This window comes from Rutilus rutilus (genome assembly GCF_951802725.1).
Source record: "Rutilus rutilus genome assembly, chromosome: 1".
Lineage (NCBI taxonomy): Eukaryota > Metazoa > Chordata > Actinopteri > Cypriniformes > Leuciscidae > Rutilus > Rutilus rutilus.
Window position 1 is genome coordinate 21,789,781 of NC_140209.1, and position 121,896 is coordinate 21,911,676.

Genomic DNA, 121,896 nt, shown 5'->3' on the forward strand with positions numbered 1-121,896 from the left:
GTTTGACGGGAGGATTTTGTGATGTGGTGGTCATCATCATCATGGTGTGTTTCCATTTGGAAGCCTGGAGTTTGCATTCATTTGGGCTCGAGGCATTCGACGCAGGTTGCTTGATGTACCCACTCTATGGAATATTCTGGTTACTTAATTTTTACTCTGTTTGGATTTTTGATCAGATATTTGTCGATTTTTCACTACTATGCATTTCATTCTGATTCCATAATCTTCTGTGGTGTTTGATGTGTATACTGTATTGTTTCTTATATTTGTCCTAGAGCTTTGAACTTTGGAAATTTTTTTATATAAATTAAACATATTATTATTATTATTATTACTATTATATTTCTTAATATGCCATGTATGGTAAGGGTTGATCTTTGAGTACTATGATTGATTATTAGGGATGCATGATATTGGATTTTGGCCAATATTCGATATGCCGATATTTTCAAACTAATTTTGTCAGATGCCGATACCGATATATATATACATTTTTCGCTTGATATATTTACACTTTAATTTTACTGAAGTGAAATCAAAGTCTCTCTCCTGTACTGATTCTACCAAAAATGTATCATTTTACAAATGTAGACAGACTTTCATCCCTGAAAAACAGGTAAATTATTTCACTTGGAGAATAAATGATATGCCAGTGCCACATTTTATTTTTAAGTTTAGACTTCGAAACTTCAGTCCTTAAGAGTAAAATAAATACAAATAAATGTTCAAATATTTTTTTTTTTTACATCTTTTCCTACTGGAACAGTTCTAACAAATGCTCCCCCAACATAGTGGTTAACATGACATTGTACTTAAACTTACAGAAAACACTTCAAGTGCACAAAACAAGCAGCTGTAGTCCAGACCTCCACTTCAGTCCTGGGGCCCGTTCTTCGTACATCGCTAACTCACTTAGCTGGATTTGATTGTTGGCGATTTGGCATGATCTTGGATTGTTTGGTTCTTCGACGCTCATCCTGGACTTGCTGTCATAGCAACAGGTGCGCAATCTTAAACCTGCTCGGGAGCAGGCTTATTTCATGTTAACAGGATTAGATCCCAGCTTCATAAGCGGAGCTGATACGGGAAGTCCAGCGCAGCGCGATAGTGCACTTTCTGAGATATATATTTTTTCTCGTGATTCGTGAGATTGCCATGCACGGTAGTCTTGCCACACCAAACTCCATCATAGCTTTAGCCATGTTACAGACATTGTCACACAGCATTACATGCACTCGTTCTCTTTCTATTTTCCATTTCCCAAACATACTTTAAATTTCGGACGCAATTGCAGCTGCTGTGTGAGAACCGGAGCATTCCTGTGAGTGTAGGACAGCTTTTTTAAGGGTGAAATCTTCCTCTTTCCACTGGACAGTGAGGCTCAACATGCTTACAGGACTCACGCTTGATGTCCAAATGTCCGTGGTGAAGCTAATGTGACAAGCGCCGGCGAGGAGCTTTTCAATGTGACTGGCGACAACACTCCAACACTCTGGAGTTCAGGTAAGGCCACGTCACAAAAATAGCGCCTGCTAGGCATAGCATACTGCGGCTCTAGGTACATCATTAGCCTCCTGAAGTCAACGTCTTCCACCACGCTAAATGGCTGGTTATCAAGAGCAATAAATTTAATTATTTTGTTGTTAAAATCTTTTACCGGGTGGTCGTTGCTGTATTTTCTAGCTTTGTCAAAGGACTGAAGTAGAGGCTGCTGATGGGTTTTTGCCAGCATTTTTTCCTTCTTACTTTTCAAAAAGTCTTGGTGCTGCTCAGGATGATGGCTCTTAAGATGTGTAATCATATTTGTAGTGTTGAAAGACTGTTGTTTTACGCCTCCTCACATCACTTGTGCTTTACAAATATTGCAAATAGCAAGCTTGTTATCTGTTTGACAGGTCTCGAAATGCCTCCACACAGCTGACATGTTGTAAGTTTAAGTTTTTGGCACTCAAGCTACGTTCATGGTCGTCGTGCGCGCACATGAAACACGCCCCCCTATCGGTTTGGCTCATCGGCAGAAATATTCATATAATTGCCGATGATGGTCATTTTAAGCTTTTATCGGCCGATACTGATGTTGTGCTGATATCATTGTGCATCCCTATTGATTATGCCCTTTTTTTATTGACTATGATTCTGCCTTATCTTGTGTATAAATATAACTCTTCTCCTTAAAGGGGACATATCATGAAAATCTGACTTTTTCCATGTTTAAGTGCTATAATCGGGTCCCCGGATCATCTACCAACCCAGAAAATGTGAAAAGTGACAGCCCAGTAACTTTGTTTTGGTAAGCCTTTCTCTGGAAGCATGTCAAAAATTAAGCTAATCAGATTTTGCTCCCCTTCTGACGTAGAAAGGGGGATATTATTATAATATTACCGCCTCTTAATCTCCACGTTTCCACCCACGGCGCCTCCATTTGCTTTTCCAAAGCGACAACAGTGTAACCAGTTCTAATGCAATGGCAAAAGTTCGAGCAAAACATGCAAACAGATCTGACTTTGCTGCACAGACGAACACTGTTTGACCAAAAAAAAAAAAAAACAGCTGTCTTATAAAGACCTCAGGGAACTGTGCCAACTTGTGTGAAAGTTAAACAGGACCGTACATGCAAGTCAATGAGCTGAAACAATGTAACTCCACAACAACTACATAAATGTATTCACAAGTCTGAAATGTCCAGGTGTGTCTAAAAGTCAAACTTTTCCTGAGTATCTCCATAAGGCTGCACTCGCTCTTGGTTATTTCTGAGATTTTGGATGAGTGAGACATGCGTTTTGTGCTGAGTATCTGAAGCTCGTGCAGGATCGGCCTCAAGCGGCAACATTCTAATCTGAAAAATGAAGCCTACCCGGAAGTGCAAAAAACTGCAATACATCGAAAATCCGCTAGAGGGAGGTCCCAAAAGGGAGCAAATGTCCATAGCCCCCATGTTAAAATGTCCGTATTCACAGCATAAATTCATGTTTTTACAGGTTGGTCCCATGGACTTTTATTGTATTTTTCGATAGCTTCCGAGTGCCTGACAACTGTGAGGGGGGTGAATTTTTTTCTAACTCGTTAGTTTAGATTGTATTTAGATATAAAATGTATGACAAATAAGGGCGTGGTTAACTTTGATTGACAGCTGGTAAAGAGCATAGGCTGCGCCAAGGAGAATGACAACATAAGAAGCGCCATGTTTTAACACAGTTGAAATATAATACTACTGTTTCTGTATCATGAAATGTAGTTTTAAGTTTTTCAGGCGAGAATGTAGCTGTTAAAAGCTCAAATCTGTGGTTTATTTTATAGGGATTTATGAAAATTTTATCCAGTTGTGAGATCCAGTGATGACCGGGTGCTCGGTGTTCATGTACCCCGCCTGGAACAGCCTTTCCTCGGCTAGTTGTTCTGACGTTTGCCGCTGACTCTGGCGTCTCTGTAGTGGTTAAATATGAGATATAATTCGTCTTGTGTATATCTAACGGGCGGTTTTTGGTCTTGTGAATCTATAATTTGTTCCCTGGCCAATCGTTTTGGCTGAGGGGAAGTTTCGTAACTTTCTAAGCTATTTAAAGGAGCCGTATGTAAGATTGTGGCCAAAACTGGTACTGCAATCACTTTCAAATTACTGTAGAGCAGTGTATCCCCTCCCCCTCCCCCCTGACTCAAGGTTGCCAGATAGGCTGCAGGATCCAGCATGAACGTTTGTAGCTGCAGCTGTGGTAACTAGAGCTGAGCTGGCAACCCAGATGCTGAAATACTACTGACTTCGTGATTGGTAGATAGGTGGAGGGTGGAGCTTCAGGCCAAAACACAACATGACAACATCAACATCAGTTGAGGGCTGCAACTTCACTTTTAAATGACAATATCCTGGCCGGACTACTGTTGTCAGTGATATAAGTATTTGAAATGAACATGATTTCTTAATGTCTAGTGACATATCAGGGCCATTTTATGATTAATTGAAATACATTTCTTACATACAGCTCCTTTAACTTTACCGCTGTATGGTTAGACTGGAGCGCTGACTTTGTATGTTTGACTGAATTGTTTGCTTTATTTGTATAGCTTCTTGTACCTTTTACTTATACTTTTATAATAGCTAATATTGATAAAACTGAAATTTAACAAAAAGAGACTGGGTTGAGTTTTGTCATTTACTCATTTTAAATTTTAATACAACAAAGATGATCTGTAATGTTGTTTACTGCAACATCTGTTGTTTAGTACAAATGCACATATTGCCTGGACCATATAAAAATGTTTAATATTTTTATTTTATATTTAAAACGAAAAGAGGCAGGTTGTGTTTTATATTTCGTTTTGTTATAAATAGGCAAACGTTATATGCAGTGAATATAATCAATACGCGTTGCCTGAACCACATTTGTATGGCTATGGCTATAATGTTTAAGATTTCTTTGAATGAAAACGAAAAGAGTTAGTATGGTGTTTTATAACATATTTCGTTGCCTAAAATATACAGAGATAACTGGAGTAGCAGAGCGAGCTGAGTGACGCGTGCTGCGTCCTTTACCCATATATGGGTTGGCCAGAAGGTGGGCGGGGTTAGGATTTCCCAAGATTTTCCAAGATGGCGCCGCCCATACCCCCCATAAACGGCTTCAAAACCGTTCTTCAGAAAGTCTATGGGTGACGTCACAGACGCTTTGTCCATATTTTTTACAGTCTATGATTGGCCTCTTCTGAACAGAGACGGAGCATCAGCTCATTTGCATTTAAAGGGACACACAAAAACGGCATGTTTTTGCTCACACCCAAAAAGGGGCAAATTTGACAAGCTGCACAATTTTCAGCTGTCCCAGACAAAAGATTTCCATCGTGAAACAATCGTGGTGATTTCTGTGGTCATGGCTCTTTAAATGCTGGTCCTACGTTGTACAGTGAGAGAGATTCAGAGACGGCCATTGTCACGGTCTTGCGACCAAAGATATTACATTTCTGACAGTGTCAGAATTTCAGCATGATCATCTCACAGTGTGTTTGCTGCTACGACCTACGTCTACTGAACAGCCAATAAAAATGCAACATGAAATCAACGCCACATGGCACTAAAACTTAAAACTGATTTCTTCAAGCTCTTTTCCCTTCCTCTTTCGCTGCTTCCTCTTTTTTTCAGCACACGTAAAAACTACAACTGCAAAAGTGTGATTCATCATTGTCTTTTTGTTTACCACTAGCACTTGCTGATGACATTTTATTATTCTATAGAAACTTGCATCATAGCTTACGATTCAATAGGTGTCATCATCGTACAGTCTACATAGTTGGACCCAAGTTTAATAGATCCATGTCGCACAGTGTGATATAAGGATCTTATAGGATTGCTAAAATCGTGCAGTCTGTATACCGCGCTTAACACCCACTGAGAAGAGACATTATACACTCTCTTAAAACACCTCTGATCTGTGGAGATCTTGGGCTGGAGATGCATAACCCCTGCAGTAAATGGAAGTAAATATCTATTTTACAAAATAAAGTTTTATTGGTATTTTGAAAAGAAACATTGACATACCTTAGAATGTATTTGAGTGCTATTAATTTCGGTGTTTATTTGTGCATGTTAACTTGCATATATTCTTTCAAATATACATATTATATGTTGACATTTTCTTGCAAGATGTTTGATATAATAATGATTACATTCAGTAGTAGGCTGTTATATGGACAGATGACTAAATATCAATGTGAACTAACATAAAAGATAACTTCCTTAAGAGTAGTCACTATGATTACAAAGTTATAATACTTTTTCTTAATCTGAAGAGTAGATGTTTAACAGAATGTTATTTTAGAGAAAATGGAACATGACCAGGAGCTGAAGATCCACCATAAAAGCACTATCCACCATAAAAACAAAGAAGCAGTCCAGGGCTTCATTTATCAAATCATTTGTGAGCCCAAGTCAATCATAGAGAACATTAGTGCCAATGGTTTTCACACTCTACTGAGGTGTACTACAAATCTACAGTCTACTACAAATTCTGCAAATGTGCTCATTAAAAAGTGTCACTCAAAATTATATATATATATTATTTTTTTTTATTTTTTAAACCAAACGGCATTGCAGTAAACAAATTATTACAATCAAAAGCATTAGGTATGTAAGTAGAAAAACGTTGCTTGACAAAATATGAAGCACTGCAAATAATTACAGTATTTGAGACATATATTTTAAGCATTAAAATCAATCAAGAAATGACACATCCCTTTGATTTTTTATTCTTCTTCTTTTTCTGCTTTTTGTCCTCGTTCAAGTCTTCGTACCATTCTTTCAGTAGATAATGTTGATCATGTTGCTCGTCCAGCCTATTCTTGAAATCCCAAACCCGCAGCTCTATTCTGTCTCTGAACTCATTCAATTCTTCTGCTTTTATTCTAACATCATCTTCATATTTCATCTTGATCTTCTTCATTTCATCTTCATATTTCCTTTTCATTGTATCGCGTTCTGTTTTCTCTCTTTGAAGATATTGCATTCTTCTCTCTGTTAGTTCTTTCTCTCTTTTTTCTTTTCTGATTTGATTCTGCATTTTAATTTTCTCCTCATCTGCCTTTTGTTTTTCTTCTTCTAGTCTCTGCGTCATGTTTTTCATTTCCATCTCATATTTGGCTTGTAATATCTGTCTCTGGATCTCAATTTCTTTGTCTCTCTCTCTCAGTATTTCCTCCATTCTCTTTTTAATGGACATCTCTGCCTCTTCAAACATGCTGTTAGTGAAGTATCGACCCTCATTAGTGTTTTTCACTTCTTCTATCATGTTCAACAGTCGAATCACTTGAGTTTTTTCTTTTTTTTCTCTGTTATTGAAATCCAGGAATCTGTTTCCACATTCTCTGATCAGTTTCTTCAGTTCTCCAGACTTACTTTGCCTCACATAATCTTCGATTGACACATCCTCAAGCTCGTCTCCTCTAGTGAACAGAACGATGCTGAACTGAGCAGCTTCATGACCAAAAATCTGTTTGATCAGATCCATAGTGTCTGCTTCTTCCTTGGTGAATCTTCCTAGACTCAACACAATGACAAACACATGAGGTCCAGGTGATGAAAGTGAAATGCATTTCACAATTTCTTCCGTCACTTGATCATTTGACAGTATCGTGTCAAAGAGTCCTGGAGTATCAACAACAGCTACTGATCGACCATCAACTTCACCAATTCTCTTTTCACAAACAGTCGTCACTGAATCTGAGCTCATTTGGCTGTGAAACTCATTTCTTCCCAGAATAGTGTTTCCTGTTGCACTCTTTCCATTTCCTGTTCTCCCGATCAGCACAATCCTCAGACACTCTGGATCATCTGATTCACCTTCAGCACCTGAAAATCACATTGAGAGAAAAAAAAAAACAGACTAACTGAAAACAAGTGCAAAAGTTTAAAAGGATTATGTTGGACTGCAGAAGTTGCAGTTGGTTTAGTTATCCGACAACAAAACAGCTGATAAAACTGGTCATTTAATGATTAATTAATGATATGAAACAAACATTTTAATTAGTGTTAGAAAGACAGAACCTTTTCTTTCAACGTACAATCACACTTTCTGTTCTCAAAATTAGCTGTCTAAGGAGGCATTATTTTAAGCCCCAAAAATAAGAAACTTTACAGTTCCTCATAATATCCCATTTTCTGGTCAAATTCTAAGGAGGTATTGACATACATTTAATGATACAGTAGTAAAAAAAAAAAATCATAAAGATATTGGAAAATAGTCATGAAAAACTGAAATGGGTATGGTAAATATTACTTCAAGTTAATTTTATTAGGGATGCTTAAAGTTCAAGTTTATTTTCAAGCATACTTTATGTAGGAAGTATTCTAATATCAATGTGCTAGACTTATATACTTGTAAGTGTACTTTTTCAGTAGTATACTTGGGACTAAATGGGCCCACTTATTAGTGTATAAATGTATACTTTTAAGGATAATTTAAGGGTAACAATAGTAAACTTTGAGTACACAACTAGTTTACAACTAAGTTTTTTGTTTGTACTGCAACTATACCACAAGTGAACTTATAGGTATACTGACTAGTCAAATACTTATAGCAATTTTAGTTTATGAAAGTACACTTTGATATACATACTCTCAGTAAACTGCAAGTTTTTTTATAAATCAAGTATACTTGTAAGTTTTCTTGATAAATCAATCATTTCAAACAATGTAAGTTTATAAGACATTGTGTAAAACTATATGAAAAAGGTACTTAATAGGCTACTCAATCAAAAGAGTAAACACAACTACAAGCCAAGTATACTTAACATACTAAATTCTACTTTTAAGTAGATCTCGATCAAAAGATTGAGTACAAGTATACAGTGCTGCCAGTGACAGTGAATACATTTAACAGCTTGAATGCATGATATCTAATTAATTAATTTAAGACGCTTGGCTTTATTTGCCATTTGATTACTTTATGCAGTTTATGAATTACTTGTACTGTGATCACAGCAAGGCAATGAACTTAATTATGAAAATCACATACAGTAAGAACACCTTATTTTGTGTATGAAAATTACACACTTACCCATTATCTGAAACTCTTTGATTTTATTTTCCATTCTCTTCAGTTCTTTTTTATATTTTTCTTCTGTTTCACGTCTGACTCTGTTCTCTTGAGCTTTCACATACATCTGAAGTGAGTATGGTTCAGTGATCATGTTCTCTATATAATCCAGTAGTTCTGGGATCGGTCTTGAGTTGGCAGGTTCATTTAACCCCATCACTCTGTACTGACCTCCACATAGACCGATTAACCTCTGAAATTCCGGGCTGGATTTGACAAACTTTGTCACTCTTTCGTCAACAACGAGCTCTGTAGTGAAAAGCACCATGAAATGGTCTCTGGAGTCAAATATCTTCTGGATTTTCTCTATTTCAGCTTTGTCTTCGTTGTTAAGTGGACCAACAGGAATAATGAGGAGGAAAAAATTAACTCCAGGCTCACAGAGAGACACACAGCGGACAGTCTGATGCCTTACTTCATCCTCTGATAGCCAATTGAGAGCTGGAAGCTTCACCAGAGTGATTAGACGTCCATGAAGCTTCTCTTCCAACTGACACACTGTTCTAAACTCTCTTTGATGTGACGAGGAAAGTGTTTTTTCTTCCCTGAAACATTTTGATACAGCATTCAGAGCCGCATCACTTCCACACAACATCAGGTTCAGATTTGGTTTTCTATATGACCTTAATGACACTGGAAAACATGTTAGGAAAAAGGAGTCAATTTAGAATTGGTACATTAAAAAAAATATATATTCTACTGGAAAACACAACTACAATATATATTGAAATATATATTTAGCTATGTGAAAGCAGATAAACAGGTGTCAATTTGTTAATTGTTATTTGATTATTTCAGTGAATAAAAACTTAAATGTAGGTCTGTTCCAGACACAAATCTAGGTGTCCCGATTTGTTTAGGAACGGACCAGGAGTAAATGAAAATACTTTTTATTTAAATACCGAGAGAACAACAGGAGCTTTAGAAAGAGCAAACACATTTCACACAAACGATAATGGACAGGAACTAACTTAAACTGACGGCTTCAATACACAGAGCCAAAAAAAATAAAAAAATAAAAAAAACCTTGGCACACAGGTGAAGGGAACCATTAGTGAGGGAACTTAAATCAGTAATTATGACAACCAGTAAGAAGCAGGAACATAGGAAAGTAGGTAAAACTAAACAGGCAAACAGGAACATAAGAGAAAGGACACGTTACAGTAACACCCCCTCCCAGAAGGTGTGTTCTCGCTCTATAAAGAGTATATAAGAGGAGGGAAAGAGGGAGGTGGCTCTGGTGGAGGATGTGAAGCTGTAGAGGGCTATAAGCAAACAAAGAGGGGGAGTGGAGGTTGGAAGGAGCCAGAAACCAGAGAAGCCAGGTAGGGATCCAGACCACAGCCAGCATGATGTTCCATGGTGGAGTCGCAGGAGGGCAGAGACGAGGAAAGCCTGGGAGATGGAATCAGGGATGTGATTTCCTGCGATGGAGTCAAGGGCGAGACCCAGATGGAGCCGAGAAGATATGGAGCCAGGGTCCAGACATCGCAGGTCTGGAGGGCCAAGGTAGAGCTGATAGCTCATGGGGCCAAGGCGGAGGTGAGGATCCGCAAGACCACGGTGGAGCTGGAGAGACTAAGGACAACAGCAGAGCCGGAGGAAAGGTGGAGCCTGGTGGAGCCACAGGGATGGAAGGCAGAGACTTATCAAGAGGTCAGGAATACCGTGCTGGAACATGGTGACGCCTGACCAAGGCGGACCTGGAGGGACTAGGGAGCCCAGCGGCACCAATGGGATGAGGGGCCACCCCGGAGACGAGGAAGCATGTAGCCAAGGTGGAACTGAAGGGTCCGAGGGCCGAGGTGGAGTTAGGGACTCAATGGCTGGAGGCGGAGACAGGGGATCCTTACGACAACATGGAGCTGGGAACTGGAAGGCCTGGTGTGGATTCGCACCACTAGATGGAACAGGCTGAGGATGAGTTGAAAGACAGACAGATAACAGCAGTGACAGGGCTGGGGAACTGGCTGGCTTATGTAGAGGTGGTGGGAGAGGGTGGCTCTCGTGAGTGTTCACCCCCAGTGAACTCCCAGGTCCAGATCTAAAAAGTCTCGGGTGTGTTTCTCCAGTGAACAGTCCCCTTGCTCTAAGCAGAGCAATTGGACAGCTGGCAGGTCCATTTCAAAAATAAAAAACAAAAAGAGAGGAAAATGCTGCAAAAATCACATCTGTACTAGTCCGGTATTCTGTCACAGATTGCTCAGGAGTTAGGCTGCCCCCTAATAGTCGACTAGAAGAGGCTTTATTGACCAAAATTTAATAAGTCATTTAGTCGCAGAAGAAAAAAAAAAACGAAAAAGTGGCGAAATCATGCAGGTTGTAAAGGACAGATCGTTAACGGCAGGAAATCCAAACATTCGCCTATCATTTTTCGACTTCAAATATGGCTTATCACTTGAAACATGTAAGTAGCAGCAACTTTACAAGTCTGCTTGCTCTAATGTTAGCTTAGACAAATGTGCGAAATTATTAGGCTCATATCTAAGTGTTTGTATGAAGAGCTCGTACTGCATTACAAACAGGTGCCGTTACATCAATTGCATTTAACTTAAAATACTCCGACATTTTTGGTTTAGATAAGAGTAATTCAACCTGTAAAGGGACTACTTTTATTTTTGTAAACTCACAATAACAACAAAACAAGTGTGTTTTTGTAAAATAACAGCACTTTCTGTCGACATAAATTAACCAAAATTCAGCGCAGGGGCGGATCTAGAAAAATATTTATGGGGTGGCGAGAGGGGGGCAGGAATTTTTGAGGGGTGGCAACATATGGCAGACGTATATTACTAGACGGTATTACTACTCTTACCAATACTCCTTATCGATCCGATACTTTAACGGTATTATTATCGGTTCTTTTTGTTATACTTAAAAAAAAGGGGGAAAATTATTTAGAACACAATTAATATTGCTTTATATTTTGTAAAATGTAAAATAAATATCTATAGCAAAAGAAAAAGCAATGCTTTAACAAATAAAACATGCATGTTATGCAGAAGGGTGCAGGCTTTTGTGTTTTATATTCAGAAGACATAGGACACCAAAAACAAAGTACAAACACACGGTCAAACAAAAAAAGTATACAATTAAACAAATATTCAAATTATATATCCATTGCTTTAATTTCAGTAATGTCTACTGACATTAATGGGCTAAAAAGACATCTAATAAAGTCAGATTTAAAATAACACTGCATAGTTTATCATATATAGATTAAAGCTTATATCATTCAAGAGCTGCGACTGATTTTCTCTTTGCCTTTTGTTGTTTGATTCACATTAATGGAGCAATCGTCCGCAGGTTTATTAGACTGCTGCCTCTTTAAGACCAAATGCAGATCTAATCATTATTACGCATCATATTTTCTCCCAACTATTAACGCCCATACTTAATCCTGTTGTATTTGTTATTTCCCCAGTTGTAACCTGGTTTCATTGCTGTGATATCTGAGAGGAATTGGATTTAATAGGACTGCTTAGCTAATCAAATGATCGATCTCCTAACTGGCACTGTATTGTGTGTTGTACGTAACGTCGGCGTAACGGCGACCATCAGTAAACGTTATGGATACAAAAATATTTTATATTTTTTTATTAAGCTGTTCTTGTCTTCACTAAAATCAAAATTAGGCTAATCAAAGGGAAGAGTGCTCGTACAAATCACGAGGGAGCGATTTGACCGCTGATTTTGGCTAACGTAATAGACTCGCTGTTTGATGCTGAATCGTCTTTAGCATACAATACATTCATTACAAATGTAACTTTAAGTTAAACGTGTGTTTAAACTACACCTGGGGAAACTCACTTCACCTTCAGAGGCTCTGGGGCAGCTCAGTCTCTCCAGTCGGGTTGCAGGGCCACCGCACCGCAGCAGACTCACTGTGTGTGAGCCAGACTGAGCGAACGCCGCTCTGCACGCAGGGGGGAGGGGCTAATAATACATTTAAAATTTTTAATTAAATTGTTCACTTTTGGCAAATGTATTGTTTAGTTCACTATTTTGAGAAGCTTGTGGACATAGTGGCGGGTTGTTTTTACAAGTACAGTTTTTGGATCATCAAAGTTAGGGGGGCAGCTGGGGGGGCAAGGCTCTAGAGTGGGGGGGCACCTGCCCCCCCTTGCCCCCCTGTAGATCCGCCCATGATTCAGCGTATACTTGCCTCACAGACATGATAAATATACCTATAGAAAGCTTAAAACTTTCATATTTTAAAGTTTCCTGGTGTTGTTTTGGAGTCTCCTACAACATGTTTCCATGCATCAAAGGTCAAAAAACTGTTTAATGTCCTCATAATATACATTTGCACATCACCACATTTTCAATGATTCTCAAACGACTCGTCAGATGAATCAATCTCTCTAAATCCTGCCTTTCAGCAAACTACTCTGCTCTGATTGGCCAGACAGCTCAGTCTGTTGTGACTGGTCTACCACGTACAGCGAGCGCATCGAAAATAAAAACGCCCATTGCCATTACGATGTCAGCTCCGCCTGAGACTAAACACAGTAAAGAACAATGATGTCGATTTTACCATATGAATCCGAGCGCGAGTCTAGTCTAGTCTATTCTAGTCTAGTCTAGCGAGAACTAGTTATTCAACCCAAACCTCCATCGCAAGGACGACTCGAGCAGGACGTTTCTCAGTGATACGCTACTCAGTTTGAGGTACATTATGAGATGTTGCAATTGTAATTCCTCACCATCAACATTAACATGTGCATGTCTATAAAAAAAAAAACATTATTTTACTTGTGCTACTTTATTTACAGACAATTTTTTTTATATATATAGTGGTGAACACGTGGAAACTGTCTCAATAACAGTGCATGTATGCAATGTATAATGGATATAGCCAATCTCTAGTGTGAAAGACTGATGTGAATGACTGATGTAACATAAATGTTGGTAAAACAAATCTTGCTCCATGCTTAATCTTTACTCAAACTTGTGAGAACGACAGACAATCTGCATTAATAGACACAGTTATAGGTAATAGTGGCTATGTATTCCAGCTATGTATACAACTATGTATACAGATGTATTTCAGTAAGACAGTGATAACGTGAGTTAGCCAGTTAGCAGGAGACCTATATAAAACTCAAAACGAAGTATTTTGAACACCATCTTTCAAGAGCAAGCGGTTTGTGAATCCTGCATTGAACATCGAGATTTGAGAAGCAGACGTCAGTAAAATAAAGGGAACACAGCAAAAGTTTAGGATTATACTGCTGTGGTATTGTGGTAAAGATGAACTTTAACCACTGATTCTTCACATGCTCCTCCTTGGGCAGTGAAAAAAAAAACTGGCTTTACCTTCACCTTCACATTGTGGAGCATATCTTCTCGACATGAGAGTGAAGTTTTCCCTGGTGTCTGCGCATGCAATAAGTGGGCGGGCAATATGCTAATGTTTCGTCTTGACATCACAACAAAATGGCTTATGACGCGGTTGAAAAACAATTCATTTAATTGACTCAGAGTCGACTCTTACTTAATAAAGACAATAACTTTATATACGGTGCACTTTCAGATTTAAAACTTTGCAGGATGTTTTCATCCACTTAGAGCTATGTTCAAAAATCCATAATAGGAGCACTGACGTCTGTGTCTTAAAAAAAAAATTCCCCTCTATGTATTTTTTAAATAAAAAAATTGAATGTCCAGTCTGTGGCAAGAGAGTAATGTTGGTGAATATAATCTATTAACATCAAATAACCACTGATGAGAAACCACTTTGGGACAGTGATGAGATAGGTGCATTATTATATTTTTTGTTGTTGAAAACTATATCACCTGACCATTTTTGCTTCTGGCTTTCTTTGCAACAAATAACATGTTATGGTAAAACCTGTTACAAAAACCGCAAACTAAAAAAAAAAAAAAAAAAAAAAAGTGTTAAACTGCCCAACTAAATGAAACACTGGTCACCACAATGGTGACCAAACATTTTCAGTAAATCATCAACATCTAAACCTCTGTTAATTCTCAATAAGAAATTCTATAGATGTATTACACAAATAAAATCAGTCTGGTTAGTAATAAGTGAAGCTGGTAATGCTGTTTGTGGAGTTGTTTAATCCTCCTCTGCTGAGATCTTCACAGATTTAATGTATTTTATCTTCAGTTGATTTCATCCTAGGCTGTGGCTAGAAATCAGTTGTAGTTCTTGTGTTTCTCTTTTTCTCTGTTCTTATTGAATCTCTTTCATTCAGTGATTCTGCTTGTTGACAGCAGGTGTTCATCATTAATGCCCAATCATCACTTAATTAATCACTTAAGTATCTCATTAACTTTAACTCTGATTCAGAGTTATTTTAAGGCGAGACACGGCAGGCAAAAACATTGATTTTTCATGCAGTGGTCAGTTTTGAGATTTTGGCCGAGTTTACTCCTTCAATATGTATTATTTCAAGCTGCAATAAAGAAAACGCTGAAAATATACATTACAATGTTTATTTTATTACATTTTGTTTACTTGCGGCAGTAAGTTTCTCCCGAATTTACCAGGAAGTTAGTATTCCATCGCGACATGCCGAGCTCCGTCTGTTCACTGAAGTCTGTCATGTCCGGGATCGTTGTAAAGCTCTGATTCTCATGCACAACGCTATGTAAACCAAATATGGGCATTTCCTTTCTATCAGTAACCAATCGTGAATGTCCAAAGGGGGATTTAAAGCTAACGACGAAATCTCATTTAAAACTATTAAATCTTTAACTGCCGTTTTCTCAAAATAATTGTTTTGCGTTTTTTTTTTTTTTGTCATTCTCCAGTAGAAACATCTCAGCCTATGTAGCACCTATGTACACCAAACTTTCCAGTTATACACTTAGCAGTATTCTGAAGATCTGTTCGGAGGGATTTGTTAATAAATCATTCCTGGCCTGATTTATGTGACATTTTAATTAAAAATAAATGTCGAAAATCGATATTTTAAGGCTGTGGACATATATCCTGAAATCCCTCTGAACATCTTTTTTCATCTTGTGTGTAATCAAAATGAAAAAAATAATTTTGCTTCTGGCTTTATCATATTTTCAGATATATCTACTGAAAAAATATGCAAAATTGCACATATTTAATGAGATAATACCTAATTTGCATAATTAAACATAAAAATGTCAAAAACTTGTAAAACATTTTTTTTTATGAACTTGTGTAAGTAATGAACTGAGGAAGTTTCATGGTGATATCTATTATTTTAAAATTTTACCCTATTCACCTGTAGTGTCTCGCCTTAACTCTCTGTAGAGAGGGACCAAATGTTCTCTGAGCAGAGTTAATTTAACTCTGGGGATTTTGCTGTGCAGGTGAATGGAATCAATAAAGAGAAAACTCAAATACAATTTTGACAATAAATAGGAAGCGGGAACATAGGAAACTAGGTCAAACTAAAGGGACAAACAGTAACATAAAAGAATGTACACGTTACATGGTTTGGTGGTTTTGGGGTTTTTTTTTAGCCAAGATTAGCCAAATCAAATGCAATGCATACATCTGTTGTTATACTTAATTGGTTTACATACTGGTAGGTCGATCACCACTTCCACTCCTCCTCCTCCTTATTCCTGCAACAAAAATAGGGGCAGCATGAAACAATGGGAACGCCTAAGCAGGGCAGTTTCTAGGTGGTCGTCTAGGGTGCCATCACTATCGATATTAACTCTTAACTCTACATTTAGCAAGAATTCATGTTAAGTATGTTTAAGCAGCCAAATCTCTTTAAATAAAGACATAGCTTAATAAAATAATAATGTAAAGATAGAATAATATATATATTTTTTTTTGAAATTATATAATTTTCAAAATGAATGACGCCTTGCAGCAAAATAATGAATGTGAAATAAAAATAAAAATAAACTGTTTAAAAACATAAGTTTACATGTGGGCACCCTATATCTAATCAAAAGAATATAATTATAGGGTATAATAAATAAACTGTTTGAAAAATATTTTATTTGGGGCCACTGGACAGAAATTACTTAGGATTACTTTGCAATTACTTTAAAAAAAAATGTGTCACTCATACTTAAAATGTTCCACATTCAAGTTTGAAAATGGTCATATAGGCATGTTTTATATTAAATATTCACCTAATTAAGGTGTATATAAAAGACAATTTACAAACAACAAGAAACAACTAGGAGAAAACACCAGAATGCAATAAAAGCCATACATGCGACACAATTGCATGCCTACAAACACAAAATCCACAAGAATTGAGTTGCAGATCTTTCTTCAAATTTGAGGAAATTAATCAGCATTTAATATCAGTACATTGCCTTTGATGTTTCTTACAGCATATTAACTCATTTATTTTATTTATTTCATTCTTCATTTCCTGGTTTGCGGAACAGTGGAATCTACAATCATAAAAAAAAAAACAATAAAAAAAAAACATCCAAGGTAGTCTAAATTGTTGCCTATAGTGGAATTTAACCAAGACAAATCAGGAAATTAATGACAAACTAGCATTTTAAATGTTTTGTAGAACTCTTACCTATACTGTCCGCCATTTCAGGTGTCCGCTGAAGCACCTGCTACTGAAACACCTGGAACTTTGAACTCTGAAACACCTGGAACTTTGAACCCTGAAACGCACAGAGATAAACAACCGCTTGTGGAAACACTGAATACCACAGATCATTTTTTTTTTTTTTACTGAACTGTTTATTCAATTAAGACATATTTCTTGAAATATATCCTGCTCAAACACAAACAAAACTACAAACACAAATGTGAAGTTATAGGTTATTATATAGGTTATATTATTAGCAAATAATGTACAAAGTTTTGCAAAAGGAAAGTTTATTATTTGGCAGCTGCTGTTTGCACTAAGAGCATATAGAGATAGATGCAATTTACACTAAATAGCAACAAAGCTACCAAGATCTTTAAAGGGTCATGAAACCCTAAACCAATTTTTTCTGAGATTTTAATAGAGGTATGTGTGTTGAACACCATTGAAGACAATGTTAGCATCTGCTAGATTTAATAGTGATCTGCTAGTGGGATGCAACAATTTAATCAAAAGATAACAAGATTTAAAAAAAACAACAACACACAATTAAACACAAAATGCTGGCAGAAACAAAAACAAGGAACAAGAGACATGGGAGAGAGAATCTGAATTGTGTTTTTGCAAGCAACACTTGTGAATACACACAATTTGTAGATGCAGATTGTTATATTAATTATGATGATAAAATCAGCATAAAGTCTGTTCATTCACTAAACTCATTCAGAGTTTAATCATGTATCAAAAATGTTACATTATCACCAAGATAAAGGATTTTAACACATCATGCACAATCAAAGAAACAGTTTGATTGCCCCCAGCTGCCCCCCAGCTGCCCCCCTAACTTTGATGATCCAAAAACTGTACTTGTAAAAACAACCCGCCACTATGTCCACAAGCTTCTCAAAATAGTGAACTAAACAATACATTTACCAAAAGTGAACAATTAAATAAAAAATTTTAAATGTATTATTAGCCCCTCCCCCCTGCGTGCAGAGCGGCGTTCTCTCAGTCTGGCTCACACACAGTGAGTCTGCTGCGGTGCGGTGGCCCTGCAACCCGACTGGAGAGACTGAGCTGCCCCAGAGCCTCTGAAGGTGAAGTGAGTTTCCCCAGGTGTAGTTTAAACACACGTTTAACTTAAAGTTACATTTGTAATGAATGTATTGTATGCTAAAGACGATTCAGCATCAAACAGCGAGTCTATTACGTTAGCCAAAATCAGCGGTCAAATCGCTCCCTCGTTATTTGTAAGAGCACTCTTCCATTTGATTAGCCTAATTTTGATTTTAGTGAAGACAAGAACAGCTTAATAAAAAATATAAAATATTTTTGTATCCATAACGTTTACTGATGGTCGCCGTTACGCGGCCGACGTTACGTACAACACACAATACAGTGCCAGTTAAGGCGGGCATACACTGTGCGATTTTCGTCCGATTTTGAGCCGAATTCTGACTCGTGCGACTCTTTTTCGGGTCGGGCCGATTTTCAGCTTTGTCGTGCGTCGTTTGTTCGTGCAGTGTACAGGGGGAAACGAGAGGCGATTAACCTCTCACGACCGGCAATCGGATGGTCGGATGAATTTCTGGCATGTTAGAAATTTTGGTCGCTCCTCGTGACTATATCGCACAGTTGAAGCAGAGCTACGAACCGATTGCCCTAAACTCAGTGTTTTTTCCCTCACTGCGCCTGCGCGAAAACAGTTTCATCTGCAGCAACAAAAAAAGAAAGAAAAGGGAGATAGGCCTATGTCACGGTGTGACAAATAACAATCAGAAAAGAGATTAAAGCCCTTGTGAATGCAGTGTTATTCAGAGACCTCCAGTGGACACCCGCCTCTATTGCATCGCGAATCCGTTGCCATGGCAGCAAGGCTAATTGCCCGAGTGACAGCAGGTGTGGAGTAATTACAGAGAGTGTTGTGAGAGGGACACGTATTCAGATGGGGCTTTAAAAAGAGAGAGGAAGCAGACTGCTGTGTGGTTCTCCTCCTGTGAGATACTGTGTTTGTCGGCGGGTTGTTTTGGATTTGAGGCTGGGCTGTGAAGTGGGTGAAGATTGAAGCTGAGAAGTGGAAAGAAGAGAGTGAGGTATTTATCAACGAAAACCCAAGGAATATCGTCAGCAGTGGGGAAGACGCAAGGTGATGAGTATCGGATCCGTTGTTTATATGCACTAACACTGAAGTGGTGTTGAGAGTCTGAGAAGTGTGTGGCACGAGTGAATTAGTACACCGAGTGAATTGTTGATCTGTCTCCAACTTTTGCCCGCTCCTCGCTGAATGTGACGATCGCTGCACCCGTTTTCTGCTATCTCTGGAGAGAAGTTGAGTCCTTGCGAGAGACGAGAGTGATCTGGTGGGAGAAAGACCGGTGGGTGAGTGCTGGCCCGAATGCACGGTGTGCGAGTGGAATGCAGTGCCTGAAGTGACGATTCACACGGTTTGTGTTATGGGGTGAAGTTCATCGTGTGAAGAAGTAATGGTAGTCTGCTGTGCACTCTCTCCTTACAGTCTTCCACTCGCCGTCTCCAAGGAAGGCTTTGATATATCCAGCGCCCAACTTACCAGTTTGAGACAGCCTGGCTCTGTTAATGCTGAATGTTTTCTATGCTGTTGAACTGTTAAACCCTGCTACATTGTTACAGTGTACAGCTGAAGTGGAGTGGCTCGCTTAAAGCATCCTCCCCGCCGGTGGTCTCCACACGCTCCTAACGAAAGCCGCTGCCCTGTTCAGAACGAGAAAAGGTATTGCAGCTGAATGTTTCATCTACTGTTGAATGGTTAAAGCCTGTTGCATTGTTACAGTGTACAGCTGAAGTGGAGTGACTCGCTTAAAGCATCCTTCCTGCCTGGTGGTTTCCACACGCTCCTATTGAAAGCCGTTGGCCTGTTCGGAACGAGAGAAGGTATTGCGGCTGAAGGTTTCATGTGCCGTGGAAAAGTTAAACCCGGTTATCCGGTTACAGCGCACAGCCGAAGTGGAATGTCTTGCTCAAAGTGTCCTCCCCGCCTGGTGGTCTCCACACGCCCTAATTGGAAGCCTCTGCCCTGTTCAGGAAGAGAGAAGGTACTTTAACGGAATGTTTCATATACTGTCGAACAGTTAAATCCTTGCTGTATCGTCACAGTGACCTACCTTCGGAGCAGCATCAGCGACTCGCTTCACCCTCGCCCCTGAATACCTACTTGGTTCCAGCCTGAATGGGGTCCGTATAACCACGACCTCCTTGCGAGCCCTGTAAAGAGTACTTACCCAGTGACCTACCTGGATGGTGTGCGTCCTCCTCTGATCCCTCTCCGACGAGCTGCAGGGGGTCCACGAACGTTTATCCCGCTCCGGTTCAGGGGGCCCATCGGATCGCTTCTGGCGATGAGAAGGAAGGTTTTAATTAGGACTTTTCAAATTACTACTCTTAACTTAATAAAGAAAATTGTTATTCCTCTATTCTCTGGTCCGTCTGGTTCCTTGACACGCTCCTCGAGGTGGTACCCGGTCTCCAGGGGTGGGTGCAGTCTGGCTCGGCCCACCCCGACCTGTGACACCTATTTAAGTTCTGTAGTTCAAAGCTACAAATTACTGTTGCTTACCTCCAGTTCGTGTTGCAAAATGGATTAACCATTACCCACTTCTTCCAAGCCACAGATGTACACTTTTCCTCTTTTATTGTTAATTTTTTTTTTTTTTTTATATAAAGCTGTTTTTAATTTTCATTGATGAATTATTGCAGTGGTCGGACATAGACTGTTAATAATGAATTATATGAATATAATTCATTGTAATCGACCCAAATGTTTTAGACAATTTTCAATGAGGAGAAGTAATAAGCTTCTATGTAATATTTTATTATCTTCACAGCGCGTTGGTTATGCGGTGATGCGCTATGAAATTGTTGCGTGGCAATTTAATTATAATAGCCTATCACTTTAATAATAAAAGTAGCCTTCCCTAATAATAATAATAATAATAATAATACAATAATACTAGTCTACTAATAATTTAATATATAAATTGGAAATGCTAAATCTTCTTGATATTGATAGCTGATGCTTGTTTTGACAATATCTCTGGATAGGCTGATATCGTCCATTGGCGCAACCCGGCACGAGGATTTATCGCGCTGATTCATGCATATTTCACACGTATAGTGTGAGCAGTCAAGTCGCAGCTCGACGTTCGGATCGTATAGTGTGAGCACATAAATCCTGAGCTTTGGCTTTACATCGCATGCGATCTACTCGTTCAGTGTGAGTAGGTTCCTTGCTGAAATCGCACAGTGTATGCCCGCCTTTAGGAGATCGATCATTTGATTAGCTAAGCAGTCCTATTAAATCCAATTCCTCTCAGATATCACAGCAATGAAACCAGGTTACAACTGGGGAAATAACAAATACAATAGGATTAAGTATGGGCGTTAATAGTTGGGAGAAAATATGATGCGTAATAATGATTAGATCTGCATTTGGTCTTAAAGAGGCAGCAGTCTAATAAACCTGCGGACGATTGCTCCATTAATGTGAATCAAACAACAAAAGGCAAAGAGAAAATCAGTCGCAGCTCTTGAATGATATAAGCTTTAATCTATCTATGATAAACTATGCAGTGTTATTTTAAATCTGACTTTATTAGATCTTTTTATCCCATGTGTCAGTAGACATGAAATTAAAGCAATGGATATATAATTTGAATATTTGTTTAATTGTATACTTTTTTTGTTTGACCATGTGTTTGTACTTTGTTTTTGGTGTCCTTTGTCTTCTGAATATAAAACACAAAAGCCTGCACCCTTCTGCATAACATGCATGTTTTATTTGTTTTGTTAAAGCATTGCTTTTTCTTTTGCTATAGATATTTATTTTACATTTTACAAAATATAAAGCAATATTAATTGTGTTCTAAATAATTTTTTCCCCTTTTTTTTAATATAACAAAAAGAACCGATAATAATACAGTTAAAGTATCGGATCGATAAGGAGTATTGGTAAGAGTAGTAATACCGTCTATAATATACGTCTGCCATATGTTGCCACCCCTCAAGAATTCCTGCCCCCCTCTCGCCACCCCATAAATATTTTTCTAGATCCGCCCCTGTGTCAGTTCCATGCAATCAAGGGCGTAGGTTTGATTTTGAAATTGGTGGGGACGGGGACATCCCCAGAAGCTGAGCTGCATCTGTCATTAAAGACAGTTCACCCAAAAATGAAAATTCTGTCATAATTTACTCACCCTCAAGTTGTTTCAAACCTGTATGAATTTATTTCTTCTTCTGAACACAAAAGAAGATATTTTGAAGAATGTCGGTAACCAGACAGTTGATGGACCCCATTGACTTCCATTATAGAAAAAAATGCTCAATGCCGACATTCTTCAAAATGTCTTCTTTTGTGTTTTTGACAGAATTATGACAGAATTTTCATTTTTAAGTGAACTATCCCTTTAACAGAAATAAACTGTTGGCTGTTGTAATAGCAATTTTGATCTCACTGGGAAAAACAGCATCACAGGGTTAAGGAACACTCAAAAGGCAAAATTGTAATAAAGAAGAAAAGGCTTTATTCTTTGAGGAATCTTTTCGCAACCGCAGCCACCCAGATGTGAAACAGAAAGCCTACTGACATAATAAAACTGAGACATTTTATACAGGTTTCTGACATTCTTGACTCCTCCTTTCCCAGTCTCTGTAAATTTCCTTAAAGACATCTAGTATGGACTGGTTCTACCCCCCCCCCTGGGCAGGTCATGCTGTTCTTTGTCCCTGAGAAGCCAAAAGGCCTTCATTTACAATCTAAATGACCTCCTGCTTTCCTCAGGAGGGGGCCTGGGACCCTACTATATGACATCCTGTATTCTTCGACTAAGATTCTTTCTCGTGCCTAGGTGTTTGTTATCTCCCCGGGCTATCTGGTTTATTACATCTGCTCTTTCCTACCCCCAATTCAGCTGTTAGAAATGCTTTTACACACACTCAAATGAAATCAACAAGTTTTAAATGAATGGACACAAGAACAATGAATTTTTCATTAACATCTCCCCCCTGTTTATCATTCTCTGATAACCAATAAAATAATAAAAATTCATTTCTATTTTCTAAAATCAATCAAACCCATTTTACTATTGAATCCCCAAGAATACAATCACTTCAAGTCTTTACATCACAGTTATACTCCTCATTGCTGACTTTCATATACCTGATCATTTTACTTGAGTCTTGTAGAAAAATTAAGATGGAAAGGTTTAGGCTGTTTTTTGTAAGGATAGGTCCTCAATTATTTAGCAAGCAAATAAATATTTATATGAAGCCGGGCTATATGAATAAACACTGTCATTGCACTCTCGACCTGGATCGAACCCTCAGTCACCTCAGTATAAACAAGAACTAGTATAGTAAGAATAAAGAATATTATAATACCGAAAAAAACCGTAAATGATTATAATTTCAACTTCTGTTACTCGTACCATCTGCATAATTTTGCAGATGCAAAATTAATTGCAAACTGTACCCATTAATAACAAAATTATCAGAATTACACATACAATCATAACACTATGTATTTAGCCTTTTTCAATTAATCACAATATTTTGTCAGGAAATGGTTTTACTTCTAAAGCTATATTTAATTAAAATCTATTTAATAAAATCTAACCAGAAAAGTTTTATCATTTGATCATTCGTTGTTCGAAATTATCCTTGACTTTTCCATTACATACCGTCTTTTTTTTTTTTTTTTTTTTATCACCATACTTCACATTAATTAAATTAATTAATTAAAATCACAAAACTTTTCTTCAACCATTAATTGGTCAACATTGTTCCTATGTTCGTTGCCCCATGGACGTTCCATCTTCACCATTTTGACACTTTGTGTGCTGTTGAAATGGTCTTTTTCCAACGTTGGCAGGAGAGGTATGTTCTAGCGCATATCCTTGATCTTCCACTTTATTCTTCGTTGTGGCGTATGGGGTTGCTGATGTTGGTTGGTATAGTTTAAGGTGAGATGCTTGGACCCAGATCCTTCCAAGATTTTCCCTTAGATCACGATCGCACCCCCACTGGAATGAGTCGTTTACTGTCTGCTGTCACCTGTGAAGGCAGACCTTAAGTGATTTTGTTAGTGACCGCTTGTCTTGTCGTCCCTTTGGTGTGACCTGTGGATTCAACAGCCTGAAACATTATTGTCACCAGATAATTTTTGCTCACTGAATATCACTCAGGGTCCTTGTCCCCTGAAAAAAACATTCAACCCACGTTGCTCATGTTAACAAAACAATACAGAATCAGTTCTGTGTGGTTCAATCCATCCTGACATCCTGCAAAATGAAAATTTTAAGTTAGGCATTACACAGGGTTAGGCACTGTTTCTTCACTTTGCTCATGCCATGCGCAAAAGTCTGCATCTTCTGTAAAGAAAAACAAATGTTGAGGTTATTGTCACATAGTTTTCTTTTGTCTGCTGTGCTGCCACATCTGCTCCGGCGTTTCCTGTCAAAACAATTCTTGTTATTAGCACACTTAAAATACAAACAATACACACAATTAAACCCAATGTCCTCCCAACATTTATCTTCCCACCTGTGCGATGGCTTTCAGCAAATGTGAACCCCTTAGTAAACCAGATCTAGCTGGTTAATACAAATAAAGTTCTTCAAATAAACCCCTCCTGGACTTTTACTGTCCTCATATACCGATGAGGTCAAAGCTAGATAACCTCTCAGCCTGCTGTGAAGACAATGGGTTTAGCCCTCCCCCCTGGATTTACTGTTTTCCCACCTGTGAGGCCGAAATGTCTTTGTTTGTGGCCTGAATACAAATTATCCATACTAAAAAGTTCAAAGACTCATCTGACCACTTGTTTTACTGTGCGTTCTCTTGTTCCCGCCATGAGCATATTCATCCTCCTCTTGATGCACAACACCCATCTCGTGCATAAATTTAACATAATAAAATTCTCTTACTTTTATCAGACGCTTTTATCCATAGTGACTTCCATTTCAAGGTACACATTTACATTCTTATCAATTCTTGCTTTCCCTCGGAAATTGAACCCATGACTTTGGCGTTACAAGCGCTAACGCTCTACTGTTTGAGCTATAGAAAACTGCAATATTTGTTCATATTTATTTGGTAACATTTGTTTGGATAAAGTTTGCTAACCCAAACGTTGTCCTTCAGCCAAATTTCCCATCTTTCTCTGCCTCTGAAATAAAAATATTACTTAAAGCCACAATTTCATCTTCTTATCAAATTGTTTTTTAAGGCAACGGCCCCTGGTCTCACAGCGTTTCTTGATTTTCAGGCCTATTGTTTGGTCTCTTAATCAACTGTCATCTACGAACATTCTCCAGGTCATCAATTGGTCAGGTCAGGTCGTGTACACTTTGTCAGCGTCAGTACACTTCGTCAACGTCAGTCGAATAACAATCTTCCCCTTTTTACAATATATAACTGTTAAGGGCTCTCTGGATAATCTGATATTTACTTAGCCTACTGTACGTGTTTGTTGCTGTCAAATTTATAACTTTTTCTCAACACATGACTGACGGCTATCTACGACTTCACAATTCTAATTTATCAATACTTAAACCTGTCCAGAAAGTAATTCAAATCTACTGCACATCATGAATGACCAAAATAATAATTAACAGACAGAGCTCGATGATCAATCAACTTAAAGCTCATCCTGTTCTGTGTTGTCTTCTCATCAGATTGACTCACAATCCTCAGCTTACTTTCAAATTTGTCATTCGCCTTAACCCATCTATAATGCTAAAACACTCTTTCCAGAGGTTAATGACAAATTTATACACACTATTCAGACAGAACAGTTGTCCTAAACTAACACATACTGTACAAAACATGAATTAACACTCACACTCATCCCTGACTATGAACTGCTCATATTTCTTATTCATATCTTTTCTCTAAAAAGATTTAAATTTTAAATGACATTTTAACCTTACATTTTCCTGTATCTTTTATCTAATGTTTTTATGGCCTCTTAACCAGTTTCAAAGCATGTCTGTTCATTATTCATTTGATTTTAGAAAAGTCAGCTGGATTGTTTTGGTTCATTATCTTATTTTGCTCCAGCTTTCTTTGGCTGACTGATAACAGAAAGACAGACAGAGTACCATCCTCTTCCTCCACTCAAGCAGTCTCTTTCTCTCTCATTATAAGCAAATAATCTTTTCAACAGCCTCCTAGGACTGTAACTAAAATAATCATAGTCATAGTCAATCCTTAATAGTTCACAAATGTCAAAATACAAATGTTTGACTCAAATTAGAACCGTTACAATAATCTAAAATACATTATGCTATGATCTTTTTTCTAAGGTTATTTTTAGTTTAAATACTCAATTCACCTAACCTTCGTTTTTCAGAAATTTCTCTTGACTCATCACAAGCTGTTCTCATCTTTAGCCACCACCATGTCTAATGACCTTCAGGAGTTAAAACTAGTTCAATATCAAACATTTTTCTTTGCCCATAAGGCAACCAACATCATGTTCCTTATGTCACATCTTTGATCTTCTGTCAAAACAGAACGGTCAAATGTTTAAGGTGACAAGCTATTCGAAGTCCCCGTAATCAAGATGGTTGTTGGTTTTGCTCTGTGATTCTATTTACATATTACTGAGATTGGATGTAATTGTCTCTATATGATAATTAAGCTCTTTTAAGTGAAGGAACATTTTGATATATATATATTGGAGTGGAAGTTGTAGGGAACAGACCCCTCTTTGATGCTCTTGGCCCCAAGTAGCATCACAACCACTCCCTTCTTGTAGGTAACACCTCCCGAACCTGGTGGGCAGGTGCCCCAGTGGCGGCAATAATCCCTGCCTTAGGTTGTTCCCATCTATGGCCATCAGAGAATCTTACCCGTCTTTGGGATCTACGCCTCCTGCACACTGAGTTATGGCTCTACTTCACTTGAGCAAAATTATCATAGTTTGTGGTAATGAAATTTTTTTTTTTTTTTTTTTTTTTTTAATCGAGGTAATCAAGAACCATCATATCCACTTGGAACATTTAATATTGACATTCAGTGTACTGTTACTTCTGTAGCCGGAGCCATCGGCCCTGTTTTATGGTGGAGGCTAAAATCAGACAAAGAAGCGGTCAAAAATGTCACTTCTATCATTTAAGGTCTGCATTATTATTTTAAAGACTTCTTTAAAATCATTCAGTTTTACTTTTAAAACATTTACAAATTGTCCTCTAAATTTGTCAAATCTGATTTGTTTTAGCTTTTCCACATCTATGAATCTTTTCAACTGAAACACTGTGCTTTACACAGCCTCAGACAACAGCTTTCAGCTGATATTGAATGAGAGAGAGACTCTTGAGGCATTCAGGACTGGTACACTGCATTCTCATAAACTTTTAACTTCAGACTTTATCTACCATCTTTTTCAACTGTAGCCCATCTTAAGGCATCTTTTCCATGAATTACATGTATTGTAATTTAGACATAATATCCACTCAGAATGAGTCTCTGTTGCACTGAAACTGTGGCAGTTTCAGTCACAGCACATGCCAGATTTAGATAAGCAAACCTGTTTTGGCCAAATCACAATCTTATCTTTTAAAATCAACATTAACAAGCCTTTGTTTAATCAAATGCCTTTTACACATTTTACATTTAGCAACTGTTAATCCTGTAACACTGCTTCTGTTTATTTTATCTTAAAGAAATAATACGAATTATTCTAGTTCTTAATAACAATTTCATTTCAATTTTACTTCAATGTTTTCTCTAGGAGTTTATCAATCTGCTTCTATGATTCAACTTTTGAGGCTGCTCCCTGCTTGTGATACATTTTTTTTTGATTATCATTATAAATCATTCATTAGATTTGTCTCTCCATATCATCTAAAACCTTATCAAAGCATTTCATTCAAAACACAATCATCCTTTTAGTGACCGGTACTTTTAAAATATTTTGCAACTCATTTAGTCTTATCTGTAATTTTATGTCAACCGGTACTTTTTATAGTTCTTTCCTTTCAAAAGGAATTCCTCACACTTAAATCTTTCAATCTTCTTACAACTTTCAAAAGTTCCAACTATCAACTTTATTTCTCCCTCATTTACTTTTACAGTCATACAGTGCGCATACAGTCACTGAATGACCCAGCTGACCGCAATAAACACTCTCTGTTATTCTGCCTTTTATCTTTCTAACAGCTTCACCCTATTTTGCACTTCTGAAACATTGTGTTGTATTCAGGAAATGCAAACAGAGCCATTGATAAGCAGTTCTCTGTCTTTTCTTTTACAGTCCAAATTCAATTACAATAGCCAAATTATAATCTTCATCATATCAACATTGATCTACTTTCTAACCCATATTAACACAGACTTTTCTTTAAATTTGTGTCATTTTGGCACTTTCTTTCTTTGGAGCCAGTTAAGTTATTGTTTATCTTTCTAATTACAATCAAACTTTTACTAAACATCATCTGCAAATCTCTTCAGAGCGTGAGCAGAACTGCTTACAGCATTTGCTCTCTTTTATCTCACTATTTATCAGGACTGTTCAGTTACTCTTCATACAGTATTAAAACTTTAACGTGTCATTAATTTCATCAACACTGGTTTTTAAAAGCTTATTCTTCTATCAAATGGTTAGTTTGCAGATTCAACATAAATCACAAGATTGTATTATAATTATTCAGTCCCACTTATCTCTACTGTTTCACAGAAACCACAAGATTCCCTAAATCTTGTTCTCGGTCTCTAAATTACACACAGCTATCCTAGATGCTTGCACCTTCAACTCTTGTTACAAAAATATGGCAATCTATTCTTAAATACCCTTGTTTTCATAACATTAATACAATAAAGCACATTCACATCATTGTTATTGGCAGAACATTAATTTTCATAAGCGACACGGAAAATCTAAATATTCTAAACGGGTTTCACAAAGTTTCTGATTAACTTTAGTCACACGTGTCTAGGGAAATTATCTCCAACCCATAATTTCCTTTATAAAACAATATATTTCCTTAAATGGCTTAATATCAACAAAATATCCAATCTCTGGACATTTTCTAATTTGATATTATCATCAACAACACTGATTACAAAACAAGTATACATTTAACATTCAGAAGCTGGTTTGAACAAGCAAGCGCTGTTGCTGTACTCCCAGCATAGCTGGACCCTTTAGGTTCAAAAGACAATCGTTTTACTTAATGAAACATTCCTTATCCTTATATCATGCCAATCCCTGTTAATCATACTCAACGCCCCATTTCCATCTAAAACTCACCTTTCGTACCATTTCAACTTAATTTGACTTAATCAGGCGTTCATAAATAGTTCCATGAACTCTATCGTTCCCTACATGTCAGTTCCTTCTGCATCTGCTCAATCCAACAATTCACTGTTTCCATCAGGAAAAACATCCTATCTTCCCCTACATGTCAGTTCCTTCTGCATCGACTCTGTTCTCTTTTATCTGCTTCTTTCCCATCCAACAATTCACTGTCCGTTCACAGTTTTACACTCATGAACAAACTTCAACAACCCTTTCTGACTAGTAACGGATAAGTTAGCATTTCAGAAAACCCTGTAGGCTACTTTTGTACAATCTCATATGCTCATCATTCACAACACTGCTCAAATCATCAGTCATAGCTTTGCTCAAAGTTTCATCAGCCACACATAAAGATCCTTTACACACGTTTAACACACACACAACAACCATTCTGTTTTCCCTCGTTCTTTTCTATTGATTCTTTTACAACATTGAGTCTTATCTTACTCAAGGTTCCCGCCTCAGGGAAATACATTTACATTTACCACCATAATTATTTCTCTTTTAACAGAAAATTGGTGTATAAAAATGATCTACTTTACTGTTAGATGACCCCATTTTGGCTGAATCTCCCTTCTGGATTTCACAATTTCGACACGTGTCTTACAGTATCTGTCAAACGTCTTCAACAGACCCAATTTTTTTTCATTACCCAAAATCGGTCGGGTTTCTGTAATTACGTTCCACTCAAAATCTTCCCAAAGGCACTTTCTAGCGCTCGATTAATTTCTGATTCACTTAATTGATTTGATGTGGCTCTTCCGTCCACTTGTACGATTGATTTGATGTGGCTCTTCCGTCCACTTGTACGAGATTTCCTCAGGTTACAGAGTTTTTGAGTAAAACTAATTAATCAGCAATTGTGATTATCTGAATCACCTGTGGCACTTCCGTCCACCAACGAGCTTAAGTGTGGTAGAACTGATCCGAATCTGTCAGATCAATTTCTTCCCCAAAAAATGTGTGATTATCTGAATCACCTTTTCGCTCGTACCAAAAGCAAAACTCAGCCAATATGGTTCACGTTCACTCACAATTATCAAATTACACTCAACTTCAATAAAACAATTTTGCCGTTTCTTACCCAGAGATGCTTTTCTGTTTTTCCCGCAATCGTCGCGGATTTTTTTTATCCTGGTGGGAGTTTTTCTTTCACTGGTCCTGAGTGTGGGGTATTTGCCTCTCTCTCTCGTAATCTGTTGAGTTTCTATCTCAAACCATCGAGGTATAAGACGGCTGCCTGGTGCTGCCGAGGTTGTGCACTTTCCCGTCAAATCCGTTCTCAGGACCAGGAGAAGAAGCGTCCGCACAGGATCCCACTTCTGACACCAGCTGTAATAGCAATTTTTATCTCACTGGGAAAAACAGCATCACAGGGTTAAGGAACACTCAAAAGGCAAAATTGTAATAAAGAAGAAAAGGCTTTATTCTTTGAGGAATCTTTTCGCAACCGCAGCCACCCAGATGTGAAACAGAAAGCCTACTGACATAATAAAACTGAGACATTTTATACAGGTTTCTGACATTCTTGACTCCTCCTTTCCCAGTCTCTGTAAATTTCCTTAAAGACATCTAGTATGGACTGGTTCTACCCCCCCCTGGGCAGGTCATGCTGTTCTTTGTCCCTGAGAAGCCAAAAGGCCTTCATTTACAATCTAAATGACCTCCTGCTTTCCTCAGGAGGGGGCCTGGGACCCTACTATATGACATCCTGTATTCTTCGACTAAGATTCTTTCTCGTGCCTAGGTGGTTGTTATCTCCCCGGGCTATCTGGTTTATTACATCTGCTCTTTCCTACCCCCAATTCAGCTGTTAGAAATGCTTTTACACACACTCAAATGAAATCAACAAGTTTTAAATGAATGGACACAAGAACAATGAATTTTTCATTAACACTGTCAAGTGTCACTTGTGCCATTGTTCTGAGCCTTGTTTTCAGTCTCCTAAGAGCACTGAAACTTCTTTCAGCCTCAGCTGATGAGATTGGGATGACAATGATTTCAACTTCATCAATTTCATCATTTCAAAAAATGAATTTTTGCTTCTTGTTAAATTTAATTAATTAAAATAAACAAAAGTAACACAATTGTTTAATATTTTGTCACAACTTAATTTAATTGTGTTCAATCAACCTAATATATTTAAAACTGAAGTTTACTTACTTAATTTGTGTGAAAACTACATGAATCATTTTTGTTGACAACTAACTGGGCAGTGGATCTGTATTCCCATCATGCTTTGCAAGAGACTGCATTAGGAGGGTAAATTTAGGGATTAAAGTGTTATTTTATGTGTTTTTCTGTAAATGGAAAGATGTTGTTAGTTAATGTTAGTGTTTAATATTCAGTTATGTTAGAAACTTAGAGGACTTTCTATAAGGACTGCCGGTGTTATATCTGAATGGCTTGGTAAAATGCACTGTAAAAAATAATATCTTTGAAAAACGGTCAATGACTGTCAGCTACGGCTGTCAAACAAAAATGATTATGGCATCACTGTGATTTTACATATTGAGATCTATCGGAGTTTTGACAACCTGAAAATATGAAGGATTTTTAAAAAGCGAAAGTTGAGAACATTTCGAATTTCAACATCAAACAGAAACACACTGAAACAGCGAATCAGCGTATGAATCTCAACAATGGTTACAAACAAAAAACTTCATGCAGAAATGCATGCTGGGCTATGGTGGCACCCAGCATGCATGGTGGCAAAAAGCATGAAGCTTTTTGTTTGTAACCATTGTTGAGATTCATACGCTGATTCTTGATGTCTGTGTTTGAGTACTTTCTGCTGCAGATTAAAATTTTCAGAAAACATTTTTTTTTTTTTTTGCACTGCTCGATAGCATGATGTAGTGTCATAAGATTGTTATAGCTAACAGGCCATATATAAATTGAATGCGCACCATCCATATACTCATAAACTTGATCAGATCAGTACTTGTTGATTATGAGATCATTAAGAATCATCTGATCATATTTTCGCTCGCCATAACAAATGTATTTTATTAAAATACAGTTAAAGCAGCCAGAGAAAAGCTAAAAGAAGAGTAAAGGGTCAAGAGCTCAAATAAAGGAGCCATTAATCACGATTCTGGTGACTTCAAATAAAACATTCAATGAAACATCCACATCTAAACCTCATCCATGACTCCCAGCATGCATTGCTGCATGAAGCATTTCGTTTGTGACCATTGTTGAGATTCATGTGCTGATTCTTGATGTCTGTTTGATACCTGTAAGATTCTGTACGACCTGTGTATTTCAAAATAAATTGTAAGTTAATTGCATTAAGCTAATCTTTTATGTATTATACTCATCTTTCAAATGTTAATATTAAGCAGCATTTGAAAAAGACATTGAAAAAGAGGCATGATGTGATTGGTTGAAAAAAAAAACCCGTTAATCTTTAAGTTTTCATGAATTAAGATTTAATTTATTTATTTTAATGTATTGCTTTATTTATTTTAGAGGATTTTATGGGATACCATATAAAATATACCTATAATTTTTTTTCATAAAAACAAACTCTCCTCCACCCAGTGCTGTTCTGTCCAGAGTTACATTTTAACGGCCCTATTTTGCACCCGCGCAAAGCGCGCTTTTCCATCCACAGAAGCACGTCGCTAAACTAGGGAATGAACTTGCGCTCCCTGGGCGGTTCAGCGCAAAAAAGGAGGCGTGTTCTGGCGCAAACAATCCCTGGTGCTATTTTACTGTTCCATAAAACAATTGCGCCACTGGCCAGAAAAAACCTAGTCTAAAGTCAGTGGCGCGTTGCGCGTTGTTCATTATGCTATTTTAAGGGTGCATGCTTGACCATAATGTATAGTGTGCACAACGCACAATTAGCATTCTCTAATCTACACAGAAGCAGCAGTTTTCATTTTTGCAAATCATATTATTACAAACGATAGATAGATAGATAGATAGATAGATAGATAGATAGATAGATAGATAGATAGATAGATAGATAGATAGATAGATAGATAGATAGATAGATAGATAGATAGATAGATAGATAGATCACATGCTGTCACATGCGGTCACATGCTGTTCCAATTAGTAATTCCTTGTTTCCAAACACATCCTTCGTTGTCTTTTTAGACAGCGGGTCTGTCCACGGCGTCACTAAGTCTGCTTGGACATGTCAAAATGGCAATCTGGTGTTCCCCAGAGGGACATTTGAGCCATAAAGAGGACCCTGTTTTTAAGAACCCCTTGTAAAACCCCCTAGTTCAGCTTGGACTTTCTGTGACTTTACAGCCTTGTGACATTCCACACACACACACACACACACACACACACACACACACTCGTGGACTTTCAACCAGAAACCCACCACGAGATGCAACTGAAGCACATAGGACATTACCAAAATGGTGATATATTTCTGAGGTGCCTTTTGTTATGACCATGTCATATTGGGGTGTCTACGATTTTGTCATGTGGTAATCAAAACTTTAAATGTGTATAATTCTGCATATCTCCTGTAACTTTGCATTTCTACAACCTTCATGTGATGTGTCTGATGTCTATGGAATTCTCTCAATATAACAGAGCCAAATTCCAATAGCAGAATGCAGTAATATACATTGTTTACACATTTCATATTTCTGGAACTGGAAGGTTTAAGTCAATCGTCCCTGTAACTCGAGCCAGGAGATCGTCCAAACGAACAAAGGATCTTCCCGCTAGAAAGATCTCGACAGCTGATTCGTCCTTCACGAAGAAGGGGGGCGGTACATGGGACACTGGTAAAAGTCCAAACCTTCAGTTTCCTCTCTCTCTTCTCTCTGATCCCTGCTCTTCTCTCTTCGATCGCTCTGACCTCCTCCTCTTCTCCCCGGCTTCAAGAAACATCTGAAAGGCTCAGGCCTTCTCCTCGGACCAACACATGTTCGAGTCGTAGCTGCCGTTCTTTGCAACTAAGCTCATCCGTGCCTTTCCCCTCAAAAAGGGAAATGATCTAACTTTCTCGGTAACTTAAATTCAAGTAAGCCTTTACATCGTCTTGCGAAACGACCCAGAAGACGAAGCCAGACGCAAACCAGCCGGACACGCGCGCCTCTGTTACAGCATCGCACTGAAAGAGCACAGAATTCTGCAAGTATATTGAGTTGATAAAAGTTGATTTCCTGGTGTCTCTGAGGTCTGTGAATTAAGTTACCCTTCTTCCTCTTCTCTTTTCTTTTTTTTTTCTTTCTTTCATTTCATTCTGATCACTTATGTTATTGTTTGGTTATATGTTGTTTGTTTATTGTTTGCATTTTTACGTACGTTTATATTCGTAGCTCATATAATCTCTAGTTTTGCATTTATTAAAATTCATAAATACTTTTCACTGCCTCTGTGTTTGAAGAATCCACTTTTTATGAAGTCAATGAAATCAAAGATCTTATTTAAGCTACAAGCTCGATATTAGACTACATTCAGTAGTTTTAATTTATAAACTCAGAAAGTTGGGTGTCCGTGGCCAGGGCATGAAACTCTTTTGAAGTTTGTGAATACCTCTTCTTGACTGTAATGATTTTACATTTGTTTCGCTGGACGAATTAAATGTTGGTCAGATAGTTATAGAACAAGGTAATCTCGATAATTGATAAAATAAATGTACATGCGACTTATGAATTATGACCATGAGTCATAAATATTAATATTCCCAAGATTCCCCATATTCTTGAGCTAATTCATATTTACCCAGAGTCGTATTCGCTACAATAGATAGACAATTTATTATAAAAGCATACATCTAGCTTACACATTTACCCACATTATTATACGCCTGTTTAATCGAAGCTAATTTGGGTGTGTTTCTCCATCCCCAATGTCACTTCTCTCTATTTTACGGCCGTGACGAGAGCGTTGCTCTCCTTGGCTGTGAACCGCTCCTGGTGCGTGCCTGGCAAATCTGCCGTTATAATAGCAATACGCCAAGGAAAAAGTGCATCTGCTCTTAAAGGGAATGTGAGATGTCGCTCTGATTGGTTTATTTCACGTTACGCCCAAACCACACCTATGAATAATGAAGCTACTTCAGACCAACCCCTTTTAGATTTGCGCCGGGCGCAAGAGTCATTTATCCCACCGGGAAAATAGCAACAGCGCCGAGACCCGCCCACAAAGTTACTTGCGCTTTGCGCTTTGACACTTGCGTTTCAGATCGTTAAAATAGGGCCCAGTGTGTTAAAAATCTACACAACATGTGTCAAATTCCATCAACACATCTTGTGTGTTGTTTTTTAACACATCTCTTTTTAGAGTGTATATACACGGACCCTAGTGATACATACCTGTTTTTATGTCTGTATAACTGTCAATCTCAAACAAACTGTCTATTAACCTTATCATCCTTGAGTCTCTGTTCCGTGAGATTTATTTATGTTCATGAGAAGGGTTGAATATGTGATAAATGAGCGGTTTCTTTGTTTTTCCGTTTAGAAGACGAAAACGAGAAAACGAATTATCCGAAGGTACACGGACCCATTTATTATAAACAGTTCCACCTACTGGCCGGAACAGATAATGATGAGAAAGCTAAATGAAAGAAGCGCCTGTGATATAAAAATTTGGGGCAAAATAGAAAAGAGTACATGGGTGTCCAGATGTGTTTTTGGTTGAAAAGTTGAACTTTTAACTTGACATTGCGAGAAACTGAAAAGCAGATAAGGAGCAACAGTCAAAGACACCTGTTTAACACATGTTTAGACATGTTTAGACATTTGAAAACATTTGCTCTTTTTCATTACCACTAAGTACGGGTCAATATTATTCGACGTTTTATAACGTGAATCATCAAAAATATAAGGGTTGCTACTCAATAACAGCAGATTTAAAGGAGGACAATTTGTCTGTTGTTATCTTCATTCAAAGATGTCTGACGTCTAAGTTCACTGCACTGAATAAACTGCTTTTGTGAGGAAACACCTTATCATTTAATGAATCGACTGCCTGTCCTCTAATCTTCAACATGTTTTAAGTATCTTACTGCTCTTGTTTTACTGTGATTTCACATTATAATGTTGTCTTTAACCATGCCACTGTAATTGTTTTGAAGTCACCATAATGGTGATTAGCTAGAACAGAAATAGATTAGATTAGATTAGATTAGATTAGATTAGATTAGATTCAACTTTATTGTCATTACACAAGTACAGGTACAAGGCAACAAGTTTAGGTCTAACCAGAATGAAACAAACTAGAATATAAAATACTTTAGTCAAACTATTCTTTGCATGAACATTGAAATTTTGTTTATATATATATATATATATATATATATACACCTGTAGAGTAGTGGTCTGAAACGTGACTGAAAAGAAAGTGAAGGCTTGTTGGATTTCATACGGCACTGTTCAGACCAATCAGTGGCTGACTTGACGCAGTGCATGCCGGTTAGAAATTTTGTGCGACTTGATAAATTACATGACCATATATTCTGTCATATAAGCAGTAAGTGTAAAAAAACCAAATATATACAGTATATATATATATATATATATATATATATATATATATATATATATATAATTTAGACCAGTGGTTCCCAACCCTGCTCCTGGAGTACCCCCAACACTGCACGTTTTCTTTGTCTCCTTAATCAAACACACCTGATTCAACGCATCAGCTCATTAACCCATGTGATAATGAGCTGATGAGTTGAATCAGGTGTGTTTGATTAGGGAGACAAAGAAAACGTGCAGTGTTGGGGGTACTCCAGGAGCAGGGACGTGCACAAGGGGGTTGCTCAGGTTGCCCGGGCAACTGCCCATATGCCCTTCTCGACTCACTTTGCCCTTCCGAGGGGGAAAAAATAAATAAATAAAAAGTACAATGGAGGCAGAATTTCACGTAGGCCTAGATAATTTTTTTTTTTTTTTTTAAAAACCGCAAAGCCTCATTCACTTCCATTCGGGCACCGAAAGTGAAAGTCAGTAGGGGAAGGGCAAACTCTGTTTACGTGGCTGCAGCGCTGCACGCGACCGGCACATGAGCTGAGCCTGCATGAGCGGACCTAGAAGGAGATTGTCGCGGTTGTCAGACGACTCAACGTTGTCGGAAAAGGTGAGTTTGTGATGTATAACAAACGAACGATCATCATCAGGGTTCCAGACTGCGACCATTTTTTGAGAATGTGCGAGTTAAAATTTGATGTGGTCGCATTTGTGCAAGTGCATGGTCATGCATGTAGGCTACTACTCAGTTAAATTCACGCATGAATTTTCCTGCATTGAACTTGTTTTAGCGCCCGCCAAATTGATTTTTTGTCCCGCCAAAGTCTTATTTGATCGGTGAGTAATGTAGATGAACTGCTGCGCGTGTGACAGGAACAAGCAGAGAGAGAGAGAGAGAGAGAGAGAGAGAGAGAGAGAGAGAGAGAGACACCCGTTCGCGCGCGCGCACTCTCTCTCTTCGGAGACAGGCGAAAGTGTAAACAAGACACGTACCGTCTCCAAACTAAGCGCTGTCTTGCTCTCTCTCCCTCGCACATATTAATCAAAATAAATCGACACGGTGGTAAAAGGTCGGAAGACCAAAAGTTTCATGTGGGGCATTTTTTTCCTGAAATACCGCTGGGTGTGAATTGTGCTAAATAACTTGCCTTATCTTCTCTGAAAAGCGTTCCGGACATTCAGCTGGCATAAAACAACACTTTAATTAAAAAAAAAAAAAAAAAAAAAAAAAAACTATCCAGTGATGAAATGTTTTCTGTGTTGACAGAAATCTTGGATGTCCATGTCCTAACTGCTGGGATAATCACACAACGCGCATGACACGTCCAATACGCGAACTAATGACTCCATTGAACCGATTTATTTTAATGAATAGTTAAAACAACTGATCTTTCCAACAGTGAACTCAGTAGACGTCTGAATCGGTGTATAACTAATCAGTAACACTTTACAATAGGTTCTATTTATTACATAAATAACATAAAAAGTACAGTTTGCTTACTCAAGCTTAAGCTTTAAAATAAATAAAACCATTTGTTTTTTAAAAAGCGTATTACTACATTTTTCCACACAGTGCTATCAAGAAGAATCGTTAAAGAATCGGATCAATAATCAGAATCGTTAGTGGCATTATATTGATAAAATCTGTGTTATTATTAGTAGTAGGCTAGTTAAGGTGATTGCGTGCTGTATTTCAGTGTTTTACTTCTTTGTGTATATTGTAATAAAGACCCTGTTATTCTCAGTCCTTCATATAGCCTGTGAGTTTTTTCAGGGGTGCCCTTTTTTCAGGTCAGAGCAACTGCCCCTCAAAATTCCTGTGCACGTCCCTGGTCTTCAGGCAAGATTAATTCTTAGATTAATTGGGTCTTCACGCTGTTAAATCTCAATAAGAACTGCTGTAGACGTGTGTCTAAAGTATTTCTGGTTAGTAATAAGTGAAGCTGGTAATGCTGTTTGTGGAGATGTTTAATCCTCCTCTGCTGAGATCGTCAGATATCTGTTAGTGTTTAACGTTCTGTTGGGATGTAAAGTGTTTCTGTATTGTCTGTTTTGTGGGTCACCATTGTGCTGAAGAGTAGGGCCTGTGCTTCAGTCCAGCAAAAGACCACTGATGATGTGCTGCTTGTTACTATATTTAAAAGGCAGTAACGGTATTGTAATGATGTCTGTTAACTTCTTTGTAAAATGTATGTTTTTTAATTTTTTTTTACATTTTCAGACAAGTTTCAGACATGCATAAATTATTTGTAGTTTAGTAAATGCAAAGAAATCCACAGTCCGTCATTGTCCCAGCACTCTTTTGTGAGTTTTGTGACACTTTGAGTAAATTATTGAGATAGGACACAGCGGCCAGGTCATGCCTCCTCATGAAGCGGACTTCCGATTCAATGTAAATGTAAAAAGAGAAGTGTGAATATGTCCAGTTACAACATTGGTGAAGCTGCAGTTTCTGTTTCACTAGCAAAGATCTGTAATTTATTTGTGTCTTTTGCTTTTTTCAAACTAATCCATGTTAATAGGCTATTTTCTACAACAGTTTCTTGACTGTCTGTTGTTAGCATTAAGAAAAAGACTGATAATGGCTATCTGACCTGAAAATCTCCTCAGAGTAAAGCAGTCTAGCCACGGACCGCCCACAGTCAAAGGTGTGGCTGTGTGAGACTCAAGTGAATGTAAATGAAAGTAGGAGCAGTTTGCTGAGGAATCAGATTTCAGCACAACGCTTGAGGTGAAATAACATCCAGAATGGGTAGGCAACAAATTAAATTACAATAAATAGAAGATAGGTTGAAATGTGTATATACTGTGGCAATGGAGTAAATAAAGATAAACAGTGAATATGTCAGTTTTTTTTTTTTTTCAAAGTGGATGCATTTCATACATTTTTTTATGAAATATGAAGAGGATTTGCCACTTTGTCACTGATAGTATTTTTAGGTGTGTATTTAATTTTCTTCTTAAAAAATATGTACATGCACTCTTTGTCATTTTGTTAGTTTTTAAATGGTTTTCTTGATAACTTTTTTTTCAAAATGTGAGTTTTAATCGAATCCCAATGGTCTGTCATTGATCGGCTCTGTCACTAATTCAATCTGTCATGAAAGTTTCAATTACATTATATTCTTTACATCTGATACTATATGGATGATTTTATTTTCAGAGGGGCAAAGGCGGGACAGTCTAAATTCTGACACTCCTAACAGTAAGTCATTAAATTATAGATTATATAGTTACCATGTAAATTCAGTGACAGTCAGTTGTTTTTTGAGGTTTCTATATGTAATAGGACATCTGGTTGTGAATAATTTACATAGGAATCACAACCAAACATTTTTTTTTTTTTCATTTAATATTCAGTAATGTAAATCTGAAGCCAAAATACTCACAAATGTTTACATTTTCAGTTACTATGGTACTGTAGCTATTTCTACACTTTTCAGGTGATGATTTTTCAAGTTTCTTTTTTCTTTACAGTATTTTGTTTTGTTTTCCAGTGTGTAATCTGAGGATTGTTCTTCTGGGGAAGAATGTATCAGAAAACTGCAAAGTTAGAAACTTGATCCTGGGAATAGATATGCGTGAGAATGAAGAGCTGGCAGCTTTAGAGCAGAACAATGTAATCCCAGTCAGTGGAACGGTGAAGGACAGACACATCACTGTCATTAACACTCTTCATCTGCTGAATCCAGACATGTCACATCATCAGATCACACAGACGGTGAGAGAGTGTGTGTATCAGTCTGATCCAGGACCTCACGCCTTCATACTCGTACTGCAGCATGAAGACTTCACTGAGGAGGATGTGAGAAGAGTGAAATATGTGCTGAAACAATTCAGTGAAGAAGCGATTAAACGTACCATCGTGCTCACGACTGATAAAGAAACACACACATTAATTAGTTCTGTAATCAGCCATACTGCACAACTGATTGGAGGCAGCACTATGGTGCAACCGCACACTATTAATCAGTTGATTAAGGACTGTGGAGGTCGACATCTGCAGCTGGATGAAACAAACACAGAATTGCACTCAGATATATTTACATGGGTTGATCAGATGCGCAAAGGAAACCAGGAAGACTATCTCACATGTGACATATTTCATGATTTTAAAGGAATGTCTGTGGATGAAGAGCCAATCGAGGACAAAAGCACGAGTTCTCACCACAATGATTATGGAAAACCCAGAGAGAGACAAAAAAGGAGAAGTGATGAAGAAAGTCCCTTTTGTAAGTTTTCAGACTTGCTATTTTAAGATTGTGATTCATTAACTATAGTTTCAACAAAATACATTTGAGAAAGTCAAACAACTTGTCAAACAGGTTTTAAAATTTGATTTGACTCTTAGAGATACTAGACCTGATTATATGTTTAAATTGTGCCTATGCGACTTCAAACTTTATTATTTAACTAATTCTCAATAAGAACTGCTGTAGACGTGTGACAAAAAAAGTATTTCTGGTTAGTATTAACTGAAGCTGGTAATGCTGTTTGTGGAGTTGTTTAACCCTCCTCTGCCGAGATCCTCACAGATCTTTTAGATCTAACTTTTTGTTAGTGTTTAATGTTCTTTTGGGATTTAAAGTGTTTCTATATTGTCCCATTGCAGTGATGTCTGTCAACTTTTTTAAATTTATGTTTTTTGTATTTATTCAGTTTCCAAATATATGGAAATATATTTTCGTTCTGTAAGGGAATACATGTGTAATTTGTCTGAGCAGTACTTGTTGAACATTTAACATAAACTTAAACTTTAGTAACAAATAATTTTTAAAGCCAAAGTGACATCTTTAACATATATTAAACTCAAACTCATAGAATTCAAAGCAACCATGTGACAAGGGACAAAGATACAAGTATAAAGCAGAGATGGGAAGTAACGAAGTACAAATACTTCGTTACTGTAGCCTACTCAAGTAGATTTTTCAGATATTTTTACTTTACTATTTATTTTTGTGCCTAATTTTCACTTTTACTCCTTACATTTTTAACAGGATTATCGGTACTTTCTACTCCTTACATTTTACAAAATTTTCTCAAATAAGTTTCAAATAATTTCAGTGGACTTACCATTATTATTTTTTTTCGCGTCATCAATACCGAACTCAATCTAATTGGATGAGAATATACGTTGAACTTGACGCACCACTACAAGACGACTCGACATCTTCGGCGGCATTCATTCTCGGCAAATAATTGCGGCTTGATGGCGGTAACGTTAGCACATAGTAGTATGGACGGCGACATTATTGAAAATGAAGAAAACGGAGATCCCAGAGATTCGGCAGACAAGCAGCAAGACATGTTTAATAATTCATATTTTATCCTTTTATTTTCTTTCCAGAAGCCATATTTGAGCACACACACATACGTTTAGATTAATTTAAATGTTAAGGGGAAGATTAAAAAAGAGAAACTGGATCTGTGAATTCTCACAGAATCACAATTGAATTCATATCTTGCTACTCAGTCAGAATCTTATTAACCTGAGTCCAAGTCTCTGTCACAATAATCATATATGTGATGTTTTAGGCCTGTTGGCAGACATCCATTTAAAATGTAGGCAATGCCATATAAAGAACCTTTTTTCCATATCCACTTACATTTCTCAGCTTGCACTCTAGTAACATTTGTGTGGTCCTGGTAGCTTTGCATAAAAAAATGGTTGTCATTCGCAGGGCTACTTTTACTTGTAAATTTCCAAGCCAGTACTTTGTTACTTTTACTTGAGTAAAGAAATTAAACCATGTACTTCTACTTTTACCAGAGTGTTTTTTAACACAAGTATCGGTACTTCTACAGTACTTCTACGGGAAGTGAGTACTTTTTCCATCTCTGGTATTAAGAGAGGAACAGGGAACTGTTCTTAACACTTTGGACACTTTGAAAGAGGAACAGAAAACTAAATTAGAAGAAAACGGAACAAGGACCCCAGCCTTCCCAACTTTATACTTGTGATTTAGGAATAGCAGTATGTATTAAACATATTATTTGTACATTGTTTTTTATTTATACTTTTTTTTTTCTTTTAAAGATGATACAAGAAAGCATAGCCCAAAATGGAATCGTCCCAATAGTAAGTAATTAATTAAGTCTCAGCAAGAAATAATGTTGTTTTAAACTGATTGGAGTTAAAAAAAAGTTGTCTGTGAAAGTGTGACTATTTATATGTTTTTTTTTTTTCTTTAGTGTCAGCTAATTTCTCTGGAAAACAGAAGCTGAACCTGGTGCTGTGTGGAAGCAATGGATCACTTAAGGTCGCTGTGTCAAAACTTTTAAGAGGGAAAAAGATAAAACCTTCATGTCGAATAGCAAGCAGTGAAGAGTGTGTGAAGAAAGAAGAGAAGATTCATGGACGTCTGATCAGTCTGGTGGAGCTTCCAGCTGTCAATCGGCTCTCAGAGGAGGACTTGAAGAGTGCAACTCTTAACTGTGTGTCTCTCTGTGATCCTGGAGTTCATGTTTTCCTCCTCATTGTTCCTGTTGGTCCACTGACTGATGAAGACAAAGCAGAAATAGAAAAGATTAAAAGAATATTTGACTCTTATGAGTATTTCATTCTGCTCTTCACCTCAGATCTCGTTTTTGGAGCAGCAGTGATAGACTTTATAAATGACAGCCCAGATTCTCAGAGGTTAATCAGTCTCTGTGGAGGTCAGTTCAGAGTGATGGGGTTAAAGGAGCTTGAAAAGTCAAGACAAATCCCAGAACTACTGTATTATATAGAGAACATGAAGACTGAACCATATTCACTTCAGATGTATGTGAAAGCTCAAGAGAACAGAGTCAGACGTGAACTGCAAGAAAAACTGAGTGAAATGGAAAGTACGATTAATGACTTGCAGCAGAAGATTCAGTCAGAAGGTAAGTGGATTTTTGTATTGTGCATTTGCATGATCATTTTCTTTATATAATGAGAAAGAGCATTAAAGAAATAGCCAATAATCAACCTCTTGGGTTGTCAAAGGGTCTTGCTGGCTCATTCAGATGATCAGACTTGGCTATGCAATTCAGTTTGCCCCTGCATCCTGCATCTGCATCAAGTTATTTATTTTTTTGAGAATTAACAGAGGTGTAGTAGTTTTAAAATGTTTGGTCACCATAATTGTGATCAGTGTTTGCTTTAGTTGGACAGTTTGACTCTTGGCTTTGATGTGAGTTTGTGATCTTTGCAGCAGTGTTTACCAAAACATGATTTGTTGCAAAGAAAGCCAGAAACAAAAATAATCAAGTGAAACAATTTTCAGCATAATTAGAAGTAAAATAGTTTACTAATTTACCACCTCAACATAACTGGATATTGCTTTTTTGCAACAGATCAATGTTCAGAATTGTGATTTGTAAATACATAGCACGAATGATTGTTTTTAGACACACAGACATCAAGAATCAGCAGACTAATCTATGCTGCAATGCTGCAATGCATGCTGTTTTTATACTATGGTGGCTCCCAACATGCATTGCGGCATTGAAGCATGTCACGATTGTTGAGATTCATATTATGCTGACTCTTGTCTGGATGTGTATCTAAAAATATTTTTCCATTAATGTATTTAAAAAAAATTCAGAATGTCTGATCTGTGGCAAGAAAGTATTGTTACTTTATAATGAGAAATTACCTTTTGGTCAGTGGTAAAATTAGTGAATTATGATGCTGAAAAATATTTCAACTGACTGGCTTTCTTTGCAATAAATTATGTGTTTCAGGACACACTGTTGCAAAGATCACACACTCTCATAAAAGCCAAGAGTCAAACTGTCCAACTAAAGGAAACACTGATCACAATAATGGCAACCTAACATTTTCAATAAAACATCAACATCTAAACCTTTGTTTATTGTCAAAAAGACCTTCTGCTGAGATTTATTGTCTTCTTTTATTTGCAGTAGATTTCGGGTTGTGTGGCTTTAAGTCAGTTATAGTTGTTGTGTTTCATTTTCTGAGAGTGCAAACATGATGTTGAACCAACATCACATTGTAACATTGATTCAATGCCATTACCATTGATTTTTGGATGAAATATTTTTAAAAATTCAGTTTTTAATGTGATGTAAAGTGATGTTGAGTCAAAAATGTACACATTAACATTGATTTAACATTGTTTTGATGGTTGCTATCTATCTGAGCCCTAATCAAACACACCTGAACTAATCAATGTCTTCTAAGGGTTATTCCATAAAACAAGATTAGAATACAAGCCAGGCTTATTTTGGTTAGTCAGACTTATTGTGGGTTGATTCTGTTTCATAAAGCAAACTTAAAATAATTCGAACTCAGTTACTCTGGCAACTTATGCTGGGAAACTAGCCTGATCCAGGGCTGGCTAACTGTCAGGCTAAGCCTCAGTTGTTACACAGATCCTCTAACACTGACCAATAAGAACACAATGACTGTCACTCTCTCATTATTTAACTTTATTAACCATTATCAGTCCAAAAAAAAAAATATACAGTAAAAGAAAATCAACTTAAATAAGGCTACAATGATAAATGAGACAATATAGATCTACAAATGTGTTAAATTGTATATGAAATGTTTAACGTTGTGAAAAAAAACTATATATATATGGGTCAATGACGTATAAGGATTTTCGACAGGTCAATTTTAAAATACAAAAAAAAATTATATCTGTTGCAATTGTTCAAATATTAAGGATGTTGTGTACACCTAAATTCATTAAAAAAAATCAATTTAAGTGATTTTAGTGTTTTTTCATCTAGATGAATTGTCCGTAGCCTTAAAAAATGTCATGTGGTGCGACTGTGATTTATCTTAAAATTAATTCATTTCCTTAACATGCTTAAACATTTTTTTTTTTACAAATTCTTAGTAATTAAAGTGTTTAGAAACCAAGTTTTGCATTTCTTTTGAGTTTTTGTAAATAATGATCTCGTTTTTTGGTCTATAATTTCTGAGTTGCCTTCTTAAATCTAGTTAACAGACTTACTTTTCCTGTAAATCACATAAAACTGATATAAATGTTTTAAAAATATAATTTACTAAAGCATACTGTATCAGTGATTCATATTTCAGCCACAGAAATAAGATATTTTATTTTACATTTAATACAGTGATTGCTTTTATTGGTCGCACCACATGATAAGTGGTCGCTCCAAATGACACGGAGACCTTATATAGTTAAAAATCTATTTAAAGAGATCAATGAACAATACATTTTATACAAAAAAAATTGTTTTAAACCAGATTTCATACAAATTTCACAGAACTTTCCTGAACATAAACTTTTTTTGTAAATAAAAATCACATCAAAAACACAAGTGCACCATTTCTTTTAACTTGACTTAGAATTTCTTTCTAACAAATAATAATGTTATAGATATAAATTATTTCATAAAATTATTGTATACAGGTAACATTTGGGGTCAATAGTTTGATTAGTAATTAATAAAGTAATTAATACTTTTATTAATCAAGCACACATTCAGTTGATAAAAAGTGACAGTAAAGATATTTAGGCTATAATGTTACGAAAGATTCTATTTCAAATAAATGCTGTTCTTTTGAACGTTCTATTCATCAAATAATCCTGACATATAAAATGTATCACAGTTTCCACAAAAATATGATAATAATCAGAAGTGTTTCTTGAGCAGCAAATCATTAGTGACCCTGGATCACAAAAACAGTCACAAGTGGCACAGGATATTGTGGCAATAGCCAACAATACATTGTATGGGTCAAAATTATCGATTTTTCTTTTATTCAAAAAATCATTGGGATATTAAATAAAGATCAAGTTTCATATTTTGTAAATGTCCTACCATAAATATATAAAATATTTATTTTTGATGAGTGAATATAGCAATATCGCAAACATAAATGGACAACTTTAAAGGTGATTTTCTCAATGTTTCGATTTTTTTGCACCCTCAGATTCCAGATTTTCAGTTGTATCGGCCAAATATTGTTCTGTCTTAACAAACCATACATCAATGGAAAGCTTATTTTTTCAGCTTTCATATGATGTATAAATCTCAATTTTAAAAAATTGACCCATGTGACATATTAGAATGATTTCTGAAGGATCATGTGACACTGAAGACTGGATTAAAGATGCTGAAGATTAAATTTAGCTTTGATCACAGGAATAAATTACAGTTTACTATATATTCACATAGAAAACAGATATTTTATACTGTAATAATATTTCACTCTTCTCCTATCCGCTATTGCTGCAGGGTCAGAATTTTTTCGCTTGGCAGTGGCATCTGGTAAAATAGATTCAAATAGTTTTAAACAAATAAATAGGCAATAATAAATCCAGGTGACTGGAACAAAATTCTGAGCAGGACTCTTACTTTCTGAACCTGGACTTTACACCTCTGAAGAGAACAGAAAAAAGAAAAACAGAAACACTAGAACTACAACTGACTTCAGCCACAGCCTGAGATGAAATCAACTGAAGAGAAAAGAAGACATTAAATCTGTGAAGATCTCAGCAGAGGAGGATTAAACAACTCCACAAACAGCATTACCAGCTTCACTTATTACTAACCAGACTGACTTTATTTCTGTCAGAAGTCTACAGAAGTTTTTATTGAGAATTAACAGAGGTTTAACTCTTAATGTGTTTCATTTGAAGTCACCATAACAGTGATTAGTGTTTCCATTAGTTGGGCTCTTAACTCTAATTATATTTTTTGTCTTTTTTGGCTGCTGTGACAGTGTGTTTGTCAAACACATTTGCAGCAGCAAAGAAAGCTACATTTAATCAGTGCAGGTGATATTGGTTACCTGTTGATGGCTTTGTAATCATAATGCTATTGCCTGAGTCACTGATGTAATTTGTATAATAAAATTGTTTTGTTCAGTTAATATCATGAACTCTGTGTTACTGCAGCATGAGATCAAGCTGTATTATACCTATCAGTTAAAATAATTTAACAAACATGAGAACAAAAATTTTTCTATCAGGTGACACACACACTTATCAACAATCAGCGTATGTGTCTCAACAATGGTGACAATCAAAAATATTCAGATAAACTGATCAACTCTGAACATTACAAAAAAGCTACTAAATGTCACTACAAAAACAACAGCAAAAAATAAAAGCAAATATTTAGAATTAAACAAAATAATAGGACAATTCAGCTGCATAATTTATTCATGTTGCAATGCATGCTGGGAGTTTTGTACTATGCTGGTACCCAGGATGCATTGCAGCAGGGTACTTTTGATTGTCACCATTGTTGAGATTAATACGCTGATTATTGATGTTTGTCATAGTAGATTAACATTTAGTGCTCAAGTTTATACAATTCTTCTAACTGATTCTTATAGTACTGCTGTATCTAATGCTTAAATAATACAGGGTTTGTGTTTTGAAAAAAATATGAATGTGTAAATAATATAATAATATTTCTGGATCTCATGCTGCACAGGGTTTGTAATGTGAAAATATTAATGGAACACAATTGTTAGATTTGAAAAGCGTCAGTGGAGCAAGATACTTCATGATGATTATGAAACCATCATCAGGTAACCATCATCACCTGATCTCATTTCACTTTAGGTTTTTTTGCTGCTGCAAATGTGTTTAACAAACACACTGTCACAACTGCCAGAAAAGACAAAAGATATAATCAGAGTTAAGAGCCCAACTAATGGAAACACTAATCACTGTTATGGTGACTTCAAATGAAATACATTAGAGTTAAACCTCTGTTAATTCTCAATAAAAACTTCTGTAGACGTCTGACAGAAATAAAGTCAGTCTGGTTAGTAATAAGTGAAGCTGGTAATGCTGTTTGTGGAGTTGTTTAATCCTCCTCTGCTGAGATCTTCACATATTTAATGTCTTCTTTTCTCTTCAGTTGATTTCATCTGAGGCTGTGTCTGAAGTCAGTTGTAGTTCTTGTGTTTCTGCTCGTCTCTCTTTCTGTTCTCTTCTTTCCTTCAGTGATTCTGCTTGTTAACAGGATTATTAAGGATGAGATGACTCCATATTTAATATGCACATACTTTGTGGCTCAGATAAGGTCCAGTTCTGGTTTATTTCTTTGCTCTTGGCTGACATGTGGCATTGCTATGCAGAGGTGTAAAGTCCAGGTTCAGAAAGTAAAAGTCCTCCTCATTTTGTTCCAATCACCTGGATTTGCTAATTCAGACAGGAGAGAGAACTAATTAGTGAAATCAGCTGACTGAGTTCATGGGTGGAATAAACTATGGCAGGACTTCTACTTTCTGACCCCTGGACTATACAACTCTGAATGAATCATCATGTAGCCTGATTCACTGATCTCATAAATAGTCTTAAATTTGATTATTTGAGGACTGTTTAATAAATTTCACATTATTGATTATATTAACTCTGTGATTAAAATAATATATGATAAATCATACATTGAATGTTTATGGCATTTTGATGGTCCACTTTAGACATTCTACTAACAATAAGTACTTTTGTAACTACATGTCAGCTAATGGCGCTTTTCCACTGCATGGTACGGCACGGTTCGGCTCGGTACGGAACGGTTCGGCTCGCTTCGCTTTTAATGTTATGTTATTTTTTTCCATCTGCCTATGTTGATTATGAAAAGTGAACAGCACGAGACGAGTAGAGAGACATGGAGCGAGTCAGACATAATTTTGACCACTTCATTAAGTTTTGTTCACTTTGTTTTCTTTAAAGTGAATTTCGTTTTGTATAAATTGTATCTTAATTTTAATAATTTTTTCATCAAACAATTGCCTGGATTGAATAAGATGCAAAATAGACAATTTAACCATTGAGGCGCCCGAGCGGTCACTTGCATTGTACGTTAACTGGAGCGCATCTCATCCTCAAATACACAAAGCTTGAAATGTCTTTAAACGAAATAATTCAAAACAAAAAGAAATAGGCTACTCTCTTATGTAATCCATTATGTGCATTTCTCTCTATAGGCCCGTTTACTATGAATATGGCGATCGTCAACTTAATCTTTGCCATGCACAGACACTGACAGAAAACACTATTTTATAAATAAAAATCAGTGCACGTGTTTTAATAAAATTAAAACTTTAATTGTGATCATTAAAATAATTTAATATTAAATATTTTGTGGCCAAGTTTTGCTCATTTATTAATAGTATATATATATATATATATAGGCTATATATAGGCCTAATTTTATTAAATTGAACAAGCGCAAAATTCAGCATTCAATCAAATATTCAAAAAGACTTAATAATAATAATGTTATTTCAACATAATATCTCGTTATTTCGACATAATGTGCGTGCAACAAGCAAGATGTGCGTTTGTAAATCCGGGGACGCGTGCACTGATTTTTATTTATAAAATAGTGTTTTCTGTCAGTGTCTGGCAAAGATGAAGTTGACGATCGCCGTAGTAAACGCGCCTATAGAGAGAAATAACATTATTATTATTAAGTCTTTTTGAATATTTGATTGAATGCTGAATTTTGCGCTTGTTCAATTTAATAAAATTAAAACTTTAATTGTGATCATTAAAATAATTGAATATTAAATATTTTGTGGCCAAGTTTTTCTCATTTATTAATTATATATATATATATATATATATATATATATATATACATATACACACACATATGTGTGTGTGTGCCCTCAGCACATGCGTTAAAAATTATCCGGCGCCGCCCCTGACTGCAAGAAACAGTTTACAAGAAACTTTTTAACTGCAAGACACTACAGCGTTGGCTGTTGTCTACTGGCTATTTAAATCTAGCGGGTTTGTCTCGTGCATGGTCTCGTGTCGCAAATACAATGACACTGGTAGTGACGATTCTGTCTGACCAATCAGTGATCTTCAGTGTTTTCACGTCACATTTTAGTACCGGTACGGTACGCTTGGAACCTCAACAGAGGTGGTACCATTTAAAGCGAGCCGAAGCGAGCCGTACCGTACCGTACCGTACCATGCAGTGGAAATGCGCCATAAGCGTGCCGTACCGAACCGAGCCGTACCGTACCATGCAGTGGAAAAGCGCCAAAGCGTGCCGTACCGAACCGAGCCGTACCGTACCATGCAGTGGAAAAGCGCCATAACTGTCATTAGAGTATTAGTAGAGTATAAGAAGACTGTCTGCTAATCTACCAACACTTTATTTTGATGGTCCCCCAACAGACATTCTATTGACTATAAATAACTTTGCAACTACAGTATATGTCAACTTATTACCTGAACCCTAACCCTAACAGTCTACTACAGTCTACTATAGTATATTCTAATGACAGTTAGTTGACTTGTAGCTGCAAAGTTACTTATAGTTAGTATGTGTTTTTTTTTTGTGTTTTTTTTTTTACTACTGGCATTATTTTGGTGTTTATCAGTATATCACAAAGGTTTAAAGCAGATTTTAGTACTTTAGTAAAATGTAATGATAATGTTTATCAGTTAATGAATTATAAGGATTGTCCCATAATAACTAAAAGGTTACTTTATTTTTTATGGTAAAGTATGGGAACCATAGCTAATGTTTTTTGTTTACCACAAAATGAAGTCCTGCTGATTATTTTTTATTTTTTTTGCCATAAATTTAAGTCCCAAGTAAGGTTGCTACTGTATTTATTTTTACGGTAAAATACTGGCAACCAAGGTGACGTATTGGATAATTTTATGTTCTAGGAATGTTACAAATCAACATTTTTAATGGTGAGTTGATAGTAAAAAAATACATTGAAAGAATGTTTCAGGAATATCACATTCTTTAATGGATTTTGGCTTTTGAACGGCCAGAACAAGTCCCAAGTTAACAATTTTATTTTTTTATTTTTTCCAGTTTTGGTGATGGAAACGTTAAAATGTCCAGTTTTCTTGATGTTAGTGTAACCTTTTTTTTTTTTCTTTTTTTTTTCTTAGTCTGTGCTTGTGTTCAGTTTTTTTTTATTGCCTGACACCAAACCTAAATCTGCCTGATAGTAATAAATTAATTCTACCAAAATAATTTTTCAGGTGCTGAAAGTAAAGCAGATGATCAGGAGTGTCTGAGGATTGTGCTGATCGGGAAGACAGGAAGTGGAAAGAGTGCAACAGGAAACACTATTCTGGGAAGAAATGAGTTCCACAGCCAAATAAGACCAGATTCAGTGACGACTGTTTGTGAAAAGGGAGTTGGTGAAGTTGATGGTCGATCAGTAGCTGTTGTTGATACTCCAGGACTCTTTGACACGACGCTGCAAACTGATCAAGTGGTGGAAGAAATTGTGAAATGTATTTCACTGTCGTCACCTGGACCTCATGTGTTTGTCATTGTGTTGAGTTTGGGGAGATTCACCAAGGAGGCAATGGACACTATGGATCTAATAAAGAAGATCTTTGGTCATAAAGCTGCTCAGTTCAGCATCGTTCTGTTCACTAGAGGAGACGAACTTGAGAATGAGTCCATCGAAGATTATGTGTGCAAATATAACTGTGCTGAACTGAAGAAACTGATCAGAGATTGTGGAAACAGATTCCTGGTTTTCAACAACAAAGAAAAACGAGACAAAACTCAAGTGATTCAACTGTTAAACATGATAGAAGAAGTGAAAAATACTAATGATGGTCGATACTTCACTAACTGCATGTTTGAGGAGGCAGAGATGTCCATTAAAAAGAGAATGGAGGAAATAATGAAAGAGAGAGAAAGAGAGATTCAGGCTCAGAATGAAAAATTAAAAGCTAAATATGAGATGGAAAAGGAAAATATGTTGAAGAGACTTAAGGAAGAGAAACAAAGAGCAGACGAAGAGAGAATGAAAATGGAGAATCAATTCAGAAAAAAAGAGGAAAAACTCAGAAAGGAGTTTGAAGTAAAAGAGAAAACGGAACAGAAGAAACGAGAGACTGAAAATCAGAAACGATCAGAAGAGGAAGAACAGCAAAAAACTGAATATCATCGAAAAATAGAAAAAATGAAGAGAGAGATTAAATATCAGAGATCACAGTATGAAAAACAGAAAAAAGTAAGAGAAGAAGAAGATAGAAAGAGAGAAGAGAAATACAGACAAGATCAAGAAAAGATGAAAAATGAACAAGAATGTATTATAGCAGAGTTACGAAAGAAACAAAAAGAGGAAATAAAGAAGAGACAATCTGAGGAGCAAATGAGGATTGAACAAGAAGAGGAAGAGAGACAGAGATGGAAAAGAAAATTAAAAGAGGCTGAAAATGACAGAAAAGAGATTCAAGAGGAAATTAAACGACAGCAGAGAGAATGGGAGGATGAAAAGAAACGACAGATGAGAGAACGAGAGGAAAATGAAAGAAAGAGAAAGGAGAAACATGATGAACAACTGAGAGAAAAACAAGAAGAACTGGAGAAAATGAGAAAGAGATTTGAAAGAGAGAGAGAAGAAGAAAGACAGAAGATAGAGGACGAGAGACAGAAACAGAGAAGAGAAAGAGAAGACAAAGAGAGAGAATATGAAGAAAAGAAAACTGAAATGGAAAGACATTATGAAAGGCTGGAGCGAGAGAGAAAAGAGGAGTGGGAGAGAATAAAACGAGAGGATGATGAAAGACGAGAAGAAGAGAGAAAGAGATGGAAGAAAATGGTTGAAGATCTGAAACAAGAGCAAGATGAAGAGAAAAGGAGAAGAGAAAAAGAGAATAAGGAGAGAAAAGAAAAAGAAGAGAAAGAGAGAAATGAAATGAAAAAGGTATATGAAGAGAAAATAAAAGTCATAAAGAAGAAACATGAAGATGAAGCCAGAAAAAAAGCAGAAGAACTGAATGATTTCAGAGAGAGAAATGAGCAGCACGTTCAGGAGCTCAAACTGATGCTGGAAGAACGTCAGAAACAACATGAACTACTGGAAAAACTCTATCAACATCTGCAGGTCCAGAAAGGAGAAGAGATAAAAGAACTACTAAAAGAAGTTGAAAAACAGAAGAATAAAACCAGCTGTGCCATTCTGTGATTTTCAAAGCCTAAAGATGAGTGTCAACTAACAATATTAAGGTTTTTTTTTAGTTGCTTATTACCTGAAGCTTTTATCCTATCATTGGATTAATTGGATAGTATTTAACTGAAATTATATAGCTGAAAAATAAAATTTATCTCTTTTCTACAGCTTGATGTTTGCAGCTTGATGTCTGTACACTGTTACATAATGGCATTTTCATATTGCATGTACACATATATAAATATCAGTATTTTAGAAAAGCATGTGTAACCGGTCCTTCTCGACCCACTCCGAGTGGGATTTGTACCGGGGTCTCCGGTGTAGGAGGCAGCGCGCTAACAAGAATGCTAAAGACCTGACCTTTAATGCTAGTTTGACGTAGGCCAGTAAAAGCTGTGCGTGTAAACCCATCCGGGTCACGGCACCAACTGAAACCAGTATTACTCGACCCGCTCCAAGCGGGATTCGAACCAGGGTCTTAGACATGGGAGGGGAGCCATTACCGCAGACATTACCATTGGTCGCTAGCGCATTTCTTGAGGCCAGGGGAGTGAGGTTTACATGCACCGATCTTACTGGCCTACATTCGTTACACATGTAAATCTGTTCTGAAAAATGAAAATGCAATGCGCTCTCACTGAGAGCCAGTGGGAGAGAAATGAGTCTGCACCACCTGTTATCATGTGGACTGGGGATCTGGAGCAGTTTTTCCTGGTGGACAGCTGGACAATGTGGCCCTGTCTATGTAAATTAATTAAGAATGAGTTAATTAAACTTGTCGGCAGAGACAAATGGTTGTTGTTAGTGCTCGTCAATGTAAAAATTTTTGAGACAGCCAAACTTATCAAAGATGGCGTGTTGATTGTTCACAGAAGTTGAGCAGGAATTTCAGCATGGCACTTTTTAACGCTCAAAGAATGTGAGGTAAGATATTGCAATACAGCAATATTTGACAACCTTTTCATTCTAGACTGACAGTATTTTCCAGGATAATTTTTTGCTCGCCTTTTGCGAAAGTTCTAATATAATGAATGAACTTTGTGTAATGTGTGTTGTGCTTTCGGATCTAGTCCTGATAACTAATTAAGGGGACTGTTTGGGGAATGAGGAACACCGGGTATGGAAGTAAAATAATGCCAAATGTTTTTGAAAAAAAAAAAAGCTTGTTGAATTGGACATTGCATTAACTGTGCTTGCATTTTTATACATTGTATTTTTAGGGCTTGCATTTTTATGGGCTGAAATTCAACATGGTTGTATATTTAAGCTGTGAATAATTTAATTCACATTTTCATTATTAAAAATGATCCATACCTTTCAGATTTCACTTCCAAAATATTAATTCTGTTTAAAAATACATTCTATAATATTCAACAGGCAAATTTCAGTCCATTTTATTTAGCTTCCACCAATACAGTGGTTTAAATTCAGTTGAAAATACAACATTTCACATCCGAGAACTGCAGGAATATCAATAGATTATTGATTCATAATCTACATCTGCTGTTAGTTGATCTCACCAGCAGGGCTGTTGATGAAGACTAGAGCAACGGGTAGAGTCATTCATTCAGATTTACAGAAATGGAGCAAGCGGTAAGTATTATGTGATGTTTATCAGGGCCAGTAGTAGCTATTAGGGGTGGCACGGTTCACAAAACCCACGGTTCGGTTCGTATCACGGTTTTAGGGTCACGGTTTTCGGTTCTGTACGGTTCATGTTGTTGTTTTTTCTTTTAATCTTTAACACTCCAAAAATTTACTTCAGCATATGATATATAGCTGAATTATCTAATTATTTATTTATTTATTTCATAAATGGGGTGTGTTTGCAAAACGCAGCTTCTCATTTCCCATTCTGAAGTAATATGAGTGAGCAGTCACCCTGAGGAAACTTTCAGTGGCCCTGGAGGTCCATCATCTGTAGAGCTACGTGGGCTGTGTTGGACCGTTATTTGTCAATTTATCCTCGTGTCTCGTCATCATAGGCGGGACATGTCCCCACCATTTTTTGCCAGGGTTGATATTATCTTGCAGCACGGCCCGGGTGTACCAATACAAATAAATAAAACATTTCCAGTTAACTAGCAAAGTATTTGTTTCATTCGTTTGTTAAATAAGAAGCAATTTAGCGCTGAAATGTGTTTTTTTAATCAAGTGATCAAAGTGCTCGTTGCAGTTGCGATCAGTGGTGCTGATACAGTGTTCTCGTGGCTCGCGCACACACCGCAGCGGCCGCACATTCATCACTCGGACGCGCGCTTCAAGCCATTGAGGAGACTCAAGGCTACTCGTTCCGATTAAATAATAAAACAAAATTCATACAAATCGGTCCCTGCTTGATATACAACCGCTGATAAACATAATCGGTTTTGATAAAGAAAAAAATATATACGAGCGCAGATTAGAACTCAGAACCTTTGATACGCTTGGCAAGTTCTGCCACTGGACCATTAGGCTACGTGGAACAGTCGATCTATGTAGCCTATTTATTCACATGAAAAAAACAACATATGGAGTAGATAGATCTCATTAAATGTCTAGGTAAACTCAGTGTACTATATAAATCGATTGCTGGACATTGTAATGTAATTCTACATATGTCTGATTTATGATTTAGCATTGTATTAGCACGGGCACGAGGCTACATTGCGCATGCGTCGAACCGTGCAAACCGCGCGACGCACACGCGCACCGAACCGAGACAAGCGAACCGAACGGTTCGGATGTTTTTTCATGTACCGTGCCACCCCTAGTAGCTATATATGGAAAAGTTGATAAAGACACAAAAGCTGTGTTTATATTAAATTCTTCATGGTTACTTTTGTTCAAATAAGCAGCTTTCTCCACCATAAATTATATTAATGTTATTACCTGATGCCGGACGTACAGACCAAATGTTAAATCTGAGGTAGACATACCCTTTTCATCAGCGCATGGCTCGCCAGAGCGCCATTCATTTACAGTGTTCAATGACCTTCTTTTGTCAGTGCCTCAACCTTTAAAGTTTAATGAGTGTGTAAATGACACGAAGTTATCTGCATTTGAAACAGATGGGCGCTCATAGAATGAGTTCATATGGAGACCGGAACAGGACAGCATTCAATAGGAAGTTAGAATTTTTAATGGTGGTGCCATCATTTACTCATGAAAAATGTCTATATAAGAATAATCCTTGTAATCATTTATAAGTCATCTGGGAGTCACAGCGCCTCCTGTCGGAGAGAAACAGTGTCACATGATTCAAAAGTGAAAGTTAAAGTACAGGTGTGACATTTTGCTCAAGCTCATTTCTGATGGGAATACATTTTACCTTGAGTGTGTTGGATGTGTCTCAGTAGCTCGTCCACCACAAAGTCGACAAGACCGAAAATAAAGTCTTATTGCACATTTAATACACCCATTTTCCCCATAACTCTGCATTTAAATTAGTAGCACAAACAAGAAAAAAAAAAATAGGTTAAAGAATAATAAAGATTAAGTAAACTGATGTTGCTTAGAGGAAGCAGATGCAATACTTTTTTTTTTTTTTTAACACTGAGTGTGGTCAAATGAACCTTAAGCCATTTAAGCCATCCTTAAATTCAAGATGGCGCCGCGGATGGCTGCCTCGGTGTGGAGCTCTCCAGTCATTGTGTTGTTTTTGTTCGTTTGTTCTGCGTTTAGTCATTCTTTTCCTATCAGTTTCACCAAAGACGAACTTCTGGACATTAGGAAACACACACCAGACAAGTTTTTTACAGATTTTGATTACTCAGACGTTTTACTGGACATTCTCGTTGGAGGCGCAGCGGTGTTGTTAAAACGCGCGGTCAGACGCAAACGCGGGAAGCGCGCCGGCGCGCTGGTTAAACTCCGCGAGCGCGGCCTCCGCACTGCACTACCCAGTATTCATCTTGCGAATCTCCGATCTCTTCCTAACAAAATGGACGAACTTCTTCTCCTCACCCGCACTAATAAGGACTTTTTAAACTCCGCTGCTCTGTGCTTCACTGAAACCTGGCTGAGTGAAGCCATACCGGACAACGCACTACATCTGCCGGGCTTCCAGCTGTTCCGAGCGGATCGCATCGCGGAACTAACGGGGAAAACGAGAGGTGGTGGATTGTGTTTCTACATTAACGAAAGTTGGTGTTCAGATGTAACAACACTGAAGAAGATGTGCTCTCCTAATTTAGAGGTGCATTTCATAAACTGTAAACCTTTCTACTCGCCGCGGGAGTTTTCCTCATTCATTCTCGCGAATGTTTACATTCCTCCAGACGCGTGTGTGAGCGCGGCGCTACAACAGCTGGCTGAACATATAGCTGAAATGGAACAAAGGTACCCAGACTCTCTTTTAATCATTCTTGGGGATTTTAACAAAGCAAATCTCTCCCGTGAACTGCCAAAATACAGACAGCATGTTACATGTCCTACCAGAGACAGTAATATATTGGACCACTGTTACACCACGATAAAGAATGCGTATCACTCCGTCCCACGGGCAGCTTTGGGGCTCTCTGATCACTGTTTGGTTCATCTTATACCGACCTACAGGCAGAAACTGAAATCAGCTAAACCTGTATTAAGGACTGTAAAAAGATGGACCAACGAAGCAGAGCAGGATCTACAGGCCTGCTTCGATTGCACTGATTGGACTGTTTTTGAAGCTGCAGCCACCGATCTGGATGAGCTCACAGATACTGTAACATCATATATCAGTTTCTGTGAGGATACATGCATTCCTACCAGGACATTCTTATCATTCACTAATGATAAACCATGGTTTACTGGGAAACTCAAACAGCTTCGTCATGCCAAAGAGGATGCTTACAGAAGTGGGGATAAAATCTTGTATAACCAGGCCAGAAACAAACTGACAAAGGAGATCAGAGTTGCTAAAAGAAGCTACTCTGAAAAGCTGAAAAACCAGTTTTCAGCCAACGACCCGGCATCAGTCTGGAGAGGCCTGAGGAACATCACCAACTACAAATCACCATCCCCCCCATCTGTGGAGAATCAACAACTGGCTGACACTCTCAATGCATTCTATTGCAGGTTTGAGAAGCCCAGACTCACACCTCACACCCGCCCTGATGTGCACTTCACACATCCACCATCACCTCCTGCAACCCCTCTCCTCCCCCCTTCTGCCATCCAACCTGAGCTTAAGGTCTGTGTGGAGGACGTGAGCAGAGTCTTCAAAAAACAGAAGACTAGGAAAGCTTCAGGCCCAGACGGCATCTCATCTGCTTGTCTAAAAGCCTGTGCTGACCAACTGGCCCCAGTCTTCACGCAGATCTTCAACAGATCATTGGAGCAGTGTGAAGTTCCCTGCTGCTTCAAACGCTCCACTATCATTCCGGTTCCCAAAAAAACTAAAATCACTGGACTTAATGACTACAGACCTGTCGCTCTCACGTCTGTGGTCATGAAGTCGTTTGAAAGACTGGTGTTGGCCTATCTGAAGGACATCACCGGACCCCTGATGGATCCCCTTCAGTTTGCTTACAGAGCAAACAGGTCTGTGGATGATGCAGTCAACATGGGACTGCACTATATCCTGCAACATCTTGACAGACCTGGGACTTATGCACGGATCTTATTCGTGGACTTCAGTTCGGCCTTCAATACCATCATGCCTGATCTTCTCACAGCCAAACTGACTCAGCTCTCCATGCCATCCACAATCTGTCAGTGGATCTCCAGCTTCCTGACGGACCGGCAGCAGCTAGTGAGACTGGGGAAACTCACATCCAGGACCCTCACCATCAGCACTGGCGCCCCCCAAGGGTGCGTTCTCTCCCCACTGCTCTTCTCCCTGTACACTAATGACTGCACTTCTAAAGACCCCTCTGTCAAGCTCCTGAAATTTGCAGACGACACCACTGTCATCGGTCTCATCCAAAATGGTGACGAGTCTGCTTACAGACTGGGGGTTGAACAGCTGGCTGTCTGGTGCAGTTATAACAACCTTGAGCTGAACACGCTCAAAACAGTGGAGATGATCGTGGACTTCAGGAGAAACACCCCAGCACTCCCCCCTCTCACCATCATGAACAGCACTGTGGAAGCAGTGGAGTCATTCAGGTTCCTGGGCTCTACCATCTCCCAGGACCTGAAGTGGGCAAATCACATTGACTCCATTGTGAAAAAGGCCCAGCAGAGACTGTACTTCCTTCGCCAGCTGAAGAAGTTCAATCTGCCACAGGAGCTGCTGATCCAGTTCTACTCAGCCGTCATTGAGTCTGTCTTAAGCACTTCCATCACTGTCTGGTTTGGTTCAGCTACCAAATCGGACATCAGGAGACTACAACGGACAGTCCGGACTGCAGAGAGGATTATTGGTGCCCCCCTGCCAACCCTCCAGGACCTGTACTCTTCCAGAGTGAGGAAGAGAGCAGGTAAAATCATCACAGACTCCACTCACCCTGGACACCCCCTGTTTGAACTGTTACCGTCAGGACGGCGACACAGATCACTGGCCACAAGAACTTCCAGGCACAGGAACAGTTTCTTTCCACAGGCCATTTCCCTTCTGAACACTTAACATGCCCCCCAAAGCATATGCCTGTAAGTGCAATACTCCCACTGTCTAGTGCAATAAACTCAGGTGATATTTATATCTATATTATTCATACTACTCAAAATACTGTAAATATGTTTATAATCTGTAACATGCGCTAGACTCCCACTGTCTAGTGTAATATTCTCTAATTCAGGTGATATTTATATTATTCATACTACTCAAAATACTGTAAATATGTTCATAATCTGTAAATGTTTATTCAGACTAAACCCAACTGTGACCCTACTTTTTTACTTTTATACTATTTTTATTTATTTTTTATATATTTTCATTCTTAGAATTTGTATTACTGTGTTCTTGTTGTATTTGTATTTGTATATGTGCACTGGAAGCTTCAGTACCAAGAAAAATTCCTTGTGGGTGCAAGCACACTTGGCAATAAAGCTCTTTCTGATTCTGATTCTGATTCTGATTCTTAATATTTAACGTGCATTTGAAGAATTTTGTTCAAAGACGTTTTCTGATAAAATTATGAGAACATTCATCAATAATTCATGACAATATATGGAGATTTCATTAACTTTTTTTAAAAAGTGTTTAGTAAACACTTGCATATTCTTTACATGAATTTAAATGAAAAGTCAGGAACATAACTATGGGACAGGCTACAAAACAATCCCACTTTCCAAGGATGTTCTTTTGATTATGATTTCACTTTTTTTTTTTTTCTTTTTTTTTTAGTTAGTGTGTAATGTTGCTGTTCGAACATAAACAACATCTGCAAAGTTACAACATTCAAAGTTCAAAGCAAAGGAATCACTTTTAAAGGACTACAACAAATGGCTGGTAATGACTACAATGAGCTTATTCGTTATAGCATCACTTACCCTAAAATTTACATAAACCCTTTCCCCTGGGAACACGCAAGCAACAAAGTGGATGTGGCAGTGTTGCGAAGAGGAAGAGTTGTTGTAGTAGAGCACATTTATGAGTCTGTTCAAGCTGTCACATTCATCTTTTTACATTTATTGCAATACAGTACATAACACAAATGCAATAGCATGCCATAAAAGCAAGATGACAACATAGTTTATAACCGTAATTAAACTAAACTATACCTGTTCTATCTTCATGATCGCATATATTCTCTGGCTCATATCTTACAACAGTTCCCACACGATTATCATGACAGAATATGCTAAGGCTTGAAGATAGTTAACTCCACATCACATAAATTCATCAACTAACCATTCAGAAACATCCTGTTGCATTCTACGTTCTCATGCTTCTTGAGTCTCTCCATCTTTGTCCGACTCCGGTTTGAACCTAAAAGGCAGAACAGTTTCTGAAATTTTCAGTGTGTGTCTGAGTGAGGTAATCGGAGCTGCTAACACACAAGCTGTTGTAGCTCCGCCCTCTGTGCTGGCAGCAGCAGCTCATTTGCATTTAAAGGGACAGACACAAAAACTAAAACAAAATCACTCAGGGGACATCATAGACTTATTTTACATCTTGTAAAAAGGGGCATTATATTCACCCCTTTAAAACAGCACACACAACCCTATTCACTTAAAGTTATTTGTCATTCTAAATGTTTTAAGGATGTTCCAAGTTGTTGTTTTAAGAACGTTTACTCCCAACATTGAGGACATAAAAACTTCTACAACTCGAAACTTCCACAAAATTTACAAATAATGTTTTTCTGCTAACCTTTTGAGAACATGATTATAGGCCTGATAACACTGAACAAAAATTGTATTAACGTTACTGAAAGAACATTTGTTTATAACTTTGATAGAACCTTAGAATCAGAATTTTAGCCAAATTTATGAGAACGTTCCCTCTTAGCTGGGTCCTTCCCTCCCCAAAATGCAAGCCAGTTCAATCAAATAACATTAATATATATATATTAAGCTTGTAATATGTTGTTTAAAATTGCCATTAATTTGTATGACATATCATATTTGTGTTTTTACAAAGTATCACATAACAACACAACTTTTTTTATTTTTCAGTTTTTCAATTTCTTGTAGTAGCTCTTGTCTTTCTTTTTCTTTCTTGTTTTTTTGTTCTCTTATTTCTTTGACTTTCTCTTCTTTCAGGTGTTGATAGAGTTTTTCCATTATTTCCTGTTGTTTCTGACGATCGTCCAGCATCTCTTTGAGTTGCTCTTTTCTCTCTCTGAAATCATTCAGTTCTTCTGCTTGTTTTCTGGCTTCATCTTCATGTTTCTTCTTAATGTCTTTTATTTCCTCTTCATGTTGCTGTTTTATTTCATCTCGCTCTCTCTCTTCTCTTTCTTGTCTGTTCTTCTCCTCTGTTTCTCTTCTCTTTTTCTCTTCTTCTTGTTCTCGTTTCAGATCTTCAATCATTTTCTCCCATCTCTTTCTCTCTTCTTCTCGTCTCTCATCATCCTCTTGTTTTCTTCTCTCCCACTCCTCTTTTCTCTCTCGTTCTAGTTGTTCATTATGTATTTTCATTTCATGTGTTTTTTCTTCATATTCTCTCTCTTTGTCTTCTCTTTCTCTTCTCTGTTTCTGTCTCTCCTCTTCTATCTTCTGTCTTTCTATTTCTGTCTCTATTTTAATTTTTTTTATCATTTTCTCCAGTTCTTCTCGTTTTTCTCTCAGTTGCTCCTCATGTCTCTCTTTTCTCTTTCTTTCTTCTTCCTCTCGTTCTCTCATCTGTCGTTTCTTGTTTTCCTCCCATTTTCTCTGCTGTCGTTTAATTTCCTCTTGAATCTCTTTTTTGTCATTTTCAGACTCTTTTATTTCTCTCTCCCATCTCTGTCTCTCCTCTTCTTCTTCTTTATTCCTCATTTTCTCCTCAGATTCTCTATTTTTTCTTTCTTCTTCTTGTTTAATCTGTAATTCTGCAATAATGCGCTCTTGTTCATTTCTCATCTTCTCTTGATCTTGTCTGTATTTCTCTTCTCTCTTTTTATCTTCTTCTTGTTTTTCTTTTTGCTGTTTTTCATACTGTAATCTCTGATGTTCAATCTCTCTCTTCATCTCTTCTATTTTTTGACGATATTCAGTTCTTCGCTGTTTTTCCTCTTCTGATTGTTTCTGGTTTTCAATCTCTCGGATCTTTTGTTCTGTTTTCTCTCTTTCTTCAAACTCTTTTCTGAGTTTTTCCTCTTTTTCTTTCAACTGATTCTCCATTTTCATTTTCGCTTCGTCTGCTCTTTGTTTCTCTTCCTCGAGTCTCTTCATCATGTTTTTCATTTCTATCTCATATTTGGCTTGTAATTCTTCTCTCTGATTCTGAATTTCTCTTTCTCTCTCTTTCAGTATTTCCTCCATTCTCTTTTTAATGGACATCTCTGCCTCCTCAAACATGCTGTTAGTGAAGTATCGTCCCTCATTACTATTTTTCACTTCTTCTACCATGTTCAACAGTTGAATCACTTGAGTTTTGTCTCGTTTTTCTCTGTTATTGAAAGCCAGGAATCTGTTTCCACAATCTCTGATCAGTTTCTTCAGTTCAGCACAGTTACTTCCCTTCACATAATTTTCCATGGTGACATTGTCTAGTTCGTCTCCTCTAGTGAACAGAACGATGCTGAACTGAGCAGATTTTGGGCCAAAGATATTCTTTATCAGATCTACAGTGTCTGATTCCTCCTTGGTGAATCTTCCCAAACTCAACACAATGACAAACACATGAGGTCCAGGTGAAGACATTGAAACACATTTCATTATTTCTGCCACCAGTTTTTCATTTGACAGTGTTGTGTCAAAGAGTCCTGGACTATCAACAACAGCTACTGATCGACCATCAACTTCACCAACTCCCTTCTGACAAACAGTTGTCACTGAATCTGAGCTTGATTGGCTCTGAAACTCATTTCTTCCCAGAATAGTGTTTCCTGTTGCACTCTTTCCACTTCCTGTTCTCCCGATCAGCACAATCCTCAGACCCTCTTGATCATCTGATTGATCTGAAGAACATGAAACACAAAATTATATATATATATATATTTGACATCACTGCTGAATTTAAATACGTTTTCAAAGTAGAATGATGCTCTTCTTTGTTAATTTATATTATAGGAAAGGAAGAAAGAGTAATAAAACAGTAACAAAAGTGGCACAATCATGACAGGACACGCAGCATAGGTTTAACGTTTGTGAACCTTTTAGAATTTTCTATATTTCTGCATAAATATGATCCAAAACATCATCAGATGTTCACAGAAGTCCTAAAAGTAAACAAAACAAAAAAAAGTTTTATATATCTGTGTGGCAAGTGAACTCTTGCTTTCAGTATCTGTTGAGACCCCCTTGAACAGAAATAATGGCAACTAAATGTTTTGAGTTACTGCTGATCAGTCCTGCACGACTTTGAGGAATTTTAGCCAATTCCTCGGTACAGAACAGCTTCAACTCTGAGATGTTGGTGGGTTTCCTCAAATTAACTGCTTGCTTCAGGTCTTTCCTTACACAACATTTCAGATGGATTAAGGTCTGGACTTTGACTCAGCCATTCCAGAACATTAACTTTGTTCTTCTTTAACAATTTTTTTTAGAACGACTTGTGTGCTTGGGGTCGTTGTCTTGCTGCATAACCACTTTTTCTGGAAATTCAGTTCACAGACAGAATTCGCTGGTATAATAGAACCGCTCCTGGCGTGCGCCTGGTAAATCCACCGTTATGTTAGCAATCCGCTATGGAACAAGCATGCCTGCTCTTAAAGGGAATGTGAGATGTCGCTCTGATTGTTTTGCCCAAACCACACCTATGAGTAATGTAGCTACTTCAGACCAACCCATTTTAGATTTGCGAGATCCGCCCACAAAGTTACTTGCGTTTCGCGTTTGGTACTTTGATACTACGTTTCAGATTGTTAAAATAGGGCCCTGAGTCTTTGGTTCACTGCCGTTTTAAGGACAAAATACTCAGCAATGGTCCTTGACTTTTTCTGCACATGGTTTGTCTCAAAGTATATTAACACTAGAACTCCCAAGGCGGTCATTTTTACCGTTTTTAAATTTTACAATGTAATAACTTTGTTAAAATAAAATAAATGTGGCTGTAGGACTCTGACTTTTCCTAAATATGTGTATATTTTATTCTGCCACTGTTATTTTATTAAAATCACAAAACACTAAACAGTTGTGACTATTTCTACCTAGAATGACCATAACGGTCATTTTGACCGCACGCGTTACAGATATCATAAGTCCGCTACATTGCAAGTTTCGCGGAGGGACTTCATCACATGGCTGGCGAGCGAACTTCACTCCGACCACATGGAATCAAAAGCCATACAACTGGAGGAACTGCAAACAAAATAAAACCAAGGAGACATGTGCCAAATGTCACAAAGTGTGTGGGAGCTGCACACAAAAGGCGGTGTTTACCTGTGTGGAATGTGCGTAAGCGTCAAAGATGCGGGGTGTTTGCGCCGTTCAAATGGGCAGTTAACCTGATTTTGTTCGTTAATATTTTTTGTTCACTGAAACTAATCGTTCTAAAGCAGTTCGTTTTCTTGTTTAGCTAATGTTCATGTTTTTTTCTTAGGCTGTTTGTATACATTTTCACATTCATTTGAATTAAAATGTTGTGTACTGTTTATTATTACCTATCATTGTAGATCTATTTATTTTTAGATTTTGAATTGATTATTGAACTTATGTACAAACAGGGCTGTACTAAACGGTATGAAGCTTTGACGTTTCCTAACTTTTGTGCGTGTCTATTCACGTGGTGAGTGCGGTGAAAAAAATTATTATTTTGACGCAAAACGTTCCTCAAATAGAGGCAGCACCTGTCGGTGCAATCTTTCTTTTGTGCTTGTTTTAAGGGCTATGACGACAGGAATTAAAAGCTTCATTGGAAAAGAGAAGGTTAACATGTACAATAGATATGACATGACGAAAATGACGTTCAGTACGGCTGATATGAACGTCAAAGTATGAACGGTCAGAATGACCGCTATGGTCGTTCTAGTAGTTATGGAATTCCGGTTGTTCTAGTGTTAAAAACACCACATAGACATATAAACAATATTAAAACCCTGATTTTCACCTCAGGGGGACTTAACACTGGGGGTTTTGCAGAGAAAATCATAATGGGTCCTATCAGAGATTTTGAGAGTAAAATACACTCACCCTGTGATGGTATCTTCTGTTTTAACTCTTTATTTTCATTCTCCAGTCTCTTCAGTTCTTCTTTATATTTCTCTTCTGTTTCACGCCTGGCTCTGCTCTCTTGAGCTTTCACATACATCTGAAGTGAATATGGTTTAGTCTTCAAGTTCTCTATATAATCCAGTAGTTCTGGTATCTGTCTTGAGTTTTCAGGTTCCTTTAACCCCATCACTCTGTACTGACCACCATATAGTCTGATTGATCTCAGAGTTTCTGATTTGACTAAATCTGTTACTAAGTCTCCAACAGAAAGGTCCGAGGTGAAGATCAGCATTAAATGCTCTCTGGAGTCAAATATCTTCTGGATCTTCTCCATTTCTGCTTTGTCTTCATTATTGAATGGAGCATCAGGAATGATGATGAGGAAAACATGAACTCCTGGATCACAAAGAGACACACAGCGGAGAGTTTGACGCATCACTTCCTGCTCTGAGAGCCGACTGAGTTGTGGAATCTTCACCAGACTGATCAGACGCCCATGACGTTTCACGTCTCTCCTCACACACTTTGATCTTATATCTGTTTTCTGCAGGATCAGCTCTGATATGGAGGATTTTAATTTCTCGTCGATCCCGCACACAACCAGATTCAGCTTTGACACTGGAAAACGTACAAAAATAAATAATGGACTTTTATATTAAGTAGAATACACTGAGACTTACACATAGACTTACTGTTAGGGCGACTGGCATCTGGACTTCTCTCTCTTTTGCTCCCTGCAATCAAAATAAAACACACACATATATATTAGTTATGCTATTAATTGTAAGTTGCTTTGCAAAGAAACATCTGCTAAATTAATAATTAACACTTTTAACTATATTGTGACACCATAGTGTGATGTCACAATGATGTAAATTGTTAATAATGAAATATTTTGGTCATGAATGAAAGTGCCTGGTAAATTAATAAGAGTAAATATGTATTCATCAGATATAAATCCATATTCATCAGATCAAGTGTCTGTATATGTGTCAACATGTCCCTCTCTGTGCTATATATAGCATTTGATTTTGTATGTTGTCATTAAATGCAATTACATTCATTTGTACATATAATGCAAGTTTATTTAAGTATCTAAAATGCAGCACAATCTTGAATACTTACAATGTGCTGGGATACCCAGGAAACTGGATATACTTCTTTTTTCTTCATTTTTCTCTTTATGGCTGTCATCATATGCTTTAACCTCTTTAAAAGAATGCACAGGTCTGCTGTTGTCTTCGTCCAGTGATGAGCCGGGTTCAGTTGCCTCTTTAGCATCATGTGTGCTTTCATTAGTTGTGCGGTTAATAGCCTCTTCACCAAATACTTTCAGCATTTGTTTCACCCTGCTCATCTTTTCCAAAATGAAGTTTTTATAGTATTAACACTAGTGTGTTCTAGTATTAACACACTCTGAGATGTTTGTCTGGAGCAGCTGAGGACGGTTGACTCCGACTCTCTCTACAACATCTGGAGGAGCTTCACTGTCAAACGCTGCTCGTCCCAAAAGGTAGTTTCACTGTCTTCTGACACATTCTTCAACACTCTCTAAAACACACACACACACACACACACACACACACACACAATTTTTAACAGCATTTCATTGTTTTTCACAGGAGAAAAATATTACTGCATATGATACATGTACTGTACCTGATCATTTCAAATTACATTGGTGCTAGAAGTCACAAACACATATATACATGTACATACTTATGACTTTGTTTTATTGGATGTTCATCGGATAAATTTAAAGTACTAAGAAAATAGAGATGTTAAAACAATATACAATTAAAACACAATCTCAGTTTAAAATGTAGTGATGCTTAAACTCATATGAGTGCCACTTAAAAACAAAGTTGAATATGTAATGTGGCTTTATTTCTTAATCAAACCATTTTTACATAAAGCAAATACATAAAGTAACCAGCATAGCCATGTGGGGCCCAATGTGTTTAACCAGGGTGTCACGGTTCAGGGGCGTATTCCTGGGGGGTATTCCAGAAAGCAGGTTATGTGACATAGTACATGTTTAGTATATGTTTAAGGGTAAGTAAGCGGGTAAACTCAACTACTTTACCATAGCAAGCCACTCTCTGAACACAACCCGTTCTGTTGCAGCTCATGATCCAGGGTTAGTTTACTTCAGAGGTGTTCAGTGGGTATGACAGATTGTGCATAATATTATATAGCTATAGTTATATCGATATATAAAATGCTTTTTAAACAAGGTAATGTTAATTTTGTTATAATATATAGCTAATTCTCATCTCACACATCAGTGATATGCATTAAAAAGTTTTTTTTTTTTTTTTTTGCAACAGGACATTTTCTATGCTACACAGCAAAATCCCCAGTGTTAAATTAACACTGAAAAGTGTGATTCAGATCACATTAGATCTTTGTTCATCTAACTGTTATAAATCAACAACAGCAGACGAACAAAATCTAAAGTAAACATAAGGGTCAAGAGCCCAACTAAAGCAAACACCCATCACCATAATGGTAACTTACAATGTGTGATTTTCTCCTTCAGTGATTCTGCTTGTTAACATCAGGTGTCTTCAATAATGCTCAATCATCACTCAAATATTCACTTAATTAGCTCATTAAATTTAACACTGCTTCAGTGTTCATTTAACACTCTGCTAAGAGTTTATATAATTCAAACTTTTCAGTGTTAATTTAACACTGGGGATTTTGCTGTGTATAAAGTATTTCTATAATAAAAGAAATACATGATATGATATGATATGATATGATATGATATGATATGATATGATGTGATATGATATATTTCCAGCAATGTGGAAGCAAAATGACTAAACAAAAAGTAAACTTTATACAACCATGTTATTTTTGCAAGCACAGGCTATATTTCGTTTAATCAGTCTTTCTTTTTATTATATAATTAGCATCAAACAAACAATATAGTTCTTATTCACAGTGATTAAAGATTATTAATGTTTTGTCTGCCCTCTAGTGGTTGGAAATGTGTATTACATGTCTTATTATGAGCAGATTCTCTACACCTGTGGACCGTGTAAGAGGAGCGTGGATTTAAGGAGCCCCGTTGTTACATCTGGGAGGCGGGATTGGTGCGGCAGTCGAGTGGCGCTCGTTTTCTGTTTCCCCTATTTCTTTTCTCCCAAACGTTATGTTATGACTATTGTTTGTTAATAAAAACCCTATTGGACCGAGCCTTCCGTGTTGACCCTCGTTTGTGTTATGGCAAGGGCCGTAACAGTAGCTCACGAAAAGGAGGGATTTAGAGAGATTGATTCATCCATGGAGTCGTTTCAGAATCACTGAAAAATGTGGTGATGTGCAATGTTTATTATGAGAAAATTAAACCATTTTTTTTTACCTTTGATGCATGTAAAACCTGTTGTAGGAGACCTCCAAAACAAAATCTTGAGACTTTAAAATGGCATTACAGGGGCACTTTAAACAAGAAGATTGAAAAATGATTGCATTACTGTTGATTACTCTTGACGTACACGGAGGTGGGCCGACAAAAACGGGATCTCGCTTGAGAGACCAATCCACTTTGAGTGTAAACTAAACAAGCTAATGCACATTAACATCGCTTCGCAGCACAGGTATATAACAAGCAGAAGGTGCATCGCATATTTGCCTTTCGCTTCAGAGCCAAGCACTGTGTATGTTCAGCTCTACTGGGTCACGGCCTGTCACAGTCTTTTCTGTGTCTATCTCTGTCTCTCCTCCTCTTCTTCTTTATTCCTCCTTTTCTCATCCAAATCGCTTTTTTATTTCTTCTTGTTTCATCTGTACTTCTGCTATAATTCATTCTTGTTCAATTATCATATTTTCTTGATCATGTCTGTATTTTTCTTCTCTCTATCTTCTCTTTCATATCTGCTGTTTTTAATTCTTTGATTTTCAGTCTCTCTCTTCATCTCTTCTATACTTCGATGATATTCAGCTCTTCAATGTTTTTCCTCTTCTGATTGTTTCTGGTTTTCAATCTCTCGTTTCCTCTGTTCTGCTTTTTCTTTCTCTTCAAACTCTTTTCTGAGTTTTTCATCTTTTTCTCTGAATTGATTCTGCATTTTCTTTCTCTCTTCATCTGCTCTTTGTTTCTCCTCGTTGAGCTTCTTTGTCATGTTTTTCATGTCCATCTCATATTTAGCTTGTAATATCTGTCTCTGGATCTCAATTTCTTTGTCTCTCTCTCTCAGTATTTCCTCCATTCTCTTCTTAATGGACATCTCTGCCTCCTCAAACATGCTGTTATTGAAGTATCGACCCTCATTACTATTTTTCACTTCTTCTATCATGTTTAACAGTTGAGTAACTTGAGTTTTGTCTTGTTTTTCTCTGTTATTGAAAACCACGAATCTGTTTCCACAATCTCTGATCAGTTTCTTCAGTTCAGCAGACTCATATTTGCACACACAATCCTCTATAGATTCACCCTCAAGTTCGTCTCCTCTAGTGAACAGAACGATGCTGAAGTGAGCAGCTTTATGACCAAAGATCTTCTTGATCAGATCTACAGTGTCTGATTCCTCCTTGATGAATCTTCGCAGACTCAACACAATGACGAACACATGAGGTCCAGGTGATGAAAGTAAAATACATTTCACTATTTCTTCCACCACTTGATCATTTGACAGTGTCGTGTCAAAGAGTCCTGGAGTAGTCTCTCGTTTCTCCTGTTCTGTTTTTTTCTTTCTCTTCAAACTCTTTTCTGAGTTTTTCCTCTTTTTCTCTGAATTGATTCTGCATTTTCTTTCTCTCTTCGTCTGCTCTTTGTTTCTCCTCGTTGAGCTTCTTTGTCATGTTTTTCATGTCCATCTCATATTTAGCTTGCAACTCTTCTCTCTGATTCTGCATTTCTCTCTCTCTCTCTTTCAGTATTTTCCCCATTCTCCTTTTAATGGACATCTCTGCCTCTTCAAACATGCTGTTAGTGAAGTATCGACCCTCATTCGTTTTCTTCACTTCTTCTATCATGTTCAACAGTTGAGTAACTTGAGTTTTGTCTTGTTTTTCTCTGTTATTGAACACCAGGAATCTGTTTCCACAATCTCTGATCAGTTTCTTCAGTTCTGCTGATCTATGTTTCCTCACATAATCCTCTATAGATTTACCCCTGAGTTCGTCTCCTCTAGTGAACAGAACGATGCTGAAGTGAGCAGATTTATGACCAAAGATCTTCTTTATCAGATCTACAATGTCTGATTCTTCTCTGGTGAATCTTCCCAAACTCAACACAATGACAAACACATGAGGTCCAGGTGACGACATTGAAACACATTTCATTATTTCTTCCACCACGTGATCATTTGACAGTGTCGTGTCAAAGAGTCCTGGAGTATCAACAACAGCTACTGATCGACCATCAACTTCACCAACTCCCTTTTCACAAACTGTCGTCACTGAATCTGTGCATGTTAGACTCACAAACTCATTTCTTCCCAGAATAGTGTTTCCTGTTGCACTCTTTCCACTTCCTGTCCTCCCGATCAGCACAATCCTCAAACGCTCCAGATCATCCAGTTCACATTCAGCACCTAAAAATAAAGTTGATAGACAAAAAGACTTAGTGAAAACAAGTGCAGAAGCTGAAAACGTAAAGAAGTTGACTCTTCTGTTATTTTCTGACCCTTTAAAACATTAGTTTCTATATGAAGTGTATACACTCACCCACTGACTGAAGTAACTCTTTGATTTTATTCTCCATTTTCTTCAGTTCTTCTTTATGTTGTTCCTCCAGTTCATGTCTGACTCTGTTCTCTTGAGCTTTCACATACATCTGAAGTGAATATGGTTCAGTCTTCATCTTCTCTATATAATCCAGTAGATCTGGGATCTGTCTTGAGTTTACAGGTTCCTTTAACCCCATCACTCTGTACCGACCTCCACAGAGACTGATTAACCGCTGAGATTCTGGGCTGGATTTTACAAAGTCTGTCACGGGTCTTTCAACACTGAGCTCTGATGTGAAAAGTACCATGAAATGTTCTCTGGAGTAAAATATATTCTGGATGTTCTCTATTTCTGCTTTGTCGTCATTGTTAAGTGGACCAACAGGAACTATGAGGAGGAAAACATGAACTCCAGGATCACAGAGAGACACACAGTGGAGAGTCTGACGCTTCACTTCCTCCTCTGAGAGCTGGTTGAGAGCTGGAAACTCTACCAGACTGATCACACGTCCATGTATCCTCTCCTCTTTCTTCACACACACTTCACTGCTCTCTCTCTGATGTGAAGGTTTTATCGGTTTCCCGCGTAAAAATTTTGACAAAGAGACTTTAAGTGTTGTATCTCTTCCACACAGCACCAGGTTCAGCTTCTGTTTTCCAGAGACATTGAGTGAAACTGAAAAACATATCAAGAAACTCAAGCTTTGTTATTGTACACGGGGTAGGAAAATAATGGGGACTTGAGGCAAACATGTTTTATATATGTTAACACATTTTAAAGAAATAAAAATGCCCCCAAATTGAAGTTAAAGGGAAAAAAATAAATCCCCTTTCGCAACTTGTGAAATGTGAAAATGAATGAAACCTGTCAACTGTGGCATTACATTTAGATCTGCTCACATTGCATACAATTTCTTTTTACGATTTTTTTTTTTTTTAACAGCATGGAGCCTTATGACAAATCAAAAACATTTCTGTTGAGCTTTTGATTGCATTGGTGCAGTTGCCCTGCTGTGCACTCTCAGAAAAAAAGGTGCAAAGCTGTCACTGGGACAGTACCCTAAGATACAAAAGTGAAAAGGTACATCTTTGTACCTTACCCAGATGACAAGCAACCATCAAAACAATGTTAAATCAATGTTAATATAGGGCTGTGCGATATAGTTTTATACTAATATAAATATAATATACCATTATACTAATGATTCATATAGTTGGTATCGATAATTATTAGGGCTGGGCGATATATATCGTGAGATTGTTATGCGCATCTCGTCAGTAAAGCCGGTTCCTTGATTAGTAGTAAATCGCCTTCACCTGCTTTCAGATGGAGCGGCATTTACTACAAAGAGCCGTAGTTAACTGACAAGCTGAGCCATATCACATTAATATCGCGGACGTATCGCCAGCGATTTTTAATGCGATATGGCTCAGCTTGTCAGTTTACTACGGCTCTTTGTACACAGCAAAAACTCCAGTGTTAAATTAACACTCCTGGGAGTGTATGAGTCCACACTCAAGAGTGTTTAAGTTAATGATATAATTAAGTGATTAATTTAGTGATTATTGAACATTATTGAAGACACCTGATGTTAACAAGCAGAATCACTGAAGGAGAAAATCACAAATTGTAAGTTACCGTTATGACGATCAATGGTTGCTTTAGTTGGACTCTTGGTCCGTGTAACACTTTGCAGTTCTTTGTTCAATTTGAAATTTAATAATCAGAAATGAGAAAATGGCCCGTTTTTTCGTTTTTTTCCAAAAAACTAAAAAACGATATTTCGGCTTGATTTTTCGTTGTTTGGTTCACAGGCAAAAAAACGAATAAATGACTTCAAAATTTGTTTTCCACATCTGGGCGGCCTGACACGCCTCCTTCCGCCGATTCCGCAAATCTGAGCATGTGTCGTCAGCAGTTGTCGCTCAGGTCTGTTCAACAAAATAATAGTCCTCTCTACTATGGCTACAGATTCTTAAACTGTACAGGGCAGGACAGGTCCTATTGGGCTTTCTTCTGTGCAACTTTACACGTTTCACAGAAATCTTTACATCAGAAATATTAATTATTAGTCTGCCACCAGCCTGTTTTATTTAGCTGTGTGTGGTGAAGCTGCGCTTGACAGCGCCGAGCGGGAGAGGCTCACTCACTGACCAATGTTCAGTCAGCAGTCAGAACTTTTCTTTTAGACGCTCCGTTTTGCCACGGGATGGTGATTGCAAATACTGTAATGTCAATCGGCTGAGGGTGGGTACCGATGATGGTGAAATACATTTTTACTGAAACTGTAATCATAGCCGCGACCCGCGAGAATGAGACAGATGATTGACAGGACGATAGATAGCGGAGGCAATTAAAGGCGCTAGATAACTTATGTTAACAAAAACACAAATAAAAAAAGTGTTTAACCATTTTATGCATGAATTATGATAACCTCAGTCAGGATCTTTTTTTTCTATGTGTTTTTATTGCTCTTAGGGCATGGAAAACAAGATTTTATTTTTTATTTTTCATTTTACAAAATTTTCAAAGAGATTTTCATATGTCCACTTGAATGGAGAGCATGCGTTTATGGTTTAAACTGAAGAGATATTGTATTAAATATAATACAATAATCAAACAGATAAAGTATGTGTATTTAACAAACTAATCAATTAAATTATATCAAATCATCTGAAAACTATAAAATATATACAAAAATATATAAATGCAAAATATTGCAAAGGCAATTGAACTCCATACGTTTTCTATGCAGTATCCTGACATTTCATCTCTTTTTTCTCTAATTGATCCTGTTCGAGTTCATGCTTAATAGTTTGCCTTACTGTCTTCTGAATTAACACAAAGTAGTTATTAGTAAAAATGGTGGAAACTGGATCAAGTTCCTGTGGAATCAATAAATGTTCTTGATGGCATGCATTGTTTCTCGTTTTTATTGTTTGATTATACAGCCAGAACTGGACTTCTGTTTGGGTTCCACCAGTAAGTGACATACCTTTACACACACACACACACACACACACACACACACACACACACACACACACACACACACACACACACACACACACACACACACACACACACACACACACACACACACACACACACACACACACACACACACACACACACACACACACACACACACACACACACACACACACACACACACATAGCCTATATAATTTTTTTTCATGGTATAATTATGTAATCTGCTTGTGAGCCTAAATGAGTAAAATTGGTATTCAATCATTATCAGGCTGACTTGCTTTTTTATATATTGAAAGTAGTGTTTCATGTTGTCACTTCACATTTAATGGCCGCTTAGAATGAAATTGCTATGCAAATTCACAGTGCCTCCTTTGAGCTGCATTAGACAGTGTGTAATGTACATCTAAAAATGCAGGGTCAGATGCTGCTTCTGTGCCACCTATACTGCAAACCTGTGTGTTTGTTCATACAGAGTTCATCAGACAGCCTAAAGCCTCTTACGTTGTTGATTTATATTTCAAACAACAATTCGACATTTGCTCGCAATGTTTTTCTTACAAAAAACCTCATCATTCTGCAGGACAATTGTCTATTACAGTATACAACACGCTTTAAGAAAAGTTTATTTCCATCACACTGTAAAGTGTTTTTAAATATTACATATAGATTACATATACCAAAGATTTTACATGTTAATTACAGTTAGTAGGCCTACCATGGGAAGTAGGGGTGCTGAGCGTGGAGCATGAAGAAATATGGTTGGGGATGAAAGTTCACACAAACAAAACCAAAAAACTGTGGTGTTTTGCCTATAGGCATACATATTACGTGTGTTTGTTTTTATTTATGCTGTATTAAAATACCCATATTATAACAAATAAATAAAATATATTTGGAAATTGCCCTTTAAAACGAAGGCTCAGTTTGTGGTTCACAATTATTTGATTAAAAACAACAAAAACAATAAAACAAAGACAAAGTCACTTATATTAAACACTTTTTTTATTTATGTTTTTGTTAACATAAGTTATCTTGCGCCTTTAATTGCCTCCGCTATCGTTCTGTCAATCACCTGTCTCATTCTCGCGGGTCGCGGCTATGATTACAGTTTCATTAAAAATGTATTTCACCATCATCGGTACCCACCCTCAGCCGATTGGCATTACAGTATTTGCAATCACCATCCCGTGGCAAAACGGAGCGTCTGACTGCTGACTGGACATTGGTCAGTGAGCCTCTCCCGCTCGGCGCTGTCAAGCGCAGCTTCACCACACACAGCTAAATAAAACAGTCTGGTGGCAGACTAATAATTAATATCTCTGATGTAATGATTTCTGTGAAACGTGTAAAGTTGCACAGAAGAAAGCCCAATAGGACCTGCAGTTTAAGAATCTGTAGCCATAGTAGAGAGGACTATTATTTTGTTGAACAGACCTGACCTGAGCGACAACTGATGACGTCACATGCTCAGATTTGATTGACCAATATCATTTATTCGTTTTTTTGCCTGTGAACCAAAAAACGAAAAATCAAGCCAAAATCTTCAAAAATCAATCAAACAAAGGGGCCGTTTTCTCATTTCTGATTATTAAATTTCAAATTGAACAAAGAACTGCAAAGCGTTACACGGACCGACTCTTGACCCATATATTATTAACTTTAGATTTTGTTTGTCTGTTGTTTCTGAATTATAATCACAAGTTGAACAAAGAAAAAAGTGATCTGATGGTAATCCGTGTATCATTCGTTCAGTCGTTTTTTTATTTAATATTGAAAGTAGAAAAATGAGAAAACAGTTCCTTTTTCGATTTTCATTTTTTCCAAAAAAACGAAAAACAAGAATTCAGGTTGATTTTTCGTTTTTCGTTCTGAGGTAGAAAAATGTATAAACAGCTGGAATATTCGAATTTTACACGTGGGTGGGAATGAAACGCCCCTTTCCTTTGATTTGTCAGCCGAAGATCAAACTGTCCCGTCATCAGTTCTTCCTCAGTTCTGCACTGCAGAATAAAAGTCCTCGCGTTGTGATTCCTAACACGTTTTTTGCAACTACATTTCATCTTTTTTTCCCATCAAATAACCAGACTAACATGGCTCGACACAACCCGTACTGGGAAAAACACTAGACAGGGCTTTCTTCTGTGTAGATATAAATTCACCTACGCTTTGCATCAGCTGGGTATGCCTAAATGACGGCTGTTAGCCTACATGGTCGCCCTCGCCCAGTAATTTTTTTTTTAAATAATAAATGAAGATAGAAATCAATATAATTAGTTGTAAATTTAATATTTTTAACACTAATACAAAAAGAAAAGAATAATGCATTGACAATATAATATTTCTATATTAACGTAAATGCATGACATTCAGACTGACTATCTAACAACCGGAGAACAGAGAACAACAGAGATATTAAAATACATACTCTTCTGAGTTTTATGATGTAGGCCTTGTGTTTTATTAAAATGTATTAATTTATATCTCAAAGATGTGCGCTTGTACGCAGCGCACCGGGTCATGTTGAGAGGGAAACAAACGCATTTTATTATTAGCCTATTCAGAAATAGTGTAAAAGATCGGTAAATAAAATGCAACATTAACATTATAAACACTATTAATAACATATAGGCTATGTCTATGCGTATTTTACTTCCCCTTACTGTAGCCTACACTGTAAAAAAAAATTACATCCCCAAGTCAAAAATTTCAAGTGACCGATAACATCTACATTTTTCAATTAGTCTGACGTATTATTTCTCATTGAGCCAATGTTAACAGACTATTGCAACAAGAATTTCACTTGGGCCAATTGAAAAATTTAGATGTTATCGGTCACTTGAAATTTTTGATTTGGGAGGGTTAGAAATTTTTTACAGTGTATGTCAAATCCTTAAATGAATGGTAGGCCTATTCAGAAAACAACAAGAATGAAAAATAAGTAGCCACGTATAATAAAAATATAGCCTAATAGCTTATAAAAATAGCCTATTTTGTCCTTTATTATAAACAACATTTAGCCAATTTTAAACGCCAAGCCTAAACGAATTTATTTGAATCGAAACTGAAACTGTACCGACGTTGGTTTCGCGCATCTCTCATTCGGTCCAAAGTTTCCATATTTGCAATGTAACATTTGGATGCTAACTAGTAATGTAAAGAAGGCTTTATACTTAAGTCGAGTCCCAATACACGTATAGGCTAAATCAGCATCTTCACAGCAAGGGAAATGAGTTTGGAATAACAGCAAGTAGCCTACTGTGCGGCACAGCCTTTATATTGTACAACAGACCAATTAAATTAAGCAGAATAACTTTTTATATGTTTGGTTGACTGTGTTTTATTTTAATAATGAACAGGCTGCGATGTTAGCCATGCCAGAAGTGAACTGATAATAGCCTAGAGATGCTGTGTGAGCGAGCGATGCGCCGGCGACATCACTTGGATTTGTTGCTCAGCAGGGGAAATAACTTAATATTCTGTCGTTTAATACTCTGTCATTCGAAACAGTAACATTTATATTTTTATTTGTGTAGCCTACATTCAAAATGACTACAAAATGTCATGCCTTTGGAAAATAAAGAAAACAATATGATGCGCTGCTTTAGCGCGTCTCAGTCTCCTTGAACATCTTTCTGGCGCACACCAAAAATGAACCAAAATAGAGTGAATAGCCTTCTGACGCACCTACTTTTCAAAGTCAACATTTAGATTATTTTAAGTAAAATGCATTATATAGTCACTTAAGAATAAAACACAGCGTGGTTCATGATAAAAAAAAAAAACGTGACTTTACAGTTCAGAAATAGGAAAATAGCAAACCCCTGGCACTTGAGAACTCCTGGTCTACACAGAAGAAAGCCCTGTCTAGTGTTTTTCCCAGTAAGGGTTGTGTCGAGCCATGTTAGTCTGGTTATTTGATGAAAAAAAAAGATGAAATGTAGTTGCAATAAACGCGTTAAGAATCACAACGCGAGGACTCTTATTCTGCAGTGCAGAACTGAGGAAGAACTGATGACGGGACAGTTTGATCTTCGGCTGACAAATCAAATGAAAGGGGCGTTTCATTCCCACCCACGTGTAAAATTCGAATATTCCAGCTGTTTATACATTTTTCTACATCAGAACGAAAAACGAAAACTCAAGCTGAATTCTTGTTTTTCGTTGTTTTGGAAAAAATGAAAATCGAAAAAGGAACTGTTTTCTCATTTTTCTACTTTCAATATTAAATAAAAAAACGACTGAACGAATGATACACGGATTGATGGTGTTGGTTATATTATGACAATCATCATTTGAACTTGATCACTGAACTCATTAAAATCCTTCTTTCTGACTTCGATTTATGTTGTTGGTTACAGCATAACTGTGAATCTGCATAAATGCCCAGCATTTTTGATATAATATAAAGGATTTCTTAAAAGTTGTTTTAAAAAAAAAAAAATCACTCCTATAGGCACACACAGATGTCAAGATTCAGTCTATGCATCTCAACAATGGTGAGGAGCAGAATATTCAATTAGGAAAAGTAAATTACATAGACAATTCAGATCATAATTTATTCATACCGCAATGCATGATGGGAGCCATTAATGAGTTGTGATTGGTGGCAGCCACTGCAACATGCTTTATTATTGTCACCATTGTTGAGATTCACAGGCTGATTATTGATGTCTGTGTTTTAAATGAATTTATCTGAATGTCTTTTGATCAGAACAATGTTTATTAAATATTTAGAATTATATGTAAAATACTGATAATCATAGGCTGAAGAATCACTAAACTGCTGCTAGCAACTTAAACCAAACTATCTCAATAAGTTTCCTTTTTCAGATCACAGCATGATTGTCAAAACATAACCAACACTATAATATAATACTTTACTTTGTTCATTTAACTGTTATGAATCAATAACAGCAGACAAACAACAGTAAATATTAAAGTAAACATATAATGGTCAAGAGCCCAACTAAAGCAAACACCCATCACCATAACGATGGCTTACAATTTGTGATTTTCTCCTTCAGTGATTCTGCTTGTTAACATCAGGTGTCTTCAATAATGCTCAATCATCACTAAATTAATCACTTAATTATCTCCTCAGCCCTAAATGCCGCTCCATCTGAAAGCAGGTGATGGCGATTTACTACTAATCAAGGAACCGGCTTTACTGACGAGATGCGCATAACAATTTCACGATATATATCGCACAGCCCTAATAATTATTGGCATTTTTTTATAACCTTTTTTTTTAAAGACAAGTAGAAAAATATAAAATTAAAACACTGTTTTATTTATCCACATTATTAAGGCAAACAACAAAATTATATTAGTTTTATCAGCCAAAAACAAAATAAAATGAAAACAAAAATATCTTATTTATGTCTTAAATTAAGATAGAAAAAGTGCTAAAGAAACTTTTGAACTTAAATAAAATGCTACAAAATGTGTGCAATGTAAAAGTGTAAACGTAGATCAATCAAGGCAAACTTTGAGATAGATCAAGATCTGTAATAAGTAGGTATAATGGTTCACAAAATTCAAGGTTTGGTTTGATATGACACAGTGGTATCACAGTTCGGGTCGTTTTCGATGCAGCAAAAAGAAAGAAATGCCAGATAAATTTCACTGATTCAAAAAAGAATATATATATATATATATATATATATATATATATATATATATATATATATATATATATATATTATTTTCTGTAAAATTACACACACTGATCAGAGATTCAGGTCTAATGATTGTGAAATAATGATTGTGTTAAAACACAACCAACACCATCAGATCACCTTTTCTATTTGTTCATCTGGCTGTTATAACTCATGTACAGCAACCAAACAAAACTTAAAGTTAATAATTTAAGGGTCAAGAGCCCAACTAAAACACACACTGATCTCCATAATGGTGACTTTAATTATGGTTTTCTCCTTCAGTGATTCTGCTTGTTAACACCAGGGGCCTGTACCATGAAGGTAGCTGAACAAACTCGGGGTTACAGGATTGGTTTTGAGTTGACAAATCCAAACCGTTGCGATCAGGCTTTATTGGTACCATGATGCAGCTCATCGACTTTCTCTGTCAACTCAGGCTTTGATCTTTAAGCTATGATTACTCCACGCGCGCGTGCACATAAAAGAGTGACGTCGACACTGAACAGCCAATCGCGGGTAGTAGAGCGAGAGCGTTATATTTTTCCGCGGAGGAGCAAGAGATAATTATTCAGAATTACGATGAATTTAAATATGTATTTCAAGCTCGAAACAATACGGTCTCAGTGCCAAAGCAAGAGAAGACTGTTGGAGAAAGATTGCTGATTGTTAATGTGTAAGTTAAACAAATACGTTCTATATTTATGTAAAATTATGTAGGCCTATATGTATGTGTAGCCTATATGTTTACTATACCCTATAGCCTATTTGTATAATATATAAAAAATTTACATGTATGTACTAAGAAAGATTAATATTCCTTAAATGCTTTTTAAATGCAAACCCAACTCCAAATGTTCTTGGCAGCAGATAAAGACAAAATATAAAAATAATAATTCAAAGTGGTGAGTATTTACCACAACCTTTTATTACTTCTGTGAACATTTGATCACAAACACTTGTTTGCAGCAAACAGAAATAAAGAGTTAAATTCAGAGAACCAGAATACACTGTGGCGGAGGAGTTGGCTCTGAGTAGGCAATAAGGGGCGGCCGATTATGGATGGGATTAGAGGTGCTGTACAATCTGACCCTGGTGCTGGCTCCTCTAAGCAAGTAACACTGGGTACGTGTGCAATACATTACTACTTTTAAGTTTTAAATATGGCTGACTGTATGTTCTGCAGAGGGAAATACAGTGTCCCTGTTGAAGCCAGCACACACACACAGTCTCCCACACAGAGGTCAGTATGCAGCAGACAGAACACCAGAAACATAACCTGCTTTACAACAGTTATGCTTTACATTGGCCTATTTTTATTTATTAGGGTGGAGGAAATGAAGACACTCTGTCTGTGTGTTCTCAGACAGTTGCTGATGTGAATGCACTGGGCTTTTTATTATGGCAAACATTTGAATGTGTGGCATAAAAAAGGGACTGGCCCTTACACCTCTCTTTTATTGTAGGATTTTTCACAACCTGCCCCAGAAACAGGCCTCTACCTCAATGGCCTTCAGAAGAAATGTGTAAGGATTTAAAACCCTTGACATAAATTACAGTCAGTCCTGTGTTTGTAGGAAGTCAAGGAACTTTTTGTGATTTGATGAGCCTCCAGAAAACTTGTAATGATCATGTTTGTGGTGGAATTATGTTTCAGGTGGAAACAGACTCAGTCAGGGCCCTGTACAAAAGGAGTCTTGAACTAGACTGCACGCTAAAGGAGTCTTGAACTAGACTGTTCACTAAAGGAGACTTGAACTAGACTGCACACTAAAGGAGACTTGAACTAGACTGCACACTAAAGGAGACTTGAACTAGACTGTTCACTAAGAGCTGACTGTGAGCTGAGAAAAAAAAATGGAGATCAAACAGCTGAATAAAACTGATCTCAGTATGTGAACTTATTTAACCAAGTAACACTTTAGTATTAATATTTATTAATGAAACTTTCTCTTGCTCTCTTTCTCTCTCTCATCCCACAAAACCAATAAAACAGTTTGAGACTTATCTGCAGTTTCAATGTGCTTTTATTTAGTGTAATATTGTATGGTGATTGCATCTACATCTGCACCAGCTGAGTGGTCAAGTGTGATCGGGTCAGTTTCATCGGGGAGAAGCTGGTTTTGTGGTGGTTCTCGCTCTGTTCTACTGGTGGCTATAATGTGCAGAATGGCACATGCATGCAGCCACTATCTCTGATGCCCGCTCTGGTGACTCTTAAGGGCTGAACACAGTTGAAACGTGCCTTTAGGAGGCCAAAGGTCATCTCGATCTTCACTCTGGTTTTACTGAAGGCCACATTGGAGCGGTGCTGTGGCCCTGTCTGAGGTCAGGGGGTTATTGTGTAGGTTTTTCTATCTCAGTTCAAATGAACTGTTTTGTACTGTACCAAATTTAACTTGCTTTCCTCAAAGCGCTGACACAACACAGACTCATGGAAAATTTGTGAGTCAAGCACTGGAGCCAGGCCATTTAGCATCCAAACTTGTGATCATACGTTCATGACCACAAGTCATCAGCAGATGAAATGTTTAGTAGATCATTTTTATATCTGTTAATGTTACTAATTTAAAGATTCATCTCACAGAAAATAATCATCTCACAAATTCACATCTCTACCTGAAGTGATAGGATTTCCTATTAACATCTGCCTCATGTTCTCTTAGAGCAGTGGAGACTGGAGCAATAGACTATAGGGAATCCTATCATAAGATTGTTAAAGATTTAAAATAATTCTTAACATGTATTATATTGTATAGTACATTTGTGAAATGTGCATTTTGAAAAAAAAAAAAAAAGTGTTCATGTGATATGTCACCCTATCAATATATCTTACCGGCAATTTTATAAAAGCCCTCTTTTATGGACATAGTCGATAAATGTCCGGGGAACAATATTAATGAAACTATTCATGTACTCCTGCAGAGCAAGGACCACCTTGCGAATGGTTCGACAAACCGTGTTTTCCCCTAGCTTCTGTGCGTCACCCACCGTGCAAGTATGTAGGCTACCACTTGCAAAAAAACACAAACGCAATACCATTTGCGGTACAGTAAGTGCATGAATTCGACGTGTTAAATTATTTATGTGCGGCTCAAGAAGTTCGCAAAATAAGACATTCCTTCCGCGGAAAAGCTGTATCTTTCATACAAGTTACTATCAGGAAAGGCAAGGGGATTTTGTCAGGCTAAAAACTCTTTCTTTACAAAGTGCTCGTCTAACAATTTGCGCTGAGATGTCCACCGGATTTGGAAGAAAAGGTGAAGTCATTGCAACAAACACTTGGAATAAGTTACGTCACCTATATGTTTCTTTGCTCTCAGCTGATTGGTCAAACTTCAGTCTGAGATCTCGAATCCAGATCATAACCTGCCCCGGAGCAGGTTAGCCGTGCAGCGTAAGATACCATGGCAACGAACACCGATTAAAGCCGAGCTACTTTCATAGTACCTAAAACCCAGGGTTGGCGGAAACTAAGCTGAAACATAGCCGGCTAGCCACCTAATCCGGCTTCATGGTACAGGCCCCAGGTGTCTTCAATGTTGGCAATAAAAGATATTTTGTAAATTGTACTCATTTTAAATGGTTAACTTTTAAGGAATTAATTTGATTAATTATGACTCAATTATAATTTGTTCAATTTAATTACTTTTACAATTAATTACTAATTGAAATAGCCTGAGTAAAGATTACAAGCACTTTCTGTGTGAAAAAAGTTGCCTAGCTTTTTTTAAGTAAATGTCACTCCACATTTTTTTCAGTGTACATGTTCTTATAAGAAAAATCTGTTAGCTAGGACAGTGAAAACACAATGAAACAGCCAAAACAGAACATAACTGACTATTACTGTAACACTATCATTGTTTCTGTGTTACAAACATTCATATTATCACAAAAGTACTGGGATAAGTTTATAGTTCGGATGTAAACAATGATATTTACGGTAGCGATCAAAATAGAGTAAATCACCTTTTGTAAAAAAAATTATGCTTCAATTAATTATTGTATTTTTTACACTGTAATGCATTTTTAAAACATTTTAAATTCACTGCAGCAATTAACAATTTGTCAGAACCTTTAGTAATTATGTTTTTTTTTTTTTTTTTTTAGAATCGTGGGAGAATTGTGATCTGTGTTTAAAAAAAATTTTTTTCATTCTCAATTCATACAGAATCGTGTAGCTCTATATTAATATACATTTCAATAAAATAATCTGAATTGTCTACTTACAGTTGGGGCGATTTCCCTCTGGACTGTGATCTCCTATATCTGCTGTAAAAAAAGCTCAATTTAAACAACCATGAAGTTGTTAAATGCTTAAACTTGCATAAATGCTTAAACTTGCAATTTTAATGGAAGAGCTGCAATAATTTTCTTTTTGATGACACTGTCAACAAACATAGCATTCAGACAGATCTAGACAGGTTCAGCAGCTTTGATGTCTGGTCACTGATAAACTCAGCTCAAGGTGCACAGTAAATTTCCCAGTGTTAAATCAACAGTGCTCAGATCACATATGGTCCCACTCTACATGGTGTTAAAGTAACACTGAAGCAGTGTTAATGTTAATGAGATAATTAAGTGATTAATTTAGTGATGATTGAGCATTATTGAAGACACCTGATGATAACTAGCAGAATCACTGAAGGAGAAAATCACACATTGTAAGCCACCGATATGGTGATGGGTGTTTGCTTTAGTTGGACTCTTGACCCTTAAATTATTAGCTTTAATTTTTGTTTGGCTGCTGTATCTGACTTACAACTGCCAGATGAACAAAGAAAAAAAGTGATCTGATGGTGTTGGTTATGTTATGACAATCATCATTTGAACTTTGTTTTTGATTTATGTTGTTGATTACAGCATAACTGTGATTCTGCATAAATATCCAGAATTTTAGATATAATATAAAGGATTTCTTAAAAGTTTTTTTTTTTTTTTTAAATCTTTCTTTTAGGCACACACAGACATAAAGATTCAGTCTATGCATCTCAACAAGGGTGACGAGCAGAATATTCAATTAGGAAAAGTAAATTACATAGACAATTCAGATCATAATTTATTCATACCGCAATGCATGATGGGAGCCATTAATGAGTTGTGATTGGTGGTAGCCACTGCAACATGCTTTATTATTGTCACCATTGTTGAGATTCACAGGCTGATTATTGATGTCTGTGTTTCTAAATAAATTCATTTGAAAGTGTTTTGATCAGAACAATGTTTATTAAATATATTGGATTATAAGAAAATTGCTGATAATCATATGCTGTAGAATCACAGAACTGCTGCTAACAAGTTACACCAAACTATCTCAATAAGTTTCATTTTTCAAATCACAGCATGATTATGTCAAAACATAACCAACACTATCAGATCACACTTTTTCTTTGTTCATTTGACTGTTATAAATCAATAACAGCAGACAAACAAAGTATAAAGTTAATAATATACAGTAATGGTCAAGAGCCCAACTAAAGCAAACACACATCACCATAACGGTGGCTTACAATTTGTGATTTTCTCCTTCAGTGATTCTGCTAGTTATCATCAGGTGTCTTCAATAATGCTCAATCATCACTCAATTGATCACTTAATTATCTCATTAACTTTAACACTGCTTCAGTGTTACTTTAACACCATGTAGAGTGGGACCATATGTGCTCTGAGCAGTGTTAATTTAACACTGGGGAATTTACTGTGTGCCTTTGTTGCTTTATTGATTGATTTTCCTGATAGACACAGACCAATTACAGCTCAATTTAGAGATGCTCAACCCGTTCTCATCTCAGAGATGCTTTAGAGATAGCTCTAATATTTACATAAGTTTATTTTCTGAATTCTTTAATTTAGTTATAAATTCTCATAAATTGTCATTTATCAATTTAAAGTCATAAGATGAAAAGGGTTTAAACTGATGTTGTCAAAACACTAGCCCTCTGGGCTTCTTCATAAATGGGTCACACTTAGCTTCATCCCGGTCAAAAATGGACGAAGCCTTAAAATTTAACTTTATTTTTTCCCAGGATAACCAATATTTTTGTTCTATAATATTTTCTGATTATTATTTAGAATTTTTAGAGTTTTTTTATGATACTTTGCATTAATTATATAATTTTTATGAGCTATTTTCTCCATTAGAATTAATATATATATATATATATATATATATATATATATATATATATATATATATATATAATTTTTTTTTAATAAATGCAACATTTCACATCAAATTAGAGTGCAGGCCTAAAAAAAAAATTCAAGTGAGAAGAGCGCCATCTAGTGGCTTCAAAGTATATAAATATGTGTCATGTCCTATAACCGCCTATAGGCTGCCTATAGCTTATTTATTTATTTATTTTATTTATTTATTTTTATTCCCATTCGGAAAGAAAAAAATTAATTTATAAGCAACCACTGAATGGAACAACAAAAAATATATATCATTTTAAAGCTTAGGATCTCAGCTTTTTAATGCATCTAATTACATTTATTAACTCTTAACGAGTGCTGAGTAATCCCTCTAAAACCGAGTGTACCGCCAGCAGGCGCCACCTAGCTGCAAAAATATTCATTACCATATTTTTCTAAAATCTTGCCTTGATTAACACAAAGTTGATGTCATTTGAAAGCTTAGAGTCTGAACTTTACAGTGAATGTATCCACTTTGAAAAACTCTTAAGAATTGCTGAGTTATATGCTGATAAATAAAATCTCTCTTTTTCATAATCTATAAAATAATGTACTGCAATGTGTCAAAAACATCATACAGCTCATGAAACATTCTCAGATAATTGAAAATGGCACTTCATTTTTTACAGCATATTATTACAATTAAAATGAGCCCAAAATTAACATAATCTATTGCTTTTATGACAAGATATTCTACATGGAGAAAAAATTGCCCATGAGGGGGTGTCAAAGACTGTACAAAAAGGCTATCTCTTTTCCAAATACTGTAACTTTTGATTCCTTTATCCAATTTTTTTTATTTTTTTATCCAGATGCAGCTAACATGTAGGGGGACTTCACTAAAAAATAATTTTCCTCCTACCTTATTTCCTTCCTGAGTTATTACATGTCAAATAAGAAAGATATGCAAAATCATAATAAAAATTGTATATATATTTTTGTCTTTTATCAGCCGTTTCTCGGCAGGACAATGTCCAAATGTAATGTAATTTATCAAAAAAATTAAAAAGAGTTCTTTCAAATGATACCTACCTTTTGACTCTCCTTGCTACAGTTTTGGAGTTCTGATTATATAGTTATTATATAGTTTGGAGCATAGTTTGTTGTGTGTTTGTGTGTGGATGTGGGTGTGGGTGTGTGTGTGTGTGTGTGTGTGGGGGGGGGGGGTCATATTTGAACTCTTGGTGTTTTAGAGTGTCACCCCTTCATTGCTGTGCACTTTTTTTCTGCACAGTGCCTGATTTGTAGTTTGTACCACCAAAAGTTTCTCTGAGTTTTCTAATTTTTTCGTATTTCCCTCAGATTTTACTTCATAAACAGTCATACAAGTTAAATTCTGAAAACTTACAAAATAAATTTGATACCTTTAGTTCTCTCTTTCTGTCTTTCTTTGGGTTTTCCATAATCTTTGTGATAAGAATGCTCCTCATATTCTTCTGCTCTGAATGAATGATCAGATCTGCTTGGCTCTTCATCCACCGATGTTCCTATAACATCTTCATATATCTCACATGTGAGAAATTCTTCCTTGTTTTCCTTGAGTATCTTATCAACACTCTTGAAAATGTCAAATCGCCATTCTGGTTTTCTATCATCAAGCTGCAGGTGTCTTCCTCCACACTCCTTTATTAGCTGATAAATAGCTGAAGGCTTTTTCATAAAACTTGTGTGTGTGTCAGTCGTGAGAACTAAAGTCCGTTTAATCGCTTCTTCACTGAATTTTTTCAGCACATATTTCACTCTTCTCATGTCCTCCTCAGTGAAGTCTTTACACTGCAGTATGGTTATGAACACATGAGGTCCTGGAGCAGACAGATTCACACACTCTCTCACCGTCTGTGTGATCTGATGATCTGAGTTGTTTGGATTCAGCAGATGAAGAGTGTTAATGACAGTGATGTGTCTGTTTTTCACCATCCCACTGATTGGAATCACATTGTGCTGCTTTAAAGCTGTAAGCACTTCATTCTCACGCATATCTATTCCCAGGAATAAGTTTCTGACTCGAATATTTTCTGATACATTCTTCCCCAAAAAAACAATCCTCAGGGCACACACTGAAACACACAAAACACATCATATGAAGATAAAAACACTGAAAAATCTGACTTTCAGGCTTCATAAGTTCAGACTTCATATACGAGCAGTAGTTAACTGACAAGCTGAGCCATATCACATTAATTATCGCTGGCGAAACGTCCGTGATATTAATGCAATATGGCTCAGCTTGTCAGTTAACTACGGCTTTTTGTAGTAAATGCCGCTCCATCTGAAAGCAGGTGATGGTGATTTACTACTAATCAAGGGAACCGGCTTTACTGATGAGATGCGCATAACAATATCGTGCGATATATCGCCCAGCCCTACTCATATACACTCCCAGGAGAGTTAATTTAACATTGGAGTTTTTGCCAAGATCAAGATCTTTCAGGACATGGTACCAAAAAAAAAAAATTGTTGCTGTAAATTGTGGTGTTGTTGCTATGGTGTTCTAGGTTGACGCAATGTTGATGATGTCACGAGAGCGGCGACTAGGAAGCGCCAGTGAGTTATGTATGTTTAACGTTGCCTAAAGAAAGTAAAGTAAACACGTTCATACAGTTCGAATCCAGAGTCATTATTTAAAAGACACGACATGGTGTCAGAAGTGCTGTAGTTTGACGTGTTACCTGATTTAGTTTTGCTCGCGAGGCCCGGATACGTGGGAAGAACGTGCGAGCTGAAATGGATGGCGGAGATGCGGTCGCTGCGCCGAGGGCAGTGGGACCGAGCGCTACTTTCAGCATACGGCCGCCTGAGCCGTTTGACTTCTCTAAACCACAAGAATGGGCAAAATGGATCTGGAGGTTTGAACGGTTCCGATTGGCAAGCAACTTGCAAGAAAACTCGGACGAAAATCAGGTGAATACTTTCATTTACTGCATGGGAGATGAGGCGGATGATATTCTCCGGGGGTTACCACTGGCAGACGCTGACAAAACAAAGTATGACGCAGTAAAGGCAGGTTTTGAGGCACATTTCGTTGGGAGAAGAAATGTAATTTACGAGCGGGCACGTTTCAATATGCGTAAACAGGATGAAAATGAGACTGTTGATTCATTTGTGACAGCTTTGTATGCTCTGGCTGAACATTGCAATTATTTAGCATTACATGACGAGCTAATTCGGGACCGACTCGTCGTGGGGTTGGCGGACAAACGGCTTTCTGAGCGTATGCAGCTGGATCATGAGCTGACCTTGGAAAAAGCAATCGCAATGGCGCGGCAAAGTGAGGAGGTGAAACGACAGCAAGCTGCGCTGAGAAGTGTGACAGACACTGTGGCTGCAGATGCGGGCTCTGTTGACAGAGTGTACAAAGGAAAGTATAACATGGGGAGACCCCAAAAAGGAAATGGTCCTAAACAAAAATCACATATAGCACACTCCAGTAAGATGAATAGCAACCAGTGCCATAAGTGTGGCAGCTCCCCAGCACACGCAAAGCGTGACTGTCCAGCAAATGATGTAAAATGTCACTCCTGTGGGAAAAAAGGCCACTACAAGAGGGTGTGCACATCATCAAAAACTGTGCGTGAAGTGTGCGAGGGGGACCCTATATTTCTTGGCAGCATCACAGGTACTGGCGAACCATGGATGGTGGACTTAGACATTAGACACAAACGTGTGCCGTTTAAGATTGATACCGGCGCAGATGTCACTGTCATTCCAGTAGAGGTGTTTGAGGAGATTTTTAATAAAGACCTACCTACCCTCAAGGATGCAACAAGGCCATTGCTTGGTCCAGGGCAAGTTCCCTTAGATGTTGTTGGAGTTACTAGTCTGCTGTTGAAGAGAGGTGAAAAACAGTCTGAGGAAGATGTGTACATAATCAGAAATCTGCACACTGCACTTCTGGGCAGACCGGCTATTGCAAAGCTCGAGCTTGTGGCACGATTAGATAACATTGATATGGAAATATTAAAGACAAGTTATCCAAAATTGTGCAGTGGTCTGGGAGAAGTACGACAGCCATATGTTATCAGGCTCAAACCGGGGGCTTCTCCATTCTCTCTTAAAACCCCAAGACGTATCCCGTTACCTTTAATGAATAAGGTTAAAGAAGAGCTGGGCCGTATGGAGACATTGGGGGTAATCAGCAGGGTGGAGGAACCAACAGACTGGTGTGCTGGCATGGTGGTGGTCCCAAAGAAGTCAGGTGCTGTTAGGATATGTGTAGACCTCTCCAAGTTAAATGAGTCAGTTCGCCGGGAAAAATACATCCTGCCATCAGTTGAACAGACGTTAGGAATGCTTGCTGGAGCGCAGATCTTCAGTAAGCTAGATGCTAATATGGGATTCTGGCAGATACCATTGTCAGAGGATTCTGCGCGCTACACAACGTTCATAACCCCATTTGGCCGTTACTTCTTCAAACGGCTTCCTTTTGGAATATCATCTGCGCCAGAACACTTCCAGAATAGAATGGCTACAGAGGTCACTGAAGGACTGGAAGGCACGGTGTGTCATATTGATGATGTTCTGGTGTGGGGAAGAACAAGGGAGGAACATGACACCCGTCTGCATGCAGTACTGAGGAAAATGCAAAAGGCAGGCATGACACTCAATGTCGAGAAGTGTGAGTTGTCAAAGCGGACAGTACACTTTTTAGGGCACATTATTTCTGCCGATGGCATTAGCCCCGACCCAATGAAAACAGCGGCTATCAGGGACATGACGGAGCCCTCAAATGTGAGTGAATTGCGGAGCTTCCTGGGGATGGTAAATCAGCTTGGGAAGTTTATTCCACAACTGGCGGATAAAGACAAAGCTCTCCGTGACCTGCTGTCGAAAAAGAACTGTTGGATTTGGGACATTGAACAAGCCAATGCATTCCAGGCTCTGAAAGACGTACTGTCGTCCCCCCCTGTTCTTGCCATCTATGACGCGAATAGAGACTGTAAAGTGTCAGCGGATGCTTCGTCCTATGGATTGGGAGCCGTCCTACTGCAGAGGTGGCCAGAAGGTTGGAGGCCAATAGCTTATGCGTCAAGATCTCTTACTCAGACTGAGCAGAGATACGCACAAGTGGAGAAAGAAGCCTTGGGACTCACGTGGGCATGCGAAAGATTTAAGGACTTTCTCATTGGCAAACATTTCGCATTGGAAACTGACCACAAGCCATTACTGAGTCTCTTAGGATCGCAAGTTCTGGATGCTCTCCCTCCTCGTATCCAGAGGTTCAAAATGCGACTGATGCGTTACTCTTACTCCATTGTTCACGTGCCAGGAAAGGATTTGTGGGTAGCTGACACTCTGTCACGTGCTCCGGTAAAGCAGTGTGAGCTTCATGAAGAGAGAGAGTTTTGGGAGGACACTAACATTTATGTTGACTCTATTATGGGGAATTTGCCGGCAAGCACAACCTACCTGGGACAGCTGAGAGAAGACTTAAAGAATGACAATGTGTGTTCCAGTGTGATGAAACTGTGTGTTGAAGGCTGGACAGAGCACAGCCGGAGAGATCCAATACTGAAGCGTTACTGGGCAGAACGGGCTCTCTTAACTGTGCAGGACGACCTGTTGCTGAGAGGTACGAGGCTGGTCATTCCAGCTGCCATGAGAAATGGCGTCCTTAGCAAGTTGCATGAGGGGCACTTAGGACTTGTAAAATGCAGAGAGCGGGCAAGACAATCAGTGTGGTGGCCAGGGTTAAGTAATCAGCTGAAGGAAATGGTGCTCAACTGCAGGACATGCCTCAAGGAGAGATTAAACCCAAAAGAACCACTCATGCCCACTCAGTTTCCAGACAGGCCCTGGCAAAGGTTAGGGGCTGATTTATTCATGCTGGGAACTAAAACGTACCTGCTTGTGGTGGATTACTATTCCAGGTATGTGGAGATTGCTCAGTTATCACCCAGCAGGTCTACTGACGTCATTGTCCACATGAAGTCCATATTCGCACGGCATGGAGTTCTGTATAATTACAGACAACGGGCCACAATTCTCTGGGCACTCATTTGCATCCTTTGCTGCTTCGTATGGATTTGTCCACGTTACTAGCAGCCCAAAGTTTCCCCAGAGCAATGGAGAGGCTGAACGTGCGGTCAAGACAATAAAAGCTCTTTTCAAGAAAGCTAATGACCCTTACCTTGCTCTCCTAGCGTATCGTGCTACTCCCTTGCAGAATGGGTACAGCCCAGCTCAGCTTCTTATGGGAAGAAGGCTGCGAACAACTGTGCCCACACTCTCATCATTGCTAGATCCAGCACTCCCTGATACTGATGCAATTTCCAGAAAAGAGAAGGGAAGAAAGAGTGCAGATGCAGAGCGCTTCAATAAACATCACAGAGCTAGAAAACTCAGCACACTACAGCCAGGAGAAGAAGTCTGGGTGTCTGATGCTAAAGAATCAGGAACGATTGTTGCCAGTCACTTTGCTCCACGGTCTTACCTTGTGAATACTCAGCATGGGACTGTGAGACGTAATCGCCACCATCTGGTATCTATGCAAGCGTCAGCTAAGGATGATAAAAGTGATACACAAGATCAGTCCTCGGATACATTCACTGAGTCGCACCCTGTCACTCCGGAATTAGAGGAGCAGGACATTCCTGATTTGGTGTCTACACCTAGAACTAGGTGTGGGAGACGGGTCGTGAAACCTGCAAGGTTGAACCTGTAAACAAGTGTGTGGTTTACTGTTGCATTATAGTTACAAATGCATTGTCACTTAATGTACATACTGGAAAAAATGATTGTTCGAAATATGAAGACAAATGTTATAATTATTTGGTTTGTTTAAGCATTAGATAGGAGCAGACCTTCCAGCAAAAAGAGGCAGAATAATCCTCTAAGGTTTGTTGAGACAAAGGTAGTCTACCCTTTGATCTCTAGAAAGGGGAGATGTGGTGTTGTTGCTATGGTGTTCTAGGTTGATGCAATGTTGATGATGTCACGAGAGCGGCGACTAGGAAGCGCCAGTGAGTTATGTATGTTTAACGTTGCCTAAAGAAAGTAAAGTAAACACGTTCATACAGTTCGAATCCAGAGTCATTATTTAAAAGACACGACATAAATCACATTATTTCTGACACACTTCAGCAAAATACATAAATAACTGGCTAGTATATACGGTACAGTACATACTGCATTACCAGCTTCACTTATTACTAACCAGACTGACTTTATTTCTGTCAGACGTCTACAAAAGTTCTTATTGAGAATTAACAGAGGTTTAACTCTACCCAGTCAACACTATGATCTCACAGTGATGTCACCATGTGGTCACAACGCCAGCAATCTGAGTTCACAGTGTTCTAAAAGTGTAACCTCACAGCACTCTCACTGTGTGCTCAAACTATGACCACAATATGAGCTCATCCCAGCTAGAAATGTTATTGTTCTATGAATGTTTTGAGAGCATTATGTTATGTTCTTGTAATATTTTCTGTAGCTAATTTTATTTTTGTAACCAGAATGTTCTCCTAAAAGGTAGGATAACACTCTCTATAAACATTTCAAACATGTTTAGTGATGACATTGATAGAACATTATCCCCCCTAACATTCTTAGACAGTTATAGCGGGAAGTTTCGATGTTTAGAAACTATGTTTAAGAGGTTTACATGTTGAAGTTTGTTTGAAGAGTTTGGTTTGGTCACCATTGTAGAGGTCAGTGTTTGCTGTAGTTGGGCTCTTTGGTCTTGACTAGGATTGGGCAATTTAAATCGCGATATTGTTATGCGCATCTCACCAGTAAAGCCGGTTCCTTGATTAGTAGTAAATCGCCTTCACCTGCTTTCAGATGGAGAGGCATTTACTACAAAGAGCCGTAGTTAACTGACAAGCTGAGCCATATCGCATTAATATTGCGGACGTATCGCCAGCGATAATTAATGCGATATGGCTCAGCTTGTCAGTTAACTACGGCTCTTTGTACACAGCAAAAACTCCAGTGTTAAATTAACACTCCTGGGAGTGTATGAGTCCACACTCAAGAGTTTTTAAGTTAATGAGATAATTAAGTGATTAATTTAGTGATGATTGAACATTATTGAAGACACCTGATGTTAGCAAGCAGAATCACTGAAGGAGAAAATCACAAATTGTAAGTTACCGTTATGACGATCAATGGTTGCTTTAGTTGGACTCTTGACCCATATATTATTAACTTTAGATTTTGTTTGTCTGTTGTTTCTGAATTATAATCACCAGTTGAACAAAAAAGTGACTGATGGTGCTGGTTATGTTATGATCTTGATCACTGAACTCATTAAAATCCTTCTTTCTGACTTCGATTTATGTTGTTGGTAAGTGAATCTTGATATTTGCCCAGAATTTTTGATAAAATATAAAGGATTTCTTAAAAGTTGTTAAAAAACAATCATTCTTTTAGGCACACACAGATGTCAAGATTCAGTCTATGCATCTCAACAATGGTGCGGAGCAGAATATTCAATTAGGAAAAGTAAATTGACAATTCAGATCATAATTTATTCATACTGCATGCATCATGCATACTAATGCATGATGGGAGCCATTAATGAGTTGTGATTGGTGGCAGCCACTGCAACATGCTTTATTATTGTCACCATTGTTGAGATTCACAGGCTGATTATTGATGTCTGTGTTTTAAATTAATTTATCTGAATGTTTTTTGATCAGAACAATGTTTATTTCATATTTTGAATTATAAGTAAAATACTAATAATCATAGACTGAAGAATCAGTAAACTGCAGTTAACAAGTTAAACCAAACTGTCTCAATAAGTTTCCTTTTTCAGATCACAGCATGATTATGTCAAAACATAACCAAGACTATAAGATAACATTTTACTTTGTTCATTTGACTGTTATAAATCAATAACAGCAGACAAACAACAGTAAATATTAAAGTAAACATATAATGGACTCTAGACCCCAACTAAAGCAAACACCCATCACCTTAATGGTAACTTACAATTTGTGATTTTCTCCTTCAGTGATTCTGCTTGTTAACATCAGGTGTCTTCAATAATGCTCAATCATCACTAAATTAATCACTTAATTAAACATCTGAGTGATGTTGGAGTCCGTGTCCAATTACATTTCTAGCTGGGGTGACTCACATTGTGTCCATAATATGAGCACACAGTGAGTGCACAGTGCGGTTACAATTTTAGCTCACTGTGAACTCACATTGTGGTCATATGGAGAGATCACTGTGAGATCAACGTGTTGACTGGGTAATGTGTTTCATTTAAAGTCACCATAAGAGTGATTGGTGTTTCCATTAGTTGGGCTCTTAACTCGTAATCTATCTTTTGTCTTTGTTGGCCGCTGTGACAGTGTGTTTGTCAAACTCATTTGCAGCTGCAAAGAAAGCTAAAGTGAAACGAGATCAGGTGATGAAGGTTACCTGTTGATGGTTTAATAATCATCATTAAATAACCTCATTCACTGATGTCTTTGGAATCTAACAATTGTGTTAATATATTCACATCACAAACCCTGTGTTACTGCAGCATGAGATCCAGCAATATTATAACAATCAGTTTAAAGATTTTAACAAACATGAGATCAAAATATTAGCTTATGCTGACACACACAGATATCAACAAACAGCCGAAATAATGTTGCTATCTGGGTTTAAGATTTTTTTCATGCACAAGTAGTCTGACAAAAGCTGGTATCTGATCTCACCAGCATTGAGTCTGTCTGTGATTATACAGAAAAAAAAAAAATATATATATATATATATATATATATTTGCAGAATAATGTCAAAACCTCAAACGTTTCACCAGATACATGAAAATAATTACATAATCTCTGAAAAAGGTAGGATTAACTTACTGTTAGGACGATCAGCACTTGTACTCTGCAGTTGCTGTTTCTCTGGGAATAAAAAGAAAGATTGTTGTGATTTAGGTCAGTCAATTCTAAAATATTTTCTTAAAAAATCATCATCATCATTCTTGATAACCTCTCCTATCATTTTCAAAGTTCTGTGACACTTACTTGGGTCGAGTATTCCTCTCATTTGGGAATACTGCCGAGTGAGCGAGTCTAGACAAAACCAAGCACAACATAAAATAAACATCTAAAATACATAACACATGCTCATTAAAATATTTTAAACACCTTAATGATACGTGATTTCTGTTTAGCTAATTTTGTATCCCTAGCTGTGGCAACGACACAATGATCACTAACATCATTTGCATATACAGAAGCCAATATTTGTGTGGAACATTTGTAAAAAATAAGATCAATTAATGTTGACTTTTTATAATCCTTCAAATGTGGTCTAGTATATGTCTCAACTAGCTGAGAAAGGTTAAAGCTGCAGTCGGCAAGTCTGGCAGATTTAGTGGACTTAGCCAAAATTTTAAATGTTTACAACTCTAATGCCCCTCCCCCACTGCCAGCGAGCACCCTCCCATCGAGGTCGTGCTCGTCAGTGCGTGTGCACCAGATTTTCTGTGAACGCGTCCGTCTCTTCAGCATCGATCAACACCATGGACTCGGAGGTAGGCTGCTCTGGATAATCTACACTGTTAGACCTTACCAGGTTTTTTTAAAGTAAAATACTGGCCAGTAATTTACTGTTAATTGTACAGTTCCTAAATAGTAAATCATCATCACCTGCTTTCAGATGAAGCGGCATTTAGGGCTGATGAGATAATTTAGTGATGATTGAGCATTATTGAAGACACCTGATGTTAACAAGCAGAATCACTGAAGGAGAAAATCTCAAATTGTAAGTTACCATTAAGGTGATGGGTGTTTGCTTTAGTTGGGCTCTAGACCATTATATGTTTACTTTAATATTTACTGTTGTTTGTCTGCTGTTATTGATTTATAACAGTTAAATGAACAAAGTAAAATATTATTTTATAGTGTTGGTTATGTTTTGACAATCATGCTGTGATCTGAAAAAGGAAACTTATTGAGATAGTTAGGATTAAACTGTTAGCTGCAGTTTAGTGATTCTTCAGCCTATGATTATCAATACTTTACTTATAATTCAAAATATTTAATAAACATTGTTCTGATCAAAAGACATTCAGATAAATTATTTTAAAACACAGACATCAATAATCAGCCTGTGAATCTCAACAATGGTGACAATAATAAAGCATGTTGCAGTGGCTGCCACCAATCACAACTCATTAATGGCTCCCATCATGCATTGCGGTATGAATAAATTATGATCTGAATTGTCTATGTAATTTACTTTTCCTAATTTAATATTCTGCTCCTCACCATTGTTGAGATGCATAGACTGAATCTTGACAAAATCTAAAAAACCTGATCATCTTCCTCTTGGCTCTTTCTTGCCATAATAAAAGTGTTTATAAACTCACTGTTACAGCTGCCAGAAAGAAATGAATGGTATCAAGTCAAGGGACAAGAGACCAACTAAAGCAAATACTGATCTCCATCATGGTGACAACAAACTTTATTATTAACCAGAGTTGTATAGTCCAGGGGTCAGAAAGTATAAGTCCTGCCATATGTTTATTCCACCCATGAACTCAGTCAGCTGATTTCACTAATTAGTTCTCTCTCCTGTCTGAATTAGCAAATCCAGGTGATTGAAACAAAATTCTGAGCAGGACTTTTACTTTCTGAACCTGGACTTTACACCTCTGAAGAGAACAGAAAAAAGAGACGAGCAGAAACACAAGAACTACAACTGACTTCAGCCACAGCCTTAGATGAAATCAACTGAAGAGAAAAGAAGACATTAAATCTGTGAAGATCTCAGCAGAGGAGGATTAAACAACTCCACAAACAGCATTACCAGCTTCACTTATTACTAACCAGACTGACTTTATTTCTGATAGAACTCCTTATTGAGATGTTTAATTTGGAGTCACCATAACAGTGATTAGCGTTTCCATTAGTTGGGCTCTTAACTCTTATAATGTTTTTTGTGTTCATGGTCGTTGTGACAGTGTGTTTGTCAAACACATAAACTGATCAATTCTGAACATTACAAAAAAGCTACTAAATGTCACTAAAAAAACAACATCAAAAAATAAATCAAATATTTAGAATTAAACAAAATAATAGGACAATTCAGCTGCATAATTTATTCATGTTGCAATGCATGCTGGGAGTTTTGTACTATGCTGGTACCCAGCATGCATTGCAGCAAGGTACTTTTGATTGTCACCATTGTTGAGATTAATACGCTGATTATTGATGTTTGTCATAGTAGATGAACGTTGAAAGCTCAAGTTTATACAATTCTTTTTACTGATTCATATAGTACTGCTGTATCTCATGCTTCAGTAATACAGGGTTTGTGATTTGAAAAAAATATGTATGTGTAAATAATATTTCTGGATCTCATTCTGCAGTAACACAGGGTTTGTCATGTGAAAATATCAATGGAACGCAATTGTTAGATTTGAAAAGCATCAGTGGAGTAGGATACTTCATGATGACTATAAAACCATCAAACGGAAACCATCATCACCTGATCTCATTTCACTTTAGCTTTCTTTGCTGCTGCAAATTTGTTTAACAAACACACTGCCACAACTACCAGAAAAGACCAAAGATATAATCAGAGTTAAGAGCCCAACTAATGGAAGCACTAATCACCGTTATGGTGACTTCAAATGAAACACATTAGAGCAGGGATGGGCAACTTCGGTCCTGGAGGGCCACTGTTCCTACAGAGTTTAGCTCCAACCCTAATCAAACACACCTGAACAAGCTAATCAAGGTCCTCAGGATTACTAGAAAATTACAGGCAGGTGATTTTTTCAGGGTTGGAGCTAAACTCTGTAGGACAGTGGCCCTCCAGGACCGAAGTTGCCCATCCCTGCATTAGAGTTACCTCTGTTAATTCTCAATAAGAACTTGTGTAGACGTCTGACAGAAATAAAGTCAGTCTGGTTAGTAATAAGTGAAGCTGGTAATGCTGTTTGTGGAGTTGTTTAATCCTCCTCTGCTGAGATCTTCACAGATTTAATGTCTTCTTTTCTCTTCAGTTGATTTCATCTAAGACTGTGTCTGAAGTCAGTTGTAGTTCTTGTGTTTCTGCTCGTCTCTTTTTCTGTTCTCTTCTTTCCTTCAGTGATTCTGCTTGTTAACAGGCTTATTAAGGCTGAGATGACTCCATATTTAATATACACAGATTTTGTGGCTCAGATAAGGTCCAGTTCTGATTTATTTCTTTACTCTTGGCTGACATGTAGTCAGAGGTGTAAAGTCCAGGTTCAGAAAGTAAAAGTCCTCCTCAGTATTTTGTTCCAATCACCTGGATTTGCTAATTCAGACAGGAGAGAGAACTAATTAGTGAAATCAGCTGACTGAGTTCATGGGTGGAATAAACTATGGCAGGACTTCTACTTTCTGACCCCTGGACTATACAACTCTGTTATTAACTCAATCCCTGTTAATTCTCAACAATAACTTTTGTACATGTACGAAATAAACTAGATGTACCGCATGGCGGTACAAAATATGACCGCCGCTCAGGCCTGCACTGGCTTTCCACAAAAATAAATGACGTGGAGCAATTTGGCTGTATTGCTTGTTTATGTATATACCTAAAAAAAGTAGTAGTATGTGCATGTCTGTCTGTGTATGTGTGTGTGTTTGTGTATGTGTGTGTCTGTGTGTGTCTGTGCGTGTTTGATGCGTATGCATTACATTAATCAAAAGTGACAGTTAAGATAATGTTACAAAAGCTATGTACTTTCTAAAAGCTTTAAAACATTAATAATAATCAGAAATGTTTTTTGAGCATATTATTCCCTCAGGTAGATTACATGTTTTCTTGCGTGGCTGGATGTTAGACTCATGAACAATAATCACGTTGTTTGCATTCGCCAAAATTGATTAGCCGAAATCAAAACGTGGACAGTGAAAATAAATTACCGTTAGCGCGAGACGAGTACGGCTTGAAGCGGAAGCGACCAGACGGCAGAGGATGTTCGCAAATCAAACAATGATTTGTCTCTAAACAGTGATTAAAAAAAGCTGTGATTGGATGATGACAGGTGTCGGTGATCATGCTCAAGTGTCGTGGTCAGCACTGCTGCTGTTGCTGTTGTATCAGTCAGTGGTTTATCAGCTTGTCAAAAAACGGGACATGGGAGGTCACGCACGGGACAAATAAATTAGGCCCAAAATACGGGACGTCCCGCCTAATTCGGGACAGTTGGCAACCTTAGTGACAGTATCATCCTAAACCAGCAACCCTTTCGCTCAACACCACCATCTACAGGCCGATGAGTGTACAGTCACTAAATGTGCACATAAATGAATTTATTTTATACCCCCCCATGGATGAAATTCTACGAAACTTAGCATACCCCCAGAGGATGTCAAGTTAATCATACACATGAAATATGGTGCAGTTCTGAACATCTCAACTGAAGATAGGGGCGATTAAAGCAGAATAATATTTCATTTTCATTTTTTATGGGAGGGGCGCAAATCACAAATGAGTGATTATGGGCTAGGTTGATGTGGGCCCTTAAGACCAACATACCATAAAAATGTCTTCATCCTCGGTGCCACGGTTCAGGTAGTTATTTAGGAAAAACTGCATTTTTTGGGTTTGGGGGGGCCCAGCGCGGGGGGGGGGGGGGGGGGGGGGGAGTGGCCCCCGGGGCCCAGAGGTGGAGATTCCAGGGGTCAGAAAGTAAAAGTCCTGCCATATGTTTATTCCACCCATGAACTCACACAGCAAAAACTCCAGTGTTAAATGAACTCTCCTGTGAGTGTATTTGGCTCCAGACTCAAGAGTGTTAAAGTTAATGAGCTAATTAAGTGATTGATTGAGTGATGATCGACCATTATTGAAAACACCTGATGTTAACAAGCAGAATCACTGAAGGAGAAAAATCACAATTTTAGACACCGTTATGGAGATTAGTGTTCTATTTAGTTGGGCAGTTGACCTTCAAATGATTATCATTAGATTTTGTTTGGCTGTTGATCTGAGTTATTACAGCCAGATGAACAAAAATAAAAGTTGATCAGGTGGTGTTGGTTATATTTGAACATAATCATAATTTGATCTGAATCACTGAACTCAATTAGAGCCTAATCTCTGACTTAAATGTATATTGGTCATTACAACATCACAGTAATTCTACAGATTAAGTTCCAGATTTTTCAATATAATTCAAATTATTTCTTAAAAGTTGTTCTGATAAAGAAAAAGAAAATCTTTCTTTAAGGCACACACAGACATCAAGATTCAGTGTATGAATCTCAACAATGGTGACAAAAAGACTATTCAATTAGGAAAACAAGACAATTCAGATCATAATTTATTCATACCGCAATGCATGATGGGAGCCATGGATGAGTTTTGATTGGTGGCACCCAGAATGCACTGCAACATGCTTTATTATTGTCACCATTGTTGTGAATCACAGGCTGATTCTTGGTGTCAGTATGTCCAAATAATATATTTTTTCAGAGTCTTTTGATCAGAACAACTTTCAAGAAATCTTTCTGATTACATTGAAAATGATTAACATGGCATCATATTAGAATCACAGGCAGCTATAATCAACAAGGTAAACTTAACTCTCTAAATGAGTTTTGTGATTCAGGTCAAATTATGATTATGTCAAAACATAACCAACACCACCTGATCAACATTTCTCTTTGTTCATCTGAGAGTTATAACCCAGATACAACAGCCAAACAAAATCTAAAGTTATTAGTTTAAGGGTCAAGAGCCCAACTAAAGCAAACACTGATCACCATAATGGCAACTTAAAAAAGATATTTTCTCCTTCAGTGATTCTGCTTGTTAACATCAGGTGTTTTCAATAATGCTCAATCATCACTCAAACAATCACTTAATTATCTCATTAACTTTAACACTCTTGAGTCTGGAGCCAAATAAACTCACAGGAGAGTTCATTTAACACTGGAGTGTTTGCTGTGTGAGTTCATGGGTGGAATAAATATATGGCAGGACTTTTACTTTCTGACCCCTGGACTCTCCACCTCTGCCGGGGACCAAACGAAAATTTTCCGTAAAAGTCTAGTGGGGCTACATGCCCACCAAATTTCATGTTCCCCGGTGTTTCGGTGTCCCTGGTATCGTTGACGAAAAAATTCAGTAGATGACGAAAAAAAAAAGAAAAAAAACTTTGACAATCGATTATGGGCTAGGTTGATGTGGGCCCTTAAGACCAACATACCATAAAAATTTCTTCATCCTCGGTGCCACGGTTCAGGTAGTTATTTAGGAAAAACTGCATTTTTTGGGTTTGGGGGGGCCCAGCGCGGGGGGGAGTGGCCCCCGGGGACCAAACGAAATTTTTCCGTAGAAGTCTAGTGGGGCTACATGCCCACCAAATTTCATGTTCCCCGGTGCTTCGGTGTCCCTGGTATCGTTGACGAAAAATTTACGGGGGGCGCAGCGCGGGGGGGGAGTGGCCCCCGGGGACCAAACGAAATTTTTCCGTAAAAGTCTACTGGGGCTACATGCCCACCAAATTTCATGTTCCCCAGTGTTTCGGTGTCCCTGGTATCGTTGACGAAAAATTCACGGGGGGCCCAGCGCGGGGGGGGGAAGTGGCCCCCGGGGACTAAACTAAATTTTTCCGTAAAAGTCTAGTAGACCAACATACCATAAAAATGTCTTCATCCTCGGTGCCACGGTTCAGGTAGTTATTTAGGAAAAACTGCATTTTTTGGGGTTTGGGGGGGCCCAGCGCGGGGGGGGAGTGGCCCCCGGGGACCAAACGAAATTTTTCCGAAAAGTCTAGTGGGGCTACATGCCCACCAAATTTCATGTTCCCCGGTGTTTCGGTGTCCCTGGTATCGTTGACAAAAAATTCAGTTAGATGACGAAAAAAAAAAAAAAAACTTTGACAATCCCTATATGACCGCTTTCGCTAGCTACGCTAGCGGCGGTCATAATAATTGTAAACTGGTTTCACACTCAGTGTGGCTGGAAGTCAGTTGTAGTTTCTGTGTTTCTCTTTTTTCTGTTCTTGTTTCTCTGTCATTCAGTGATTCTGCTTATCAGATGTTCATCAGTTTCTCAATTCAATCACTTCTTTTCATTCAATTGGACTATATTAGTGAACTAATGTTAGGGCTGTGCGATATATATCGTGAGATTGTTATGCGCATCTCGTCAGTAAAGCCGGTTCCTTGATTAGTAGTAAATCGCCATCACCTGCTTTCAGATGGAGCGGCATTTAGGGCTGAGGAGATAATTAAGTGATTAATTTAGTGATGACTGAGCATTATTGAAGACACCTGATGTTAACAAGCAGAATCACTGAAGAAGAAAATCACAAATTGTAAGTTACCATTAAGGTGATGGGTGTTTGCTTTAGTTGGACTCTTGACCATTATATGTTTATTTTAATATTTACTGTTGTTTGTCTGCTGTTATTGATTTATAACAGTTAAATTACCAAAGTATAATGTTTTCTTATAGTGTTGGTTATGTTTTGACAATCATGCTGTGATCTGAAAAAGGAAACTTATTGAGATAGTTTGTTTTAACTTGTTAGCAGCAGTTTAGTGATTCTTCAGCCTATGATTATCAGTACTTTACTTATAATTCAAAATATTTAATAAACATTGTTCTGATCAAAAGACATTCAGATAAATTCATTTAAAACACAGACATCAATAATCAGCCTGTGAATCTCAACAATGGTGACAATAATAAAGCATGTTGCAGTGGCTGCCACCAATCACAACTCATTAATGGCTCCCATCATGCATTGCGGTATGAATAAATTATGATCTGAATTGTCTATGTAATTTACTTTTCCTAATTGAATATTCTGCTCCTCACCATTGTTGACATGCATAGACTGAATCTTGAATTCTGTGTGTGCCTAAAAGAATGATTTTTTTTTTTTAAACAACTTTTAAGAAATCCTTTACATTATATCAAAAATTCTGGGCATTTATGCAGATTCACAGTTATGCTGTAACCAACAACATAAATCAAAATCAGAAAGAATGATTTTAATGAATTCAGTGATCAAGTTCAAATGATGAATGTCATAATATAACTAACACCATCAGATCACTTTTTTCTTTGTTCAAATGGTGATTATAATTCAGAAACAACAGACAAACAAAATCTAAAGTTAATAATATATGGGTCAAGAGTCCAACTAAAGCAACCATTGATCGTCATAACGGTAACTTACAATTTGAGATTTTCTCCTTCAGTGATTCTGCTTGTTAACATCAGGTGTCTTCAATAATGTTCAATCATCACTAAATTAATCACTTAATTATCTCATTAACTTAAACACTCTTAAGTGTGGACTCATACACTCCCAGGAGTGTTAATTTAACACTGGAGTTTTTGCTGTGTACAAAGAGCCGTAGTTAACTGACAAGCTGAGCCATATCGCATTAATTATCACTGGCGATACGTCCGCAATATTAATGCGATATGGCTCAGCTTGTCAGTTAACTACGGCTCTTTGTAGTAAATGCCGCTCCATCTGAAAGCAGGTGATGACGATTTACTACTAATCAAGGAGCCGGCTTTACTGACGAGATGCGCATAACAATCTCACGATATATATCGCACAGCCCTAACTAATGTAGATACTAGTGACCCAGTCAACACTATGATCTCACAGTGATGTCACCATGTGGTCACAACGCCAGCAATCTGAGTTCACAGTGTTCTAAAAGTGTAACCTCACAGCACTCTCACTGTGTGCTCAAACTATGACCACAATATGAGCTCATCCCAGCTAGAAATGTTATTGTTCTATGAATGTTTTGAGAGCATTATGTTATGTTCTTGTAATATTTTCTGTAGCTAATTTTATTTTTGTAACCAGAATGTTCTCCTAAAAGGTAGGATAACACTCTCTATAAACATTTCAAACATGTTTAGTGATGACACTGATAGAACATTATCCCCCCTAACATTCTTAGACAGTTATAGCGGGAAGTTTCGATGTTTAGAAACTATGTTTAAGAGGTTTACATGTTGAAGTTTGTTTGAAGAGTTTGGTTTGGTCACCATTGTAGAGGTCAGTGTTTGCTGTAGTTGGGCTCTTTGGTCTTGACTAGGACTGGGTGATTTAAATCGCGATATTGTTATGCGCATCTCACCATTAAAGCCGGTTCCTTGATTAGTAGTAAATCGCCTTCACCTGCTTTCAGATGGAGAGGCATTTACTACAAAGAGCCGTAGTTAACTGACAAGCTGAGCCATATCGCATTAATATTGCGGACGTATCGCCAGCGATAATTAATGCGATATGGCTCAGCTTGTCAGTTAACTACGGCTCTTTGTACACAGCAAAAAACTCCAGTGTTAAATTAACACTCCTGGGAGTGTATGAGTCCACACTCAAGAGTGTTTAAGTTAATGAGATAATTAAGTGATTAATTTAGTGATGATTGAACATTATTGAAGACACCTGATGTTAGCAAGCAGAATCACTGAAGGAGAAAATCACAAATCGTAAGTTACCGTTATGACGATCAATGGTTGCTTTAGTTGGACTCTTGACCCATATATTATTAACTTTAGATTTTGTTTGTCTGTTGTTTCTGAATTATAATCACCAGTTGAACAAAAAAGTGACTGATGGTGCTGGTTATGTTATGATCTTGATCACTGAACTCATTAAAATCCTTCTTTCTGACTTCGATTTATGTTGTTGGTAAGTGAATCTTGATATTTGCCCAGAATTTTTGATAAAATATTAAGGATTTCTTAAAAGTTGTTAAAAAAAAATCATTCTTTTAGGCACACACAGATGTCAAGATTCAGTCTATGCATCTCAACAATGGTGAGGAGCAGAATATTCAATTAGGAAAAGTAAATTGACAATTCAGATCATAATTTATTCATACTGCAATGCATGATGGGAGCCATTAATGAGTTGTGATTGGTGGCAGCCACTGCAACATGCTTTATTATTGTCACCATTGTTGAGATTCACAGGCTGATTATTGACGTATGTGTTTTAAAATAATTTATCTGAATGTCTTTTGATCAGAACAATGTTTATTTCATATTTTGAATTATAAGTAAAATACTAATAATCATAGACTGAAGAATCAGTAAACTGCAGTTAACAAGTTAAACCAAACTGTCTCAATAAGTTTCCTTTTTCAGATCACAGCATGATTATGTCAAAACATAACCAAGACTATAAGATAACATTTTACTTTGTTCATTTGACTGTTATAAATCAATAACAGCAGACAAACAACAGTAAATATTAAAGTAAACATATAATGGTCTAGAGCCCAACTAAAGCAAACACCCATCACCTTAATGGTAACTTACAATTTGTGATTTTCTTCTTCAGTGATTCTGCTTGTTAACATCAGGTGTCTTCAATAATGCTCAATCATCACTAAATTAATCACTTAATTAAACATCTGAGTGATGTTGGAGTCCATGTCCAATTACATTTCTAGCTGGGGTGACTCACATTGTGTCCATAATATGAGCACACAGTGAGTGCACAGTGCAGTTACAATTTTAGCTCACTGTGAACTCACATTGTGGTCATATGGAGAGATCACTGTGAGATCAACGTGTTGCCTGGGGATGTTACTGTACGTTCGTGAATGAATCGTTCTTTTTGAACGAATCCTTTAGGTGAACGAATCGTTCTCGTTCACGTAATCCATTGACTCATATTTCTCGTTCACTGAAATCCCTCCCTCCACAGCAGCGCGCGCTATTAGCAGCGCATGCGCAGCTCAGTGAACCGGTGTTTTCAACCTGTCAAAGAATGAACCTCGAGCCAATAGCCTTCGAGTATGAGATGTGACGGAGCATGTGATTTGTTGGATGTAGTGAACGAATACGCCCTTCACTGACTGACCGAGTTGCTTTTGAGTCTGAACCATAGGTCTGAACGAGAGAGAGATCTTATAGTTTGTGAACGAGTTGAACGAACTGGTACATGTCGTTCATGAACGAACATAACCAGTTGTTTGAACGACAGTGGCGGTTCTAGAGGGGGGCCAGGGGGGGCCAGTGCCCCTGTGACAACAAGCTTGGACCCCCCTGTGGCCCCCCCAAATGTGGAGTGTGAAATAATTTATAAACTATTTTTTGCTATCGTTATTTTTGACATCCGTTATTAGACACCCAGCCAGCACAGCCATGTGGGGCCCAAATGGGTTTGACCTGGGCTATCTAACTGGGACCCAGCCAGTTTTGTCCTCGGTTTCCATGTTGGCCCCACATGGGTTTGCCCAGATGAAATGAAGACTGCTTAGTGTGCACAGTACAGGCTGTTAAATGTAACACTTAATCAGTGTTGGAGGTAATGAGATAATTAAGTGATTGAATAATGATTGTGCATTAATGATGAACACCTGCTGTTAACAAGCAGAATCACTGAAGGAAAGAGAAACACAAGAACTACTTCCAGCCACAGCCTTGGATGAAATCAACTGAAGATAAAATACATTACATCTCTCAATATCTGATTAAACAACTCCACAAACAGCATTACCAGCTTCACTTATTACAAACCAGACTGACTTTATTTATGTCAGACATCTAACGAAAAGAATTAAGAAGAGGTTTAGATGTTGATTACTTTTTTGAAAGTAATAGTTTGATTTGATGTTACCATTGTGGCGATCCGTGTGTGCTTTAGTCAGGCTCTTGACTTTTTAACATTAGTTTTTCTCTGGCAGCTATGTCTGTTTGTTATGGCGAGAACAGCAAGAGAAAATATGATCAGATGCTGTAAGCTGATTGATGATATGAATATGATCGTCATATAGTGGCTTAACTCATTGATTATTTTTGAGGTTCATACGGGTAGTATGTTATTCATTTTGTTTTATTGTTGTGATTCTGCAGCAAGAGATCCAGCACAGTTTAATCAAAACATCAAATGATTTTTAAAACACCATTTACACATGTTGGACTACAGAAAGTTCCACTTGCACAGAGACATCAAGAATCAGCATATGAATCTCAACAATGGTGACATGCTTCATGCTGCAATGCATTCTGAGTGCATCATACAAAACTTATCCATGGCTCCCAGAATGCATTGCAGCATGAAGCATGTCACCATTGTTGAGATTCATATGTTGATTCTTGATGTCTGTGTGTGAGTAAGATTAGGAGGAGCCCAAAATATGTAAATGGAGTTTTAAAAATAATTTGACGTTCTGATTAAATTCTATTATTCTTTTGTTGTAGAATCACAACAATAAAACAAAATGAATAACATACTACCGTATGAACCTCACAAATAATCAATGAGTTAAGCCACTACATGATGATCATATTTATATCATCAATCAGCTTACAGCATCTGATCATATTTTCTCTTGCTGTTCTCGCCATAACAAACAGACACAGCTGCCAGAGAACAACTAATGTTAAAAAGTCAAGAGCCTGACTAAAGCACACACTGATCGCCACAATGGTAACATCAAATCAAACTATTACTTTCAAATAAGTAATCAACATCTAAACCTCTTCTTAATTCTTTTCTGTAGACGTCTGACAGAAATAAAGTCAGTCTGGTTAGTCATAAGTGAAGCTGGTAATGCTGTTTGTGGAGTTGTTTAATCAGATCTTGAGAGATGTAATGTATTTTATCTTCAGTTGATTTCATCCAAGGCTGTGGCTGGAAGTAGTTCTTGTGTTTCTCTTTCCTTCAGTGATTATGCTTGTTAACAGCAGGTGTTCATCAATAATGCACTATCATTATTCAATCACTTAATTATCTCATTACCTCCAACACTGATTCAGTGTTACATTAAACAGCCTGTACTGTGCATACTAAGCAGTGTTCATTTCATCTGGGCAAACCCATGTGGGGCCAACATGGAAACCGAGGACAAAACTGGCTGGGTCCCAGTTAGATAGCCCAGGTCAAACCCATTTGGGCCCCACATGGCTGTGCTGGCTGGGCAGTGGCAACACGGAACACAAATGTAACCCTAGAGGGACTGCTTAAATCGGATCTGCAGGGGTTTTTTCTATTCAGAAGTTGGTGGACGTTTTGCGCGAATATTATAGCCTAAGCAAAGTAGGAAATATAGAGGTGAGTAAAGTTGTTAATATGTTGTATTTGTATTAAATGCATTACAGAAGTGTAACGTTAGAACCTGTCCGTTTGTTAGTTTGTGGCAGTTTGAAAAAGGATAAAATATATGATCAACAAACTCATGGTGCTGAGTATTTTTACTTAAACAGGGATGCAAACAGCTCGCTTTTCTGCGCCTCTTTTTCACGTCCGTTTGGGTGACTTGGGTCTGAGAGGGTCTGATTATAATTTCACAAAGTCACCTGAAGCCATTCCATAGCTTAATGTGAGAGACAGAAGTCTATTTACATCATTAAATTAAAGTTTACGGAAACTCGTTTTCCCTCCTCTGCGGCTGTCCATCATTAATCTCCATTCAGTATTCAAACAGCGCGCGCGCCTCGTCCGGTTACAGCAGGATGCACGGTAAAACTCTCTCCAATATGATATATTCATATAATGCATGATCTGTAGATAAAAGGCTGTGGATTCGCTCGACTTTTCTTCGCTTTGTGCCGTGAACTTTTAAATGCGCACTTGTGCAGCGCAGCGCTGCACACTGTGACTCCACGTTGCTTTGAGCACATCATTCTGCACCCGCGATGCGCTTTGTGCGCTCTGTTTTGAAGCGTTTCATATTATCATGTTTTTTCCTATATTTTGTATACCTAGCCTGTAGCCTACAATACATTTAAAATAAGCATAATTTAATTGTATATTATATTGTATGCACTAAAGCTGGTGAAAACTTATCTCAGGTCCACAATGTCAGATGACAGATTAAGCAATTTAGGTGTTCTAAGTATTGAGTCAAGGGCAAAGGCCTTAAATCTAGATGAATTTGCTGATCTTTTTGCAAAAAACCCCCCACAAAAATCGTAGAATACAGTTAATGTGACTGATTCTGAATATGTAATGTAAATGTAAAAAATATAATGGAAATGCAAATACATTGTTGAATGACTGTAAACATGGTATTTTGCCTGTTAATGCCGACAGTGCAGTGCAGAAAATGATATGACAACAATAAGGTCTAAATATAACTGGCCCCTCTAACAGTACAACTGGCCCCAGCTTGGCCCCCCCAGTTGAAATGGTCTAGAACCGCCACTGTTGAACGATAATGATGGCGAACCGATAGAGCTATAGGTTTGTGTAGTTAGCATGTTTGCATCAAAGAAAGAAATTTACACTTTACCATTGTAATGAAAACAGGTTAATGACACAAGCTAATGGTTAAATATACACTGTAAAAAATGATCGTAATTTTAACGGTAAAAGACTGTAAAAATGCTACAGTGAAAAACTGTTCATTGGTTAACAGAAAGTTTCCGTACTGTATACGGTAAATAACTGTGATAGATCTAACGGTACATTTAATGTAATTTTACTGTAACATAAGTAAAATTTACAGTTTTTGAAAGTGAAAAAAACAACTCATTGTATAATTTACAGTGAAAAACCGTAAATTGACATTCCCACAATTCCCTGTGACACTTCACATTTGATGTATTTTTGTTGAAATAACTATGTTTGTTTCTTCATAGTTTTCTTCGTTTTTTCTAATCAGTTATGTACATTAGGGGTTTATGTTACATTTAATGTTGTTAAATTAATGTTTATTGCATTTTTAAAATTTCATGTGTTACCATGATGGTGTTTAATGTTTGTGTGAATGACACTGTGCAGCTTCTATATATATTAGTATTAACTTTCTTGTGGTAGAACTGCTTGTGTAGAGCTTTGATTGATCATGTGATTCTCATCACTGCTGTGATTGGTAGTTATCAGTGTACAAAACAGATATTAATACTTCAATACGACGGTAAGTTAACATTATATCATATTACTGAAATCAATAAAGAAATTACCTTTTTTTTACAGTATTTTTCCGTTTTTTAACAGAAATTTTCTGGTGCCCCTGCTGCCAGAAAATTGCCGTTTTTTTACTTTTTTTTTTTTTACAGTGTAACAAAGACAAATTAACGTCGTCATTTTTTTATTTGGTTTGAGCTAAGGGGGGTGCACTTGACTGTTTACTTGATTTAAATGTACACTTCTCGTTACCTGCTATTCTTATATTTTGTTTGTGTTTTAGTCTTAGTTTTGTGGTATTTTGCACTTTGAACAATTCATTTGACTACTTGTGTTCATTTTGTATTATCAGAAATGAATTAATTACGTTTTATTCATGTCATATGCACTTCTCTAAAAACTAAAACAAGCCAAAAAAATGACAGTATTGGTTAGGTCTCATTTGCGTAACGTCAGCAAATAGCATTTCAGTTCGGGCTGTGAAGGGGCATGTATTTGGTTGGATCTACTGAACGAATACGCCCATCACTGACCGAGATCGCTCTGTTTTGAGTCTGAACGAGAGAGAGAGATCTCGTTCGTGAACGAAATGAACTAACTGGTACTTTCGTTCGTGAATGAGAGTACTGGGTAGATCGGTCATTTAGCATGTGATTCAATCTCATCCAAAGCGCAGTTATAGGTGTGCACATATAATTGTTTATTTTCATATTCAACATACAGAACATCAACGTTTAATATAATACCAGATTTATTAATGTGTATGTCTGACTAAACAATTAAAATGTTAATTATGCAAGACAACCTTGGTTTGGTCATCTGAACCACTTATTTATACAATATTATGTTATTAATTTAGTAAATAAGGCACACATTTTAACAAAGCCAAATCACTTTTTTTTGTAACAATTAAAATACGTTTGTTAAAACATAGCATAAAATACACTCTTTTTCGCCACCTGCTGCAGTATAATATGAAGAAATTATCACTGAACGAATCAGTGAACGAATCTGAACGAATCATTTTGGTGAACAAACTGAAAATGAACGAGTCTCTGGAAAGAATCAAAACTTCCACCACTAGTAGATACACAGATGTCAAGATTCAGTCTATGCATCTCAACAATGGTGACGAGCAGAATATTCAATTAGGAAAAGTAAATTACATAGACAATTCAGATCATAATTTATTCATACCGCAATGCATGATGGGAGCCATTAATGAGTTGTGATTGGTGGCAGCCACTGCAACATGCTTTATTATTGTCACCATTGTTGAGATTCACAGGCTGATTATTGATGTCTGTGTTTTAAATGAATTTATTTGAATGTCTTTTGATCAGAACAATGTTTATTAAATATTTTGAATTATAAGTACTGATAATCATAGGCTGAAGTAGGGCTGGGCGATTTAAATCGCGATATTGTTATGTGCATCTTTGCACATAAAAAAGTTGTTTAAAACAAAACAAAAAAAAAGTCTTTCTGTTAGGCACACACAGACATCAATAATCAGCCTGTGAATCTCAACAATGGTGACAATAATAAAGCATGTTGCAGTGGCTGCCACCAATCACAACTCATTAATGGCTCCCATCATGCATTGCGGTATGAATAAATTATGATCTGAATTGTCTATGTAATTTACTTTTCCTAATTGAATATTCTGCTCCTCACCATTGTTGAGATGCATAGGCTGAATCTTGACATCTGTGTGTGCCTAACAGAAAGACTTTTTTTTTGTTTTGTTTTAAACAACTTTTAAGAAATCCTTTATATTATATCAAAAATTCTGGGCATTTATGCAGATTCACAGTTATGCTGTAACCAACAACACACATCGGAGTCAGAAAGAAGGATCTTAATGAGTTCAGTGATCAAGTTCAAATGATGAATGTCATAATATAACCAACACCATCAGATCACTTTTTTTCTTTGCTCAGCTGGCAGTTATAATTCAGATACAGCAGACAAAAAAAGTCTAATAAAGTAAGCATATAATGCTCAAGAGCCCTACTAAAGCAAACAATCATCTCCCTAATGGTAACTTACAATTTGTGATTTTCTCCTTCAGTGATTCTGCTTGTTAACATCAGGTGTCTTCAATAATGTTCAATCATCACTAAATTAATCACTTAATTATCTCATTAACTTAAACACTCTTGAGTGTGGACTCATACACTCCCAGGAGTGTTAATTTAACACTGGAGTTTTTGCTGTGTACAAAGAGCCGTAGTTAACTGACAAGCTGAGCCATATCGCATTAAATATCGCTGGCGATACGTCCGCGATATTGATGCGATATGGCTCAGCTTGTCAGTTAACTACGGCTCTTTGTAGTAAATGCCGCTCCATCTGAAAGCAGGTGATGGTGATTTACTACTAATCAAGGAACCGGCTTTACTGACGAGATGCGCATAACAATCTCACGATTTAAATCGCCCAGCCTTACTAAATTACCATCACCTGCTTTCAGATGGAGCGGTGTTAAATTAAGTATGTGTTCTGAGTTTGTCACACCACAGAAAAATGTGTTATTAGCCACCCAGACAAATTTGAATGATAAAAAAAGCCGGCAAGTACATAAAATAAGCTATCAAAATCTTGATAAAATGAGCATTAGTCTCTGCTCTCAAACGCTGGGGGCGTGTCCGCTGGCTGCGCTGAAACCACGCCCACTCGCGGGAAAGCTGCCGTCGCCACACTCAACTGTCACCGCTACAGGCGGAATGGATGCTCCTAGCAGCTTACAAAGCCATACATGTTCGAGCCTGGACTACCTACTATAATTATAACATAAGCACTCAAGGCAACTTACACTCATTGGTGGTCAACGGGAGGATGAAGGCCGAGACGGGAGATAGTCGGTTCGGCCCCATTTAACAGTAACCAGTAACAGCGGATTATCAGAGAATCCCAGTTGTCTCCGACGGAAGTTTATAAAACTATCCCGTGTAAAATGATCACTACAGAAGCGGGTTTTGGCGGTGATCCTCAGCTGTCCATCAAGGTGGCTCTTCACAAAATTAATCCACCTCTTCTTGATGTGATTGTTTTTCGGAAATTTAAATAAGGACACCGATCTGTTTTGTACGTGATCGCATCCAGGTAGTACGCATTTCCGTGACGAAGGCATAGCTAGCTAGAAAACTGTAGGCTGTACTAGTACTGACAGTAACTCGCGATCGGCAAACTGATGTGAATGTGCTATATTGTTAGGGGAGGGGCCAGCATCAGGGGCTCCAGTGCGTCATCGAGTAGGGGCGTGTCCAGGAGCTCAGGGGCTTCAGTGCGTCATCGAGCCCCCGTTTTAGCCCCGCCCAAAAAATCCGGAACACAGCAATGGTGAAAAACTGTTTAACGGTCTAACTCCACAATTCAGCACTTCACAGTTCACAGTCTTTGTAATATGTTTTAGCAATACATTTCTAACATTTCTAATGTGTTTAGATTTTTTTTTTTTTTTGAATTGCCTTTACAGGGACTTTAAGTGATTAATTAAGTGAATATTGAGCATTATTGAAGACACCTGATTTTAACAAGCAGAATCGCCGAAGGAGAAAATCACAAATTGCAAGTTACCATTAAGGTAATGGGTGTTTGCTTTAGTTGGGCTCTTGACCATTATATTTCATTTTTACTGTTGTGATCTGAAAAAGGAAACTTATTAAGATAGTTTGGTTTAATTTTTTAGCAGCAGTTTTGTGATTCTTCTGCCTATGACTATCAGTACTTTACTTATAATTCAAATTATTTAATAAACATTGTTCTGATCAAAAGATGTTCAGAAGTTTAAAAAAAAAACACAGACATCAATAATCAGCCTGTGAATCTCAACAATGGTGACAATAGTAAAGCATGTTGCAGTGGCTGCCACCAATCACAACTCATTAATGGCTCCCATCATGCATTGCGGTATGAATAAATTATAATCTGAATTGTCTATGTAATTTACTTTTCCTAATTTAATATTCTGCTCGTCACCATTGTTGAGATGCATAGACTGAATCTTGACGTCTGTGTGTGCCTATAAAAATGACTTTCTTTTTTTTTTAAACAACTTTTAAGAAATCCTTTATAGCCTATTATATAAAAGATTCTGGGCATTTATGCATTTTCACAGTTATGCTGTAACCAACAACATTAATCAAAATCAGAAAGAAGGATCTTAATGAGTTCAGTGATCAAGTTCAAATGATGATTGTCATAATATAACCAACACCATCAGATCACTTTTTTCTTTGTTCAACTGGAAATTATAATTCAGTAACAACAGCCAAACAAAATCTAAAGTTAATAATATATGGGTCAAGAGCCCAACTAAAGCAAACAATCATCGCCATAACGGTGGCTTACAATTTGTGATTTTCTCCTTCAGTGATTCTGCTTGTTAACATCAGGTGTCTTCAATAATTCTCAATCATCACTAAATTAATCACTTAATTATCTCATCAGCCCTAAATGCCGCTCCATCTGAAAGCAGGTGATGGTGATTTACTACTAATCAAGGAACCGGCTTTACTGAAGAGTTGCGCATAACAATATCGCGATTTAAATCAATTTAATGTCAATTTAACACCGGGGAATTTACCTTGCAGATTCGGTATTCGGGATAACATCTCAGATTTCGGGGACTGTCCCGAATGTTTCGGGACGTCTGGTCACCCTAAATAAAAAAAATCGGTAATAGTGGCCAGCTTTTTTTTCCGTACACTCTTGTAAGTCCATGCAGTATTTCAGGTTAGAGAAGAATAATGATGCTTTGGGTTTACTTTGACGATTGTTCGTAATTTCCCAGATAGCAAAAAATATCTGCACGGCTTCTTTTTGCCGCCGGCCCCAAGCTGCCGGCTATAGGTGCGCCCCGCTGGCGGAGATTAAACGTTTGCCACCGAATACGTCACTCCCATTTCTTGCGAGATTCCGCCGGCGAACAGCCGCTGGGCCGCCGACTTCATTCTCTCTGACGGTTGCCGCCGTCTAAATGAACCGCGGCCGGCTGGCGGCAAGCCGCTTTGAAATCGACCAGCCATGAGTGAAACTGATAGCATTTTAACTACTTTTCATATTTAAAGCGATTATAATTATTATGTGAATTGTATCAATTTTTGTTGTTGCTCTAAAGCCATTAGGGGTTATAACAGATTTGACTCTGATTCCATGATAATGTTTAGGAAATTACATTTAAATTAGCCTACTTTGAAACTCTGAAGCGATAGCAGATATGTAAAATATATAGAATTATTTTATTCACTTAAGGTGACAATTCTTTACATTTCTTTGATTTATGCACAATTTGAGATGTACCAATAGACAAAAAAGGATTCATTTTTCTAAAACTTACTTGGCAATAAATATCTTTCTGATTCTGATTAGTTTTTTAAATAAATATTTCATTCATGGTATGAACAATTTAGATTTTTCTAATGTTTTCTAATTTTTCCAATGCCTGAAATCAGTGAACAGTGAAAGACATCTGCAACTTGGCCAAAATCTTGGGTTTGCTTTAAAAAAAAAAAATTAATTTGCAACCATGGTAATGTCTATGAGAAACATGAAAATCTCTGTTTTGACCTGAAGGATAAAGTGAAATATTTAGAAATATTTTGTCTCTCTGTTATGTCTTTCATTGTTTTACAAGCTCATTTTTTTATTTTATTTTACCTTTTTACATGTATAAGGGATTACTTTGCAGTTTGCAATTGCAAGTTTTGCGACCTGTACAAATGTTTAAGAAAGTGTTAAAGCACAAACAGAGAAGTACCTCCACCGGTCGAGAGGGGCAGCACCTAAAAAACTGAAGCAGATAACTCGTCTCGTCACACGGTTTCAGTATTTGGAGAGAGGAAATATACAATCTTTTAAGTAAGTACAGTTTGCCTTTTTGTGAAATGCAATATTACTATGTTCTTTTTTGACATTGGTTTTAGTACTTCTTAAAATCTGTTCTTGCCTAACTAGTCAAGCTAAAGTAAGTTAACGTTAGTCTTGTTTGCAAAGTTTCCGCCATGTTTCTGACATAGCTAGGCTAACGTTACTTGGTTTCTTCCTGGCGTTGAGTTTTTTTCTTCTTCTAAGTATGTTTAACTGTTACGTATGTTTGTACAAGTGTGAGTACATGTGGTTTAAGATGGTATTGGTCAGTCGAATTTACTAACGTTACAGTTCCTGAACTACAGACAATTATTCTGCCGCCTAACGTTACGTGGGAATGGTAACGTTAGCAAAATCTTCACGACAAGAAAGACTGAGTTTTATAGTAGTATAACTTGTGTTGTTTTCTAACTAAACATAATTATGCTGCTAGTCTAGATTACAGTGTTAGCTACCACATGCTGTTCACCTTTTTTACACACTGAGTTCAAGCATGTTCTAACGTTGCTACATGTTGAAATGTATCTAGCTACAGTAGGTAACGTTAGCCAAACTTTACATCTAGAAAGACTTAGCGGTAGTTTAACTTTTGGTGTTTTCTTACAAAAATAACGATGTATATAGGTTGTTTATGATTTTGTTTGTCTGAACATGGTTTTCTGTTGATCCACTTGTGAAAATTATTGCTTTTTCGAAGGGGTGAGCATTTTAATGTTGTTGATTTTGCCTGAAAAAAATAATCAAAAAGAATACTTTATGCTAATGTGTCTTCTATTTTAGATGCTTCGCATTGTTCAGTTTATCAACAAGCAGAGGTGGGAGTAAGTCACATGAACAAGTCACAAGTCTCAAGTCTTAACCTTCAAGTCTCAAGCAAGTCCAAGTCAATTTTGTGAAAAGCAAGTCAAGTCAAGTCATTAATTGAGTGATAATTGAGCATTATTGAAGACACCTGATGATAACAAGCAGAATCACTGAAGGAGAAAATCACAAATTGTAAGTTACCATTATGGCGATTTGTGTTTGCTTTAGTTGGGCTCTTGACCATTTTATGTTTACCTTAAATTTTGTTTGTCTGCTGTTATTGATTTATAACAGTCAAATGAACAAAGAAAAGTGTGATCTGATAGTGTTGGTTATGTTTTGACATAATCATGTTGTGAACCTTAAAAACGAAATTTATTGAGGTATCTTATCTTGATAATTACAGCAGCTCTGCCATTCTACAGCATATGATTATCAGTATTTTTCATATAATTCAAAATATTTATGAAATATTGTTCTGATCAAAACACTTTCAAATGAATTTATTTAAAAACACAGATATCAATAATCTCTAATCTGCCTGTGAATCTCAACAATGGTGACAATAATAAAGCATGTTGCAGTGGCTGCCACCAATCACAACTCATTAATGGCTCCCATCATGCATTGCGGTATGAATAAATTATGATCTGAATTGTCTATGTAATTTACTTTTCCTAATTGAATATTCTGCTCGTCACCATTGTTGAGATGCATAGACTGAATCTTGACGTCTGTGTGTGCCTAAAAGAAAGATTTTTTCATCTTTTTTTTTTTTCAAAACAACTTTTAAGAAATCCTTTGTATTATATCTATCTGGATATTTATGCAGAATCACAGTTATGCTGTAAACACCAACGTAAATCTAAGTCAGAAATAAGGATCTTAATGAGTTCAGTGATCAAGTTCAAATGATGATTGTCATAATATAACCAACACCATCAGATCACTTTTTTGCTTTGTTCATCTGGCAGTTATAACTCAGATACAACAGTCAGACAAAATTTAAAATAAACATATATGGGTCAAGAGTCCAACTAAAGCAAACACAAATCGCCATAATGGTAACTTACAATTTGATATTTTCTCCTTCAGTGATTCTGCTTGTTATCATCAGGTGTCTTCAATAATGTTCAATTATCACTCAATTAATGACTTGACTTGACTTGCTTTTCACAAAATTGACTTGGACTTGCTTGAGACTTGAAGGTTAAGACTTGAGACTTGTGACTTGTTCATGTGACTTACTCCCACCTCTGTCAACAAGGAGGATCTGCCATTTGCAGTGGTTCCGCAAGTGTGGCTCAGCGAAGGGCATGTGCCATTGGCCCCCATTTAACCTCTGCAAAAAAGACAAAGGAACAATTTAGCCATCCGCTGCACACCTCCACACAGCACCTGGGAGAAACATCATTTTAAGTTCATGAAGGGAGCAGGTAAATGGGTCTGACTTGTACATTTGATTTTCCTTTATTTCATCTGTGTAATTTATTTGTCTGTTCATTGTGGATAAGAGACTTTTTCATTCATTATTATTATTATTATTATTATTTTCAAATTTCTGTTTCCTCTTCCTCAGAACCAGGTTTCTCCCCAGTAATCCAGAATCCATCAAGAGTTTGAGTACAAGTAAGTGATGTTATTTGTGAAGTTTTTTGTCTTGGAAACTATTGCTTCTATTTAAAGTCGGCATGAACCGGAAGTTACAAACGACTTTTCTCCAGTGTTGTGATGTATTTCCAAGTGAAAGGGAATATTGAATAGAGGAGCAGGGTTTTACTCTAGCTCTCCTCACCTCCATCTCTGCTCATAGCAGACTAATGGTTTGAGGGAAGTTGCCACGCCCTCACGCCATTGCACATGACTGGAAGAGAAGTCGTTTCGAGGGGGGAGGGAAGGGTAATGTATTTGATTAAAGATTATAAGGGTACATAATAAAAAAAAAATTAAGTGCACAGATGAATCATTTACATAAACACTGCAATATTACATATAAAAATACAAATTGTAAAATTTGATTTCATGCTGACTTTAAGATGATGAATCCTTTAATCATAATCTGTTTTTCACTAGGACACTTGATGGGATTCGCTGCAGCAGTTTCTGGATGAAAGGTGTTGAGGTGTGTTGTATATTCCATTAGCTTTGCACTGTTCAATTATTGTTTCGTTACTGAATATGCAATACTCAACATTGAAATGAAAGCTGTTATGTTTGCTCCCCCAGCTAATCAAGTACTAAGCTTTACACCCCCGGCAGCAAATTTACCCTGGCAGCATATGGGTGAAAACTCTGGAGGTATGTAATACGTTGCGCTTAACTAAGTGTTACATTTAAGTCCAATTCATTAAATGTATGCACTAACTTCAAACATATTTTTACATGTCAATGATTGTCAATAGGAGGGAGAAAGTCATTGCTCTATTGTTGGCCCTTGTACTCCAATGGCATCTCGTGTCAAGCATGACGTTTTCAGCTGTGAAGGTATATTCTAGCCCTATGTCTTAATGTCCAGTGTTTTAACAGTATTAAAAATAGTGCCTTTAGTTGTTTGTTTTATTTTAGTTTTTAAATGTAGAACCAAGCCCTGAGGGAAAGCAATGCACGAGCAGGTGAGAATTTGCACTGTTTCTTAAATTGTACTTTTTTGTGTGTGATGTAAGTCCAAAATTACCATATGCCTTTCATTTTGTAGCTTCGGATGACAGCGGCTTACTTCTGTAGGTGAAGCAAGTTCAACAAACAATGTTGAAGACGTTTGCTTGCACTGGGCAATCAGGTACAACTTGCAAACAGCACCTGTGGTTGTTGGTTTAATTCCCACTGGGGCTACCTGTACATGTAGTAGATCTAGATATAAATGTCATAGTTTAGTAGTTGAGGGACCAGGACTGACTATTTTATTCTGGGAAACCCTGTAGGTGCAGATCTGACCCTTACGCTGTGACGTCTTTCAGAGTAGGGCTGGGCGATATATCGCACGATATTGTTATGCGCATCTCGTCAGTAAAGCCGGTTCCTTGATTAGTAGTAAATCACCATCACCTGCTTTCAGATGGAGCGGCATTTACTACAAAGAGCCGTAGTTAACTGACAAGCTGAGCCAAATCACATCAATATCGCGGACGTATCGCCAGCGATAATTAATGCGATATGGCTCAGCTTGTCAGTTAACTACGGCTCTTTGTAGGCAGCAAAAACTCCAGTGTTAAATTAACACTCCTGGGAGTGTATGAGTCCACACTCAAGAGTGTTGAAGTTAATGAGATAATTAAGTGATTAATTTAGTGATGATTGAACATTATTGAAGACACCTGATGTTAACAAGCAGAATCACTGAAGGAGAAAATCTCAAATTGTAAGCCACCGTTATGGTGATAAGTGTTTGCTTTAGTTGGGCTCTAGACCATTATATTATTAACTTTAGATTTTGTTTGGTTGTTGTATCTGAGTTAAAACTGCCAGATGAACAAAGAAAAAAAAAG

General features: G+C 37.3%; 3 protein-coding genes and 2 long non-coding RNA genes across 6 annotated transcripts; 3 read left to right on the top strand and 2 right to left on the bottom strand.

The window, feature by feature from the left end:
• Positions 1–6,203: 6,203 nt before the first annotated feature.
• On the bottom strand, positions 6,204–9,174 carry LOC311304318 (GTPase IMAP family member 8-like; the record flags this gene model as incomplete). The annotated part of the gene is made up of 2 exons (XM_084431278.1): positions 6,204–7,333; positions 8,541–9,174. The coding sequence occupies 2 exons, from the start codon at positions 9,172–9,174 to the stop codon at positions 6,204–6,206; spliced, it is 1,764 nt and encodes a 587-aa protein (XP_084287404.1).
• A 30,325-nt stretch (positions 9,175–39,499) lies between these two features.
• LOC311291749 (GTPase IMAP family member 8-like) lies at positions 39,500–55,030 on the top strand. Of its 2 annotated transcripts, none has more exons than XM_084410973.1 (6): positions 39,500–39,641; positions 40,053–40,094; positions 40,387–41,121; positions 42,927–42,968; positions 43,082–43,756; positions 51,838–55,030. In XM_084410973.1, the coding sequence occupies exons 1-6, from the start codon at positions 39,638–39,640 to the stop codon at positions 53,784–53,786; spliced, it is 3,447 nt and encodes a 1,148-aa protein (XP_084267099.1). In that variant the 5' UTR covers positions 39,500–39,637; the 3' UTR covers positions 53,787–55,030. The 2 variants fall into 2 exon arrangements, with proteins under 2 accessions (XP_084267099.1, XP_084267100.1); XM_084410974.1 differs by having other exon boundaries at positions 39,583–39,829.
• Positions 55,031–61,024: 5,994 nt separating this feature from the next.
• LOC311304327 (uncharacterized protein) lies at positions 61,025–97,611 on the bottom strand. The gene is made up of 12 exons (XM_084431289.1): positions 97,548–97,611; positions 96,921–96,968; positions 96,756–96,797; positions 88,309–89,001; positions 84,980–85,021; positions 72,096–72,773; positions 71,071–71,962; positions 70,452–70,976; positions 67,542–67,795; positions 67,109–67,150; positions 66,396–67,034; positions 61,025–64,222 (listed from the first exon to the last, which is right to left on the bottom strand). The coding sequence occupies exons 1-12, from the start codon at positions 97,567–97,569 to the stop codon at positions 62,262–62,264; spliced, it is 5,838 nt and encodes a 1,945-aa protein (XP_084287415.1). The 5' UTR covers positions 97,570–97,611; the 3' UTR covers positions 61,025–62,261.
• A 22,112-nt stretch (positions 97,612–119,723) lies between these two features.
• Positions 119,724–120,533, top strand: LOC311292905. Its single transcript, XR_014627844.1, has 3 exons — positions 119,724–119,847; positions 119,991–120,040; positions 120,485–120,533. It is a non-coding gene; the product is annotated as an uncharacterized lncRNA (long non-coding RNA).
• Positions 120,534–120,642: 109 nt separating this feature from the next.
• Positions 120,643–121,130, top strand: LOC311292928. The gene is made up of 4 exons (XR_014627851.1): positions 120,643–120,709; positions 120,814–120,895; positions 120,990–121,023; positions 121,107–121,130. It is a non-coding gene; the product is annotated as an uncharacterized lncRNA (long non-coding RNA).
• The last annotated feature ends 766 nt before the right edge of the window (positions 121,131–121,896 follow it).

What these genes read in the sequence shown, in the direction of transcription:
- LOC311291749 (XM_084410973.1), top strand. An exon ending in AAAATGGAATCGTCCCAATA is followed by an intron (nt 42,969 to 43,081) that starts GTAAGTAATTAA and finishes TTTTTTCTTTAG; the next exon opens with TGTCAGCTAATTTCTCTGGA. An exon ending in GCAGAAGATTCAGTCAGAAG is followed by an intron (nt 43,757 to 51,837) that starts GTAAGTGGATTT and finishes ATAATTTTTCAG; the next exon opens with GTGCTGAAAGTAAAGCAGAT.
- LOC311304327 (XM_084431289.1), bottom strand. Translation starts at nt 97,569, where the DNA reads ATGCCGCTTCATCTGAAAGCAG. An exon ending in AAGTGCTGATCGTCCTAACA is followed by an intron (nt 89,002 to 96,755) that starts GTAAGTTAATCC and finishes TGTGTGTTTCAG; the next exon opens with TGTGTGCCCTGAGGATTGTT. An exon ending in AGAGGGAAATCGCCCCAACT is followed by an intron (nt 72,774 to 84,979) that starts GTAAGTAGACAA and finishes TATGTTTTTCAG; the next exon opens with TTTCACTCAATGTCTCTGGA.